This window comes from Crinia signifera, chromosome 4, assembly GCF_055691185.1.
Source record: "Crinia signifera chromosome 4, ASM5569118v1, whole genome shotgun sequence".
Taxonomy (NCBI): Eukaryota; Metazoa; Chordata; class Amphibia; order Anura; family Myobatrachidae; genus Crinia; species Crinia signifera.
In genome coordinates, this window is record NC_139220.1 from 315,991,004 (window position 1) to 316,131,713 (window position 140,710).

Below are 140,710 nucleotides of genomic sequence, written 5' to 3' on the forward strand. Positions count from 1 at the left end.
TGCTTGAGACCCGGTATTTACGTGCGGTGTGAAAGGGGTTTTAACTTGCTCTGAAATGTTTTAAATACCGGGTCTAAGCAAGGTTTTGTGGTGTGAAAATGTAACACCCTGCTCAGTGGTTGAGATGTAATGCACTCACCGGGGTCGCTGGTGTTAATCACCCCACCGCACAGGTTCTTCTTTTTCCTTGGAGAGTTAGTAGAAGGAATACCGGCTCACACGAGTGTTGTCCTTTTAAGGCCTCTGTGACGACCCCAGGCTCATAATGTGCATTACTTTTGCCTCATGTAATTTCCGCCTTGAGAAAGGCAGCGTTTAGAGCTTTGCACGGGTCCTGGGGCCACACACGATTCTGCGATCACACAGAAAGCACGCAATAGCAAGGTCCAACGGAACCTTTATTACATAGAGACTAAATAAACATGTAAACCGTAACCACACTATGTACATATATATACAGGTAGCATTAACATTAAACACAGTTATGAATAGACCAATATGACTAGAACCACACAAAGCAAGAACCCCTCCCCCAATACCAGGAATATCCACCTCAGGGAATACTTGCGTCTGCTGGATGTTGGTTGCTGGGAGGGCGATGATGGTGTCCTGCTGATCTTGGCCTGCGCCAATCACTACTCCTGGGAGTAGGGCACCCTGGAAAAGTCACCCAGCTCCTGCTGGCACACTTAAGCCAGGCACCTGTGATGCTCTGGTGGGGGCAGTATGCTTGGCTGTGTCCCCATCTACCAGCACCAGGCGGACAGGCTTGGTTCCTGGCAGCCGCCTCTCTCTGCAGTCTCTCAAACTCAACAACAACCCCCACCCCTGGTGCGTGCCCTCTTCAAAACTTCCATCCTCCCAGAATGCTCCGCTCCCCTGGTGACCTCACGGAGTGTCCTGATTGGAGGGATTTCAATCCTGCTCTTTAGAAGGTGTCTCAGAGCTATGTGGAGACCCCCTGTGGTTTTGGAGACCTGTAGTCTGCAATGACTGCCCTTAGAACAAAGGCCAGGTAATTATGCTGATAAGGAAAATGTCCACTTTGGGATTGTATAATGAGCCATGTTAACCCCTTGTAGTCATTTGTGATGTCACAGCCCCCTCAGCTGATTGCTGCTTCCTGTGCAGGGGGGTTGTGAGCGCAGGGGGAGAGGGGGGGTCAGTCCTGGCTTTCCCATGTATCACTCACACACTGGATGGCAGGAAATTGCACACATGCAATAAACAGTACATTACGGAGACAGACATCTATCAGGCTCAGGGGTATATGCCCTGATAGGCACAACACTTATAAGAACAAGGGACTACTTCCCGAAACAACTGGTATCTAATAAAGTCACATTTTATTACTATAGAACACACAGTCCTGTGGATAGCTCCATTAGTGTGAGAGGCACGGCTCCCAGGAGGTTGCAGTCTATGAATTCAGCTAAGAGGGTGTCTGTGTCTCTGGGCTGTATTTAGGAATTTTGGGGTGTCTACCCCCTCATGATCCAGGTGCGGGGGTGCCCAAATGATGGTTCATGACACACCTCCCCCTTCCTAAATCCGGTCAGAGGGGCTAGCTCCGCGATCGGAGCCAGTCAGGATGACCGGGCCCAGAGATCGCATGCGGGCATGATCCCGCTCATCCTGTCGGGACAACCCACAACCCTTTGGGCGTTCCTTCTTCCTCTTGGGTTTGGCGAATCGTCCCAGGGGCTGCGGGTCAGGTATAACCACTACCCCTGTGGCCTGGGCCGACATCACCCCTTTCCCGCCTGGGTCACCCCAAGGTGTGCATATGTTACCCTTGGGGAGGACCGGCTCCTGGTCCGGGTGAGTGGGGTCTGAGGTCAGCAGTTTACCATTTGTAACACACCTTCCCGCATCCCCGTGACCGGGTTTTCCCCTGTCATGTGGAAAGCTTTCCTCCTCGCCTTCCCTTTTGGTTGTTCCTCCTCCCTCCGCCTCTGGCGCAACTGGGAGGGGCTTGATCTGCACACTCAGACCAGCATCATGGAACCTGGCCGCTCTCAACAACAGTGCTGATGTTGGCTGTAGAGGAGTGGTAGGTACCGACAATGTTCCTCCCTCCAACGCCTTCACATCCACCCTACTTGGGTCGGAAACCTCCCCCAGCCCCGGAAACTGTTGGGCCTCCACTGGGCAACCTTCCATCCCTGTCTGTTCATCCACCTCGCAGGGCTTCCGCACACTCTGCCCCCACCTGCCCCTAGCAATAGGCAGTGGCCCAGGGAATTCTCCTCCACCCCATGGCTGCAGAAGAGCAGGGGGTATCCGCAATCCTTCTCCTGCTCTTCCCTCAAAAGCTTCCCCCTTTGGGTCGAACACCTCCCCCAGCCCTTGGAACAACAACTGCTGGGCCTCCCCTGGGCAAACTTCCATCTTCCCCAGGGTGCACTGCTTCCCCAGCCTGGCTATGAGAGGGACTGGTGGGGTGGCATTGTACGGCAGCACTGCTGGCATCTCCCTTACAGCCCCAGGTGCAAACTCACATTCTCTTGCTCGTGCCATGCTGGGTAGTGAGGTGTCTTCCTCTGAGGCGCAGGGGGGTGATGAGCTATGCCTCTGACCATCCCCTCCATGTTTGCTTGCTTGGCTGCCTGTTTGCTGCAGTGGCTCCCCGGGCACATAATTACAGTTAGTCACTCTTGCAGGGGACTCACAGTAGCGCTGCACCCCAGCCTCTACTCCCTGCTCTGGCACCCCGGTCACGTACCTGCCTTTTAACTTCAGATCCTCCTGGCTCTGATGGCTAAGTGGGAACAGTCCTGGATAATCCTCCTGGGGGGGTGGAGCGGCGGAGCACACACCAGACACATTTTCTTCCATCTCCCCCTGCTGAATATGCTGGGGATCCTGTGGCAAGATGCCCTCATTCGCTGGGCCGCTGGTGGTCCTGTAAGGGAGAATTACTGCCCCCTCGGCTGGGGCACAATCATTGCAGACCCCCTGGCCGCTAGTTTCAAAGTCTCCATCTCCCACATCTGCAAAAGGGAAGATGTACTGCCATTCTTCCTGGGGTGCCATTTTTGGGTGCACCCCCATCCTTTGGCTAGCTGCTTGGAGCAGTGGCTGACCACTGCTTTGTACCTCCTGTGGCGAGGACTCAGCAATCACAGCCCCAGCCTCCGAGGTCTGCTCTGCTCTGGGGCTATTCTCTGGGGCAGCCCCTGCACTGTATACTGGCACTGCTCCATCTATCACGGGCTCCGTGTGCACCAGTCCATCATCACCATGTGGGGCCACAGTGCCCAGCTCTGCCACACTACTTGGCACAATGCAGGGGGAATAAATATCCTCTTCCCGATATCCATCTGCCACAATCACAGTCCATGATGATAAGGCTCCTTTAGAGTCCCAGGTCCCTGGTGCAATATCGCAGGGACACTCCACAGCTCGTTCCTCATTTCCCAACTCGCTGAATGGGAACAGTTCTGTGATTTCTCCCGGTGTCAGAGGGGAATTTAGTTCAGTGTCTCTGTGCGGATGCACAAGCTGCAGCAGCCGACGTTCCTCTGCCTCTACCCTCTGACACTGGTCCAGCCACTCTGGAGAATTCAGCTGCCCCTGTGCTAGGGCGACTCTCTCTGCATTCTCATAGCAATGCAGGAGACACTGCAACTGCTCCTGGATACTTCTCAGTTCCCCTGGACACAGGACCCAGTTTCTATACGCGCTGAACGCATGTAGCGGGTCCTCTTGCTGCTCGTACACCCATCGAATAAGAGTGCAGTGTGAGCGGCCTTCAGGGGGTGTGCTGCATCGTAGCCTCCATTCCGCAATTAGGTCCTCCAGACTCATTCTTGCTAATGGAGCTCCAGATTCTGCAGGCCACAGATCCTCCGCCTCCCCCCCTGGGATCTCGGTAGTGGACCCCTCGGTCATCCACCCCGGTGGCACCATCAACTCCTCCTCCCTTTGAGTTCTCTTCGCGGGCTCCTTCCCAGGACCCACTTTACCCGGTGCTGGCACGCTGGCCTCAGCGACCCGGCTTCTGTGCATTAGCTGATGCGTGGCGTTACTTACTTCTGTGACAAAAGCCTTCCACGCCACCGTATGCAGCAGGTTCCCTGCAGCAGCCTCAAATACATACTGCTCAAATTCATCGGTCAGGTAAGCTGCTTTCTCCTCTGTAGTAGCTCCTGTCCATACATTAATCCACCGATATGCTGCTTCCCAATCCTCCCAGAGGGGCTGCATCAGCGTGGATGGACTGCTCAGGTCCCATTCCTCAGCCAGACGACTCCATGACGATTCCTCATCTATGAGCCTCACTGCTCTGGGCAACTGTGGGCACCTCTTGCCTCTCTTTAGACGTTTCTGTCCTTTTCCTGGCCCCATTCTCCAAACGTGCTGCACTAGTAGGGCTTGGCCAGCGTCACTTGCTGAACCCCCTCACTTCAGCTTCCGTTTCTGGGCCACGGCACACTCCACCGTTCTCACGCTTGCAGGGAAAGTCCCCTGGACAAGCAGGCACTTAAGCGGAATTCTTCCCTCGCGTAATGCCCTCGCACAGGAACCTTTTTCTTCCTCCCCGGTGTTCCAGCTAGGTTTATAAGAGCTCTGCTCTGTGTGGTTCTATACTACTGGGTTACGGACTATTGCGCCTTTAGAGCTTGGCCGCATACCGATACGGACCCCTGGCTCTGCCCGGACGTCGGGCCTGTGTGATCCCCACTGCTTGCCACCAATTGTGACGACCCCAGGCTCATAATGTGCATTACTTTTGCCTCATGTAATTTCCGCCTTGAGAAAGGCAGCGTTTAGAGCTTTGCACGGGTCCTGGGGCCACACACGATTCTGCGATCACACAGAAAGCACGCAATAGCAAGGTCCAACGGAACCTTTATTACATAGAGACTAAATAAACATGTAAACCGTAACCACACTATGTACATATATATACAGGTAGCATTAACATTAAACACAGTTATGAATAGACCAATATGACTAGAACCACACAAAGCAAGAACCCCTCCCCCAATACCAGGAATATCCACCTCAGGGAATACTTGCGTCTGCTGGATGTTGGTTGCTGGGAGGGCGATGATGGTGTCCTGCTGATCTTGGCCTGCGCCAATCACTACTCCTGGGAGTAGGGCACCCTGGAAAAGTCACCCAGCTCCTGCTGGCACACTTAAGCCAGGCACCTGTGATGCTCTGGTGGGGGCAGTATGCTTGGCTGTGTCCCCATCTACCAGCACCAGGCGGACAGGCTTGGTTCCTGGCAGCCGCCTCTCTCTGCAGTCTCTCAAACTCAACAACAACCCCCACCCCTGGTGCGTGCCCTCTTCAAAACTTCCATCCTCCCAGAATGCTCCGCTCCCCTGGTGACCTCACGGAGTGTCCTGATTGGAGGGATTTCAATCCTGCTCTTTAGAAGGTGTCTCAGAGCTATGTGGAGACCCCCTGTGGTTTTGGAGACCTGTAGTCTGCAATGACTGCCCTTAGAACAAAGGCCAGGTAATTATGCTGATAAGGAAAATGTCCACTTTGGGATTGTATAATGAGCCATGTTAACCCCTTGTAGTCATTTGTGATGTCACAGCCCCCTCAGCTGATTGCTGCTTCCTGTGCAGGGGGGTTGTGAGCGCAGGGGGAGAGGGGGGGTCAGTCCTGGCTTTCCCATGTATCACTCACACACTGGATGGCAGGAAATTGCACACATGCAATAAACAGTACATTACGGAGACAGACATCTATCAGGCTCAGGGGTATATGCCCTGATAGGCACAACACTTATAAGAACAAGGGACTACTTCCCGAAACAACTGGTATCTAATAAAGTCACATTTTATTACTATAGAACACACAGTCCTGTGGATAGCTCCATTAGTGTGAGAGGCACGGCTCCCAGGAGGTTGCAGTCTATGAATTCAGCTAAGAGGGTGTCTGTGTCTCTGGGCTGTATTTAGGAATTTTGGGGTGTCTACCCCCTCATGATCCAGGTGCGGGGGTGCCCAAATGATGGTTCATGACAGCCTCGCTTTGAGATAATTTATTTCGCGTAAGAGGTCAAGTAAAAAGGGAGTAACCCAGAGGGACAGGGAGTAACCCAGAGGGACACTGCCCATGGGCAGTCTCCTATAATTGCAATGGGTTATCACAATAAATGCAATACATTTCTATATTCACTTCAAAGGTTCAATATCTCCCTTAGCAGACATATATATCTTAACTGTTTTAGAGTAACTGTTTTAAAGTAGCATAATTCAGAACACACATCACATGCACATATTCACAATTCACAGTGCAACATACTGTAGGTAAATATCAACAGTCTCCTTTATAACTGTACCATTTAGTGCAACTTAAATGCTCAAATCCCAGTTGAATTGTCACGTGGTACTGACGTTTGGGATATACATGCATGTATATAAAACCCTTTGTGTAATAATGGAGTGTATTCCTCAAAAGTTTAGAGTAGTGATTTTGGACATAGGCCCTTATTCTGGTTGAAGCGGTAACGGCCGCATGCGGCCATTCCGCCGATGTTTTCGGTCTGCGCATGTGCAGAGGCCACTCTGCGCATGTGCAGCCGAAATCGCCGTACACGTATTTTGTCCGCCGCAAAGGGGGTGGATAGGGGCGTGAGGGGCTACGATGCCTCATTTGCATATGCATACGCCCCGCGTTTCATGGGCGTTCCCATGCAAACGCAGGGCGTACGCATGCTAATGAGGCTATGACGCGTGGGTACAGGGCGGGCATCTGACATCGCCGGATGTCAGCTGCCCGCCCCCATACAAGATTTCACACGGACAAGTGTCCGTGTGGTCTTGTGTTGCGGGACCTGGTGGAGCGTGCGGCCCTGCATTCGATGTTCGGCGACCATCGAATGCAGGGGCTGCTCCCACCATGGAGGAGGCGTATCCCCGTCCACAATCATGCGGATCGCCACATGGCCGCGTACGGACGGCCGTGGCGATCCGTATGGAAGGCGGGGATTCGTCTGGTGCGGTCGGAGCCGCATATGCGGCTCCGGCCGCACCGACCAGAATAAGGGCCATAGTGCAGTAATGTCATTAATATTCAGCACACTTGTTAAATAGGTGACTCATGAGTGTCCAGAATGTTCACAAGTATGATATGGCAAGAGCTCACCACTGCCACTGGGTCCTGTCACTGCTAGGCTGACAGTGACTGTAAATACTTTATTGGAAAACTTGACTGTATGCTGGATATACACTGATGAAACACATGGTTGCTTGTTGTAGCAATGTTTAGAATATGGAAGGCTTATGCACCCTGTCACTCAGGGCTATTTTTGTGCAGGCTCCAGCAGGAACTGAGGCCCTTATCCTAGTTCACTCTTTCAGACAAAATATTTCTTAGATGGACAAAACCATGTGCACTGCAGGTGAGGCAGGTGTTACTTGTGCAGAGATAATTAGATTTGGGTGGGGTTTTACACCTGCCTCACCTGCAGTGCACATGGTTTTGTCCATCTAAGAAATATTTTGTCTGAAAGAGTGAACTAGGATAAGGGCCTCAGTTCCTGCTGGAGCCTGCACAAAAATAGCCCTGCTGTCACTAATAATGCAGAATAGTTGTAGAGTCAGGTGCTGATGTTGCATATGCAGAATAGTTCAAATGTAAGATACTTCAGATGCAGGATACTTTAAATGCATAATACTTCAGTTGTAGGATACTTGCCAGGACCTCTGTTGGCCCTCTGCTGCTGCTGGTACTCCCACTGGGTTCTCTCTCTCTGCCCAGGGCCACTCCCGATGCCTCAGCTCAGGGACGCAGGCCCACTCTCTCTCTGACCCTTGCAGCTGCACACTTGCTGATGGGGCCGACAGGCTGTCCTCACTGACCAGCGCTCTCTGCATGCTGCCAGTCTGTGCCCACCATACACTTCAGGACTGGCTGCTTCATCTTCACCCAAGTCAGGCTGCTTTCCCCAGCCTTCAGGGTTCTGCCAGCTTCATCATTCACCAGTCAACAACTACACACTTCTCACTCTGCTGTCTCAGACTCCCAGGGAGAGATTCCATCCAGGATTTCCCACCTTTTTCTGCAAACTTGTCAGTTCTGTAACAATGTTTATTTTTGCAAACTGACCTGCCTTGCTGTGAGCTGAGCTTTTAACCCCTTTTGTGCTGCAAGCTATATCAGCTCAGCTCTGTGCAACTCAAGTAGTACTTTTTAATACAGTCATGCTGGCACCTGTAGTGCCACAGCTACTTTATGCCTGCAGGCCTTTACAGTATTTCCATTACATTATGCTGCTGGCACTTGTAGTGCCCCAGCTTGTGGGGTGCCACAAAAGCAGCATCAGGTGGATCATTATCCAGTTAACCCTGGGTTCTTTGGTGGGACGCCAGCCCAATAAACCCTTCTGTTTCCAACCACGGCAACATCTGTGTGGACGGATCCCTTTGCAAATCAAATTTATTTTATTATGTGCCTATGAATTATACTTTTTATTTAAATTTTTTATTTTTTTATACACATTGTATTTATTGTTTTGATGCATTATATATATATGGGGGGGGGGGGGGGGGGGGACTGGAAATCTCCAAAATTCCCAGTGGCAGCCCAAGAAGTCACTTAGGGTTGGTGGCATGAGAAGAGATGAGAGATTGGTACAGGTTGAGTATCCCGTATCCAAAATGCTCGGGACCAGGAGAATTTTGGATAACGGATTATTCCGTATTTCAGAATATTTTAAGATTTCAAAGATGTATTTTGAAGTTTCTTGCATTTATGCTGTATAAACACATAACACAAATATATTTTATTACCACATAAAATACACACAAATATATTTTATTTGTTCAAAAAACAAGGTTTCAAAACATGAAACAAAATTTGTGTACTATCTCAGATATTGAATTTGAATGCCAAGCAATCATTTTCTTGTACATATATAGTGCCAGTTACATATCATATCACCAGTAGTGCTGTTACAAATGTCCCCAGTGAGTTTTAGCAAAAAAAAAAAAAAAAATTTCACTTTCTGGAAAGTATGGTTTTCGGAATAATTCGGATAATGGATACTCGGATACGGGATACTCAACCTGTAGTATGTTTGTTTGGCAGTGTCCAAAGCATTGCAGTAGGTGTGGTAGCTAGTCTTATATTGTGAGGAAATCAGTCATACTACGAGATTTACGCCATTGGCGTTCTACTTTACGTGACTGATTTTGTAGTTGTCTTGTTGTTTTGTAGTGCCACGGTTGGCATCTAAGCCTATGTGGGGTGTAATGGGAAGCTGGAGCCACTTCATCAAGGGCTGTTTCAAGAGACTGTTAGAGGTGGGAAACAGCAGAGTCAGGAGAGGTAAATGTAGAAATTAGTGAGAGCTGTTGTTGCAGGGAGGTGGAAAGTTGTGGAAAATTAATAGCATTAGTATTTCTGCGGGTTAGAGTAGGCATGCATGATTTCTGTGTCAGTGAGCTTGGGGTAATGGAGGAGAGCGAGAGGGTAATGAGATTGTGATCAGAGAGAGGGAAGGGAGTGTTAGTAAACTCAGAGACTGAGCACAGCCTGGTGAAAAAAACAAGGTCAAGGCAGTGGCCTTCCTCATGAGTAGAGGCGTCAGACCACTGGGAGAGGCCGAGAGAGGAAGTTAGAGAGAGGAGTTTGGAAGCCTGCAGAGATTGTGGACTGTCTATAGCAATATTGAAGTCACCCAGGATGATGGAGATGTCAGAGGATAAGAAGTTGGGGAGCCAGGCAGAGAATTTTTCCAGAGATTGAGATTTGGGAAGCCCAGGTGGGCGATAGATAGCAGCAACACGCAGAGAGAAAGGGGAAAAAATCCGCTGGAGGTGTGAGTGAAGTGGAAACCACCACGTGACAGTGCTGCAGGTGAGGCCATGTCTGATTGTGTGAGCCAGGTTTCTGTAATGGCCATCAGGTTGAAGTTGTGAGAGATGAAGGGGTCATGGATGGATGTTAATTTATTGCAAACAGAGTGTGCATTCAATAGGGCACATTTCAGTTGCTTGGTGGGTGGAGGGAGGCATGTGATATTTATGAGGTTACCTGAGTTTCTATAAGGCTTGGAGCCAGTGAAATCTGAGTGGACAGCATGTCATATATACACACAAAGCCCAATACAGACACTGCTACACCATGCCATATATACACATAGCCCAGTACAGACACTACTATACCATGCCATATATACACACAGCCCAGTACAGACACTACTACACCATGCCATATATACACACAGCCCAGTACAGACACTACTACACTATGCCATATATACACACACAGCCTAGTACATACACTACTACACCATGCCATATATACACACACAGCCAGTACATACACTACTACACCATGCCATATATACACACACAGCCCTGTACAGACACTACTACACCATGCCATATATACACACACAGCCCAGTACAGACACTACTACACCATGCCATATATATACACACAGCCCAGTACATACACTACTACACCATGCCATATATACACACAGCCCAGTACATACACTACTACACCATGCCAAATATACACACAGCCCAGTACATACACTACTACACCATGCCATATATATACACACACAGCCCAGTACAGACACTACTACACCATGCCATATACACACACACAGCCCAGTACAGACACTACTACACCATGCCATATATACACACAGCCCAGTACAGAAACTACTACACCATGCCATATATACACACACACAGCCCAGTACAGACACTTCTACACCATGCCATATATACACACACACAGCCCAGTACAGACACTACTACACCATGCCATATATACACACAGCCCAGTACAGACACTACGACACCATGCCATATATACACACACAGCCCAGTACATACACTACTACACCATGCCATATATATACACAGCCCAGTACAGACACTACTACACCATGCCATATATACACACAGCCCAGTACAGACACTACTACACCATGCCATATATACACACAGCATAGTACATACACTACTACACCATGCCATATATACACACAGCCCAGTACAGACACTACTACACCATGCCATATATATACACACAGCCCAGTACATACACTACTACACCATGCCATATATACACACAGCCCAATACAAACACTACTACACCATGCCATATATACACACACACAGCCCAGTACATACACTACTACACCATGCCATGTGCAGAGAGAATTAGATTTCGGTGGGGTTTTTTAAAGTGAAATATATATTGCAGTGTAGAAATAAAGCAGCCAGTATTTACCCTGCACAGAAACAGAATAACTCACCCAAATCTAATTCTCTCTGCACATGTTACATCTGCCCCACCTGCAGTGCACATGGTTCTGTCCATTTAAGAAGGAATTTGCCTCTGAGAGTGAACAAGAATAAGGCCCAAAGTGTCAGAGGGTTAAGCTGGGGAAGAAAATGGATTAGAGGTTGTGGCAGAGGCAAGTTCTTGTGCACTAATGGTAGCCAGTGGGGGGAGGAGAGGGAGGGTACATAAGAGCAGGGCCACCGACAGGGGGGTGCTGTGGTTACAGCTGTCCTGGCCCCTGGCCTCTGGAAGATCCCGGGAAGCTCGTTTTGCCCACAGCAACCCTCCTCTGTATGCACCCTGCGCTGCACTCGTTCTTCACTCAGCAAGTCCCGGACCCGAAGTATAGGGACAGCGTCTTGAGGAAGTCTCTGGTTGCCAAGGAGATGAATCACATAACTTCCGCCCACTGTTGCCAGAGTATCCTCCCACCACACTTCCAGCCTTCTGTCCGGTGTCCTGGTCCCTGGCGTTCTGGTCTTTCACCTTGCTGAGGCTCCACGGTCCACTCAGGGGCGGGCTGGGCCGGGGGGCAGAGTGCCATATGCCCCCCGGGCCGCTTACCCACCCACTGGCTGCGGGCCGTGCTGCGGCTGGATCAGCTTCTCCAGCCCTCCTGCACTGGCCGCGGCTTACAGAACACGGCCGCGGCTACAGGAAAATGGCCGCCGGCCCCCTGCACTGAGGACATGTTCTCAGTGCAGGAGGCCGGCGGCCATTTTCCTGTAGCCGCGGCCGTGTTCTGGAAGCCGCGGCCAGCGCAGGAGGGCTGGAGAACCTGATCCAGCCGCAGCACGGCCCGCAGCTAGCGAGTGGGTAAGCGCTCCCCCCCCCCCCCCTCCCTCACCCCAGCATATGTGTTTCTGGCACTGTGTGGGGGCATATCTGGCACTGTGTGGGGGCATATCTGGCACTGTGTGGGGGCATATGTGTATCTGGCACTGTGGGGGGCATATCTGGCACTGTGGGGGCATATATGTATTTGGCACTGTGGGGGCATATGTGTATCTGGCACAGTGGGGCATATGTGTATTTGGCACTGTGGGGGCATATGTGTATCTGGCACTGTGGGGGCATATGTGTATTTGGCACTGTGGGGGCATATGTGTATCTGGCACTGTGGGGCATATGTGTATTTGGCACTGTGGGGGCATATGTGTATCTGGCACTGTGGGGGCATATGTGTATCTGGCACTGTGGGGACATATGTGTATCTGGCACTGTGGGGGCATATGTGTCTGGCACTGTGGGGGCATATGTGTATTTGGCACTGTGGGGGCATATGTGTCTCTGGCACTGTGGGGGCATATGTGTCTCTGGCACTGTGGGGGCATATCTGGCACTGTGGGGGCATATGTGTCTTTGGCACTGTGGGGGAATATGTGTCTCTGGCACTGAGGGGGCATATGTGTCTCTGGCACTGTGGGGGCATATGTGTCTCTGGCACTGTGGGGGCATATCTGGCACTGTGGGGGCATATGTGTCTTTGGCACTGTGGGGGAATATGTGTCTCTGGCACTGTGGGGGCATATGTGTCTCTGGCACTGTGGGGGCATATGTGTCTCTGGCACTCTGGGGGCATATCTGGCACTGTGGAGGAATATGCGTATTTGGCACTGTGGCAGAATATCTGGCACTGTGGCGGCATTTGTGTCTGGCACTGTGGGGGCATATGTGTATTTGGTACTGTGGCGGAATATCTTGCACTGTGGGGGCATATCTGGCACTGTGGACATCACATTGTGCGGTGTAATGGGCATCATGGTATGGGGCGTAATGGACATTACGGTGTGGGGAGCATTGGGTAATTGCCATCACAGTATGGGGTGTAATGGGCATCAAGGTGTGCAGCATAATGTGTAATTAGCATCACAGTGTGCGGTGTATTGAGTAATTAGCATCGCAGTGTTGGGCGTAATGTGTAACTGGCATCATGGTGTTCAGCATAATGTGTAATTGGCATTACGGCATGTGGCTTTATGTGTAATGGGTATTACAAGGTTCGCTAAAATGTGCAATCTGCAGGTACACAATACAATCATGGTACAGGCAACGCCCCTTATGATAGGCCACGCCCCTAATTTTTCGGCGCGCCTGCGGCGCGCAAAAGCGTTCCTTCCGACGGTAACTTGGCTGATTATGGGCCAGTGCTCTGGACTTGCCCCCTAGGCTAAAAGTTGCCAGCCAGCCCCTGGGTCCACTGCAACCCCTTTGAGCCTGCCTGTCAGCTATTCAAATGGACATTTTTGTCTGAGCAGAAACTCTCTACACAAGGCTGCCCAACACTGCATGCAGCACGTAGAAGCAAGGCCATCTTCCTTCCTCTTCGTTCCTCCCTCCAAACAGGAGAGGTGAGCATAACAGAGATTATCTCTAAGATATCAGTAGTGACATATACATGTGTACTGATACAGCTTTGCGAACATCATGCAGCACAAACCAACTGCAGCAGCATATTAACTGCTTCTGCCTGCTGCTCACTGACCTGATGAACTACTGCTACACAATAACCCATTAACCCTTGTTGCTCCAGACCAAAACCCTTGAATGTCATTATATTCCCACATACCTTCCAACCGTCCCGATTATCGTGGGAACGTCACAGTTTTCAGGGATGCTCCCGCTGCTCTCCCGCGGCCCACAGTGTCTCACAGCAGGGCGGGGGGACAGTTGGGAGTCCCTCCTGTCAGTTGCTGGCCAGCGGTAATAGATGCTGCGTGCATGCGCACAGCACAGCCAGAGGGGCTGGGGGCAAAATGTGGGTGTGGCTTCATGGGATGATGCAATTATAGGCCACGCCCCCTCCCGTGGCAAGCCACTCCCCTAATTTTGGGCAGGCGCCAGTGTCCCTCCTCGCCAGCATTACAAGTTGGGAGGTATGTTACCAGGCTGGCACTGTTCTTTATATTTCAACTGGACATTTATGCCCCTTTCAGACCGCACTTATTACCCAGTTTTTTGCCATTTTTTACCGTTTCAAAAACGGTAATATGTGCGGTCTGAAAGGCCCAGAGTGAATTTACCATTTTAAAATAACCTATATTTTAAACCAGTAAAAAAGCAGGGTCCTACCTGTTTCAGACCCCTTTTTTTGCAGTGTGAACGGGTCTGAAATGGTACCCAGGTAGCAATGAGCACTATTGGTTCCGCTTTGTGCATATTTAATGAGCGGGATCTGCTCATTACATATGCATGGAGGGAAGATAAGTGCATCAGGGATCTGTAGTGAGCAGGGCAGTGTGCGGGTATTGCCACCTGCCTGTAGCCATGCCAGGGATGCTGATTCCTGTCTGCTGTATTCCATCGCGCTCCTCTCAGCCTGACCATGGTGACGCCAGCAGCCTGTCTCATAGCTACTGTGTGTCCTGTTCTACAGCGGCTTTCACACAGCAAACCTGCTTGAGACCCGGTATTTACATGCGGTGTGAAAGGGGTTTTAACTTGCTCTGAAATGTTTTAAATACCGGGTCTAAGCAAGGTTTTGTGGTGGGAAAGCAGCATCAGGTGGATCATTATCCAGTTAACCCTGGGTTCTTTGGTGGGACGCCAGCCCAATTAACCCTTCTGTTTCCAACCACGGCAACATCTGTGTGGACGGATCTCTTTGCAAATCAATCTATTTTATTATGTGCCTATGAATTATACTTTTTATTTCAATTTTTTATTTTTTTTATACACATTGTATTTATTGTTTTGATGCATTATATATGGGGGGGGGACTGGAAATCTGTCCCGAGCCCCCAAATTCCTAGTGGTAGCCCAAAAAGTCACTTAGGGTTAGTGGCATGAGAAGAGATGAGAGATTGGTAGTATGTTTGTTTGGCAGTGTCCAAAGCATTGCAGTAGGTGTGGTAGCTAGTCTTATATGTGAGGAAATCAGTCATACTACGAGATTTACACCATGGGCATTCTACTTTACGTGACTGATATTGTAGTTGTCTTGTTGTTTTGGAGTGACACGGTTGGCATCTAAGCCTACGTGGGGTGTAATGGGAAGCTGGAACCACTTCATCAAGGGCTGTTTCAAGAGACTGTTACAGGTGGGAAACAGCAGAGTCAGGAGAGGTAAATGTAGAAATTAGTGAGAGCTGTTGTTGCAGGGAGGTGGAAAGTTGTGGAAAATTAATAGCATTAGTATTTCTGCGGGTTAGAGTAGGCATGCATGATTTCTGTGTCAGTGAGCTTGGGGTAATGGAGGAGAGCGAGTGGGTAATGAGATTGTGATCAGAGAGAGGGAAGGGAGTGTTAGTAAACTCAGAGCCTGAGCACAGCCTGGTGAAAAAAACAAGGTCAAGGCAGTGAGTAGAGGCGTCAGACCACTGGGAGAGCCCGAGAGAGGAAGTTAGAGAGAGGAGTTTGGAAGCATGCAGAGATTGTGGACTGTCTATAGCAATATTGAAGTCACCCAGGATGATGGAGATGTCAGAGGATAAGAAGTTGAGGAGCCAGGCAGAGAATTCTTCCAGAGATTGAGATTTGGGAAGCCCAGGTGGGCGATAGATAGCAGCAACACGCAGAGAGAAAGGGGAAAAAATCCGCTGGAGGTGTGAGTGAAGTGGAAACCACCACGTGACAGTGCTGCAGGTGAGGCCATGTCTGATTGTGTGAGCCAGGTTTCTGTAATGGCCATCAGGTTGAAGTTGTGAGAGATGAAGGGGTCATGGATGGATGTTAATTTATTGCAAACAGAGTGTGCATTCAGAGGGCACATTTCAGTTGCTTGGTGGGTGGTGGGAGGCATGTGATATTTATGAGGTTAGCTGAGTTTCTATAAGGCTTGGAGCCAGTGAAATCTGAGTGGACAGCATGCCATAAATACACACAAAGCCCAGTACAGACACTACTACACAATGCCATATATACACACAAAGCCCAGTACACACACTACTACACCATGCCATATATACACACAAAGCCCAGTACAGACACTACTACACCATGCCATATATACACACACAGCCCAGTACATACACTACTACACCATGCCATATATACACACAAAGCCCAGTACAGACACTACTACACCATGCCATAAATACACACAAAGCCCAGTACAGACACTACTACACCATGCCATATATACACACAAAGCCCAGTACACACACTACTACACCATGCCATATATACACACAAAGCCCAGTACAGACACTACTACACCATGCCATATATACACACACAGCCCAGTACATACACTACTACACCATGCCATATGTACACACAGCCCAGTACACACACTACTACACCATGTCATATATACACACAAAGCCCAGTACAGACACTTCTACACCATGCCATATATACACACAGCCCAGTACATACACTACTACAGCATGCCATATATATACACAGCCCAGTACAGACACTACTACACCATGCCATATATACACACAGCCCAGTACAGACACTAATACACCATGCCATATATACACATAGCCCAGTACAGACACTACTACACCATGCCATATATACACACAGCCCAGTACAGACACTACTACACCATGCCATATATACACACAGCCCAGTACAGACACTACTACACCATACCATATATACACACACAGCCTAGTACATACACTACTACACCATGCCATATATACACACACAGCCAGTACATACACTACTACACCATGCCATATATACACACAAAGCCCAGTACAGACACTACTACACCATGCCATATATACACACTAAGCCCAGTACAGACACTACTACACCATGCCATATATACACACACAGCCCAGTACATACACTACTACACCATGCCATATATACACACACAGCCCAGTACAGAAACTACTACACCATGCCATATATACACACACAGCCCAGTACATACACTACTACACCATGCCATATATACACACAGCCCAGTACAGACACTACTACACCATGCCATATGTACACACACACAGCCCAGTACAGACACTACTACACCATGCCATATATACACACAGCCCAGTACAGACACTACTACACCGTGCCATATATACACACACAGCCCAGTACAGACACTGCTACACCATGCCATATATACACATAGCCCAGTACAGACACTACTACACCATGCCATATATACACACAGCCCAGTACAGACACTATTACACCATGCCATATATACACACACAGCCCAGTACATACACTACTACAGCATGCCATATATATATATACACAGCCCAGTACAGACACTACTACACCATGCCATATATACACACAGCCCAGTACAGACACTAATACACCATGCCATATATACACATAGCCCAGTACAGACACTACTACACCATGCCATATATACACACAGCCCAGTACAGACACTACTACACCATGCCATATATACACACAGCCCAGTACAGACACTACTACACTATACCATATATACACACACAGCCTAGAACATACACTACTACACCATGCCATATATACACACACAGCCAGTACATACACTACTACACCATGCCATATATACACACAAAGCCCAGTACAGACACTACTACACCATGCCATATATACACACTAAGCCCAGTAAAGACACTACTACACCATGCCATATATACACACACAGCCCAGTACATACACTACTACACCATGCCATATATACACACACAGCCCAGTACAGAAACTGCTACACCATGCCATATATACACACACAGCCCAGTACATACACTACTACACCATGCAATATACACACACATCCCAGTACAGACACTACTACACCATGCCATATATACACACACAGCCCAGTACAGACACTACTAAACCATGCCATATACACACACAGCCCAGTACATACACTACTACACCATGCCATATATACACACAGCCCAGTACAGACACTACTACACCATGCCATATATACACACACAGCCCAGTACATACACTACTACACCATGTCATATATACATACACAGCCCAGTACTGACACTACTACACCAATGCCATATATACACACAGCCCAGTACAGACACTACTACACCATGCCATATATACACACAGCCCAGTACAGACACTACTACACCATGCCATATATACACACACAGCCCAGTACAGACACTACTACACCATGCCATATACACACACAGCCCAGTACAGACACTACTACCCCATGCCATATATATATATACACGGCCCAGTACAGACACTACTACACCATGCCATATACACACATAGCCCAGTACAGACACTACTACACCATGCCATATATACACACAGCCTAGTACATACACTACTACACCATGCCATATATACACACACAGCCAGTACATACACTACTACACCATGCCATATATACACACAAAGCCCAGTACAGACACTACTACACCATGCCATATATACACACTAAGCCCAGTACAGACACTACTACACCATGCCATATATACACACACAGCCCAGTACATACACTACTACACCATGCCATATATACACACACAGCCCAGTACAGAAACTACTACACCATGCCATATATACACACACAGCCCAGTACATACACTACTACACCATGCCATATATACACACAGCCCAGTACAGACACTACTACACCTTGCCATATGTACACACACACAGCCCAGTACAGACACTACTACACCATGCCATATATACACACAGCCCAGTACAGACACTACTACACCGTGCCATATATACACACACAGCCCAGTACATACACTACTACAGCATGCCATATATATATATACACAGCCCAGTACAGACACTACTACACCATGCCATATATACACACAGCCCAGTACAGACACTAATACACCATGCCATATATACACATAGCCCAGTACAGACACTACTACACCATGCCATATATACACACAGCCCAGTACAGACACTACTACACCATGCCATATATACACACAGCCCAGTACAGACACTACTACACTATACCATATATACACACACAGCCTAGAACATACACTACTACACCATGCCATATATACACACACAGCCAGTACATACACTACTACACCATGCCATATATACACACAAAGCCCAGTACAGACACTACTACACCATGCCATATATACACACACAGCCCAGTAAAGACACTACTACACCATGCCATATACACACACAGCCCAGTACAGACACTACTACACCATGCCATATATACACACACAGCCCAGTACAGACACTACTACACCATGCCATATACACACACAGCCCAGTACATACACTACTACACCATGCCATATATACACACAGCCCAGTACAGACACTACTACACCATGCCATATATACACACACAGCCCAGTACATACACTACTACACCATGTCATATATACATACACAGCCCAGTACTGACACTACTACACCAATGCCATATATACACACAGCCCAGTACAGACACTACTACACCATGCCATATATACACACAGCCCAGTACAGACACTACTACACCATGCCATATATACACACACAGCCCAGTACAGACACTACTACACCATGCCATATACACACACAGCCCAGTACAGACACTACTACCAAATGCCATATATATATACACGGCCCAGTACAGACACTACTACACCATGCCATATACACACACAGCCCAGTACAGACACTACTACAACATGCCATATATACACACACAGCCCAGTACATACACTACTACACCATGCCCTATATACACACACAGCCCAGTACAGACACTACTACACCATGCCATATATACACACACACAGCCCAGTACATACACTACTACATGATGCCATATATACACACAGCCCAGTACATACACTACTACACCATGCCATATATACACACACAGCCCAGTACAGACACTACTACACCATGCCATATACACACACAGCCCAGTACAGACACTACTACACCATGCCATATATACACACACACAGCCCAGTACATACACTACTACATGATGCCATATATACACATAGCCCAGTACATACACTACTACACCATGCCATATATACACACACAGCCCAGTACAGACACCACTACACCATGCCATATACACACACAGCCCAGTACAGACACTACTACATCATGCCATATATACACACAGCCCAGTACAGACACTACTACACCATGCCATATATACACACACAGCCCAGTACAGACACTACTACACCATGCCATATATACACACACAGCCTAGTACATACACTACTACACCATGCCATATATATACACACAGCCCAGTACATACACTACTACACCATGCCATATATATACACACATCTTAGTACATACACTACTACACCATGCCATATATATACACACAGCCAAGTACATACACTACTACACCATGCCATATATATATATACACAAAGCCCAGTACATACACTACTACACCATGCCATATATATATACACACACAGCCCAGTACATACACTACTACACCATGCCATATATATATATACACAGCCCAGTACATACACTACTACACCATGCCATATATATATACACACACAGCCCAGTACATACACTACTACACCATGCCATATATATATACACAGCCCAGTACATACACTACTACATGATGCCATATATACACACAGCCCAGTACATACACTACTACACCATGCCATATATACACACACAGCCCAGTACAGACACTACTACACCATGCCATATACACACACAGCCCAGTACAGACACTACTACACCATGCCATATATACACACACACAGCCCAGTACATACACTACTACATGATGCCATATATACACATAGCCCAGTACATACACTACTACACCATGCCATATATACACACACAGCCCAGTACAGACACCACTACACCATGCCATATACACACACAGCCCAGTACAGACACTACTACACCATGCCATATATACACACACAGTCCAGTACATACACTACTACACCATGCCATATACACACACAGCCCAGTACAGACACTACTTCACCATGCCATATATACACACACAGCCCAGTACAGACACTACTACACCATGCCATATACACACACAGCCCAGTACATACACTACTACACCATGCCATATATACATACACAGCCCAGTACTGACACTACTACACCAATGCCATATATACACACAGCCCAGTACAGACACTACTACACCATGCCATATATACACACAGCCCAGTACAGACACTACTACACCATGCCATATATACACACACAGCCCAGTACAGACACTACTACACCATGCTATATACCCACACAGCCCAGTACAGACACTACTACCCCATGCCATATATATATATATATATATATACACAGCCCAGTACAGACACTACTACACCATAACATATACACACACAGCCCAGTACAGACACTACTACACCATGCCATATATACACACACAGCCCAGTACATACACTACTACTACACCATGCCATATATACACACACCGCCCAGTACAGACACTACTACACCATGCCATATATACACACACACAGCCCAGTACATACACTACTACACCATGCCATATATACATACAGCACAGTACATACACTACTACACCATGCCATATATACACACAGCCCAGTACATACACTACTACACCATGCCATATATACACACACAGACCAGTACAGACACTACTACACCATGCCATATACACACACAGCCCAGTACAGACACTACTACACCATGCCATATATACACACACAGCCCAGTACAGACACTACTACATCATGCCATATATACACACAGCCCAGTACAGACACTACTACACCATGCCATATATACACACACAGCCCAGTACAGACACTACTACACCATGCCATATATACACACACAGCCCAGTACATACACTACTACACCATGCCATATATATACACACAGCCCAGTACATACACTACTACACCATGCCATATATATACACACATCTTAGTACATACACTACTACACCATGCCATATATATACACACAGCCAAGTACATACACTACTACACCATGCCATATATATATATACACAAAGCCCAGTACATACACTACTACACCATGCCATATATATATACACACACAGCCCAGTACATACACTACTACACCATGCCATATATATATACACAGCCCAGTACATACACTACTACACCATGACATATATATATACACACAGACCAGTACATACACTACTACACCATGCCATATATACACACAGCCCAGTACAGACACTACTACACCATGCTACTGTATATACACACACAGCCCAGTACAGACATTACTACACCATGCCATATATACATACAGCACAATACATACACTACTACACCATGCCATATATATATACACACACAGCCCAGTACAGACACTACTACCCCATGCCATATATATATACACAGCCCAGTACAGACACTACTACACCATAACATATACACACACAGCCCAGTACAGACACTACTACACCATGCCATATATACACACACAGCCCAGTACATACACTACTACTACACCATGCCATATATACACACACCGCCCAGTACAGACACTACTACACCATGCCATATATACACACACACAGCCCAGTACATACACTACTACACCATGCCATATATACATACAGCACAGTACATACACTACTACACCATGCCATATATACACACAGCCCAGTACATACACTACTACACCATGCCATATATACACACACAGACCAGTACAGACACTACTACACCATGCCATATACACACACAGCCCAGTACAGACACTACTACACCATGCCATATATACACACACAGCCCAGTACAGACACTACTACATCATGCCATATATACACACAGCCCAGTACAGACACTACTACACCATGCCATATATACACACACAGCCCAGTACAGACACTACTACACCATGCCATATATACACACACAGCCCAGTACATACACTACTACACCATGCCATATATATACACACAGCCCAGTACATACACTACTACACCATGCCATATATATACACACATCTTAGTACATACACTACTACACCATGCCATATATATACACACAGCCAAGTACATACACTACTACACCATGCCATATATATATATACACAAAGCCCAGTACATACACTACTACACCATGCCATATATATATATACACACACAGCCCAGTACATACACTACTACACCATGCCATATATATATACACAGCCCAGTACATACACTACTACACCATGACATATATATACACACAGCCCAGTACATACACTACTACACCATGCCATATATACACACAGCCCAGTACAGACACTACTACACCATGCTACTGTATATACACACACAGCCCAGTACAGACATTACTACACCATGCCATATATACATACAGCACAATACATACACTACTACACCATGCCATATATATATACACACACAGCCCAGTACATACACTACTACACCATGCCATATATATATGCACAGCCCAGTACATACACTACTACACCATGACATATATATACACACAGCCCAGTACATACACTACTACACCATGCCATATATATATACACACAGCCCAGTACATACACTACTACACCATGCCATATATACACACAGCCCAGTACATACACTACTACACCATGCCATATATACACACACTGCCCAGTACAGACACTACTACACCATGCCATATATATATATATATATATATATATATATATATATATATATATATATATATATATATATGTATACACACAGCCCAGTACAGACACTACTACACCATGCCATATATGTACACACAGCCCAGTACAGACACTACTACACCATGCCATATATACACACACAGCCCAGTACATACACTACTACACCATGCCATATATACATACAGCACAGTACATACACTACTACACCATGCCATATATACACACACAGCCCAGTACATACACTACTACACCATGCCATATATACACACACAGCCCAGTACAGACACTACTACACCATGCCATATATACACAGCCCAGTACAGACTTTACCATGCCATTTAATATATAAAAGCAAAAAGTTGTCCTTCTATCCTTCTACAAAAATCCAAAGTTGACAAGCGAACATCGTAACATTTTTCATACAGTACTAGTATATTAAAACATGACTGAGGCAACTAAAAAAATGTGAAATTGAAATTACTTCCTTTTTTAAAATTAATTAATAACCACATATTTTTCTGTATGCTCATTGTGGGGCCTTACGGCACATAGGCCGGGCCTCGGAGTGAGGGCCTTGTGTCGTCGTCATGATTTCAGGCCCTGATTCTAATTGGATCGTTCCCCTGCATTTCTGCATGGAGGACTGATGTTTGCTCCTGTGCAGAACTTCTGTGTTGGCGCCTTCTCCAACCAGCACATGGTGCTCACATGGTGAGAGGTGGGATGGAGAAAGACGAGGGTGGTGTCGGTGTTTCGACATGGGGAAAATCCAGCTTTTCATTGGTATACTCCATACAGATGCTGGGCGTTCCCATGTAAATGTAGGCGTATACAGTATGCCGGGCGCGGGTGGCTGACATCAAATAACATCGTAAGTCAGTCTCCGCTGACCATCACATGATTTCGCCTGCTGTGGGACATGCAAGGGGATGTGTTTTTATAATTCAACCCCTCGCATGGTTGCCAGGGGATACGGCAGTGGGAGTAGCATTTTGGAACGTGTATAACATTGTGCATGCTTTTTTATAGTGATGGATATATTGAATTCAGCCAATCAGCGTCCGGCAAGTCTTTTCAAAACCTGCCTCCCGCCCACCGTCCGGCAGCGCTAGGTGCCGGAGTTAACCCACCAGTCCCCGAGACCCCGCTAGGACCTGGCGTTAACCCACCAGTCCCCGGACCCTCGCTGCTCATCCCAGGGACCACGCTGCCGGGACACCAAACTAGCGCCCCCACCCTCCATCGCCCGGTGCGCGTGACCCCCTAGCCCCCCCCTAGTTACGGCCCTGATGTCTCTTTAATAATAATAGGAGGTAATGGGATCATTGGGTCTACAACATGATGGCCGACAAGCATTAGGTCGATATTCTGAAAGGTCGACATGGGTCTAGATCGACATGGGGTTAGGTCATTAGGTCGACATTGGTAGAGGTTGACTGGTCAAAAGGTCTACACGAGCATTAGGTCGACATGGGCAAGGTCGACAGTAAAAAGGTTGGCATAGTGGTATTCACTTTTTTTTTCCCAGCCAAATGTCGACATAGTCGTCATGGAAACGTAGCACCACGACCCTCGCATGACTCGCTGCACTCGGCACACTATTGTATTCTCCCTCCATGTCCTAGTGGATGGTAGGGCATGAAATACCGCCTGTCGGCACATGTCGGCTCCAAAAACAGTAAAAAAAAAACAACATGTCAACCTTTTAACTATTGACCTTGCCCATGTCGACCTAATACATGTGTCGACCTAATGACCTGTCATTCTAAAGCCGTCAACCTAGACTCATGTTAACCTAAAGCCATGTCGACCACACATGTCGACCATGTCGACCTAGACCCATGTCGACATTTGAGAATGTCGACCTAATGGTGTTGACCATCATTGTGTCGACCAATCTACCGTATCCCAATAGGAATAAACTTCCAAGAATCTGAATGACGTTACATTTCCTCTGTAACTACCCCTTAAAAGATCTTTACATTAAACTCTGTTCCCTTATAGGAGTTAATCTTCAATGCATATTCTGTTTTCAGCTGTATACGTAGTCAGTGACTTCCTATGGAATGTGCTCAGCATTTCCCTGTAGCCAGGATGCCTCTCACCATCTGTTTTGTGTTTATCTTATTTCTAGGAAAATCTTAACTTGGTATTTCCTTTAGTCCTTGTTAACTGCTTCAGGCTTAGAAAAACAGAAACGGATGTCATACACTGTTTAACTCACTGTAACGTAGTCTGTAAATATACTTTCTGCATACCTCCCAACAGTCCCGAAAACCGCGGGAATATCCCGGTTTTCGGGGACATTTCCGCGTCCCTCTCGCAGCCGGCAATGTCCCGCGGTGAAGGGGGGCTGTTGGGAGTCCCCCCTGTCGGCAGCTGAGCAGCGGTGAATAAATGCTGTGCGCATGTGCACAGCCTCTATTCCCGCAGCCAGGGGGCTGGGGGCATGGCTAGAGGCTCATAGAGCCTCTGGGTCATGCCCCCATAGTGTCAAAACAGGGGCATGGCCTCACGGAGGAGCCACAAGTATAGGCCACGCCCGCGAAATTAGGCCAGTGTACAGGGGCTGCAGTGGCCAGTGTACAAGGGGCTGTACAGGGGCTGTGTCCAGTGTGACAGGGCCTGTGTCCAGTGTGACAGGGCCTGTGTCCAGTGTGACAGGGCCTGTGTCCAGTGTGACAGGGGCTGTGTCCAGTGTACAGGGGCTGTGTACAGGGGTTGTGTCCAGTGTGACAGAGCCTAGGTCCAGTGTGACAGGGGCTGTGTCCAGTGTACAGGGGTTGTGCCCAGTGTACAGGGGTTGTGTCCAGTGTACAGGGGTTGAGTCCAGTGTACAGGGGTTGAGTCCAGTGTACAGTGGCTGTGTACAGGGGCTGTGTCCAGTGTCCAGGGGCTGTGTCCAGGGGCAGTGTCCAGTGTGATGGCTGTGTCCAGTGTACAGGAGCTATGTCCCGGGGCGGTGTCCAGAGGCTGTGTCCATTGTCCAGGGGCTGTGTCCAGTGTCCAGGGGCTGTGTCCAGGGGCAGTGTCCAGTGAATGTGATGGCTGTGTCCAGTGTACAGGAGCTGTGTCCCGGGGCGGTGTCCAGAGGCTGTGTCCATTGTCCAGGGGCTGTGTCCAGGGTGACAGGCTGTGTCCAGTGTGATGGCTGTGTCCAGTGTACAGGAGCTGTGTCCAGAGACTGTGTCCATTGTCCAGGGGCTGTGTCCAGGGTGACGGGCTGTGTCCAGTGTCCAGGGGCAGTGTCCAGTGTGACGGCTGTGTCCAGTGTACAGGAACTGTGTCCAGGGGCGGTGTTCAGAGGCTGTGTCCATTGTTCAGGGGCTGTGTCCAGGGTGATGAGCTGTATAAAGTGTCCAGGGGCAGTGTCCAGTGTGATGGCTGTGTCCAGTGTACAGGACCTGTGTCCAGGGGCGGTGTCCAGAGGCTGTGTCCATTGTCCAGGGGCTGTGTCCAGGGTGACGGGCTGTGTCCAGTGTACAGGGGCAGTGTCCAGTGTGATGGCTGTGTCCAGTGTACAGGAGCAGTGTCCAGGGGCGGTGTCCAGAGGCGGTGTGCATTGTCCAGGGTGACGGGCTGTGTCCAGGGGCAGTGTCCAGGGGCAGTGTCCAGTGTAAAGTAAGAGAAATAAATAAAAGTAATAAATAAAATAAAAACACATTTTTGGAGGATGATGGAGGAGGAAATAGTGGGAGATCAGCAATCTGATAGAAGTGCTGAAGCTGCTACCACCAGTCATGACAAGGCTGATGTTCAAAGGCCTGAAATCAAAGCAGAAATGTCATTTTACAAAGGTCCATAAAAAATCCAAACAGGTAAAGTTACCTTCAGAGAATCATAAAATTGGCAATATGCCATTCACCACACTCAGTGGGAAGGAAAGGCTAAGGCCTTGGCCTTTGTTTCTGACTGATGGTACAGCGTCTCAGAATGATGGTAGCCCTTCTGGTAGTACAATCAAACAAAGGAAACTTGAGAAGAAGACAAAGGCGAGTTCACAAATGTCACAAATCCCAGAGGAGAGTCTAAGTGTGTCCTCGGATGCCATATGTGAGCCGGACCTTTCAAATACTGTATATAAAGAGGAGGTTCATTCCACCATTTGCGTGCCCTCTGCAAGTGTGTGGAAGAGCATCCCCAGTCAAGATGCTGACCTGGTTATTAAGGATGCTTCTGAGGAATTGGATGAGGATGTGGGTTCTGTTGGTGTAGCTGTCACACAGAAGGATGTGGATGATGACGATGTTGAGGATGATGTTGTTTGTTTTAAGGCACCGACGGAGACAGTTGTTGTCCGGGGTATGAAAAAGCCAATTCTCATGCCAGTGCAAAAGACAAAAAAATCCACCTCGTATGTATGGAATTATTTCTACCCAAATCCGGACAACAACTGTCAAGCCGTGTGTAGCGTTTGCAAAGCTATTGTAAGTAGAGGTAAGGACTTGCAGCACCTTGGGACCTCCTCACTGTTACGTCACTTGCAGCGCATCCATCAGAAGTTTTTGTCAAAAGAAACTGTGAACAAACATGTAGCAGCCTGTCCAGCGTCACCGTCCTGCTCCCCTGTCTCTTTTAGCTCCAAGGGCCTGCAATCTCCTCAAACACCTGCATCATCCACATCCTCAGAGGTGATCGGATTGGGAAGTAGTCCTGCACCCAATGTCATGAGCCTGGCTGAATCCTCTCCTATCCTGGATTCCTCAGAAGCATCCTTAACAGCTACACCTGTTGCTTCTGCTGCTGCTGGTGGTGCTGCTGCTTCCAGGAAGGGGACCAGGAATGCTAGTCATGATCAGTTAGCCAAGCAACTGACTGTAAAACAATCCTTTACTAGGAGGATGGAGTATGCCAGCAGTTTCCCTGTTGCACAGCGTATTACCGACGCCTTAACAACTATGTTGGTATTAGACGCGCGTCCAGTATCCGCAATTAATTCTGTGGGTTTTACCCAGTTGCTAGAGATCCTGTGTCCCCGGTACCAAATTCCATCTAGGTTCCACTTCTCCAGGAAGGCAATACCCACACTGTACATGGACATTAAAAATAGCGTTGGTAGTGTCCTAAAAAATGCCTCTGTACCCACTGTCCACTTAACCACGGATATGTGGACAAGCGGAACAGGGCAAACTAAAGGCTACATGTCTGTGACTGCTCACTGGGTGGTTGTATTGCCTTCAGCAGCAGCACCAACAGCAGCAGCAACATCATCTCCCATTGTTATTCAGAGGCAGGCTTCTCTGTGTATCACCGGTTTCAGTAAAAGGCACACAGCGGAAAACCTCCTAGAAAAACTACGGGAAGTCATTGTGCAATGGCTTACCCCACTTGGACTCTCCTCGGGATTTGTGGTATCTGACAATGCCACCAATATTGTGAGTGCATTACATCTGGGCAAATTCCAACATGTCCCATGTTTTGCTCACACAATAAATTTGGTGGTGCAACATTTCTTGAAAAATGACAGGGGTGTTCAAGAGATGTTGGCAGTTGTCCGGAAAATTTGTGGACATTTTCGCCATTCTGCAAGTGCGTGCAGGAGATTGCAACACCAGAATGGTGGATGATTACTTTAGCAATATAGGTATGTCAGACTATCCATTCTATTATTGGCAAGAAAAAAAGGCAGTCTGGCGGCCTTTGCACAAACTGGCTTTGCTTTATTTAAGTTGCCCACCATCCAGTGTATATTCTGAGAGAGTCTTCAGTGCAGCTGGGAACCTTGTTAGCGATCGGCTTAGGAAGTTACTTCCACAAAACGTGGAGAAGATGTTCATAAAAATGAATTTCAAATTCCAACAACTGGACCTCCTTCACCAGCACTTACATCCTAATACACACAGTCCTCCTGTATTGGTTGATTCCAGCGACGACAAATTAATTCTGTGTGAAGAAGAGGATGAGGGTGAGGAATCGGATGGTGAGGATGACCTTGTAAAACCAGTTTGTGCACTGCCCATTGCCAGCTTGTTTTGTGGAGGCCCAAACAAACCAATAGTTTCAGCCACATGTGACAGTCCCTGCCGCTGAAACGATTGGTTTGTTAAACTGTGCATGTCCTGTATACAACATAAGGGTAGGTGGGAGGCCTAAGGACAATTTCATCTTGCTCCTCTTTGTATTTTTTGCTCTGAAGCATTTTCTTTTTTTTAGGATGACGTCTTGTAAAGCCAGTTTGTGCACTGCCCATTACCAGCTTGTTTTGTGGGGGCGAAAACAAACCAATAATTTCAGCCACATGTGACAGTCCCTGCCGCTGAAGTCCCTGTTGCTGAAATGATTGGTTTGTTAAACTGTGCATGTCCGGTATACAACATAAGGGTGGGTGGGAGGTCCCAAGGACAATTTCATCTTGCACCTCTGTATTTTTTGCTCTTTGGAGCATTTCTCTTTTTTTGGGAACACAAGAAAATATGGGAATTGTGGGGTGCGCAATTAACAGCAGCCGGTACTAAGGATTGTTAGTCCCTAATATTTTATGGAGAGAAAGAAAAAATGGTTTGTACCGGCGCTGGCTGAAACACACACTTGAGACAGTATAATGTTATACATTTTACGGTACTTATGTACTAACTGGGCTGCCGATTTTGAAATCGCGTCCATCGCATCCGATGCGATGGACCCGATTTTTCCATAGGATTCAATGTTAAAATGGACTGAGTCCATTTTAACATGGAATTCAATGGGAAAAGGGGTCCTTTTCATACCCCTACTATCCAAGTAGGCATTGAGTTGGATATAAACCTGTGGCGAGCGTAGCGAGCCACCGAGCCCGAAGCGTGGCGAGCCCCGCGAGGGGACACAGAATACCGTCCGCTCGCCACGCTTCGGGCTTGGTGGCTCGTTACGCTCGCCACAGGTTTATATCCAACTCCATGCCCACTTGGATAGTAGGGGTATGAAAAGGACCCCTTTTTCCCATTTTAACATTGAATCCTATGGAAAAATCGGGTCATCGCATCGCATCTGATTGTATGCCTTAAGTTAAGGCATACAATCAAAAAATCGGCAGCCCAGATAATACATAAGTACCAATTTTACTAGTTAAATCACAATAAGTTTCAAATGAATAAAAAGATATACAGTTTTAATAAAAACTTAGTTAAAAAGATGACTATTCGTGGGGCTCAATCTCTTCTTACACATTGGTGGTATGTATGAAATAAGAAAGTTATAACCAACTGAATAAGGTAGATTATATTACCATCCTTGTAGATAATATTTGTATTCCAAGGGTAATATTTGACCAATTGTTCCCAGTGCTCTGTGTTTCAATGAGCTCAGGATTCCCTTGTAGCTCACCTAGGTATCCAATTCAGGGATTATGCTGAATCCCACAGCCGTAGCTTGATTCCTGGATCCAAATAAATGGTGTGCCGGTTGCAGGGATGGTTATGTAGGTCTCTGGGATGGGTTACCCCTTCAGCTGGTCAATTGCTGATGCTCAACGTGTTTCCCCGGTAAAGTAAGTGTCCGGCTTCCTCAGGAGCAAGTACTGAATGTGTCCACAGTAGCTGGTTTTATACCACTACAGGTGTCTCATTAGTTGTCTCACCTGTGTGAGTAACGCCCTTTATTTGTTTTTTTTTTTTAAATATAAAAAAATTAAATACAAAATGCAAAAAATACCGTCTCAAACATTAAAAAGATACATAAGATATATATAATTGTACAATTATCTATATTGTATGTGGAGGCAGTCCTATATTAACCACAGGTTAAATGTAAACAATACATAGAAATATATGTCAATCACTCACAGCTCTCTCGTGATTGGTTGATATTGTCACATGGCTCGGGTGAAATTAAACTGATTTGATGTGAGTGTAAGAATGTAATTACCAGGTGCTCATTATATTAGATTGGTAGAAATGACCTGTTCTGGTCTCCAAGCTACAGGTGAGCCAGGCGCTCGCCACCGATTGCCGGTATCGGCACCAAGACGTCTCTTTTTTTGGGGGTAGTTTATTAAGCTGCCACCCTGTCTGCCCCTGCAGTGCCGCTCTGCTTCCAAGATGTGCGAGGTTGGAAGTGTAAGGCCCACATGTATGTGATGCCCACTGCTGTCGCTTAGCTCAGTCATCCAGCTACCTCGGTATAACCTTTTGGCCCAACTACAGTAAATGAAAACAATTTTGTGAGCTGAGCAAAATTGACTAGAAATTAGTCGAAACTAATGTTATTGAGGTCAATAATACTTTAGGGGCAAAAACAGGCCCAAATTCTGTTATTTTAGCCATTATTAGCATTTTTTCATAAAAATCCAGATCCAAAACCAAAACCCGCAAGGGTGGTTTTGCCAAAACCAATCCAGATCCAAAACAAGAAGGGAGATCCAGATCTAAAACCAAAACCCGAAAAAGTGGCCGCCGCACATCTCTAATTTATACTGTGTGTTTTAGTATTTAAATAGATTTTTGTAAACAAACATTCCTAAATCCCTGGGGCAAAAAAGTATTTGGACAGCCACCGATTGTGCAAGTTGACCCTCTTTAAAAGATGAGAGAGGTCTGTAATTCCCATCATAGCTACACTTCAATTGTGAGAGACAGAGGGCCTTATTCTAGTTCACTCTTTCTGTCAAAATCATTCTTAGATGGACAAAGCCATGTGCACTGCAAATGGGGCAGATGTAACTTGTGCAGAGAGAATTAGATTTGGGCGGGGTTTTACTTCAAACTGACATCTATATTGCAGTGTAAAAATAAAGCACTCAGTATTTACCCTGCACAGAAACAAAATAACACCCAAATCTAATTCTCTCTGCACATGTTACATCTGCACCACCTGCAGTGCACATGGTTTTGTCCATCTAAGAAGGATTTTGTCGGAAAGAGTGAACTAGAATAAGGCCCAGAATGTGGGGGAAAAAAAGCCCCAGTTTACAACAATTGTTAAAAACAATTTATTTGTATTTTCTTGTGGAAAACAGAAATTTGGACAATCAAAAAGTTAAACTCAATACTTTGTAATATAACCTCGGTTGGCAATTACAGAGGTCAAATGTTTTCTGTAATTGTTGACCAGGTTTGCACACACTGTAGCAGGTATTTGTAGATCGGTCATGTTTTGGTGTTGCCGGGAACACGGACTTTTAACTCCCTTCACAGATGTTCTATTGGTTTGAGGTCTGGAGACTAGCTAGGCCACTCCAGGACTTGGAAATGCTTCTTACAGAGCTACTCCTTAGTTGCCTGGGCGGTATGTTTGGGGTCATTGTCATGCTGGAGGACCCAGTCACGTTCCATCTTCAATGATCTTACTGAGGGAAAGAGGTTTTTGACCAAAATCTCACGATACATGGCCCCAATAATCCTCTCCTTAATATGGATCAGTCGTCCTGTCCCCAGAAAATCATCCCCAAAGTGTGATGTTTCCACCCCTATGCTTCACAGTGGGCCTGGTGTTTTTGGGATGCCACTCATCATTCTTCTCCCTCCAAACACAGCAAGTGGAGTTTATACCAGAAAGTTCATCTGACCACATGACATTCTCCCAATCCTCCTCTGGATCATCCACATGGTCACTGGCAAACTTTAGACGGACCTGGACATGTGTTGGCTTAAGCAGGAGGACCTTTCGGGCGCTGCAGGATTTGAATCCATGCCGACATAGTGTGTTACTAATGGTAACCTTTGTGATTGAGGTCCAAGCTCTCTTGAGGTCATTGACCAGTCCCCCCCCCCCCCCCCCCATGTAGTTCTGGGCTGATTCCTCACCAGGTGAGACCTTGCATGGAGCCCCAGGTCGAGGGAGATTGTCAGTGATCTTGTATTTGTTCCATTTTTTTTAAATAATTGCACCAACAGTTGATCTCTTCTCGCCAAGCTGCTTGCACGGTAGCTCATCCCAGCCTTGTGCAGCACTACAATATTGTCCCTGGTGTCCTTAGGGGTTGGGATCAATTTGTCTACAGAAAGTTGGTCTACAAGCATTCGGTCGTCACCATTAGGTCGACATGGGTCTAGGTCAACAGGTCATTAGTTTGACATGGGTTTAAGTCGACATGGGTTTAGGTCGACATGTTAAAAGGTCGACCCAAACAAAAGGTCAACATGGGCAAGATCGACATGGAAAAAGTTGACATGGAGGTTTTCACTGTTTTTTCACCAAAATGTCGACATGGACACTGAAACGTAGCACTGGGTCTCCTTGCATGGCTCGCTACGCTCAAAATGCTTCAGGCGCGGTGCCTTGCTATGCTCGGCACACTATTTTGGTCTCCCTCCACGCCCTAGTGGATGGTAGGGCATGAAATTCCACCTGTTGGCACATGTTGTGTCAAAATGGACAGTCAAATGTGGCACAGCATCCCCTCACATGACTCGCTGCACTCGCCATGCTTCGGGCACGGTGCTTCGCACACTATTTTATTCTCCCTCCACGCCCTAGTGGATGGTAGGGCTTGAAATACCGCTTGATGGCCCATGTTGGCTCCAAAAACAGTCAAAAAACCCAGGTCGACCTTTTGCATGTCGATCTAATCCATGTCGACCTAATGACCTGTTGACATAAAGCCATGTCGACCTAGACACATGTCAACCTAAAGCCATGTCGACCTAATGACCTTGAAAAATTGGGTAATACTGCACACTGCTCAAGTGCAGCAGCAAAAGCAAACCGGACACTGGCATGAGTTAAAAGGGGAATGGATTCAAGGGATGCCAATGTGATAGTGCCTCTTTACAATGCATTGGTGAGCATAGGCGAATCTAGAATTATGGTAATGGGTGGTCCAAGATCCAGACATAATGGCAGATGTACAGCAAAAAGGGGGCTTGGCCTCATGGGAAGGAGGTGTGGCATCACAAAAAGGGGTGTGGTATTACACTTTAGACCATACACAGTAATGCCCATTACACATTTAGCAAACTCCGTAATACCCATTACACATAAAGCCACATGCAGTAATGCCAATTACACATAAGGCCACACACCATAATCCCCATTACACATTGTGCCACACATCATGATGCCCATTACATACTATATAACAAACCGTAATGTGGCGGTACAGGATCACGTATAAAATGGAGAGTGATAAACAACCAACCAATCAGTGCCTACCTAACATTTTTCAAACACAGCCTGTGACATGTCAGGCAGGAGCTGATTGGCTGGCTGTTTGTCACTCTAAAGGTGCCCATACACGCTGCGATTATCGCATCCGGTTTGTACTTTTAAAGTACAAAACGCATCTCATGTGCGATAATAGCGCTGTGTACCTGCGGGGATGCGATGCAATGCGCGTCCCAGCAGGTACAATATCGTAAAGCAGAAAAAGTATCTGCATGCAGTGCTTTTTGTGCTTCATTGCATCGCATCGTATCAGTACAGGAGTACATGCGATGCGATGTCCATTAGTAGCTATCAACTTTAAAAAAAAAAATTAAATTCGGATCGCACCCGCACATGTAGGGGGTTCTCATCTCATCGCATCCCTCTACAAGTGTATGGGCACCATTAATTTTATCACTTTTGAAGCTTAGTGCATCTGGTCCAATGCCTGTATGTCCCTGCTCCTGGTCTCCCCCTGCTGCCCACCTGTGGTAACACACACACTCTTCATGAGGGGTATTCAATGCTCTGACAGCTAGCTATGATGTCAATAGCTTGCCATCAAAGTATTCTTCTCCCTCCATTTCATTCACCATTTTCACCTCGCTGGTTTCATTCAGTGAGGTGGAAACCATGAGTGTGCCCATTGAAACGGCGGGGCCAGCAGCGTAACTATCATTTCGGCGCCCCCCCCCCTCACCCCACCACCACTCCGGACGCCGATGCCCCCCCAACCCCCCATACTTACCTGTATTCGCTGCGCTGGTCCCGGCTCCCATCCTGGCTTCATTCTGATATGAAACACGGACCATCACAAAATGGCCGCCCCCATACAGCAGACAGTTTCAAAGAACTGGCTGCTATATGGGGGCGGACATTTTATGGTAGCCCGTCGCAATAGCAGAATGAAGCTAGGGGAGCCGGGACCGCCGCAGCGAATATAGGTAACGCTGCGGGGGATGGGGCATTACGATAGCACCGCAGCACCCCGGCGCCCGCACTTACCCAGCGCCTCCCCGCGACCGCGGGGGCTGCGGTGCTGTAGTTACGCCACTGGGCGGGGCTCACCATAAAATTCAGCGCACTCACTGCATTTGCGTGAAACCTAGCTGTTTAAGGGGACAACAAGGATTCTGGGCAAACATTGAATAAAGCGAGGGGGTTGAACAGTGAAGATGGATTTTCCTTGCTGAAAATAAGCCATCTTAACCACACAAACCCCCCTCGCCGCAGCATTGAATACACCTCTATGCCATAGCAACAGGGGATCACTACAGCAACATTACAGAACAGGAGGATCATGGGGTATCAGCACTGCCATCCCGGCCACACAGTCACATGGCCTAGTGATGTCAGTAGCAGCCCCAGCAGAAGGAATCCAGCTCTGTGTCATAGTGATGGGAGAATGCAGCATCCACATGTCCCTGCCCAGTATCCTCCGCTCTGTTACATGTCTCCACCCTGTCTCCCCTCCCAGTGGTTCTACCTCCCAGATCAGGCGACTTCTCACACTACAGGAAGCAGCACTGCAGGGAGGGAGTGAGGGGATAGAGAGTGCAGAGAGTGGTCAGGAAAAAGCCCTGTAACTGCCGCAGACACAGCCAGGACAGTTGATAGAATAGCTCCACTTATTGCTGCAATAAGGCCAGTGGCGTAGCTAGGGCGCAGTGGGCGGAGGGCCCGCTCTGGGCGCAGAAAGTTGACATGGCGTCTGATCCGCACACCGCATCCCTGCCCTTTATGCCACCCGGCCCGCCTACTGTCTTCTCAGTTAGTAGTCAGTCTACAGAAAAATGGCCACCGGCCTCCTGCACTGAGGACATGTCTAGTGCAGGAGGCCGGTACAGAGGGAGGGGTAGCAGGAAGTAGTCCGTGATGATCACAGGCTGCTGCCTGCTGTGAGTTCTATATACCTACTTCACTGCATACCTCCCAACTTTTGAAGTCGGGAGGTCGGGACGTTCGCGCGGCAAAGCCGCGAGCGCTCCCGAAAGGGGGCGTGGCCCCAAGAAAAGGGGGCGTGGCTTCACGGGGTGACGCAAAACCCCGTTTTCGCCGCTCGTCGGCGCTGAATAGACGCTGTGCGCATGCGCACAGCGTCTATTCTCGGCAAGCTGGGGGGGCTCCCAACTGTCCCCCCCACCGTGGGACAATGGCGGCCCTGGGCGGGACGCGGGAAAGTCCCCGAATATCGGGACGTTCCCGCGGAAAGCGGGACAGTTGGGAGGTATGTTCACTGCCTTATTGCCCGCCTCGTTCACATGTGCACACAAGGGGGTTTCCGAATACATAGAAACCCCCCTGCCCGCCGATACATCTGCTGAGGTAATGAACAATATATATTTTTTTGGGTACTTATTTCCTAGCACGGCGCCCGTCTCATTGATTGTATACCTTAAGTGTAAGGTACTTAAGACATACAATCAACGCGATGGACCCGATTTTCTGTCAATCACCTGCTAATTTGCCGGTGAAAGAGAAAATCGGGTTGATTGCGTCGGTCGCGGCCCATTATAATAGGCCGCGATGCGATCAACGCGATTTTACATAGGGGTCAATGGGAAATGGGCCAATATGGTATGGTTATAAAGCATGGGTCCTCAAACTGCGGCCCTCCAGATGTTGTGAAACTACAAATTTCAGCATGCCTTGCCACAGCTTTAACACTCCCTTATAGCAAAACTGTGGCAAGGCATGCTGGGATTTGTAGTTTCATAACATCTGGAGGGCCGCAGTTTGAGGACCCATGTTATAAAGTATGTTTAATGCTCCCCCATGTTAACGCCACCCCACTATTGACGTCAACCCGAAGCGTGGCGAGCGGCGGCGGTACGCGTCCTCCGACCTTTTCATACCACCACTATCCACGTCGGCGTGAAGTTGACTTTATAAAGTGTGGCGAGCCACCGAGCCCGAAGCGTGGCGAGCGGACGCGTATACCTATGAAGTTATGCGCGTCCCCTCGCGGGGCTCGCTCCGCACGCCACGCTTCGGGCTCGGTGGCTCGCTGAGCTCGCCACACTTTGTAAATTCAACTCCACGCCGACGTGGATAGTGGGGGTATGAAAAGGTCGGAGGACGCGTACCGCTGCGCTCGCCACGCTTCAGGTTAGCGTCAATAGTGGGGTGGCGTTAACAATGGGGGGGGCATTTAAAACATGAGGGGGGTTTTCTATTAAAATGGGGGGTTTTGGGGCTTTTTACATTGAAATCAATGTAAAATCGGGTCTCAGGGACCATTTTACATTGATTCCAATGTAAAAATCGGGTCGATCGCATCGCATGCGATTTGGTTGGCATGCGATGCGATCAACGCGATTTTTCTGACCCGATCAATACAATCAAAATCGCGGGCGCCGTGTTAGGAAATAAGTACCTTTTTTTTTCTATGAAGGCCTGCCTCCTACTGTTCTGCTGCTGGCTGACTCTCTGTGAGAGACTGGTCAGCCACTGTCTGCCAGTGGGGGGGCTGCAGCGTCAGTGCACAGTGTGCTGCTCCTCTAATGCAGTTCTCCCATCTCTGCTTCTTTCTGACAGTGCTGGGCTGGCTGGGTGTCGTGGGACAGTAATAACAGTAGAGCAGTGTGAGTGGGGTGGAATGGATTGTGTGGGGTGTCACTTATCCTATTTGTGTGTATCCCTTGTACCTATGACAAACCCAGGTGTGCATATCCTTGGCAGTACTTTCCCCACATTGTATCAATGCCATGCCCTTCTCATGGGAGCGTGCGTACCTGCGATACACAAAAATATTCCTAAAATAAAAGTTATCTCGCCATGCCCTGTATACATGGAAATTTTACCTTTTTGCTTATTTGAATGTGAATTTTCCTTTATTGTATTGTTTTTCAATGTGTATATGTATAAAAAAAAGGATTTAACCCCTTCCTGACAGAGCCAGTTTTTGCGTTCCTGACAGAGCCCTTTTTTTCAAATCTGACATGTCTCACTTAAGTGGGGATAACTTTTTTTTGCTTTTACTTATCCCAGTGATTTTGAGATTGTTTTTTCGTGACACATTGTACTTCAAGTTAGTGGTAAATTTTCGTCGATACAGTCTGTGTTTTTTTGTGAAAAATACCAAAATATCGTGAAAAAATGGAAAATTTAGCGATTTGCAAAATGTTAAATTTTCTGCTTGTGAGACAAATAATCTTACCACTCAAAATAGTGAATAACTAACATAGACCATATGTCTACTTTATGTTGACATCATTATTTCAACTTCCTTTTAATTTTTTGGGACACTAGGAGGCTTACAATATGAATAGCAAATTCTCAAATTTTCAAGAAAATTTCAAACACTGATTTTTTTAGGGACCAGTTCAGTTCTGATGTGACTTTGAGGGACTTGTATGTGAGACACCCCCATAAATGATGCCATTTCAAAAACTGCACCCCTCACAGTATTCAAAACAGCATTTTGGAAGTTTGTTAACCCTTTAGGTGTTTCACAGGAATTAAAACAAAGTGTAGGTGAAATTTCAAAATTTCTTTTTTTTTTGCAGATTTGCAATTTTAATACATTTTTATAAGGAACACAGTACATTTTACTAGAGAAATGTGACTAAAAATTGATTCCCCCAATTCTTTTGTTTTCATAAATATCCTATATGTGGCCCTAGTGTGCACGGTGACCAAACCACAGGCTTCATAATAGAAGGAGCACCTACTTGATTTTGGAGCCTCCTTTTTATGAGATTATTTTTTAGGCACCATGTAGGTTTCAAGGCACCATAAGATGCTAAAAGTTAGGAACCCCCCCACAAGTGACCCCATTTTGCAAACTACACCCCTCAGGGAATTCATCTAGGGGTATAGTGTACATTTCAAACCCCCAGGGGTTTCACCAATTGTGGTACAACTGGGCAGTGAAAATGAAAAATTATTTTTTTTACACAAAAATGCAGTTCTGGCTCCAAATTTGTCATTTTCAGAAGGTATGAAGGAGACAAAGCACCCCAAAATCTGTGCCCCAATTTCTCCCGAGTACGGCAATGCCTCACATGTGACCAAAAAATACCAGTTGGGTGCATGGCAGGACTCAGAAGGGAAGGAGTGATTTTTGGATTTTGCAGCTCAGATTCTGGTGGAATTTTGGTGGGTGCTATGTCGCATTAGCAAGACCCCCCAAGCACCAATACAGTGGAACCCCCCCACAAGTCACCCCATTTTGCAAACTACACCCCTCAGGGAATTCATCTAGGGGTATAGTGTACATTTCAAACCCCCAGGGGTTTCACCAATTTTGATACAAGTGGGCAGTGAAAATGAAAAATTACATTTTTTTACACAAAAATGCAGTTCTGGCTCAACATTTTTCATTTTCAGAAGGTATGAAGGAGAAAAAGCACCCCAAAATCTGTGCCCCAATTTCTCCCGAGTACGGCAATGCCTCACATGTGACCAAAAAATACCAGTTGGGTGCATGGCAGGACTCAGAAGGGAAGGAGTGATTTTTGGATTTTGCAGCACAGATTCTGGTGGAATGAATGGTGGGTGCTATGTTGCACCAATACAGTGGAACCCCCCCACAAGTCACCCCATTTTGCAAAGTACACCCCTCAGGGAATTCATCTAGGGGTATAGTGTACATTTCAAACCCCCAGGGGTTTCACCAATTTTGATACAAGTGGGCAGTGAAAATGAAAAATTACATTTTTTTACACAAAAATGCAGTTCTGGCTCAAAATTTTTCATTTTCAGAAGGTATGAAGGAGAAAAAGCACCCCAAAATATGTGCCCCAATTTCTCCCGAGTACGGAAATGCCTCACATGTGACCAAAAAATACCAGTTGGGTGCATGGCAGGACTCAGAACGGAAGGAGTGATTTTTGGATTTTGCGGCTCAGATTCTGGTGGAATTTTGGTGGGTGCTATGTCGCATTAGCAAGACCCCCCAAGCACCAATACAGTGGAACCCCCCCACAAGTCACCCCATTTTGAAAACTACACCCCTCAGGGAATTCATCTAGGGGTATAGTGTACATTTCAAACCCCCAGGGGTTTCACCAATTTTGATACAAGTGGGCAGTGAAAATGAAAAATTACATTTTTTACACAAAAATGCAGTTCTGGCTCGAAATTTTTCATTTTCAGAAGGTATGAAGGAGAAAAAGCACCCCAAAATCTGTGCCCCAATTTCTCCCGAGTACGGCAATGCCTCACATGTGACCAAAAAATACCAGTTGGGTGCATGGCAGGACTCAGAACGGAAGGAGTGATTTTTGGATTTTGCAGCTCAGATTCTGGTGGAATTTTGGTGGGTGCTATGTCGCATTAGCAAGACCCCCCAAGCACCAATACAGTGGAACCCCCCCACAAGTCACCCCATTTTGAAAACTACACCCCTCAGGGAATTCATCTAGGGGTATAGTGTACATTTCAAACCCCCAGGGGTTTCACCAATTTTGATACAAGTGGGCAGTGAAAATGAAAAATTACATTTTTTTACACAAAAATGCAGTTCTGGCTCGAAATTTTTCATTTTCAGAAGGTATGAAGGAGAAAAAGCACCCCAAAATCTGTGCCCCAATTTCTCCCGAGTACGGCAATGCCTCACATGTGACCAAAAAATACCAGTTGGGTGCATGGCAGGACTCAGAACGGAAGGAGTGATTTTTGGATTTTGCAGCTCAGATTCTGGTGGAATTTTGGTGGGTGCTATGTCGCATTAGCAAGACCCCCCAAGCACCAATACAGTGGAACCCCCCCACAAGTGACCCCATTTTGCAAACTACACCCTTCAGGGAATTCATCTAGGGGTATAGTGTACATTTAAAACCCCCAGGGGTTTCACCAATTTTGATACAAGTGGGCAGTGAAAAAGAAAAATTACATTTTTTACACAAAAATGCAGTTCTGGCTCAAAATTTTTCATTTTCAGAAGGTATGAAGGAGAAAAAGCACCCCAAAATCTGTGCCCCAATTTCTCCCGAGTACGGCAATGCCTCACATGTGACCAAAAAATACCAGTTGGGTGCATGGCAGGACTCAGAAGGGAAGGAGTGATTTTTGGATTTTGCAGCACAGATTCTGGTGGAATGAATGGTGGGTGCTATGTTGCACCAATACAGTGGAACCCCCCCACAAGTCACCCCATTTTGCAAACTACACCCCTCAGGGAATTCATCTAGGGGTATAGTGTACATTTCAAACCCCCAGGGGTTTCACCAATTTTGATACAAGTGGGCAGTGAAAATGAAAAATTACATTTTTTTAAACAAAAATGCAGTTCTGGCTCAAAATTTTTCATTTTCAAAAGGAATGAAGGAGACAAAGCACCCCAAAATCTGTGCCCCAATTTCTCCCGAGTACGGCAATGCCTCATGTGTGACCAAAAAGTGGCAGGACTCAGAAGGGAAGGAGTGATATTTGGATTTTGCAGCACAAATTCTGGTGGAATGATGGTGGGTGCTATGTCGCATTAGCAAGACCCCCAAAGCACCAATACAGTGGAACCCCCCCACAAGTGACCCCATTTTGCAAACTACACCCCTCAGGGAATTCATCTAGGGGTATAGTGTACATTTCAAACCCCCAGGGGTTTCACCAATTTTGATACAAGTGGGCAGTGAACATGAAAAATTACATTTTTTTGCACAAAAATGCAGTTCTGGCTCAAAATTTTTCATTTTCACAAGGAATGAAGGAGTCAAAGCACCCCAAAATCTGTGCCCCAATTTCTCCCGAGTACGGCAATGCCTCACATGTGACCAAAAAATACCAGTTGGGTGCATGGCAGGACTCAGAAGGGAAGGAGTGATTTTTGGATTTTGCGGCTCAGATTCTGGTGGAATGAATGGTGGGTGCTATGTGGCATTAGCAAGACCCCCGAAGCACGGTGAAATTATGAACCTAATATTCCATAGATGTGTGGTATATTTTAAAACACTCCTTTATACATAGGCCGGGTTTGTCGGGGCAAGTGTCACACTGGAAAATAGTTTGCTTTCTTATTCCCTTTTTATAGCAAACTTTGCACCTTTTTTGTGTCCTGCCCTTTTTTCCAGTGGAGGGGATTTCATCAGGAAAATGCTGCCCTGGTACAATACGGGGACCAGTACTAGAAGTACTGGGGCCCTCTGCCTGCTGGTTCCCAAATATTAGGCCCTTTATGACTTCCTCTTGAAAGTGCATAAATGTCCCCCTCTGGCCGGTAGAACGGAATAGCACGTAAGCGTTATACAGTGCCATCTGGATGATATACACGGCCACCTTCTTGTACCAGATTTTTGTTTTCCGCAGGGCACTGTACGGCTTCAGTACCTGATCTGAAAGATCCACTCCGCCTATGTACCTATTGTAATCCAGGATACAATTAGGTTTTGAGGTGTGGGTACTGGTACCTCGTACAGGGACGGAGGTGGTACTGTCTCCGTGAATTGTTGTCAGTATAAGGACATCCCTCTTGTCCTTATATTTGACCAACAACTTATTTTCGTTGCATATTCCCCTGCTTTCACCCCTTCTCATTACTTGGGCAATGTGCGTTTTTGGGAGGCCTCTTTGGTTCTTGCGCACAGTACCGCAAGCTGCTGTACCTCTTGAACCAAGGGCCTTAAACAGGGGGATGCTGGTGTAAAAGTTATCCACATAGAGGTGATAACCTTTATCCAGGAAGGGGTGCACTAAATCCCAGACAATTTTCCCACTAACACCTACGAGGGAGGGGGGGCATTCTGGCGGTTGAATTCTTGAATCCTTCCCTTCATAAACCCTAAACCTGTGGGTGTACCCTGAGGTGCTTTCACACAGTTTATACATTTTTATGCCATACCTTGCCCTCTTACTGGGAAGGTACTGGCGGAATTTAACCCTTCCTTTAAAATGTATAAGGGACTCGTCGATACAAATAAATTTTTCAGGGATGTACACCTCTTCAAATTTGGCACTGAAATGATCAATGACCGGCCTGACTTTGAATAGCCGGTCAAAGGTGGGATCATCTCTGGGTGGGCACTGTGCATTATCGGTGTAATGTATAAATTTAAGAATTGTCTCAAATCGAGTCCGGGGCATGGCCATACGGTAAAATGGAGTACTGTACAGAACATCTGTACTCCAATATTGCCTAATTTCTGGCTTTTTTACTATGCCCATATGAAACACCAGACCCCAAAACGTCATCATCTCTACTGCATCTACAGGGGTCCACCTAGCAAATGATGACGTGGGGTTTTGAGCAATAAACTGCTGGGCATATAAATTAGTTTGGTCCACCATTAAATTTATAAAATCATCAGAGAAAAATAATTTGAAAAAGTCAATTTCTCTGAGACCTGTGGAATCAAATTGGATTCCTGGCATGGCCAAAAACTCAGGAACCTGGGGCTCAAAATTGTCTGGTGGTGGGGTCCATACTAGATCAATTATTGGGGGGGGAATCTCAGCTGATCTACGGGGGCGTCTTTGAGGGGGTCCCTCATCACCAGAGGAGGAAGAGGAGCTTAAGACGAATCCTTCAAATTCCCCGCTTGCATCACTGCCTGTGTCAGAGTCAGAGGCAAGCATGGCATATGCCTCCTCCACTGAATACATTCTCCTGGATGACTGGGAGGACATTTGGGAGGACATTTGGGAGGACATTTGGGATGCCATTTTTATTTTTGTGTTACTGGTAGTGAAATGTTTCAACACGTGTATAGTGTAGGGGGGGGTACAAACTTTATTTCAATCCGGGGGGTATGTAGTGTGTAGTGTGTATGTGGTGCAGAAAAAAAAAATACTTTATACCAATAAAAAAAAAAAAAAATGAAGGGGTTAAAAATAAAAAATTGAAGGGGTTAAAAAAAAAAAAAAAGGTCCTGCGCCAAAAATTGAGCACAGATGTTGGTCAGTAACGTCTGTCACTGAACAGCGCTCAAAGGCAACAGGAATCTGATAAAAAAAAAAAAAAAAAATTGATCAACCCTGTGCCGAAAAAGCTGATCAGTGATGTACGTCACTGATCGGCGCACAGTGGCCACAGGACACCCACAAAATCAGTGTGTGTAAAAAAAAAATTAAAAAAAGACCCCACAGCACTCACAAAAAAAAAAAAAGGTGATCAGTGATGCGACACTGATTACCAGTGAGGGACAGCAGGTGCACAACCTTTGGTGCAACTGACAGTGCAACTGGCAGCAACTGACAGGTATATATATATTAAAAAAAAACCTCTGCGCCCCCAAAAAGTTGCTGATCAGCACAGATATACTGATCAGCACAAAAGGGGGGGTAGCAGACACAAAATATACACTCTCTATCACTCTCTGTCACTATCTCTCTCTATCTCTCTATCTCTCACTATCTCTCACTATCTATCACTCTAGGACACTGCAGCAGCAGCACTGACAGTTATATGTATAAAAAAAAACTGCACCCCCAAAAAGGGGGGGTAGCAGACACAAAATATACACTCTCTATCACTCTCTGTCACTATCTCTCTCTATCTCTCTATCTCTCACTATCTATCACTATCTATCACTCTATGACACTGCAGCAGCAGCACTGACAGTTATATATATAAAATAAAACCCCTGCACCCCCAAAAAGGGGGGGTAGCAGACACAAATCTCTCTATCTCTCTACCTCTCACTATCTATCACTATCTATCACTATCTATCACTGTATGACACTGCAGCAGCAGCACTGACAGTTATTTATATATAGAAAACCCCTGCACCCCCAAAAAGGGGGGGTAGCAGACACAAAATATAGCTCTCTCTGTCACTATCTCTCTATCTCTCTCTATCTCTCTCTATCTCTCTCTCTATCTCTCTATCTCTCTATCACACTGCAGCAGCAGCAGGAAGTCTCAGGAAGTCAGATCCAGGAAGCGTCCAGCACGCTACAAGCAGTGATAAGGTGATCAGGTAAGGTATTTGCAAGGATCAGGTAAGTATTAGCAAGGATCAGGTCGGTATTCACGGCAGGCAGGCACGGTGACCGTTCTGCACGCTATTCCAGACCGGAATGGCGTCTGCAGCGCAGTCACCGTCAGTTTAAATGTCGCGCCTTGGCTGTGATTGGTCCGTGGGTCCCACGGACCAATCACAGCCTTGGGGGCAGGTGGGGTGAGGGTGGGGTGAGGTGTCATCGTCACCGATGACCCCCTCATGCCCCCTGACGCCCGGCGGTGATTGACACCTGTGTTACCGAGCGTCCGATTCGCTGGTAACACAGGAAAACGCTGTGAATGGCTGTTCACACTGAACAGCCAATCACAGCGATCGCCGACGGGGGGGCGACATCGCAGCCCCCCCTGGGCATGCAGGGACATGTCTGCTGTCAGGGACAGCAGACATCGTCCCTCTGTCACTGCGTCTCGAGACGCAGTGACAGTTTAAACTCATGACGTACATTTATGCCATGTGTCGGGAAGTACCTCCCGGCCATGACGTAAATGTACGTCAAATGTCGGGAAGGGGTTAAAAAAGGCATACACATGGGGTGATTTAAACCCCATTTCTAAGTGATCTGAATAGATCGCTTAGAAATAAAGCACAGATTGCTATGTGTGTACACCCTATAGCGATGGTGATGCATGCACTGTCTATCCTGCTTATCCTACATTAGATGCACAGATTGCTCAGCACACATCACAGGTGCATCGCTTGTGTGCCGCCATGTGTGCTGAGCGATCTGTGCTTTAGCACCTCACTCAGCATGGAGGCAGCGTCGCCCCATGTGTACACCCTATAGTGATGGTGATGCATGCACCGTCTATCCTGCTTATCCTACATTAGATACACAGATTGCTCAGCACACATCACAGGTGCATCGCTTGTGTGCCGTTATGTGTGCTGAGTGATCTGTGCTTTAACACCTCACTCAGCATGGAGGCAGCGTCGCCCCGTGTGTACACCGTATAGCGATGGTGATGCATGCACTGTCTATCCTGCTTATCCTACATTAGATGCACAGATTGCTCAGCACACATCACGGGTGCATCGCTTGTGTGCCGCCATGTGTGCTGAGCGATCTGTGCTTTAGCACCTCACTCAGCATCTAGGCAGCGTCGCCCCGTGTGTACACCCTATAGTGATGGTGATGCATGCACTGTCTATCCTGCTTATCCTACATTAGATGCACAGAGTACTCAGCACACATCACGGGTGCATCGCTTGTGTGCCGCCATGTGTGCTGAGCGATCTGTGCTTTAGCACCTCACTCAGCATGGAGGCAGCGTCGCCCCATGTGTACACCCTATAGTGATGGTGATGCATGCACTCTCTATCCTGCTTATCCTACATTAGATGCACAGATTGCTCAGCACACATCACGGGTGCATCGCTTGTGTGCCGTTATGTGTGCTTAGCGATCTGTACTTTAGCACCTCACTCAGCATCTAGGCAGCGTCGCCCCGTGTGTACACCCTATAGTGATGGTGATGCATGCACTGTCTATCCTGCTTATCCTACATTAGATGCACAGATTGCTCAGCACACATCACGGGTGCATCGCTTGTGTGCCGCCATGTGTGCTGACGATCTGTGCTTTAGCACCTCACTCAGCATGGAGGCAGCGTCACCCCGTGTGTACACCCTATAGCGATGGTGATGCATGCACTGTTTATCCTGCTTATCCTACATTAGATGCACAGATTGCTCAGCACACATCACAGGTGCATCGCTTGTGTGCCACCATGTGTGCTGAGCGATATGTGTGCTTTAGCACCTCACTCAGCATGGAGGCAGCGTCACCCCGTGTGTACACCCTATAGCGATGGTGATGCATGCACTGTCTATCCTGCTTATCCTACATTAGATGCACAGATTGCTCAGCACACATCACGGGTGCATCGCTTGTGTGCCGCCATGTGTGCTGACGATCTGTGCTTTAGCCAGGGGTGCCGAGAGAGGGGGGGAGCAGGTACAATTTACCCGGGCCCGGGCCTGTCAGGGGGGCCCTGGTCTGGACACACAGGTTTTTTTTTTATTTGGTGGCAAGTACCCCTAACATGACCCATTCCATTAGGTACAAAATGCTCTGTTCCTGGACTTCCCTGCCAGTGGTAATTACAGAGGTTGGACTCCAGCACAGTCCAAAATTCAAAGAGGGGCAGTCACATCAACTGCCAGTGAGTCCAGGACAGTGATGCTTGGGGTGGCAGTATATGTGACCCCCCCCTTTTTGAATATTGGACTGTGCTGCAGGCTCACATCTGTAATTGCCACTGGCAGGGAAGTCCAGGAACAGAGCATTTTGTACCTAATGAAATGGGCCATGTTGGAGGGTATGTGTAAATCCTTTGCAAAGAGCATGTAACCCCTGGCAGAGCATGTTAACCCCTGGCAGAGCATGTAAATCAGGGCAGACAAATTAATCCCTGGCACAGAATGTTAACCCCTGGCAGAGCATGTTAACCCCTGGTAGAGCATGTTAACTTCTTAATATGCAATGAGCATTACGGTGTTTGGCTTAATGTGTAATGAGCATTATGGCATGTGGTATAATATGTAATGGATGTGTGACATGTGTAATAGACATTACAGTGTAAATTTTTGTACGTGTATCCACCTTGGAAGCAGTGGCGTAACACAAGGTCCGCAGAGTGTGTGGGGATCTCCGTCTGTGGGGGCCCCAGGAAGTTGTTGTATCGGGGCCCAGAATTTCTCTTGGCGGCCCTGGCTTTAGCACCTCACTCAGCATGGAGGCAGCGTCGCCCCGTGTGTACACCGTATAGTGATGGTGATGCATGCACTGTCTATCCTGCTTATCCTACATTAGATGCACAGATTGCTCAGCACACATCACGGGTGCATCGCTTGTGTGCCGCCATGTGTGCTGAGCGATCTGTGCTTTAGCACCTCACTCAGCATGGAGGCAGCGTCACCCCGTGTGTACACCCTATAGTGATGGTGATGCATGCACTGTCTATCCTGCTTATCCTACATTAGATACACAGATTGCTCAGCACACATCACGGGTGCATCGCTTGTGTGTCGCCATGTGTGCTGAGCGATCTGTGCTTTAGCTCCTCACTCAGCATGGAGGCAGCATCGCCCCGTGTGTACACCCTATAGCGATGGTGATGCATGCACTGTCTATCCTGCTTATCCTACATTAGATACACAGATTGCTCAGCACACATCACGGGTGCATCGCTTGTGTGTCGCCATGTGTGCTGAGCGATCTGTGCTTTAGCACCTCACTCAGCATGGAGGCAGCGTCACCCTGTGTGTACACCGTATAGTGATGGTGATGCATTCACTGTCTATCCTGCTTATCCTACATTAGATGCACAGATTGCTCAGCACACATCACGGGTGCATCGCATGTGTGCCGCCATGTGTGCTGAGCGATCTGTGCTTTAGCACCTCACTCAGCATGGAGGCAGCGTCGCCCTGTGTGTACACCCTATAGTGATGGTGATGCATGCACTGTCTATCCTGCTTATCCTACATTAGATGCACAGAGTACTCAGCACACATCACGGGTGCATCGCTTGTGTGCCGCCATGTGTGCTGAGCGATCTGTGCTTTAGCACCTCACTCAGCATGGAGGCAGCGTCGCCCCATGTGTACACCCTATAGTGATGGTGATGCATGCACTGTCTATCCTGCTTATCCTACATTAGATGCACAGATTGCTCAGCACACCTCACGGGTGCATCGCTTGTGTGCCCCCATGTGTGCTGAGCGATCTGTGCTTTAGCACCTCACTCAGCATGGAGGCAGCGTCGCCCTGTGTGTACACCCTATAGTGATGGTGATGCATGCACTGTCTATCCTGCTTATCCTACATTAGATGCACAGATTGCTCAGCACACATCACAGGTGCATCGCTTGTGTGCCGTTATGTGTGCTGAGCGATCTGTGCTTTAGCACCTCACTCAGCATCTAGGCAGCGTCGCCCCGTGTGTACACCCTATAGTGATGGTGATGCATGCACTGCCTATCCTGCTTATCCTACATTAGATGCACAGATTGCTCAGCACACATCACGGGTGCATCGCTTGTGTGCCGTTATGTGTGCTGAGCGATCTGTGCTTTAGCACCTCACTCAGCATCTAGGCAGCGTCGCCCCGTGTGTACACCCTATAGTGATGGTGATGCATGCACTGTCTATCCTGCTTATCCTACATTAGATGCACAGATTGCTCAGCACACATCACAGGTGCATCGCTTGTGTGCCACCATGTGTGCTGAGCGATCTGTGCTTTAGCACCTCACTCAGCATGGAGGCAGCGTCACCCCGTGTGTACACCCTATAGCGATGGTGATGCATGCACTGTCTATCCTGCTTATCCTACATTAGATGCACAGATTGCTCAGCACACATCACGGGTGCATCGCTTGTGTGCCGCCATGTGTGCTGACGATCTGTGCTTTAGCACCTCACTCAGCATGGAGGCAGCGTCGCCCCGTGTGTACACCGTATAGTGATGGTGATGCATGCACTGTCTATCCTGCTTATCCTACATTAGATGCACAGATTGCTCAGCACACATCACGGGTGCATCGCTTGTGTGCCACCATGTGTGCTGAGCGATCTGTGCTTTAGCACCTCACTCAGCATGGAGGCAGCGTCACCCCGTGTGTACACCCTATAGTGATGGTGATGCATGCACTGTCTATCCTGCTTATCCTACATTAGATACACAGATTGCTCAGCACACATCACGGGTGCATCGCTTGTGTGTCGCCATGTGTGCTGAGCGATCTGTGCTTTAGCACCTCACTCAGCATGGAGGCAGCGTCACCCTGTGTGTACACCGTATAGTGATGGTGATGCATGCACTGTCTATCCTGCTTATCCTACATTAGATGCACAGATTGCTCAGCACACATCACGGGTGCATCGCATGTGTGCCGCCATGTGTGCTGAGCGATCTGTGCTTTAGCACCTCACTCAGCATGGAGGCAGCGTCGCCCTGTGTGTACACCCTATAGTGATGGTGATGCATGCACTGTCTATCCTGCTTATCCTACATTAGATGCACAGAGTACTCAGCACACATCACGGGTGCATCGCTTGTGTGCCGCCATGTGTGCTGAGCGATCTGTGCTTTAGCACCTCACTCAGCATGGAGGCAGCGTCGCCCCGTGTGTACACCCTATAGCGATGGTGATGCATGTACTGTCTATCCTGCTAATCCTACATTAGATGCACAGATTGCTCAGCACACATCACGGGTGCATCGCTTGTGTGCCGTTATGTGTGCTGAGCGATCTGTGCTTTAGCACCTTACTCAGCATGGAGGCAGCGTCGCCCCGTGTGTACACCCTATAGTGATGGTGATGCATGCACTGTCTATCCTGCTTATCCTACATTAGATGCACAGATTGCTCACCACGCATCACGGGTGCATCGCTTGTGTGCCGCCATGTGTGCTGAGCGATCTGTGCTTTAGCACCTCACTCAGCATGGAGGCAGCGTCGCCCCGTGTGTACACCCTATAGTGATGGTGATGCATGCACTGTCTATCCTGCTTATCTTACATTAGATACACAGATTGCTCAGCACACATCACAGGTGCATCGCTTGTGTGCCGTTATGTGTGCTGAGCGATCTGTGCTTTAGCACCTCACTCAGCATGGAGGCAGCGTCGCCCCGTGTGTACACCCTATAGTGATGGTGATGCATGCACTGTCTATCCTGCTTATTCTACATTAGATGCACAGATTGCTCAGCACACATGACAGGTGCATCGCTTGTGTGCCGCCATGTGTGCTGAGCGATCTGTGCTTTAGCACCTCACTCAGCATGGAGGCAGCGTCGCCCCTTGTGTACACTGTATAGCGATGGTGATGCATGCACTGTCTATCCTGCTTATCCTACATTAGATGCACAGATTGCTCACCACGCATCACGGGTGCATCGCTTGTGTGCCGTTATGTGTGCTGAGCGACCTGTGCTTTAGCACCTCACTCAGCATGGAGGCAGCGTCGCCCCGTGTGTACACCCTATAGTGATGGTGATGCATGCACTGTCTATCCTGCTTATCCTACATTAGATGCACAGATTGCTCAGCACACATGACAGGTGCATCGCTTGTGTGCCGCCATGTGTGCTGAGCGACCTGTGCTGTAGCACCTCACTCAGCATGGAGGCAGCGTCGCCCCGTGTGTACACCCTATAGTGATGGTGATGCATGCACTGTCTATCCTGCTTATCCTACATTAGATGCACAGATTGCTCAGCACACATCACGGGTGCATCGCTTGTGTGCCGCCATGTGTGCTGAGCGATCTATGCTTTAGCACCTCACTCAGCATCTAGGCAGCGTCGCCCCGTGTGTACACCCTATAGCGATGGTGATGCATGCACTGTCTATCCTGCTTATCCTACATTAGATATACAGATTGCTCAGCACACATCACGGTTGCATCGCTTGTGTGCCGCCATGTGTGCTGAGCGATCTGTGCTTTAGCACCTCACTCAGCATGGAGGCAGCGTCACCCTGTGTGTACACCGTATAGTGATGGTGATGCATGCACTGTCTATCCTGCTTATCCTACATTAGATGCACAGATTGCTCAGCACACATCACGGGTGCATCGCTTGTGTGTCGCCATGTGTGCTGAGCGATCTGTGCTTTAGCACCTCACTCAGCATGGAGGCAGCGTCACCCTGTGTGTACACCGTATAGTGATGGTGATGCATGCACTGTCTATCCTGCTTATCCTACATTAGATACACAGATTGCTCAGCACACATCACGGGTGCATCGCTTGTGTGCCGCCATGTGTGCTGAGCGATCTGTGCTTTAGCACCTCACTCAGCATGGAGGCAGCGTCATCCTGTGTGTACACCGTATAGCGATGGTGATGCATGCACTGTCTATCCTGGTTATCCTACATTAGATGCACAGATTGCTCAGCACACATCGCGGGTGCATCGCTTGTGTGCCGCCATGTGTGCTGAGCGATCTGTGCTTTAGCACCTCACTCAGCATGGAGGCAGCGTCGCCCTGAGTGTACACCCTATAGCGATGGTGATGCATGCACTGTCTATCCTGCCTATCCTACATTAGATGCACAGATTGCTCAGCACACATCACAGGTGCATCGCTTGTGTGCCGTTATGTGTGCTGAGCGATCTGTGCTTTAGCACCTCACTCAGCATGGAGGCAGCGTCGCCCCGTGTGTACACCCTATAGTGATGGTGATGCATGCACTGTCTATCCTGCTTATCCTACATTAGATGAACAGATTGCTCAGCACACATGACAGGTGCATCGCTTGTGTGCCGCCATGTGTGCTGAGCGATCTGTGCTTTAGCACCTCACTCAGCATGGAGGCAGCGTCACCCCTTGTGTACACTGTATAGCGATGGTGATGCATGCACTGTCTATCCTGCTTATCCTACATTAGATGCACAGATTGCTCAGCACACATCACGGGTGCATCGCTTGTGTGCTACCATGTGTGCTGAGCGATCCGTGCTTTAGCACCTCACTCAGCATGGAGGCAGCGTCGCCCCGTGTGTACACCGTATAGTGATGGTGATGCATGCACTGTCTATCCTGCTTATCCTACATTAGATACACAGATTGCTCAGCACACATAACGGGTGCATCGCTTGTGTGCCGCCATGTGTGCTGAGCGATCTGTGCTTTAGCACCTCACTCAGCATGGAGGCAGCGTCATCCTGTGTGTACACCGTATAGCGATGGTGATGCATGCACTGTCTATCCTGCTTATCCTACATTAGATGCACAGATTGCTTACCACGCATCACGGGTGCATAGCTTGTGTGCCGCCATGTGTGCTGAGCGATCTGTGCTTTAGCACCTCACTCAGCATGGAGGCAGCGTAGCTCTGAGTGTACACCCTATAGCGATGGTGATGCATGCACTCTCTATCCTGCTTATCCTACATTAGATGCACAGATTGCTCACCACGCATCACGGGTGCATCGCTTGTGTGCCGCCATGTGTGCTGAGCGATCTATGCTTTAGCACCTTACTCAGCATGGAGGCAGCGTCGCCCCGTGTGTACATTCTATAGTGATGGTGATGCATGCACTGTCTATCCTGCTTATCCTACATTAGATGCACAGATTGCTCAGCACACATCACAGGTGCATCGCTTGTGTGCCGTTATGTGTGCTGAGCGATCTGTGCTTTAGCACCTCACTCAGCATGGAGGCAGCATTGCCCCGTATGTACACCCTATAGCGATGGTGATGCATGCACTGTCTATCCTGCTTATCCTACATTAGATACACAGATTGCTCAGCACACATCACGGGTGCATCGCTTGTGTGCCATCATGTGTGCTGAGCGATCTGTGCTTTTGCACCTCACTCAGCATGGAGTCAGCGTCGCCCTGTGTGTACACCATATAGCGATGGTGATGCATGCACTGTCTATCCTGCTTATCCTACATTAGATACACAGATTGCTCAGCACACATCACGGGTGCATCGCTTGTGTGTCGCCATGTGTGCTGAGTGATCTGTGCTTTAGCACCTCACTCAGCATGGAGGCAGCGTCACCCTGTGTGTACACCGTATAGTGATGGTGATGCATGCACTGTCTATCCTGCTTATCCTACATTAGATGCACAGATTGCTCAGCACACATCACGGGTGCATCGCATGTGTGCCGCCATGTGTGCTGAGCGATCTGTGCTTTAGCACCTCACTCAGCATGGAGGCAGCGTCACCCTGTGTGTACACCGTATAGTGATGGTGATGCATGCACTGTCTATCCTGCTTATCCTACATTAGATGCACAGATTGCTCAGCACACATCACGGGTGCATCGCTTGTGTGCCGCCATGTGTGCTGAGCGATCTGTGCTTTAGCACCTCACACAGGCCCTTATTCTGGTTGGTGCGGCCAGAGCCGCACACGGTGCTCTGGCCGCACAAACCAATCCCCGCCCACGAGACGGATCGCCACGGCCGTCCGTACACGGACGGCTGGCGATCCGCATAAAAATGGTGGAGGCGTACGCCTCCACCATGGTGGGAGCTGCCCCCTGCATTCGATGGTCGTCGACCATCGAAGGCAGGTCCGCACGCCCCAGCAGCTCCCGCAAGCTGAGACCACACGGACAATCGTCCGTGTGCTAGCTTGTATGGGGGCTGAGAGCTGACATCCGGCGACGTCAGCTTTCCGCCCCCATGAGTTGCGTCATGCCCTGATTAGCATGCATACGCCCCGCGTTTGCATGGGAACGCCCATGAAACGCGGGGCGTATACATAGGGAAATGAGGGTCTGAAGCCTCTCACGCCCCTATACGCCCCCTTTGCGGCGGACGAAATACGTCTGCGGCGAAGGGGGCTGCACATGCGCAGATTGACCTCTGCGCATGTGCAGAATAAAAACATCGGCGGTACGGCCGCACGCGGGCCGTACCGCCCGAACCAGAATAAGGGCCTCAGCATGGAGGCAGCGTCACCCCGTGTGTACACCCTATAGTGATGGTGATGCATGCACTGTCTATCCTGCCTATCCTACATTAGATGCACAGATTGCTCAGCACACATCACGGGTGCATCGCTTGTGTGCCGTTATGTGTGCTGAGCGATCTGTGCTTTAGCACCTCACTCAGCATGGAGGCAGCGTCACCCTGTGTGTACACCGTATAGTGATGGTGATGCATGCACTGTCTATCCTGCTTATCCTACATTAGATGCACAGATTGCTCAGCACACAATCACGGGTGCATCGCTTGTGTGCCGCCATGTGTGCTGAGCGATCTGTGCTTTAGCACCTCACTCAGCATGGAGGCAGCGTCACCCCGTGTGTACACCCTATAGTGATGGTGATGCATGCACTGTCTATCCTGCTTATCCTACATTAGATACACAGATTGCTCAGCACACATCACGGGTGCATCGCTTGTGTGTCGCCATGTGTGCTGAGCGATCTGTGCTTTAGCACCTCACTCAGCATGGAGGCAGCGTCACCCTGTGTGTACACCGTATAGTGATGGTGATGCATGCACTGTCTATCCTGCTTATCCTACATTAGATGCACAGATTGCTCAGCACACATCACGGGTGCATCGCTTGTGTGCCGCCATGTGTGCTGAGCGATCTGTGCTTTAGCACCTCACTCAGCATGGAGGCAGCGTCGCCCTGAGTGTACACCCTATAGCGATGGTGATGCATGCACTCTCTATCCTGCTTATCCTACATTAGATGCACAGATTGCTCACCACGCATCACGGGTGCATCGCTTGTGTGCCGCCATGTGTGCTGAGCGATCTGTGCTTTAGCACCTCACTCAGCATGGAGGCAGCGTCGCCCTGTGTGTACACCCTATAGTGACGGTGATGCATGCACTGTCTATCCTGCCTATCCTACATTAGATGCACAGATTGCTCAGCACACATCACAGGTGCATCGCTTGTGTGCCGTTATGTGTGCTGAGCGATCTGTGCTTTAGCACCTCACTCAGCATGGAGGCAGCGTCGCCCCGTGTGTACACCCTATAGTGATGGTGATGCATGCACTGTCTATCCTGCTTATCCTACATTAGATGCACAGATTGCTCAGCACACATGACAGGTGCATCGCTTGTGTGCCGCCATGTGTGCTGAGCGATCTGTGCTTTAGCTCCTCACTCAGCATGGAGGCAGCGTCACCCCTTGTGTACACTGTATAGCGATGGTGATGCATGCACTGTCTATCCTGCTTATCCTACATTAGATGCACAGATTGCTCAGCACACAAGACAGGTGCATCGCTTGTGTGCCGCCATGTGTGCTGAGCGATCTGTGCTTTAGCACCTCACTCAGCATGGAGGCAGCGTCGCCCCGTGTGTACACCGTATAGTGATGGTGATGCATGCACTGTCTATCCTGCTTATCCTACATTAGATACACAGATTGCTCAGCACACATCACGGGTGCATCGCTTGTGTGCCGCCATGTGTGCTGAGCGATCTGTGCTTTAGCACCTCACTCAGCATGGAGGCAGCGTCACCCCGTGTGTACACCCTATAGTGATGGTGATGCATGCACTGTCTATCCTGGTTATCCTACATTAGATGCACAGATTGCTCACCACACATCGCGGGTGCATCGCTTGTGTGCCGCCATTTGTGCTGAGCGATCTGTGCTTTAGCACCTCACTCAGCATGGAGGCAGCGTCGCCCTGAGTGTACACCCTATAGCGATGGTGATGCATGCACTCTCTATCCTGCTTATCCTACATTAGATGCACAGATTGCTCACCACGCATCACGGGTGCATCGCTTGTGTGCCGCCATGTGTGCTGAGCGATCTATGCTTTAGCACCTCACTCAGCATGGAGGCAGCGTCGCCCCGTGTGTACACCCTATAGTGATGGTGATGCATGCACTGTCTATCCTGCCTATCCTACATTAGATGCACAGATTGCTCAGCACACATCACAGGTGCATCGCTTGTGTGCCGTTATGTGTGCTGAGCGATCTGTGCTTTAGCACCTCACTCAGCATGGAGGCAGCGTCGCCCCGTGTGTACACCCTATAGTGATGGTGATGCATGCACTGTCTATCATGCTTATCCTACATTAGATGCACAGATTGCTCAGCACACATGACAGGTGCATCGCTTGTGTGCCGCCATGTGTGCTGAGCGATCTGTGCTTTAGCACCTCACTCAGCATGGAGGCAGCGTCACCGCTTGTGTACACTGTATAGCGATGGTGATGCATGCACTGTCTATCCTGCTTATCCTACATTAGATGCACAGATTGCTCAGCACACATCACGGGTGCATCGCTTGTGTGCTACCATGTGTGCTGAGCGATCCGTGCTTTAGCACCTCACTCAGCATGGAGGCAGCGTCGCCCCGTGTGTACACCGTATAGTGATGGTGATGCATGCACTGTCTATCCTGCTTATCCTACATTAGATACACAGATTGCTCAGCACACATCACGGGTGCATCGCTTGTGTGCCGCCATGTGTGCTGAGCGATCTGTGCTTTAGCACCTCACTCAGCATGGAGGCAGCGTCATCCTGTGTGTACACCGTATAGCGATGGTGATGCATGCACTGTCTATCCTGGTTATCCTACATTAGATGCACAGATTGCTCAGCACACATCGCGGGTGCATCGCTTGTGTGCCGCCATGTGTGCTGAGCGATCTGTGCTTTAGCACCTCACTCAGCATGGAGGCAGCGTCGCCCTGAGTGTACACCCTATAGCGATGGTGATGCATGCACTGTCTATCCTGCCTATCCTACATTAGATGCACAGATTGCTCAGCACACATCACAGGTGCATCGCTTGTGTGCCGTTATGTGTGCTGAGCGATCTGTGCTTTAGCACCTCACTCAGCATGGAGGCAGCGTCGCCCCGTGTGTACACCCTATAGTGATGGTGATGCATGCACTGTCTATCCTGCTTATCCTACATTAGATGCACAGATTGCTCAGCACACATGACAGGTGCATCGCTTGTGTGCCGCCATGTGTGCTGAGCGATCTGTGCTTTAGCACCTCACTCAGCATGGAGGCAGCATCGCCCCGTGTGTACACCATATAGCGATGGTGATGCATGCACTGTCTATCCTGCTTATCCTACATTAGATGCACAGATTGCTCAGCACACATCACGGGTGCATCGCTTGTGTGCTACCATGTGTGCTGAGCGATCCGTGCTTTAGCACCTCACTCAGCATGGAGGCAGCGTCGCCCCGTGTGTACACCGTATAGTGATGGTGATGCATGCACTGTCTATCCTGCTTATCCTACATTAGATACACAGATTGCTCAGCACACATAACGGGTGCATCGCTTGTGTGCCGCCATGTGTGCTGAGCGATCTGTGCTTTAGCACCTCACTCAGCATGGAGGCAGCGTCATCCTGTGTGTACACCGTATAGCGATGGTGATGCATGCACTGTCTATCCTGCTTATCCTACATTAGATGCACAGATTGCTTACCACGCATCACGGGTGCATCGCTTGTGTGCCGCCATGTGTGCTGAGCGATCTGTGCTTTAGCACCTCACTCAGCATGGAGGCAGCGTAGCTCTGAGTGTACACCCTATAGCGATGGTGATGCATGCACTCTCTATCCTGCTTATCCTACATTAGATGCACAGATTGCTCACCACGCATCACGGGTGCATCGCTTGTGTGCCGCCATGTGTGCTGAGCGATCTATGCTTTAGCACCTCACTCAGCATGGAGGCAGCGTCGCCCCGTGTGTACATTCTATAGTGATGGTGATGCATGCACTGTCTATCCTGCTTATCCTACATTAGATGCACAGATTGCTCAGCACACATCACAGGTGCATCGCTTGTGTGCCGTTATGTGTGCTGAGCGATCTGTGCTTTAGCACCTCACTCAGCATGGAGGCAGCATTGCCCCGTATGTACACCCTATATCGATGGTGATGCATGCACTGTCTATCCTGCTTATCCTACATTAGATACACAGATTGCTCAGCACACATCACGGGTGCATCGCTTGTGTGCCATCATGTGTGCTGAGCGATCTGTGCTTTTGCACCTCACTCAGCATGGAGTCAGCGTCGCCCTGTGTGTACACCATATAGCGATGGTGATGCATGCACTGTCTATCCTGCCTATCCTACATTAGATGCACAGATTGCTCAGCACACATGACAGGTGCATCGCTTGTGTGCCGCCATGTGTGCTGAGCGATCTGTGCTTTAGCACCTCACTCAGCATGGAGGCAGCGTCACCCCTTGTGTACACTGTATAGCGATGGTGATGCATGCACTGTCTATCCTGCTTATCCTACATTAGATGCACAGATTGCTCAGCACACATCACGGGTGCATCGCTTGTGTGCTACCATGTGTGCTGAGCGATCCGTGCTTTAGCACCTCACTCAGCATGGAGGCAGCGTCGCCCCGTGTGTACACCGTATAGTGATGGTGATGCATGCACTGTCTATCCTGCTTATCCTACATTAGATACACAGATTGCTCAGCACACATCACGGGTGCATCGCTTGTGTGCCGCCATGTGTGCTGAGCGATCTGTGCTTTAGCACCTCACTCAGCATGGAGGCAGCGTCATCCTGTGTGTACACCGTATAGCTATGGTGATGCATGCACTGTCTATCCTGGTTATCCTACATTAGATGCACAGGTTGCTCAGCACACATCGCGGGTGCATCGCTTGTGTGCCGCCATGTGTGCTGAGCGATCTGTGCTTTAGCACCTCACTCAGCATGGAGGCAGCGTCGCCCTGAGTGTACACCCTATAGCGATGGTGATGCATGCACTCTCTATCCTGCTTATCCTACATTAGATGCACAGATTGCTCACCACGCATCACGGGTGCATCGCTTGTGTGCCGCCATGTGTGCTGAGCGATCTATGCTTTAGCACCTCACTCAGCATGGAGGCAGCGTCGCCCCGTGTGTACATTCTATAGTGATGGTGATGCATGCACTGTCTATCCTGCTTATCCTACATTAGATACACAGATTGCTCAGCACACATCACGGGTGCATCACTTGTGTGCCACCATGTGTGCTGAGCGATCTGTGCTTTAGCACCTGACTCAGCATGGAGGCAGCGTCGCCCCGTGTGTACACCTTATAGTGATGGTGATGCATGCACTGTCTATCCTGCTTATCCTACATTAGATGCACAGATTGCTCAGCACACATCACGGGTGCATCGCTTGTGTGCCGCCATGTGTGCTGAGCGATCTGTGCTTTAGCACCTCACTCAGCATGGAGGCAGCGTCGCCCTGAGTGTACACCCTATAGCGATGGTGATGCATCCACTGTCTATCCTGCTTATCCTACATTAGATGCACAGATTGCTCAGCACACATCACAGGTGCATCGCTTGTGTGCCGTTATGTGTGCTGAGCGATCTGTGCTTTAGCACCTCACTCAGCATGGAGGCAGCATTGCCCCGTATGTACACCCTATATCGATGGTGATGCATGCACTGTCTATCCTGCTTATTCTACATTAGATACACAGATTGCTCAGCACACATCACGGGTGCATCGCTTGTGTGCCATCATGTGTGCTGAGCGATCTGTGCTTTTGCACCTCACTCAGCATGGAGGCAGCATCGCCCCGTGTGTACACCATATAGCGATGGTGATGCATGCACTGTCTATCCTGCCTATCCTACATTAGATGCACAGATTGCTCAGCACACATCACGGGTGCATCGCTTGTGTGCCGCCATGTGTGCTGAGCGATCTGTGCTTTAGCACCTCACTCAGCATGGAGGCAGCATCGCCCCGTGTGTACACCATATAGCGATGGTGATGCATGCACTGTCTATCCTGCTTATCCTACATTAGATGCACAGATTGCTCAGCACACATCACGGGTGCATCGCTTGTGTGCCGCCATGTGTGCTGAGCGATCTGTGCTTTAGCACCTCACTCAGCATGGAGGCAGCGTCGCCCCATGTGTACACCCTATAGTGATGGTGATGCATGCACTGTCTATCCTGCCTATCCTACATTAGATGCACAGATTGCTCAGCACACATCACGGGTGCATCGCTTGTGTGCCGCCATGTGTGCTGAGCGATCTGTGCTTTAGCACTTCACTCAGCATGGAGGCAGCGTCGCCCTGAGTGTACACCCTATAGCGATGGTGATGCATGCACTGTCTATCCTGCTTATCCTACATTAGATGCACAGATTGCTCAGCACACATCACGGGTGCATCGCTTGTGTGCCGCCATGTGTGCTGAGCGATCTGTGCTTTAGCACCTCACTCAGCATGGAGGCAGCGTCGCCCTGTGTGTACACCGTATAGTGATGGTGATGCATGCACTGTCTGTCCTGCTTATCCTACAGTAGATACACAGATTGCTCAGCACACATCACGGGTGCATCGCTTGTGTGCCGCCATGTGTGCTGAGCGATCTGTGCTTTAGCACCTCACTCAGCATGGAGGCAGCGTCGCCCCGTTTGTACACCGTATAGCGATGGTGATGCATGCACTGTCTATCCTGCTTATCCTACATTAGATGCACAGATTGCTCAGCACACATCACGGGTGCATCACTTGTGTGTCGCCATGTGTGCTGAGCGATCTGTGCTTTAGCACCTCACTCAGCATGGAGGCAGCGTCGCCCCGTGTGTACACCATATAGCGATGGTGATGCCTGCACTGTCTATCCTGCTTATCCTACATTAGATGCACAGATTGCTCAGCACACATCACGGGTGCATCGCTTGTGTGCCGCCATGTGTGCTGAGCGATCTGTGCTTTAGCACCTCACTCAGCATGGAGGCAGCGTCGCCCCGTGTGTACACCGTATAGTGATGGTGATGCATGCACTGTCTATCCTGCTTATCCTCCATTAGATGCACAGATTGCTCAGCACACATCACGGGTGCATCACTTGTGTGTCGCCATGTGTGCTGAGCGATCTGTGCTTTAGCACCTCACTCAGCATGGAGGCAGCGTCGCCCCGTGTGTACACCATATAGCGATGGTGATGCCTGCACTGTCTATCCTGCTTATCCTACATTAGATGCACAGATTGCTCAGCACACATCGCAGGTGCATCACTTGTGTGTCGCCATGTGTGCTGAGCGATCTGTGCTTTAGCACCTCACTCAGCATGGAGGCAGCGTCGCCCCGTGTGTACATCGTATAGCGATGGTGATACATGCACTGTCTATCCTGCTTATCCCACATTAGCTGCACAGATTGCTCAGCACACATCACGGGTGCATCACTTGTGTGCCGCCATGTGTGCTGAGCGATCTGTGCTTTAGCACCTCACTCAGCATGGAGGCAGCGTCGCCCCGTGTGTACACCCTATAGTGATGGTGATGCATGCACTGTCTATCCTGCTTATCCTACATTAGATGCACAGATTGCTCAGCACACAACACGGGTGCATCGCTTGTGTGCCGCCATGTGTGCTGAGTGATCTATGCTTTAGCACCTCACTCAGCATGGAGGCAGCGTCGCCCTGTGTGTACACCCTATAGCGATGGTGATGCATGCACTGTCTATCCTGCTTATCCTACATTAGATGTACAGATTGCTCAGCACACATCACGGGTGCATCGCTTGTGTGCCCCCATGTGTGCTGAGCGATCTGTGCTTTAGCACCTCACTCAGCATGGAGGCAGCGTCGCCCCGTGTGTACACCGTATAGCGATGGTGATGCATGCACTGTCTATCCTGCTTATCCTACATTAGATGCACAGATTGCTCAGCACACATCACGGGTGCATCGCTTGTGTGCCGCCATGTGTGCTGAGCGATCTGTGCTTTAGCACCTCACTCAGCATGGAGGCAGCGTCGCCATGTGTGAACACTGTATAGTGATGGTGATGCATGCACTGTCTATCCTGCTTATCCTACATTAGATGTAGCGTCGCCCCGTGTGCCCTGGTCTTTTGTTGGTCATCCAGCTACAACATTTTGGTACAACATTTTGGTATAACATTTTGGCCTAAAAAGCAATTGTATGAGTTGTGAGGTGTTCAGAATAGACGGGAAATTAGTGGAAATGAATGTTATCGTTGTAATAATACTGTAGGAACAACAAAAAAAAATTCTGACATTTTTGCTGTGTATTTTATATTTTTTTTTATTAAATAACTAACTACAGATCAAAAACCAAAACACAAAACCTGGGAGGGTGGTTTTGGCAAAACCAATCCAGAGCCAAAGCACTAAACCCATAACATGTCTGGGTGCACACTCCTAACTGGCATCTGCTGTAGTAAGGTAGCGAGATCTGTGCTGTGCATCTGACAGCAAATAGTCCCAGCCATTTGGCAGCATACAGAAATATAAAACAATGGTCCACGACTGATATGTGTTCTATATAGAAATGTTCCTTACACAATATAACCCTGACATCACACTTGTACTACAGTATGTTAACCTTTTACATTTTAACTGTCTTACAGGACGATTGTACAACATCTTCTTATATTTTGGGTCCAAATCCTGCTCAAGGGGACGTTGTTCTCTGATCCAGCCAACTAAAGTCATCATTTCTTCTTACACCTGAAGGATTAAAGTGACTTTATTTTGTGGATAGAAGAAACATTCAACAATTAATTTTTCTTATCTCGTACATGATGAGCCTCACAGGAGAGAAACCACATGTGTGCTCTGAGTGTGACAAAGGCTTTGCATATAAATCACATCTTCTCAAACATCAGAGGAGTCACACAGGTGAGAAACCATATAAATGTTCTGAATGCAGCAAATGTTTTTCTCAGAAGTCACTTCTTGTTCGACATCAGAGGAGTCACACAGGAGAGAAGCCATATAAATGTTCTGAATGCAGCAAATGTTTTCCCCAGAAGTCACATCTTGTAATACATCAGAGGAGTCACACAGGAGAGAAGCCATATAAATGTTCTGAATGCAGCAAATGTTTTTCCCTTAAGTCAAATCTTGTCCTACATCAGATGAGTCACACAGGAGAGAAGCCATATAAATGTTCTGAATGCAGCAAATGTTTTCCCCAGAAGTCACATCTTGTCCTACATCAGAGGAGTCACACAGGAGAGAAACCATATAAATGTTCTGAATGCAGCAAATGTTTTTCCCTGAAGTCACAGCTTGTCCAACATCAGAGGAGTCACACAGGAGAGAAGCCATATAAATGTTCTGAATGCAGCAAATGTTATTCCCTGAAGTCACAGCTTGTCCTACATCAGATGAGTCACACAGGAGAGAAGCCATATAAATGTTCTGAGTGCAGCAAATGTTTTTCCCAGAAGCCAAAACTTGTCCGACATCAGAGGATTCACACAGGAGAGAAGCCATATAAATGTTCTGAATGCAGCAAATGTTTTTCAGAGAAGTCACATCTTGTCCAACATCAGAGGAGTCACACAGGAGAGAAGCCATATAAATGTTCTGAATGCAGCAAATGTTTTTCCCATAATTCACATTTTGCCCTACATCAGAGGAGTCACACAGGAGAGAAGCCATTTACATGTTCTGAGTGCAGCAAATGTTTTTCCCTGAAGTCAGAGCTTGTCCTACATCAGAGGAGTCACACGGGAGAGAAGCCATATAAATGTTCTGAATGCAGCAAATGTTTTTCCCATCAGTCACATCTTGTCCGACATCAAAGGAGTCACACGGGAGATAAGCCATATAAATGTTCTGAATGCAGCAAATGTTTTTCAGAGAAGTCACATCTTGTCCGACATCAGTGGAGTCACACAGGAGAGATGCCATATAAATGTTCTGAATGCAGCAAATGTTTTTCCCAGAAGTCAGAGCTTGTCCGACATCAGAGGAGTCACACAGGAGAGAAACCATATAAATGTTCTGAATGCAGCAAATGTTTTCCCCAGAAGTCATATCTTGTCCTACATCAGAGGAGTCACACAGGAGAGAAGCCATTTACATGTTCTGAGTGCAGCAAATGTTTTTCCCTGAAGTCACATCTTGTCCGACATCAGAGGAGTCACACAGGAGAGAAACCATATAAATGTTCTGAATGCAGCAAATGTTTTTCCCAGAAGCCACATCTTGTCCGACATCAGAGGAGTCACACAGGAGAGAAGCCATATAAATGTTCTGAATGCAGCAAATGTTTTTCCCTGAAGTCAAATCTTGTCCGACATCAGAAGAATTGCACAGGAGAAAAACCATATAAATGTACTTAATGCAGCAAATATTTTCCCATAGGCTACAGCTTGTTATACATCAAATGAGAGAAATGACAAGGCTGAGTCACATAATTATGGCCACCTCCTACATACTGTATGACAGCACCGTGAAGTATACTACATAGCATGCACTGGCTTGGTGGGTATATAAGGTGTGTGAAAGGCCACTTGCAGACATCACTCATTGTATGACGTGCAAAATGTTATGTTTACCAACATTCAGGCCAAGGGTGTCAGTATTTGTGATCAGAGCAGATTGTGACCTGTTCACGTGCTGCTGTGGTGACTGATTATCATTACTGGACAAATGGGACCGCTGTGCTTAACTCATGTGGAAACTGATAATCCCCACGTGCCATTGATGTATGAGGTGAATCTTGGCTACGAAGGTGCTTCAGGGCCAACAGACGCGCTACAGTGGAGCAGCTCACCCGCAAAATGAGCCATGGGGCTACCAGATGTAAAATGACACTTTAGCGAACACTTCTGCATTTCGGGCTCTGAAGAAAATGGATGGTCAAGCAAAGGGGCATTGGTGATTTTTTTTTATTATTTGCACAGCAGGATTGGAATTAGACCTCTGATTGGCTATGGGTTGCCTTCTCTGATGAGTCACATTTTCTGCTGGATGTTGGCATGTCAGGTGAGAAACATCTGAGAACAATCACCCTGCAACCATTGCTGGAAGGACACAAGCTTGTGGTGGCTGCAGTGTTATGGTCTGGGGAATGTTATCATGGCATTCTCTGGGCCCAGTCATCCATATGGACAGCACTCAACCAATTTGGTTATGAATCCATCTGGTCATAATAATGTGACTGTAGAAACATGCCTTATATGCAGGTAGAGTGTTACTACAGAGGCCATACTTATTAATCACGTGAGGAGTCTGAGAGCCCGAATGCAGCGTGTCTCATAAGTGAGTTAGGTTATACCACCACAATATGCATTCGGGTATGGATCATTAGGTCTACAGCAAGTAGGTCGACAAGCATTGTGTCGACATGATTAGGTCAACATGGGGAAAGGTCAACATGGGTTTAGGTCAACATGGGTTTAGGTCGACAGGCCATTAGGTTGACACAAGCATTAGGTCGACATGTGCAAGGTCAACAGTCAAAAAGTCGACATAAGGTTTTCCACTTTTCTTACCTGAATGTCAACATGGACACAGGAAGTGCACCGCACCCCTCGCATGGCGAGCACAGCAAGCCATGCTTCGGGATCAGTCTCTTGCTGCGCTCGGCACACTATTTTATTCTCCCACCACGCAATAGTGGATGGTAGGGCATGAAATACCGCCTGTCGGTACATGTCAGCGCAAAAAAATGTGAAAAACCCTTGTTTCGATCTTTTGACTGTCAACCTTGCCCATGTCGACCTAATGCTTGTGTCAACCTAATGACTTGTCAACCCTGACCCATGTCGACCTTGACCCATGTTGACCTAATGGTGTCGACCCGATGCTTGTTGACCATCATGTTGTAGACAATGACCGTATCCAATGCATTCTAGGGAGAATAGTTTTGTTTTCTGAATGTGACAAGTGGTTTATATAAATCAGTCCTGATAGATACAGGAGCGGTCTGACAAGTGGACTTGGGGCACTTTCTCCCTGGGTCGGTCTGTTAGGAACTAGAGCTACAGTACAGTTACAATCATTGGTGATGGGGTAGACAGTATTAAACGTGGCCCTGGAAAGTTTCTGGTATTTGCCTCATGTGGGTGGCACCAAATCAACAAAAGGCAGAGCCGGCATAACAGTAGGCAGGATTACTACATCACTGTATCGGTGACAGACCAGGCTAAAGCATCGGTTAGCAGGCAATGTACATTGGGGGTGGGGGGGGGGGTGAAGCATGGCCCTCCTGGGATATAGTAGCAAAATACTGCCATCGGTATTGCAAGCCCCCTTAACACTGATTTTGGCTAAGATTCCTTAGGATTTTGACTCTATATACGCAAATAGAAGAGTGTGGCTTTGTGGGGAAGTTGGGGTGCACATATTAGTACAAATTAACATTACAACACACACTCATCCAGGTAGAGCCCCTTAGACACACTGCACCATGATCATACCCACTGTTATGCCACACACGCTAATGCCTATTGCATATTTTTTCCACACACCATCATGCTGATTACATATTATGCCACATAACTGCTGCTCACCTTCATGCCCTTTGCAAGGAGTGACATGCTCATTGCCATGGGTTTCATGTCCAATGCCACTGGGGATTACATGCTGGTTGCCTTGGGGAAAGTTACATGCTCATTGCCCAGGGGCATTACATGCTCATTGCCGGGAGTTACATGTTTGTTGCCAGGGGGAGGTACATGTTTGTTGCCAGGGGGAGTAACATGATTTTTCCCACAGGGGGAGGTACATGTTTGTTGCCAGGGGGAGTGACATGATTTTTCCCACAGGAAAAGTTACGTGCTTGTTGCCCAGGGGGAGTTACATGCTCATTGCCAGGGGGAGTTAAATGCTCATTGCCATTGCGAAATACATTCATATTGCCTCGTTGCCCGAGGGAGTTATATGTTCATTGTCAGGGAGAGTTACATGCTCATTGCCATTGGGAAATACATGCATATTGCCATGGGGTTGGTTATTGTCCAGGTGGTGTTACATGCTCATTGTCTGGGGGTGTGCACTGCATGACAGCGCTCCAGGACTTTTCACCTAGTGGAGGCACTGGGCTGGAGATCCAGCAGCCTCACGTGCGTCCAGCCTCCTGGGAAACTTCACATTAAAGTTATTGGCCAATCCACCACTGTATACAGCTGGGTACTCTTTACCTATCACGGCGCCCATCGCGGGTACATTTATGTATGGCCGCGACCGACGCGATGCCCGCGATTTCCCATTGAAACCCATGTTAAACATGGAAATCGAGTCGGTCGCGTCGCGGCCGGCCATAAATGTGCACACGATGCCCACGATTTGCCATAGGAATCTATGTTAAAAGGCCCGATGGACATGATTTTCATGTTAAATGGCTGAATGGACCCGATTTTACCATAGCAAACAATGTTAAATGGGCCTTAGAGCCCAAATAGTTACCCTGAACTCTGAAATGGCCCCCCCAATTGTTTACGCCACCCCACGATCAACGTCAACCCGAAGCGTGGCGAGCGCAGCGAGCCCGCGAGGGGCGGCGGTACGCGTCCTCCAACCTTTTCATGCCCTACTATCCACGTCGGCGTGGAGTTGAGAATAGAATAGTGTGGCGAGCGTAGCGAGCCACCGAGCCCGAAGCGTGGCGAGGGGACGCGGATACCTTCACAGCTATACGCGTCCCCTCGCGGGCTTCACAGGTGTCCGTGGCGACGTGGACACCTGTGAAGCCCGCGAGGGGACGCGTTTACCTGTGAAGGTATCCGCGTCCGCTCGCCACGCTTCGGGCTCGGTGGCTCGCTGCGCTCGCCACACTATTCTATTCTCAACTCCACGCCGACGTGGATAGTAGGGCATGAAAAGGTCGGCGGACGCGTACCGCCGACCCTTGCGGGCTCGCTGCGCTCGCCACGCTTCGGGTTGACGTTGATCGTGGGGTGGCGTAAACAATTGGGGGGGCCATTTCAGAGTTCAGGGTAAGTATTTGTGCTCTAAGGCCCATTTAACATTGTTTGCTATGGTAAAATCGGGTCCATTCATCCATTTAACATGAAAATCGTGTCAATCTGGCCTTTTAACATTAATTCCTATGGCAAATCGTGGGCATCGCGTCGCGGCCATCGTGTGCACATTTATGGCCGGCCGCGACCGACACGATGTCCATGTTTAACATGGTTTTCAATGGGAAATCGTGGACATCGCGTTGCGTGCGGGCATCTTTAGCCCGCATACGACGCGACCGACATGATTTTTTACCTCACGATGCCCACGATCAAGATCGTGGGCGCCGTGCTAGGTAAAGAGTACCTACAGCTGTTCTGCTGGGGCTAGTACAGAAAAGAGGGTACTTGTGTATTATCATGGCGCCCGATTTTATGTAAATCGCATGCGATTTCGCTGCCGATTTGCATGCTATGCGTTATCCCATGCGATTTGCATGCTATTCCATCCTTGCACACCCCCACTATCCAAGTCAGCCCGAAGAGTGGTGAGCGCAGCAAGGGGACGCGGTACGCGTCCTTCCGACCTGTTTATACCCCCACTATCCACGTTGGCATGGAGTTGATTTTATAAAGTGTGGCGAGCCACCGAGCCCGAAGCGTGGCGAGCGCCGCGAGGGGACGGGGAATACATGTAAAATAATCTGCTGCGTTCACCACACTATCTAAAATCAACTCCACGCCGACGTGGATAGTGGGGGTATGAAAAGGTCGGAGGACGCGTTCCGCTGCGCTCACCACGCTTCGGGGTGGCGTTGACACTGGGGGTGACAATAAACTATGACATAGGTGCTTACACATAACATGATATTGTGAGCACCCATCAAGGTGCTTGTACAATGAAATATCGAATCGCATGTCACTATATTGCGGCATGCAATGCGATTTCACTATGTTAGCATAAGTAGAAAATCTGGGCGCCGTGCTAGGAAACAAGTACCATTTTTCCTATTATTATTTTCACTGGCCTGGAGTAAAAAAAAACAATAGTGGTCCCCTCACCATGTTTTGATACTATTATAAAGGGGTGATTTCTCAACTTAGTTGTTACTATAATAGTACTGTCCTTTATTAGATACACCGATAATGTGGGCTAAATTACTGTCTGGCTAGACATTGCTCACTTGGCCATCCTCTCCCAGCTGCAGGTGCTTATCCAATAGGGATGCAGCTATTTCCGGAGACTTCCACTGGTGAGTGACTGTGCTGTTTGGACAAGAAGGTAATCGATGCAGGATGGTGCAGTTAAAATTTAGTTGACGCTTTTCTTCACCTCTGAAAAGTCTTGGCGGCTTCCTCAGAACCAGTGAAATACTATACTGCAGTCCCAAAGCTCTTTAAAAAGGAATATACTCATTTACTTCCAGGTTTATACTGTTGCTCTGACTTCCTGTATGAGGTTAGAGCGGGACTTGAACCAGGGCCGGTGCTAGGGTGTCCGGCGCCCTCCTGCAAACCATAAATTTTGCGCCCTGTCACATTGCCATTGCAGGTTCGCCCGCACATGCTGCAAATGGATGTTTAGCATAAACATTCATTCATTTGCCTCGAGTAACCGCCCACATCTTTCGATGGTCAGCAACCATCGAAAGATGTGGAAGGTACACACATATAAAAGTGACTTTTAAGTCACTTAAATATGCGTGCATGCTGGCAGGAAATGGGCGGGCAGCTGACATCCGGTGATATCAGCTGCCAGCCCCCGCTCCCGTGCCACTGCCTCAATACGATGAGAACGCAGGACAGCAGGACCGCAGGCGCGCAACATCGGTCCTCCGTGCAAATGCACAGAGGACCGAATGGACTAGAATAACCCCTATAATGATAACCCAGCCCATTATTTAAGTCATACTTGGCTACCTGACCCTCTCCATGAGGGAGAAAATGCTCTGTTCCTGGACTTCCCTGGTAATGTAGGATTGCCAGCACCTGTGGGGAGCTAGGTAACTGATAAGAAAGGTGTCACCACAGGTGCAGGCAATCCTACATTACCAGGGAAGCCCAGGAACAGAGCATTTTTTAGGTAGACAAGTATGATTTTAGTACATCATTTATCTGTCTAACTGAATATTAAAAAAATATACAATTAATAAAAATATGCAAAATATTTACAAACATGCAAAATTAGTTACAAACACAGAAAAAAACAAGCCCCCCTTCCACCAACAACACATGTATTTTTCAACACACACATATAATAAAGAAAATACCAGCAAACTCCCCCCTCCCCCCACACAAATTACGTATGCAAGTCACACATATATTTTTACACTCACATGCAGACACATAATACACACCACACCCCCCGCCCCCCCCCATGTATGAAACACATTTAACAAAGAAAACAACAGCTCCCACCCACATTATACCTACACATGACTATATCCACCAAAAAACTCACCAAGGAGGGGAGCTTCTGTACAGGGTGTGGAGAAGGGAGGGAGCAGGATTCATTTCATGCTGCCCGGGAGGAGAGAAGAGTATCAGGTCGGGACACAGGAGGGGAGGGGCCAGCCGTATGGGAGCTCAGCTCATTGGTGGCTGGTTCCAGGAGATGGGCTGGCCCCAGTAATGAAGTTTTGTGCAGCTGTGAAGGCTCCGTCCTGGCTGCGCTGTGTGAGTGTCCCTGAACTGAACAGACACTGCACCAGCCAGCCCTGAATGGCTGCTGTCAAAGAGATATCAGGTCAGAGTGCAGTGAGGAGCACACGGAGACTGGTGCAGGGGGGAAACAGCTGAGCCAGGCACTGCCGTGACCGCTCTTTGCTGGGGACAGGAGGCGGACTTTGTAGGACTCGGAGACAGTGTGTTTGTGTGCGCACAGCCGCACACAGCGGGGCGCAGCATCCATGTCTCCATACTGCCGCCCGGCGCTGTCAGACAAGCGCTGCGGGCGGCATGCAGGCAGTGAAGGCGAGGGGTCGGGCTGAGGCAGCTTTAGCAGCAGAGCAGGGAGAGTGCGCCTTTTCAGCATGGCGCCTCCCTGCTTTGCAGGAGCTGCTGAGCGGCCAGCGCCGGCCCTGACTTGAACCAATCACCAGTCCCGTGGCTATTTTCCAGCAATGATGCATGTTTAGGTTGTTCCACGCCTCACTTTCTTATTACTTATGTCTCCTCCTTAGTCCACTAACAACTATGGGTACACAATTCTCTGTATTAGAAATAAGATTTAAAATCAGAAATATGGAGAATATTTATATAAAATATATATATAATACATTCCATATAAATGTATAGATTAAGTGCAAACTTTAAAAAAGCTAAATCTATCACTCCCCCCATGTGTTGTCCTGATGTGTTCTATCCCTATAAAATAAACCCCTTCTAGCATTCCCTTACCACCCATGCCTACATGCTTTGACAAATGATGTAACTTATGAGCACCCAGTATGTTTCTTCTATGTTCCATAATTCTAATATATAGGGTGCGTGCAGTGTGTCCCACACACTGGCGTCCACATTTACATGTTATCAAATATATAACGTATGTTGTCTGGCAATTTATGAATTCCTTAATCTGGAAAATTTCACCTGTTACAGTGGATTCAAAATTGACCTATTGGGGGGCCATTTTACAAACCAGACAATTGCTTTATGGTAACCATTATGTTTTGTTGGTACCCAATTTATATTAGTTGTTACATTTACCATTCTATTAGTGACGTGAACATGGCCCTTATTCTGATTGAGTCGGACGGCCGATGTTTGGTGTTTGCGCATCGGCAGAGGCATATCTGCGAACACCTCGCACGTCCGAACACGGTGTGAGGTCCGTGCAGAAAATGATCGGTCGGAACCATCCAAGCAGGGGGTGGAGAGGGGCTTGAAGGGCTCTTTGGGCTCATTATCATATGCGTACACCCCGCGTTTCATGGGCGTTCCCCTGAAAATGCTGAGCGTGTCCGAGTGGTCTGGAGCACTCGGTGCTGCTTGACCGATCAGTCTATCATTCGATGGCCAGCGACCATCAGAGGATGGGGGAGGTACCCACAGATGGAGGTGTTCACATGAAACATCCACTCGCAGTCCGTTCGTTCAGCGTCTTACCGCATTCGAACGGTTTGAGCGATCCATACGGTAGGCGGCGCTAAGAACACTCGGTTCCTGTCAGAAATACGCATCCGTCCGGTTCAACTAGAATAAGGCCCTATGTGTTCATTTTTATTTTATATTTTCTGCTTTTCTGAAAATCTCTTTAATATCAATTTTTGTATCTTGATTACGGATTTTATCCTGCAATAAAATGTCAGAATTTCTTTTAATAGTATTTATCTGTTTGGTGCAGTTATTGTACTGGGTTGTAAAACTACAGGTTCTATCCATTGTTAATTTTTTATTGATTTTATAGCTGTTAATGGGTTTATCGAATAGGCTGCTTCTGAGGATCTTTTTAACCTCTTCCAAGGCTCCATGCAGAAGTGGGGGTGGATATCCTTGCTCTTTAAAAAGACTCTATCAGTATATCGGATTGTTTTATGAAGGTTTGTTCTAATGAACAATTTTCATCCTTATAAATTGTCCTTTGGTTATATCCTCTATCCAAGGCTTGGCATGTGAACTATAGTTATATACTTATAGTTGAGGTACCTATTATTATCAACAACAGGTTTTACATATGTTTCTGTGACAATTAATTTGTTTACAACTTTGAGAGCGATATTAAGGAAACTTATCTTGTGACTACTGTGCTCAGACATGAAGATGAGACCAAAATGATTATTATTTAGGTTATCTATGAAGTCGGTTAATGAATCTAGATCCCCATCCCAAATAACAAAAATGTCATCAATAAATCTGCTGTAGAGGACCAGGTTCACCCAACAATGCTCCAGCCACACATGTTCGTCCTCAAAGGCGCACATGTATTCGTTTGCAAAGCTAGGGATGAACCTTGGTAAATAAAATTGTGCATTAAATAAAAAATAATTGTGGTGTAAAATAAATCCAATGGCGTTTAGTACAAAGGTCTGGAGGGAAGTTGACATTGCATCATCCTCTTTTAGGTATTTCTCGATTGCCTCTATACCCTGTTTATGGGGATATTAGACTAGAGGGCTTCTACATCACATGTGAGCAGTTTGAACCCCTCTTTCCACTGCACCCTCTCCATTATATTTAGGAAGTACTTTGTGTCTTTAATATATGATTTCAAAGTCATTACGTGTTTTTAAAGGGGAAAATCAACAAATGATGACAAATTGTTGGTGAGGGATCCTACTCCCGAAATAATTGGACGTTTTGTGGGGTACTCATTGATTTGTGTATCTTTGGTAAATAATAAAATGTGGGTTTGACGGGGTGTGCAGTAAATTAAAAAAAAAATTGTTATCGATCCCTCAGTCTGGGCTGCATCTAGCAGATTTCTCAGTTTTTGTTGGTAAAGGATGGTGGGATTGTCATTCAGCAGCAACGTTTGGTGTTACTTACAGTAGCTGTCCAAGACTCTCCTCTATATAATTGGAGATATTCAGAATGACAATCCCACCACCCTATTATTGAGATAATCAGATCTTTTCATTTTCTTGGTACCCCGGTCTCAAATAATCTAACGTAGTCAACACGTTACATTTTTTTAAGAAAGGTGCAGCAATGCCTCTTTTTAAGAAGGTTGAAGGAGGTGAGTGTGAGAAGAGATACTCATGATTTTCGGTACTTGTTTCCTAGCAGGGCACCCACTAAGCAAATTGCTTAGTGGGCGATTCTGCAGAAGAAAATCGCATAGCATGCGATTTTCCTATGTAATTTATGCACTGCTATTTTTTCTCCCCGGGCGGTGGTATCGCATCACATGCGATCACATGGTGCCGCAAAATCGCATGCAATTGTATAGGGTGCCATGCCATTCACTTTAGTATAAAGTTGTATGAGATGCAATGAGATTGAAGCCCCACCCACTATCCACGCCACCCTGCAGTGTGGCGAGCGCAGCGGAAAGCATCCTCCCGACCTTTTTATACCCCACTATAAACGTCGTTGTGGAGTTGACTTTATACAGTGTGGCGAGTGCAGCGAGCCACCGAGCACCAAAGCATGGTGAGCGCAATGAGCCCTGCGAGGGAACGCTGATTATGTTACATGTATTCTGCATCCCCTCGCAATGCTTCGGGCTCAGTGGCTCGCTGCGCTCACCACACTATATAATATCAACTATACGCCAACGTGGATAGTGGGGGTATGAAAAGGTCAGGACGCGTTCCGCTGCGCTCGCCACGCTTTGGGGTGGCGTGGATACTGGGGGGGGGTGCCTAAATCTCATTGCATCTCATACAACTCTATAGTAAAGTGAATGGCATGGCACCCTATACAATCGCATGCAATTTTGCGGCACCATGCAATGCGATGCACTGTCCGGCCATAAAAAATAGCAGTGCATAAATTACAATGCAATGCGATTTCACTACGTTAACGTATGTAGGAAACCTGGGCGCCGTGCTAAGAAACAAGTACCTGATTTCCTATTGTTCCCTTATTGAGTGTGTTCTGACATTTGGAATGATTGCATGGGTTGGGAATTGTACTGTGGGGGATAGAGGTGCACTAGAAAGTCTTGTCAGGTCTGCAAGCAAAATCGTAGTGGCATGGCTGACACATGTACATGAACTCTACAAGAACAGGGTCTTACAAAGAGCATGCAGAACACCGGCTGTGGATCGCACCAATATCAACTAAAATTCTGGGCCCGATCCTGGAAGCAGCCCATGGAATGCACCAGTCACTTCCGGTCAGGTTCTCTGACGCTACAGGGTGGATCCCGCGAGTGCGTCACAGGTCAGCGCCGGGCTCCCCCACATCACTAACCAGTGTCACTCAATAAGCGGTCCGCCCTCTTTCACCGCTGGTCCGCCCTATGTTTGTCGCATCTCCATGGTAACAAGTGCATCATTCTCACACAATTATGCAGCCACAGAAATATATTACAAAGAAAACTTTACAAATGGCATAAAGTGTCGTTTAGGCAGATCGGCGGTCACCCTATCATTTTATACAGAACGCAAGAATACAAATTGCAATATGTCAGATCATTAAGCGATCGGTGAAACCAAGATAATTTTTTTTAAATAAAACTTATTATAACTATACAAGACTAAGTGAGAACATAGAACAGCATCAGTAGCCATATTGTGGCTTAATATATCAAGTATAAATTTCATATGACAGTGGCCAATTATAGAAATATATTTGAGTTCTTAGTTAAGACCTTTAGGTGTCATTGATTGAAACTTGTAAATCAATTCACTCTCTTTTTGAAGAAGACATATATGCCGGTCTCTGCCCCTTTAAGAGGCTTAATGCAGTCCACAGGCATTAATTTAAAGTCTCTTATCATATGGCCAGCCTCAAAAACTGCTTGGCGACTGGTGGTGTGCTTTGGGCTCAAATACTGAATGCCTTTTTCTTTTATCGAGGACAGATGCATGGCAAGGCGTTCTTTCAGCATCCGGATCGTTTTGCCTACATAAATCCGCTGACACGGACACTGTACTATGTAGACTACATATTTGCTGTTGCATGTCATGCGATGTTTCAATGTAAATTTCTGTCGCGTAATTGGATTAAAAAAGTTTGCACCCATCAACATGTGGCAGTTGATGCACCCACTACATTGATTTGCGCCATTACTTAAAGATAGCCATGAGGAGTGTTTTACAGTCAGGCTTGATCGATAACCTGGTACCATTGTGTTGACATTGGATGTCCACATTCCTTAAAGTGGATAGCCACCGGTGACTGCCCAGCCCACATTCCTCAGAGATACGACCGATTTTCTTAATCACATCTCACATGCTGATGATATTTGGGACCATACCCTGATGTGCGTGATGGATTTGTGCAGTTTGTACACGTCCATCCCGCATAATCATGGATTAATGGCCATGCAAGAATTTCTTACAGAATTGGATAATTTTGTATTGGACATCAGTCTGTACCTCAAACTGTTAGAGCTAGTATTGACTAAAAATTATTTTCTTTTTGATGGAGGCAAGGGCGTAACTACCATAGGTGCAAGGGGTGCAGCTGCTATGGGGCCCAGAGCGGAAGGGGGCCCTTCTTTACTGTCTAAGTAATATGATTTACATACATTTGTCACAATCAATTGATAAATAGGGGGACCTTACAAACTTTTGCTATGGGGCCTACAGATATCTAGTTACGCCACTGGATGAAGGGATGTATCTGCAGACGTCCGGGTGTGCTATGGGCGTGGTCATAGCTCCAGCATATGCTAATGCAGTGGTCATGGAACTTGTCCTCATTACCCCACACTGCATGTTTTGCTGGTAACCCAGCAGGTGCACAGGTGTACTAATTACTAAGACACATTTTATAAGGTCCGCAGGTGGAGTTAATTATTTCACTTGTGATTCTGTGAGGAGACCTGCAAAACATTCACTGCTTTATGTTTAAATTCGAAACTATTTTTTGGACGTACATATGGCCAGCACATCCGGACGTTCTGCGGATATATTGATGATTTGTTTCTGTTTTGGAATGGAGGAGTTTTACTATTTGAAAAAAATTAATGAAACCGACACACCCATCAAGTTTAGTTTTCAATCCAGTAATGCATGTATTAATTTTCTGGATGAGTCTGTTTCGTTAAATGGTGGAGTATTGAGCACAGAGTTGTTCCAAAAACCTACGGATCAGAACACTCTATTACATGCCAGCAGCCACCACCCTCCTGTGTTGAAGAGAGGGTTACCATACTCGCAAATGGTGAGAGCGGTGCGAATATATAGTGACCCCTCTAAAATGAATTGCGAACTGGATGTAATCATCGACAAATTCAGACAGAGGCTATACATATAAAAATTTACTTTTGGCCAAAAATAGAGCGCTGAAATTAAAGAGACCAGCTCTCTTAGCTCCTACAGTGAAAAAACAAGAATGTGTTTTCCCTTTCATCACTAAATTTGATGCTTCTAGTTCAGTGGTGCTGGTTGCTAATAAGGCCCTTTGGCCTATTGTGGCTACTGACACCTCTTTGCCAGTTTTTAAAAGATACGCCCACTTATTTGTTATACTAGAGGACGTAATTTGCGTGACATATTAGATCACACAGACATCACCGGTTTTGATAGTGATAAACAAGTACACACTAAGTTCAAGAAACCTGGATGTTATAATTGCCCACGATGCACTACTTGCAATTTTTTAATTGCTAATAACAAATTTAAACATCCTCATTCCTCTAAGGCAGTGGTAGCCAACCCTAGCCCTCGAGAGCTACCAACAGTTCACATTTTCCAGACAACCTAGCTGCTGCACAGCTGCACTCATTAATCACTGACACATTTTAAAAGATACACAGATGGAGCTAATTAGCTCACTTGTGATTCTGTGAGGAGACCTGCAAAACATGCACTGTTGGTAGCTCTCGAGGACTAGGGTTGGCTACCCCAGCTCTAAGGTATATCACATCAAACATGTGCCTCACAGTTTGTGGTGTACAGAATTGTATGCCCTTGTGGTCTATTTTATAAAGGCATGACAACAAGAAAATTTAAGGAATGGATGGCCATGCACCGGTCAGCTATTAAAGCTGCTCTAGCTGGCAAGAAGGCCGATCAGCCGGTGGCTATCCACTTTAAGGAATGTGGACATCCATTGTCAACACAATGGTACCAGGTTATCGATCAAGTCCCCCCATTGGGCGGTATTCAATGAGGCTGATTCGCAAACTATAAATTCAACACTGAATTTGAATTAAAACCATTCCTTAATTAGGTATTTATTCCACTACACTTCTTTTCAGTGCCTCTAGTCACTATCTTTCGATATAGAAATGGTGCTGGGATGTGCAATAAATGTTTCGTTTTTTAATACTGTTTTTAATAATATATTTTTTTAGGTTTATACTGTGAGCAGCATCCGATCTCCCTGTGAAGGATTGGCAATGAATAAAATCTTTCCCATCGTGAATTTATAGTTTGCTATGAGCTGGAACGCAAGCGCTGTCTGGATGGAGCGCACAGCCGTCTGACAGCGGCTCCAGATGACCACTTCCGCCATTTGAAACGCATGCGGTGATGTATTTCCGGGCTTTTGGAACGCACCGCCATCTTGGATTTCACTCGGAGACCGGACGCTGTGTGCCGATTAGCGGCAAATGCTGTACACATGTTTTGGATTTCACTGGGGTATATATATGCCCTGGTTTGGACATGCAAATTACGCTTCTGATGAAGGATTCGTTCCGAAAACGCGTTTAAGCGTGATTGCATGCTTGTGTGGATTTGTGGACCCGTGGACAGAGTACTGCTGAGCGGTGAGACCTTACTGAGCCCCCCTTGTATTCCGGATCAAGGGACCCAGTCTGAGGGACTATTACGCTGTTACCATCTGTATGCTGCTTGTCCTGGGTGACACATTTCAATGCTGTTATTCAAGTTATTTTATTAAACACTGAATATTGGGAGAGGTGAGAGAGGTGAGAAATCCTGATCTGCAATAACATATAACCCTCAGCTGAACACCTCCCATAATAAACTAATATAAGAGTGAGTGTATCTGACTCAATTAAAACCTTCTGCTTGATTTTACTGAATTGCACTATGTTGCTTTCTATTATGTCTTCCATATATTTGTAATAGGAAGAATCTGGAGATTGATATACTCCCAACAATACACCTGTGAACCCTGCCAAGTTCTAAATTGGTTTTGTATATCGGTATCAGGTTGTAAATACCCCTATTGTTTGGTTATCTGTGAGCGCTGTTACTTCCAATTCACCCAGTTGCATGGGTTCCTCTTCAGGATCAGAAGGATTCTCCTCCTGGTGTTTGGAAGGCCACACACCTGCCGTTCCCTAAAGCGATGGTCTACCTTAATGGTCAATTTCATTAACTCGTCCAAGGACGTGGGTGCCGGATATTGCACAAGGGAGTCCTTGATACGTTCCGATAGTCCGATACGGAACTGGCTGCGGAGCGCGGGATAATTCCAGCCGGAATCAACTGCAACCTCCTGAACTCAGTGCAATATACCTCGGCAGGACCCCGACCCTGCTTAAGGGAACGGAGATTAGCCTCAGCCGAGGCAGTACGATCTGGGTCATCGTATAGGAGACTCATGGCTGAAAAGAAATTGTTAACTGAGGATAAGGCCTCAGCATCCATGGGGAGGCAAAAGGCCCATGTCTGGGGATCCCCTTGAAGGAGGGAAATAATTATACCGACTTTTTGTGTGTCGGAGCCGGACGACAAGGGTCTTAACTTAAAATATAATTTACAAGCCTCTCGAAAATTAAAGAACTGAGAGCGATCTCCTGAGAAACGGTCTGGGAGATTAATCCTGGGCTCTACAGCACGGGACGCAGATAGGGAATGGGCCACCTTTTCGTCTTGTGCATTAACCCGGAGGGTGAGGTCCTGCAACCTCTGTGTAAGGTTATGCATCTGACCGGCTAGAACCTGAGCAGTTGATGACTGAGAGGGATCCATCTTCCTCGATGAGAGTGTCAGTGTGGCCGGATATAATGTTAGGATCTGAGGGTATCCCCGCCAACCCTAACTCCGTTGCCTCCAGCTGGAATCAATGGTAGTGTGCAAGGCTAGGCTTCACCTGGGCCCGTCTCGGCTGAAGGGCGAATTAGGTCCGCCCCACTCCGCTACAGGCAGGTCTTAGGGATGGACAACACTACCACCGAGGCCAGGAGAGGACAAGGGGAAAACTAGCTAACACCAGAAATGGCGGGGAACCTCAGAGCCCCTGCGGAAGGTCGACACAGGAAGATGGCGACACAGTGGTAATTCCCCTGTTAACCAGACTAGGGAGGTATAGGTGGACGCAACAATGCGTAGTGATCTAATACAATGACAAAATATAATAGGCTAGGTGAAATGCCTAATAGCAACAATGCTAAACGCTGGTACCAATAATGACAATAATAATATCCAATGATGTTAAAGAATAAAAGGATATATATATGGGAGGACCCCAAGGGGCGTCCCACTGGGACTCACGGTGAGACGGATGTCTCAGCCTGGGACACTCGAGGACCACGGCACCACTGCTAGCTTCTGCGATATGGAACACTGAAGATGGTGATATGTTCTCAGGATAACAGCAGCTGGTGTCACAGGAAACAAAGGGTACAGCGGAAGAACGACCCACAGGAAGCCAGACACGAAATAGCTAGACCGACTGGAAACCAGGAAGACTCACTATATCCGGCCTCGGTCAGAGGTAAGGAAAAGGTATATATATCTGCCTGGGCCAATCAACTAGAGCGGGGACCGCCCTCTGATTAATCACCCCCCACGTGTGTTTGTATTTCCCGCCTGCCGGCGGCCGCCTGGCGTCTCCGTCGCCTAGGCAACCGCAGCGGCAGCGGGGAGACAGGAGCCGGTCTGCGTCGCAGTTGCCTGGCGACCGCAGCCGGAAGTTCGGGCCCGGAAGTACGCTGACGTCCCGGCCGCTTAGCAACAACCGGGACGCACACTCCGGGACCCGACGGAGCATCAGGGGAGCTGACGCCGCCGGTCCCAACACAGACAGCTTTGAAGATGAGTGCAAAAGCCCTCACACCGCCCTGATCTCCCTGATGTTCGAATGACTTAGACTCTCTTCCTGGGACCAGGTACCTTGCACTATACTGTGTCCACATACTGCTCCCCAGCTTAGTCAGCTGGCATCGGTAGTAACTACCACCTATTCTGCTGCCACAAATTTTCTTCCTTGATTCAACCTTTGCTCGTGAGACCACCAAATTAGGTCCTGTTGAGCCCCCTTTGACAACCGGATGAGCTGATTCTTGTTTCTTCCATTGCCGACCCATTATGTGAGAAAGCAATTTTAAAGGGTCCTCATATGAAATCTGCCCCAGGGTATGGTGTCCAATGCTGCCGAGATCAGACCTAGGACTCTCAAACAGATTCCTGAAGACGTAACCTTTTTCCCCAGCAGGTTGCGTACTTCGTCTCTCAACTTTTCCTTTCTTTCGTCTGTTAATTTTATCTTCATTGAGCAGGTGTCTATCCATACCCCTAGATACTTTGCTGTGCAAGAGGGCTCTAACTGACTTTTTTTTTATATTTATCAGCCAGCCGTGTTCTTCCAGATACTGCATCACCTTCAATGTGCATTTCCTTGCCTGTAATTCTGACTGTGCCATAATAAGAATGTCATCTAAATAAGGCCACACTGAGATGCCCTGTTGCCTTTGGTTGGCAATAAGTACCACCAACACTTTTGTAAAAGTTCTTGGCGAGCTGGGCAGGATAAATGGGAGGGCGACAAACTGATAGGCGACTCCTGCGAGTCGAAATCTGAGAAATTTGTGATGACCTTGAAATATGGGCACATGCAGATATGCGTCTTGCAAATCTATTGCCGTCAACTATGCTCCCCTTTTGATATCGAGTAGAATCTTAGAGACTCCATCTTGAATTTCCTTACTGTCAAGTAAGAGTTTAGTCTCCTCAGAACTATTATAGTTCTGAAGCCTCCAGATGCCTTTCTGACTACAAATATTCTTGAATGGCAGCCTTGTGATTCTTCCTCCTTTGACACTACCATCACTACCTTTTTGACGAGCATGTCCTCCAGGCTGGAGACAGGGCCGGTGCTAGGTTTCTTGGCACCCTAGGCAAAATTTCGGACTCCCACCCTCCCTCCACAGCCACCACCATCCCTCAACAGCTACACCCCCCCCCTTCCATCATACAGTCACATAAATATAATGTCCACACTTCCCCCCACAGAGTGGAAGAATTAGTCTAAATATACCCCTAAATTGCACCCACACTGTGCAATTAGCAGCATCATTCTGTGGGTCATTGCAGCCTCTATCTGGACCCAGCTAATTGACAGGCATGGGGGCGGGGCGATCGGCAGGTGTGCCTGTAATGTCATCTGTACAGGGAAACCCTTATGGAGCTGTCAGTGCTGAGTAGCTCCACTACAGGGCAGGCAAGACACAGCGTGCAGCGCAGGGAGTGTGATGAGAGTTTGGCATTGTGGGGTGGGCGCTGTGTGGTTGCGCTCCTGGATAAGCGCTGGCTGGCACTTGTTCTCACTGGGGGGACACAATTAATATGCAAAAAATAAGCGGGCTAGAGGTCAGGCGGCTGCTATTTGTGGTGACTGCACCATAAATTGGGACCCACTGAAGGAAGAGCACCCTCTAGTGACCAGTGCCCTAGGCAGCTGCATTGAGCTGCCTAGTGGTAGCTCCGGTCCTGGCTGGAGAATAGGGCTGATCTTTCTGTTGGATCCTGAGTCTGTTTTCCAATATCTTGGGAGTTTGACAAATTCTATCTTGTATCCTGACATAATTATCTCTAACACCCATCTGTCGTTGACAGATCGAGACCAGATCTGCCAATACTCCAGCAGTCTGTCCCCTACTGTCTTCCTGGTGTCATAAATTGGATTATCTTCCCTCTCTACCTCTTTGGCCACAAAAATAACTTCGGCTGACTGCCCAGGATCTCCTGAAATTCTTCCTGGTCTGTAGGTCCTTGCTTCTTTGAAATCACTTGACTGATACATGAAAGATCCGCCATACGTGCCCTTCTTTGCTTTGTCCTGCGGAAGCAACAATGATTTCCCACCTGAAATCTTTGTAATGATGTCCTCCGGTTTACTCCCGAACAGGTACTGACCTTGAAATGGTAAGGAAATTTTTTTTTTTGAGTATCTGCAGCCCAAGGTTTTAGCCACAGTGCTTCTCTGGCTACTGCTGTGGTTGCGCCTGTCCTGGCCGCCAACTTCACTGCATCCAATGAAGCGTCACAGAGAGATTCTACAACAATCTGAATATTCTGTATTACTTTTATAAGTTCTGACCTCTTAATGCCATGCAAGGTGTCAGACTCTAAGTCCTGACATCAGGATCGCAACACCCTGGCTGTGACTGTCATGGCTGATGATGCCTTAATGGCTGCTCCTGCAGTCATATGTTGCTTTCTTAGGCTGACCTATCTTTTTCTCCATTGGGTCTTTGAAAATATTCACGTCTTCCAATGGTAGAGTGGTTTTCCTGGAGAGTCTCGCCACTGCCGGATCTACTTTAGGAGCCTCCTCCCAGCTACACACCTGCTCAGCTTCAAAGGGATACATCTCAGAGACCCTTAGTGAGACAGCCACTTTTTTGTCTGGGTGACGCCACTCTTCCTATACCAACTCCTTTAAAGTCTTAGAGAGGGGGAACACTTTGCCTATTTTCTTTTTATCACGGAAGAAAAGGTTTTGCAACTTTTCCTCCTCCTTGGTCTCCTCTATATTAAGAGATTTATGTATAAGAGCTAGCAAATTCTCCAAAAGCACCGGATTGAAATCCAACTCCGCTTTATCTTGGCTGAGTTCCCCTTTTTCCAAATCATCCTCTCTTAAACACTGTCCTTCTGCAGAATCTTCTGACCCTTCAGATAGGACCGCTCTACTTCTTTTAGCGGACATTTTCTCCATGTCCTCCTTCGTAACAAAAGGGTCTGCTAATGCCGCTTTTAGCATGCTTACAAGCTCTGTCATCTGAGGCATATTTTTCTGTTGATTAAGCTTACATTCTTCACAAGTAGAGCCTGTACATTTATCTGAGAGTGTCTTGTCACAATGTGTACATTTGGCTGCATGATGTTTCTTATGCTTGGCTTTTACATCCGAATTCCCCTTAATGGTATCAGATCTAAAACAGCATACATAAAATCACTTAGTACACTTTATACTCTATTTTCTCCCTTTTTTTATATAAAAATCCACAATATGCCGGCTCTCTCCTAATGTAGCGAATGTAGGGTGCCTTCCCAATAACTGCATACAACAAGTCCAAAGGGTGGGAGGCACTCAAATAACTCAATCAGCCAATATGGTAAAAAGTGATGTGTATTGCGCACCAAGCGCTTTCGGGAGTCACCCCATCCTCAGGGCACAGAACACACAAGAGAGAAGCACCGATCACAAACACTTACCCAATTAAATACCTCCAGGCTCCCCCTCCGCAGCCGGGACGCGCTGCCTGTCTACCGGAAGTCCACGGACCCGCACTTCCGGGAACGCGGCTCACCTCAGCCGGAAATGCTGCAGATGCGTTCCAGCCAGATCTTCCTGCGTTCCACCTGTCCTGCTGGCCTGGAAATCTCGGCAGATCAGCAGCCCCTGCTGGCCGGTGGATAGACTTGCCTGTGGGCACAAATACAAATGAAAAAACGATGTATAAATAAACATTAACATATACACAGAGAAAAAATGAGCAAAGGAACAGATAAGGCATCACCATGTAGGCTAGCTGCCCACACTGGTTGATCCCCCAGTCCCCCTTAAAGCTCGCAAAGACAAATTACATATACAACGTAAAAACATACAACATACAACAGAATAATGCAAAGTGCTTATAACTACATCAGTTCAGAATTTTGTCTGAACACTGGATACATTATTACTTATACAAATTCATGAGGCCAGGGCATGATACTACAGGACTGATCGTGTAACCTCTAATCACAAATGCAGCAGGTGAATCCTCCTACATTCACAGGGTCATAGTAATACGGGATGGACAACATATGTCATTCTAGTACCTACTGCATCAAACCAGGCTATTCCAATTAATTTTTTTCATTAAGTCCCCCAGGGCTAGTAGTGCCCAAACGGACGATCCACTGTGATTCCTTCAACAGGAGGGCTTTGGCTCGATCGCCACCCCTCAATGACAGTGGTACATGATCAATCATGAAGTACCTAAGCGACTCCAGAGAGTGGCCCACCTCCCTGAAGTGCTGGGCGACTGGTTGGTCGATGTCACGACCCTTCAATGCCAATCCAATTGATGACCTATGGCCTGCCATCCTTTGTTTGAACTTGCATGTAGTCTGGCCCACATAATAAAGGCCACACGGGCACTTGATCATGTAGACTACATGCGTTGTATCACAGGTTAGGACAAACCTGATATTGTACTGTTTGTCACAATGGGGATGCGTGAATGTCTTGCATGCAATTACAAATTTTCACGTAATGCAATTGTGGCAGCTATAGCACCCTGCCGGCTTAACATACACATTAGGATGGAGGCTTTTCCCCAAACCTGTAATATCAGATTTAACTAGGCGATCTTTTAAGTTCCTCCCACGGGTGAAGGCCAGGATGGGACGTTTATCCCGAAAAGTCGGGAGGTCCTTGTCGGTACTCACGATTGGCCAAAGGGCCTTGGTTGCCCTCTGTAGGATAGGGTGTACCGTGGAAAAATCACTGACAAGAGGAATCACCTTGGAATTATCTCTACTAGACGACTTCAGCAAGTCTGATCTATTCATCCGCAGCACGTTCTGTTTGGCCTTCAACAGCTCATGGTGTTGGTACCCCCTTATACGGAATTTATCCACCACATGATCGAGGCTCTCTGGTAACTTTTCCCTGTCACTGGTGATTCTAGCCGTTCGAATCATCTGCGACAGGGGTAGGCCTTTTTTCAGAGCCGGTGGATGGTAGCTCGTTGATCGCAACAATGTGTTGTGATCAGTGGGTTTGCTGAACACCTGCGTACTAATCCTCCCATTTTTCAGTTGGATTTGGACATCCAGGAAATGTAAACATTCCAGATGGTGGGTGTACGTAAATTTTATAAATGGGCTGCTGTTGTTGACCTGAGATGGGTAAAACGCTCCTCTCCGCCCGTCCACAACAGGAACACATCATCTATGTCCCGGGGGTGTACATCAACATGTGCCCCCTAGTGGACGGGTCAGAGAGGAATAAATCAAATTCAACGGCAAACATATAAATATTAGCATAGGAGGGTGCCACGGAAGACCCCATGGCACACCCCCTATGCTGAGCGTAGAAATCCCCGTCAAACAGAAAATAGTTACACCTCAAAGTCAACTCCAGTAGACTGAGGAATAACTCATGATCAAATGTATCATTGTCCAAATTCATGGACAGAAAGTCCTTCATGGCTCGAAGTCCCCCATCATGGGGAATTGAAGTGTATAGGCTACGCACGTCCATGCTGCAGAGCAAAGTTCCTGGTGGGATATTCTCAAGTTCTTGGAGTTTGATTAAGAACGAAGTCGTGTCCTTCAAAAAGGTTGATTGCAGAGGGAGTAGAGGCTGCAAGATGCTGTCCAGCAACTGTGATGTGGGTTGTAGTAAGGAGTCCCTGGCGGAGACAATCGGTCTCCCTGGCGGTCTAACATGATCTTTATGCAGCTTCGACAGTGTATACAGGACTGGGACTTTGGGACACAATTTCTGCACGGTAGTCTTCAATGTGTTGTATTACAATTGCCCCGCCTTTGTCAGCGGGGCGAATTATAATAGACTCATCCGACTCCAGAGATTTGAGGGCCATCAATTCACTTTTGGACGGATAGCATGGGGGGTAGCTAAGTACCGGGTGACAGAATCGTCCATCAATCTTGAGAAGGTCTTTAATGATCCATTGGTGGACACAGGATCAAAGTTAGATTTTGAATTCTGACGGAGGAATGGGGTGAAAATGGTATCAGATGACTGTATAGGGTTGTGTTGGTAATATTCCTTGAGCCGCAGTTTCCTGGAAAATTTATGTAGATTCAATTTCCAATTGAAATCATTGTGCCGGTTGGTGAGCACAAAGCTCAGCCCCAGATTCAACACCCTCCTTTCGTCTAATGATAGTGTCCTATCGGACAGGTTGAAAATCAGACCTTCAGTTTAGTCGCTGCCACCGACGCTGCTTTTCTGATTTCCTTGCCCTCTCTTATTTTGATCCCCTCGACGGGTGGCCGCGCGCCTTTGGCAGCCTTGCGACCTCCTAAAGGGACGGTACTAGGCCCACTTCTAGGTACTAGGTACTAGGCTTCATCTGTCTCCGAAATGACGAAATCACTGTCACTACTAGTGAGATCGATGCCAGACTGTGTGGCCAGACTGTGTGCTTTTTTTGTGCCAGGGTCTGCGATTTCTATTTGTAGGACGATCATTCTGTGAAGAGTTTCCTCCATACAACCATCTGTAAACACGATTGTCCTCGTAGTCCTGCTCCACGGCCATTTTTTTATTGTTTTTGAATTTGAATAGGTCACGCCGATATGATTCGCACTTGTTTTCCAACTGTTGTATCTACTTCAAATTTTTCTCATTGCTTAATTCATCACTGTAAGCCAGTGTTTTTCAACCAGTGTGCCGTGGCACACTAGTGTGCCTTGAGATGTTCTCAAGCGTGCCCCCACATCTAGAAATGCCCAAACCCATTTACAGCCACCACCAGTTCAAATGTTATTTACTGGTCTCTTCTTTTCATGTAAAGGGCCAATGTATTTTATTTTTGTTACCTGTGGGGACCAGTGTGATTGTTTTTAATGTGGGGGCCAATAGGTTTTTTTCTCCCTGTGGTGGCCAATGTGTTTTGCCCTGTAGGGATTTTAGAGTGTGCCTTGACAATTTTAAAGTCTTATTTAGTGTGCCGCAAGGTAAAAAGGTTGAAAATCTCTGCTGTAAGCAGATTGAAAGGTTGAAATCTTGGACTTGGTTACCGTCAGTTCCCGATTGGCCTCCTCGACCACCAAAATCATCAGGTCAAACGCACATTTGTTTAAAATGGCGACCCATTTTCGAACATATTTTTTATATATATATATATAGATATATATATATATATATAGATATATATATATGCTTTGTTTTTAAAACATAAGATCCACCTTAGCTATTTATTGCTTGTTTTTCTTATTTCCACTTTTTTAACCCTTTTATATAGCCCCAGCCTTGATACATGCTTTTGTGTACGTGTTATCCATTTTTTATGTCAAACCCCCTCATTGAATAAATTCTTATATTAATTATATTTTATCATTAGTCCTAATTTTTAACAATAGTCGCCGATCTCTGAGAATAACCTTTTCCATATATATATCTATATCTATATATATATATATGTTCCTGGCTTACCCTGAAATCCTTTGCTGCCTCTTATCCTCCTCCATTATGCTTTTTTCTGCTTGCAGCCTAAAGCTAGAAGCAACAATACCATTAAAATCACATAATGGAACTCCTACAGCAGAAGCTGTATCCGGAGTCTTACCAGGTCTGCTGATATCAATCTCTTGCCACCAACATTCCAGGGTTAGAGAAGCTCCTGCCACCTCTTTCTCCTTTTCTATTTTCTGGATGCAGTCCCACCTGACACCAGATGCCAGCTCCCAGCCCGGTGTCTTCCTTACTGCCGGGTCGCATCTGATACGCGAGTGCGCACCACCTGCCGCATCACTGGACCGGCGCCTCCACTGACGTCAGACGCCGCTGGGAATCCCTTCAGCATGCAGCACCCGGAGAGCACCCTGACCGCATCCACGTCTCCAACTGTCAGACGCCGCCGGACATCCCACAGCACCAGGCCACGTCCATCCTTCCAAGAGCAGCAATATTTTCTTCAACATGCCCGGAGAGTACCCAGATTGCGCAGACCAAGGTACCCCTTACTGCCCTCAACAGCGGGTACCTTTTTATTTTATTCTATTGCCTCAACCTCAACTGCGCTAGGCAGCGGAGGGGGCCGCAGCTCAGGGTAAGCCTGTCCACTACTCTGGAAAGGTAAAAAGACAGAAGCCGGAGGAGGAGTAGCTTATATAGGGGCCACTGTGCTTTTACTGTTTCCTTTCCAGATAGCTACCCTACAGGACTTAACCCATTAGTTGGCTGCCATGGGGAGGTAGAGGAAATTAATGCTAGATGGGCTACTGTCATATGTCAGTCTAATAGTCCCCGTCAAGCTATTAAGGAAATTGATGAAAAATAAAACATTTTCCTTTCCACTGGTCCACACGAAGAAAATGTCCTCAATGAACCTTACATACATGCTATATCACCTGAATATACCCTGTTCATGAGAATATTCTGAGATTCATATTGATGCATAAAGGTTTGCATAGGCCGGGTCCATATTAGACCCCATGGCTGTGCCTTGGAGCTGCAAATAAAAGGAATTTTCAAATAGAAAGTAATTTTTATGTAGAATAAAATTGACCAATAACAAACAGAACTCGACTGGGGGGCCAGTATAGTGTGGATTGCCCATAATTGATTTTCTAAAGGCCTTTTTTGAAAATTTTACAGACACGGGTACCCATCCTGTACACACTACCGAAGATACACAAAAGGTTGGAGAATCCCCCTGGGTGCCTAATCATATCCCCCGGGGGGGGGGGGGGGGTCGCTTTTCAGTAACATTGCAGAATATCTTTATGATTTTCTTCAACCGTGTGTGCAGGATGGGGATACCTATTTATGTGATACTACTGCTGTTGCAATTGGGGGAGCTTGGTTGTGCACCATGGACATCACCAGTTATATACCAATATCCCCCATGTGAAAGGTTTAACAGCTGTGAAGAATTTGTTATCGGACAATCCTCTTTATTGTGGTCTTGACTTGGACTTTTTTCTCTTCACTTACGTCTAGTATTAATGCAATTATTTTAATTTTAATAATTGTTATTATCTCCAGGTAAGCGGGTGTGCCATGGGTTTGCCGATGGCCCCCGCTTATGCTAACACATTTATGGTATATAGAGTGTGATTTTTTTTCTTTAACAGAGAGGGGAGGGACAAAGTTCTCTTTTACAAGAGATATTTTTATGACGTCCTACTCTTTTGGAGGGGACAACATGATGAGTTTGAGATGGAAAAAAAGTTCTAAAAAAGTGCTTGAAGTGGAACTAGCAGTTCCGGATACTGGGATTCCCACCAAAGTGCTAGCCAGGTCTGGAAAACCGAGTCCTCATTTTCTGGATATGCAAACAATCAGGCTCCAATGGGTTTCAACCCTTGCTAGTGTCTTTATCTAGGAGAGAGGTGCTTGATGTATCAGGCAAAAGAGTCCCTCTATTTATGGGTCTACCATCTAAGGAGGGTGGATACCTATTGGACCAATTAACGAATCAGGATTGCCAGAGCAGGCTGGGACTAGTGAGGTCATATAACCCCATTTCCGGGATGTTATACTGCCCTACTTCAGTTTCCATGATCAGTATAAACATAGATATAAAATTCACATTACAAACAGAAAGTATTCCAGACTGGTGCTTCCTGTATGGTGGGCGCCGTCAAGCAAACCGCCACAGGTGAGACTTTTACAGCTGCCGTGGCTCATCACTGCTGTCTGTAGTTATGCTGCAGATCTAGTTCCTAACAGGGAGTACATCCCAGGAGAAAGTGCCCCCAAGTCCACTTGTAAGACCGCTCCTGTCTCTATCAGGACTGATTTATATAAATCATTTGTCACATTCAGAATGCATATTGTGGTAGTAAGAGCTAACTCACTTACGAGACACGCTGCATTCAGGCTCTGAGACTCCTCATGTGATTAATAAGTATAGTCTTTGTAGTAACACTCTACCTGCATATAAGGCATTTTCTACAGAGGAAAAGGGTAGTGTGATCCCTGATGGGGAATTAACCTCACCTGGGCACACAGAACCCGGCGCTCCGTAAATGTCAGATAAAAATTTATTTCAAGGTAAAAAATAATATTAAATCTTCTTAATCAACTGCTGCATACATCCAGTGAGTTAGCCAAGACTCACACAAAAAGAAGAAACTGGATAATGTACAATTGGATGTTATTGCGCTGTTGGAAAGAATAATTGCTGATTTGTGTCTACTGAAGAGAAATTAGTTCGGACACACTGCTACAAATGTAACAATTTTATAATGAATTAAAAATACATAGAAATTTACAATACATACAATTAATAAAAGAAAAAAAGAATAAACATAATGGTTATAAAAAATGACAGCCAATAATCAGATTCAAATATCAAGATGATTGCTCCCTATAAATAAGGGTATAGAAAGGTGTATGTCTCCTGTTGTTACTTTTATGTCGGTCTCAATTGCTTTGATTAGCAGCAAATATATATGTGTAAAACAGTAGTAAATTTGTAACAGTCTGGACATGAAGTTTATATAAAGTGCAAGCAGTCCATCCTTTTTAGCATGTAAGTAACATGCAGAATTTCAGTGATATAAAGGTGGAACTAAATAGCGCAATTTGTATCATGGATCGTGTGTCCACAGTTCGGTGTCGATTGTAGGGTATTGTGCTCACCTACTAAAAGTTGGAGTCCGGTCCTGGGCGGGCGGGATAAGGTGTTGAATACACCGGCTGCAGGCTGGCTTGGAAAGCCGGTGGATACCTTAATAGGTGCGCTCGTTTCTATGAGCCGCCGCACTTGTGTCCCGGGAACCGGGCAGTAGATCACTTATACGATGCTGGTATCTGGTGCTGCGGGGTACATCCAGGTAGACGCTCTGTTTAGTGGCGTGGTGTGACAGAGCTTGGTCCGACCGGCAAGAGGTTCAACAGGAGACAGGAATTGCGTCAACGCGTTTCGTAACCCTTTGTGTACGGGGAACTTTGTCTTGAAAAAGTTCCCCGTACACAAAGGGTTACGAAACGCGTTGACGCAATTCCTGTCTCCTGTTGAACCTCTTGCCGGTCGGACCAAGCTCTGTCACACCACGCCACTAAACAGAGCGTCTACCTGGATGTACCCCGCAGCACCAGATACCAGCATCGTATAAGTGATCTACTGCCCGGTTCCCGGGACACAAGTGCGGCGGCTCATAGAAACGAGCGCACCTATTAAGGTATCTACCGGCTTTCCAAGCCAGCCTGCAGCCGGTGTATTCAACACCTTATCCCGCCCAGGACCGGACTCCAACTTTTAGTAGGTGAGCACAATACCCTACAATCGACACCGAACTGTGGACACACGATCCATGATACAAATTGCGCTATTTAGTTCCACCTTTATATCACTGAAATTCTGCGTGTTACTTACATGCTAAAAAGGATGGACTGCTTGCACTTTATATAAACTTCATGTCCGGACTGTTACAAATTTACTACTGTTTTACACAGATATATTTGCTGCTAATCAAAGCAATTGAGACCGACATAAATGTAACAACAGGAGACATACACCTTTCTATACCCTTATTTATAGGAAGCAATCATCTTGATATTTGAATCTGATTATTGGCTGTCATTTTTTATAACCATTATGTTTATTCTTTTTTTCTTTTATTAATTGTATGTATTGTAAATTTCTATGTATTTTTAATTCATTATAAAATTGTTACATTTGTAGCAGTGTGTCCGAACTCATTTCTCTTCAGTAGACACAAATCAGCAATTATTCTTTCCAACAGCGCAATACCATCCAATTGTACATTATCCATGTTTCTACAGAGTCACATTATTAGGATTACCAGTTAATAGCCAGAGTAACCGCCATGTGCAGTACAGACAGCAGCTAGATAGGCTGGGAGTGACCCAATAAAGTGCTGGTAGCTTGGCACAGCTATCTGGAGCCATGCTGACTGCAGTACATCCCACAGCTGCTGGAGGAACTATAGGGCAGACATTTGATGAGTTTGAAAAAACTCAGGAGCCCGAGGTGTGCTCCCCACCACCAGTGCTGTGCCTAAACACGTGCAAAGGAGGCCGTGCGATCGAAATGGGTCCGTCTCCGAAGAGACAGGGCCCCGTTTTTCCCCTAACCCCTCTCAACCATAAGGCTGAAGAGGGGAAAATAGGGAACGGTGGGTCCTCTTCGCCGAAGCTTAGAGAGACCCTCATTCCTCAACCCCCGAAAGGGTTAGGACGGTGGGTCCTCCGCAGCCCGTGCTTTGGAGAGACCCGCAGTGGACTTCCCTCTGCCTTGCGGCTCGGGGTCGTCCTCGGGGGGACCGAAGCTCTCCCCAAAAGGCGAGAGTTTCGGCACATTGGGGAAATGGAAGGCCCAGAAGGGTCGACCACACTACCCAAAAAAAACGTGACAAACTACAAAAAAATACAAGGAACGTGAAAAGTGACAAACGTGAGAGGGGGAAGAGAAATAAATAATATAGGACCCTAGCCAGAAGGCCAGGGTGGGGGTGTGAAAAATTGTCCTACCCCATCCAAAAGGACGAGGTAAGGACGTGAAGCGCATACCTAGAGGGAAAGTGCGCAGTGCTAGTGCCATACTAGTGCATGGTGATTTTGGGATCACCCGTGCATGTTCGGCACCCCCGAGTTTCCCCGGGGGCACAGTGCAGCCTCGGACTCCAAGCAGCCAGCCAGTCAGCGTCCGACCAAGTGTTTCTCCGCTCAGCCAGTGGGCCCTTTCCGACCCCCGGCATGGGAATGGATACTCCACCGGGCTTTTTCGGTGAGTCTCCCCCGCAGAGGCCCAAATAGACCACCTGAGGAAGAAGAAACCACCTACTCAGTCCCGACGTTTCACCTCTCCCAGGGATTGAGTACTGGGCTGGGCTTTTCGCTGTCTCTCTGGCCGAGGGCGACATGTTACCCCCGGACCAGAGAGCAATCTACTCGGTCCCAGCTTTTCCCTTCTTCCTGGGAGTGGATACTAGACCGGGCTTTTCGAGTGACTCTCCCACAGAGGCAAAGACCCCTGCACAAGAGCCCCATCTCAAAGCACCGATGCTTCTCCCCTCCCTACCAGGTAAAGAATGGTATTCCCTCCCTAGCAGGGCATCGATACTCAGCTTTCCCTAGCCCTTGCCCAGAACATGAGGTGGACTAATCACCTCATGCCCAGTAGCCGGATACTACGGTACAGCTTTTCTCTATTCTCTGCCAGGGGGCGTTCCAGACCCAACTGATAAGAACAGATACTACACTTGATCTTAGCCAAAAGGCAGACATTTGATGAGTTTGAAAAAACTCAGGAGCCCGAGGTGTGCTCCCCACCACCAGTGCTGTGCCTAAACACGTGCAAAGGAGGCCGTGCGATCGAAATGGGTCCGTCTCCGAAGAGACAGGGCCCCGTTTTTCCCCTAACCCTCTCAACCATAAGGCTGAAGAGGGGAAAATAGGGAACGGTGGGTCCTCTTCGCCGAAGCTTAGAGAGACCCTCATTCCTCAACCCCCGAAAGGGTTAGGACGGTGGGTCCTCCGCAGCCCGTGCTTTGGAGAGACCCGCTGTGGACTTCCCTCTGCCTTGCGGCTCGGGGTCGTCCTCGGGGGGACCGAAGCTCTCCCCAAAAGGCGAGAGCTTCGGCACATTGGGGAAATGGAAGGCCCAGAAGGGTCGACCACACTACCCAAAAAAACGTGACAAACTACAAAAAAATACAAGGAACGTGAAAAGTGACAAACGTGAGAGGGGGAAGAGAAATAAATAATATAGGACCCTAGCCAGAAGGCCAGGGTGGGGGTGTGAAAAATTGTCCTACCCCATCCAAAAGGACGAGGTAAGGACGTGAAGCGCATACCTAGAGGGAAAGTGCGCAGTGCTAGTGCCATACTAGTGCATGGTGATTTTGGGATCACCCGTGCATGTTCGGCACCCCCGAGTTTCCCCGGGGGCACAGTGCAGCCTCGGACTCCAAGCAGCCAGCCAGTCAGCGTCCGACCAAGTGTTTCTCCGCTCAGCCAGTGGGCCCTTTCCGACCCCCGGCATGGGAATGGATACTCCACCGGGCTTTTTCGGTGAGTCTCCCCCGCAGAGGCCCAAATAGACCACCTGAGGAAGAAGAAACCACCTACTCAGTCCCGACGTTTCACCTCTCCCAGGGATTGAGTACTGGGCTGGGCTTTTCGCTGTCTCACTGGCCGAGGTCCTATGTACCCCCCGGACAGTGAGCAATCTACTCGGTCCCAGCTTTTCCCTTCTTCCTGGGAGTGGATACTAGACCGGGCTTTTCGAGTGACTCTCCCCCAGAGGCAAAGACCCCTGAACAAGAGCCCCATCTCAAAGCCCGATGCTTCTCCCCTCCCTACCAGGTAAAGAATGGTATTCCCTCCCTAGCAGGGCATCGAGAAAGCCATTCCTAGCACTCGCCCAGAACATGAGGTGATTACTAATCCTCAGCTCAGTAACAAGATGCTACGGTACTGCATTTCTCTATTCTCTGCCAGGGGGCGGTCCAGACTCAACTGATAAGAACAGATACTACACTTGATCTTAGCCAAAAGGCCGAGAAGCGATGTTTTTTTTTCCTAGACAGAATTACCCCTCCCTTTTGGCACCTGAATGACACACCTCTGATTGAGCAGCTTACCAACCAAAATGTTGTGCAGTTGAGAGGCATAGATGGGTCAGCATTAGGAGGGATTGCTGACACCTGAGTGCCATTGGAGAAGCCAGGGGTATCTCCAGGTAAGCTGGCTCTCAGACGTTATAAGCCATTATCATGTGGCCTTACACTGGGCTATTAAGCCCAGACATATATGTTATTGCTTATGGGATGGGTTTGGGAATGTGGTTCCCCCTGTGTTGGTAGGGCTGGTCTGCTCCAGGTCAGCACACCCTAACACTTTATTAACTCTTATTTTTCCTATCACATTGTATATATTTTGTATTTTAATCCCACCTTCACTTCCCTACATAGCACTTATGTGCTTCTTATTAACCCTTACTAATTTTCATTTGTGTGCTGCCCTGGAGTACTCAGCCTGTGTCGGCATATTGGGGGCCCACACCCCAGACCCATACCCAGTATTAGGGACCCCCAGTGGCAGAGAGGCCTTGACGCACGGCCTGGGGGCTTAGCCCTATATCTGCAGATATATGCAACCAACATCTCTGTATTATCTGATCAATATGTAGTTATTTTCTCATTCAGTGTGCAATTGGGATACAAAATGTTTTTTTTTCCTGTCCTACATTTGGCAGGATTTGGAAGAACTTGTTTTAAGGCCATAAACTCCCTTACTCACCGGTGAAGCTGCATAGCTACTCTAAAAAAATTATATATATTAACCCCTTCAATGCTTCATGTCCATGCTTCAATTAGGGGGCTGGGGAAGTACTTAGAAGTCTTGGTTGTGCTGGTCAGACATTTCTAGCTGTGTGAAATCACATTATCTTGCATGAAGATCCCAGCAGACCCAACATGCATGGAAGTACGTTATCTGCTAGGATGGATTCATAACCAAATCAGTTGAGCGCTGTCCACATGGATGACTGGGCCCAAAGAATGCCATGAAAACATTCCCCAGACCATTACACTGCCACCACCAGCTTGTGTTCCTCCAGCAATGGTTGCAGGGTGATTGTTCTCAGATGTTTCTCACCTGAAATGCCAAAGTCCATCCATTAAATGGAGCAGAAAACACAAGTCATCAATGAAACCCTTCGCCAATCAGCAGAGGTCTAATTGTGCTGAGAACATTGAAGCCTTTTTTGCTAAAATGGCTTCTTTTGCCTAGGCTCAGAGATAATCCGTTATGCAGCAAGGTTTGCTAAGCTGTCTGGTAGCCCTCAGGTTCAGTTTGATGGTGAGCTGCTCCACTATGGCATGTCAGTTGGCCCTCATGAACCTTCGTATCCAACGTTCACCTCTCACATTAACGGCATTTGGTGATTGTCAGTTCTTACATCAATTATTCACCATGGTCCCATCTTTCCAGCCATGATACACATTCACCACAGCGGCATGTTAACAGATCACAATCTGCGCTGTTTCAGAAATACTGCCACCCTTGCCCGAAAGCCGATAATTATCCCTCTTTGCACATCAGATAAATTGCCCGTTTTATCCATGACAGCAAGGAGTTATGTTTGCAGGTGGCCTATCGTATACCTTATATACCCACCAAGCCAGTGCATGACACATGATGTACTTCATGGGCTAATGGCTGCCGTCAAATGTAGAACAAGCTGTAGCCTTTGGGGGAAAATATTGCTGCAATCAGTACATTTATATAGTCTTTCTTATATATGACTCCACTGATCTATACCAAGCTGTGACTTCTGTGAAAAACAATTGCTGGGTTCAAAACCTATATTAGGTTTCTCTCCTGTGTGACTCCTCTGATGTCGGACAAGATCGTACTTCTGGGAAAAACATTTGCTGCATTCAGAACATTTATATGGCTTCTCTCCTGTGTGACTCCTTAGATGTCTGACAAGATCTGAGTTATGGGAAAAACATTTGCCGCATTCAGGACATTTATAAGGTTTCTCTCCTGTGTGACTCCTCTGATGTACAACAAGATCTGACCTATGGGAAAAACATTTGCTGCATTCAGAACATTTATATGGTTTCTCTCCTGTGTGGCTCCTCTGATGTATAATAAGATGTGACTTTTTGGAATAACATTTGCTGCATTCAGAACATTTATATGGTTTCTCTCCTGTGTGACACCTCTGATGTTGGAGAAGATTTGATGTATGGGAAAAACATTTGCTGCATTCAGAACATTTATATGGTTTCTCCCCTGTGTGAATATTCTGATGTTGGACAAGATTTGACTTATAGGAAAAACATTTGCTGCATTCAGAACATTTATATGGTTTCTCCCCTGTGTGAATATTCTGATGTTGGACAAGATTTGACTTACAGGAAAAACATTTGCTGCATTCAGAACATGTAAATGGTTTATATCCTGTGTGACTCCTCTGATGAATGAGAAGCTGTGATATATATGGAAAGCCTTTGTCACACTCAGAGCACACATGTGGTCTCTTATCTACAAGACTCATCATGTACGAGATTAGAAAAAATAATTGTTGAATGTTTCTTCTATCCAGAAAATAAAGTCGCTTTGGTTAATCCTCCAGGTGTAAAAAGAAATGATGACTTTACATGGCTGGATCAGAGAACAACGTCCCTTTGAGCAGGATTTGGACAAATAATATTAGGAGATGTTGTCCAATCGTCCTGTAAGAAATGTAAAAAGTATAAAGTTAACATAGTTATTGTGTAAGGAACATTATATATTTCTATATACAACAAATATCGGTCGCTGACCATTGTTTTTATACTTGTGTATGCTGCCAAACTGCTGAGATTATTTGCAGTCAGACGCACGTCACGGAGACCCCGACCCTCCTAGAGCAGATACAAATATGTATATAGTACACATGGCCTATTATTGTTTCTATAAATATTGTATAATCATCATCCTCTGAGCTCGGTATGTGCAGATCATACATTACTGACCCTCTGTACTGACCATAGAGTAACACGTGCTACCGATCCTGCACTCCCGGCTCCCTCATCCTCTGATCTCGAGATGTGCAGACCATACATTACTGTCCTTCTGTACTGACCACAGAGTAACCGATCCTGCACTCCTGGTTCCCCCATCCTCTGAGCTCGGTATGTGCAGATCATACATTACTGTACTGACCATAGTGTAACACATGCTACCGATCTGGCACTCCTGGCTCCCGCATCCTCTGAGCTCGGTATGTGCAGATCATACATTACTGACCCTCTGTACTGACCATAGAGTAACACGTGCTACAGATCCTGCACTCCTGGCTCCCCCATCTACATGCAGACATCCATAGGGGCACATGGCTGGTCTGACTGCAGTTTGTATGTTTCATCTGTGAGGAGTCAGCTCTCGGTGAGCATTACAAATCTGCAGAAAGGGTTCATTGGATAGACAGCAACTAGGTTTACAAGCATTAGGTCGACGCCACAAGGTCGACATGCATGAATGTCGACCTGACAAGGTCGACACGCACAAAGGTCGATGTAACTAAAGGTCAACATGGGCTAGGTCGACAGTCAAAAGGGTCTACTTTTTTTCAAATCCAAATGTCGACATAGTCCACATGGGCACAAAATAATTGCACCATGCTTCGGGCTCAGTGCCTCATGCACTATTTTGTTCTCCCACCACACCTTAGTGGATGGTAGGGCATGAAATATCACCTGTCAGCACATGTCGGCTGAATAAATAAGGAATTTGGTACTTTCCGTTAATTCCATTTCACTGAATCAGCAGGGGACACTGCACTCATCACATATGGGGATAGAGAAGGTGTACTGGAGGAGTCGGCACTTTAAGAAAACTTTGTTGCGGTAGGCCCCTCCCTCCTCTATCCCCACCTAGACCCCAGTCTTAGAAAAACTGTGTCCGAGAGGAGAAGAGACTGGGCCCACCGGGTAAGGAAGAGAATAAGAATAACACAATATTAGGTTAGTAACAACACAACAAAATGTAACCTTGAAACATATTTGGACTCGTAACAGGAGTCATACCACTAAACAGGATGTCAGGAGGACCAAAGCTGGGAGGGCGTGCAGTGTCCCCTGCTGATTTGGTGAAAGGGAATTAATGGTAAGCACCAAATTCATACATGACATTGCAGTCATCACATTATGGGGACTATATCTAAGCATTAATCCCAGTCGGGAGAGTGCTGGGACTCCGGTAAAACCACCATATCAAAAGACGTTGTTGCACTAGCCTGTAAAACATGCAAACTTGTTTGTCCCTGACCAGGTAGCTGCTCTGCATACCTGAGACAAAGAAACACCTCTGGCCCGAGATGTACTTACCGACCTGGTAGAGTGCACTGATACTCCAGTAGGCAATTGTTTATTAGCATAACGGTATGCCTCCCGAATTGTGAGACATATACAACGAGCCAATGTCTGTTTTGATGCTGGCCAACCTCGTTTGAATGCATCGTAGAGTACAAAAAGATAATCTGATTTCCTTAGTAACATCTATGTGTAAAGCTCAAACTACATCCAGAGAAGAGTCTTCTCCCGTCAATATTGGAACCAATATCAGTTGGTTTAGGTGAAAAGCAGATACTTCCTTAGGGAGGAAGTCTCGGCTAGTATGAATCTCCGCCCGGTCCCTGTGAAACACTAGAAAAAGGCGATTTACAGGATAGCGCCCAGAGTTCTGACACTCTGCGGGCCAATGCTAACGCCAACAGCATTACTGTTTTCCAAGATAAGAACTTGAGGTCAGCAGACTCCAGTGGTTCAAAGACATCAGGTTTTAAAAATGATAAAACAAGTGACAAGTTCCAAGGTTCCGTTGGGGCTACAAAGGGAGGTTGTAGATTTAGGACTCCTTTTAAGAATGTCTGGACTTCTGAAATTAAAGCCAACCGACGATGAAAAAACACAGACAGAACGAATATCTGTACCTTAAGGGAGGATAACCTCAATCCAGCCGATAGTCCCATCTGAAGGAACTCCAAAAGCCTTGCCAAAGAAAAAATTGCCTTGGGCAACCCCCTTAGATTCACACCAACGAACATATGCCTTCCATATCCAATGGTTATGTGAAGCCATGACATCTTGCCTAGCTTTGATCATTGTTGGAATAACGGATAGAGGAATACATATTCTCTTTAGAAGTTTAGTCTCAACAGCCAAGCCGTTAAATGCAGACAAGGTAATTTTGTGTAGATGAATGGACCCTGTTGTAATAGGTCATCAAGACGAACGTGCCACAGTGAGTAAAACCGGCGGCCGGGAGCTGGACGCTGGAACGCACAGCTTCCGGGTTAGCCGGAGCTGTGGGATGTCCTCAGTAAATTAGGTGATCTACATGGCTTAAAGCAATAATATGGGGCTGCTTTTAGATGGAAGGCTATTTAGAGTATAAGGGTTCTATATAAAAGCCATGAAGTGTTAAGAAATGCTAGGTATATAGCCAGACCGATGTGAACTGCAAGTACCGGGGAGAGCATGATTGACAAGGGGGTTAATGGGAAAATTATTTGGATACTAAATTGGGTGATGATTCTTATTAGTGGGTGAGTGAATTAATGCTATGGACGGGTCAAAACGATTGAGGGTATTGACATGTTTAATGAATGGATCAATAGGTGAATTATATAGTTGGCGGTTTATGGGCTGTGATAATTAAAAAATATAATAATAAATGATATAGGCCGGGAACAGAGTCGAATCTAAATGGATATTTATTATACTATTTACAATAAATGATTAGTGATGGTGTGTTCCACGGTGTTATTTATTAATCTTATCAATATCTTATTGTGATGTATTTGATACGGGCATCCAGATCCTAGTCTAGTCCTGAACTACCTGCAATATCTCTACTGCTTTTAATGTTTTTAGTATTTTTTATATTTTTGTGTTTTTGATATTTTTATTTTAAATTTAATTTTTTTTATCTATATATTTACATTGCGTGTAATACTTAAGGTTTTAATATAGCAATGATTCTTTGGTGGTTTTTGAAATATTATGCTAAGGTGATTAATTCTTATGTCTGGCAGATGAAGTTTTTTCTGCTTATATTTAAATATTCTGCTTAAGGGTGGTTTCTCTAGCGCACTATCATCCACCAAAGGGTGTAAGGTGGTATGAGGATAGAGGGTTATATATGCAGGATCCATGTTTGGCGTCTGAATGGTGCTGACCGTCTGGAGCAGTCTAATACTAACGAGAGATATATTATGCAGTAATATACAGATGTGATCAGACATGGGGTTATACAGATTGTTTTATGACTCGCTAACAAAAAATGAGACTTTAGAGCAAGCACATTTTCGTGATAGTTAGAAAAAATGCATACGTGTTCACTTAGAGCCACCAAAGGATGCAACCCAATTGGTGCATGTGGGTTTCCAAGGTAGCACATATTGTCCTTTCACTGTTAAGGAAGGTAGACATAGGGGAAGAGGGAGGGGAGAAAAGTCATGGGAAACATTACACAGTACGTGGGTCTAGGTGGGACGACAAACCAATAACAATATGTGCATAGAAAAAGTATAAAAAAAAGTGAAAAATAGAAAAAAGGTAGAAAAAGTACAATGTAGTAGCGTGGAATATAGTTATTCAATTTCGTGTCCATTACACAAGACTATGTCATGGGTAGGTACACAGAAAAGTTTGAATCATCTCAAAAAGATGGAAAGGGGGTTATTCTCGTTGAGTCCTTTAGGTGCTAGGGTATCCAATTGATGTATCCATCGGCTCTCTAGTTTCCTTAGTGTAAGGACCCGATCTCCTCCGCGGGGGGGCACCCAGTCAATAATACGGCAGCGTAAGCTAGAGTTTTGATGTCCTGTAGAGAGGAAGTGGCGTGGTATGGGTAACTCAGCTTTCTTAGTCTCTAATGCCGCTCTGATGGAGTTGCAGTGATTCGCCATCCTCTCTCAGAATTTCCTCATTGTCATCCCAATGTAGGCAAGGCCACATGGGCAGTTCAATAGATAGATGACATGGTTCATCTGGCAATGTAGGCGGTATCTTATTTTAATTGGTCTGCCTGAGTGTGGGTGTGGGAAAGTTGGACCGGGTATGAGGCTATTGCAGGTTGTACAGCCGGCGCAGCGGAAGCAACCTGGGCGTTTAGAGTGGAGCCAGGTGGTGCTGCTGTCTGTCTGTGGGCTCACGGTGGGTCGCATAAGTAGTTCCTTCAAATTCGGTCCCTTCTTGTATGCCACCATAGGTGGGCCATAGTGTTGCATCTTTTGTGTGTGGTCGGACGCTATAATAGGCCAATGTTTCCTAAGGCTCTTCTGGACTTTGGGGGAAACGTGATCGTACATGTTTACGAAAACCATCCTCGTGGGCTTTGGTATTTGTGTGACGGTTTGAGGAGTAGTCACTTTGTCAGGCATCGGTTGAGTGTGGTCTTTGAGTATCCCTGTTGTGTGAATCGGTTAGTCATTTCTTCCAATTAGGGTTCCATGCTAACACTATCTGTGTTATTGCGCATGACACCCATATATTGGGAAATGGATAGATGTTCTTCAGGGCCGGTGGGTGTTGACTCATCATGAAAAAGAGGGTGTTTCTGTCTGTAGTTTTGCGGTAGAGACTTGTTTGTAGTTTACCATCTAGTACTTTGACCTTGATGTCAAGAAAGTTAATGGAGTCTCCATTGATGAGATGCATAAATTTGATGGGATGATTCTTAGAGTTGAGTGAGTTGACCATTTCTGTTAATTCGACAGGTGTGCCTGACCAAAGTAAGAAGATATCATCAATGAACCTCCTGTAGAATTTGATTTGGTTATGATACTGGGGTAGTATATGCGTGTTCTTGTAGTCGAGCATATACAATCCTTCGTAAGAAGGTGCCAAATTGGACCCCATTGTGGTGCCGGATACCTGGATGTAGTACCTTTTTTGGTACAAAAAGTGGTTGCAGTGAAGGATGATCTCGGCTAGCTCGACCAGAAAGTCGGTCGGTGGTTTGAGTATAGGTCGTTCGTCCAATTTGGTCCGTTGAACTTGGAGGCCATCTGTGTGGGGTATCACCATGTATAGCGAAATTCGAGACCGTAATGGTGCCGACCTAGCAAGAAGGCGCCAAACAACAGCACCCCCTTAAACACGTGAGTCACATCTATGTGAAATAAGGAATGGTGCCATTTGAAACTCAAAATGCGGAGCACGGTATACAGCCTCTCCTGAGTCTTCTGTCTCTCCGTCTGACACCGGGCTGTGCACAGCGGCTGTCAGACTTGCCTCCCGTTTTCTGTGACTGTCGTGCATCTCGGTCACCGCCACAAAAAGCACCTAGCACCGCTTACCTGCACCCGCACTTCCCTGGAGCTGTGGCACTGGTCGTGGAACCGTAATGCTAACTACACACAGTTGCGGAGGGTCCCTGGTGCGGAGGCACCGGTGGCTGGGTACAAGAGGGCCACTGCGTGCAGTGCCGACCAGACCCCTCCAGGGTCCCACGTAGCAGGAAGACCCCGCTGAAAGGTCTGCCTGTCCTCAAATGTCATAAAAAATAGAAATAAAAATAAAACCTAATCCAGGGGACCGACTCCTCTGGGCACTTTTTCTAAGACCGGGGTCTGGGTGGTGATAGAGGAGGGAGGAGCCTACGACAACAAAGTTTTCTTAAAGTGCCGACTCCTTAAGTACACCTACTCTATCCCCATATGTGATGAGTGCAGTGTCCCCTGCTGCATGTACAGTGAAAGTACAAAAAACCCCATGACGACCTTTTGACTGCCGACCTTCCCCATGTCGACCTAATGGCATGTCGAACTAGCCCATGTCGACCTTCAGTCACGTCGACTTAGTGACCGTATCCCGAGTCCATAAGGAACATCTGGTAAGTGCATGATAGGGAGTGTCATCTGCAGACACCACAGGTAGGTGTGTATGTGTATATGTGTGTGTGTGGTGGTGTGGGGGGGGTAGTGTTCTAAGAAGCAGCAGCTGGGCAGCAGGAGGGGGGAAGAAAGGGAGCACTGAGCACAGACTTTGTGAACATAAGGGAGAACAGGGAAACACAATTGGCCTGATTCAGACCTGTTTGCATAGGACCAAATGTCGCTCTTTGTCCCGATGGAGGCGCATGTGTATTGTCGTCAATTTTGGCAAAGTTTTCATTCTCCGAGGCACGGTCGGATGTTGGCACCCATCTTGATTAACCATCAAAGGATTTCTCCTCTGTGCATCTGCATGCGAATGTATACACAACCGTTCACATCCCTGCACAGGGATTCGTGCGCCCTTGGGGGGGGGCTCGCTAGGCCATAAAAACCTGCAGCCTAGTGAGCAGGCGTGTGTAGAGCAAGGAGAAGTTGTATACTCCATCAACTTATTCACCTGTATCTGCGCTTTTAAAAGACCAAAAATGTAATTATTGGTAACTGCACCCGGTAACAGACAGCTGGAACATACGGCGTTCCATAATGAGCACATGTATCGGCTCCCCACTGACACAGCACTTCCAGTGTGTGGTCTGTCAACAGGTGGCGGACGTGACTCCATTCACAATTGAGCCTGGGACGCCATCTCCGCAAAGGAAATGAATCAGGAAGCATAAATTGCTAATTTGCGCTCTCTCATTTATATATTTTTAAAAAATCATTTACTCTGTATTTGTCCTGTATTGTCTTCAACTGTAAGTCACTGTTTTCCTGTTTTGATTATGTGTACTCTGTAACTGGGCGCTGCGGAACCCTTGTGGCGCCATATAAATAAAGGAGAATAATAATAACATCAGCAAGTACCTCTCTGTGATCATTCTCTCCCACCCTCTTCAATCCCTGTCACCCTTCCCCATCCCCATTACCCGCTGCCTCCTTGTCACTGTCTGCCATCCCATATTACTCACTGCCTTCCATTGCCACCCTCTGCTCCTTCCCAGTCACTCCTGCCTAAACCCCCCATCCCAGCCTAACCCCATCTATCCCCGTAGCACCTAACCTTCCCATTCCAGTCTCACCACAACACTCCTTTGTAATTTGTAAATTTCTATGTATTTTTAATTCATTATAAAATTGTTACATTTGTAGCAGTGTGTCCGAACTCATTTCTCTTCAGTAGACACAAATCAGCAATTATTCTTTCCAACAGCGCAATACCATCCAATTGTACATTATCCATGTTTCTACAGAGTCACATTATTAGGATTACCAGTTAATAGCCAGAGTAACCGCCATGTGCAGTACAGACAGCAGCTAGATAGGCTGGGAGTGACCCAATAAAGTGCTGGTAGCTTGGCACAGCTATCTGGAGCCATGCTGACTGCAGTACATCCCACAGCTGCTGGAGGAACTATAGGGCAGACATTTGATACCCAGGCTGAGGTATGAGTGTGTGGAAAACGAATGATAACAGCAGGCCATCTCATCACAAACAGTAAGCAATTTATTCAGTCATGGTTATCACATATCGTTCCTTATTCTCCTCTCTCCAGCACAATCTTCATATAGGTTACATCAGATTACAGAAGCTCAGCTTTGCCTCTCATTTGCTTTAAAGGCAACAGCAGCATAAACAATGATGGGACAGCAATACATTACATCCCAGTGCATTCTGGGAATCAGTAGTGCAGAGGCTGTTTCCTACCACTCCCCTAGAGCATTATTTCCCAAGACTCACACCTACTGTCCTGCTTCTAGGGTAGCTAAGAAGGTGGGGGATCCCCATTTCTTTCTTCCACTGCTGCCTGATGCTGTTGCTGCCATGTTTCTTCCACTGATCTCTCCTGCTGTTATCACACTCTGATCTCCTTTCCGTAAGGCCAGGGGCTATGGAATATCATTTTGCCTTTTCTCCACAGCCTCAGCCTGGTCTCTCATTCCTGGACACTGCATCCAGTGTCTTGCATTCTCTTCCTCAAATCACATTCAACTGCAGCCTGTCATTTTGTTCTAAGACCCCCCACACACACACTTCCTGTCCTACATTTGGCAGGATTTGGAAGAACTTGTTTTAAGGCCATAAACTCCCTTACTCACCGGTGAAGCTGCATAGCTACTCTAAAAAAATTATATATATTAACCCCTTCAATGCTTCATGTCCATGCTTCAATTAGGGGGCTGGGGAAGTACTTAGAAGTCTTGGTTGTGCTGGTCAGACATTTCTAGCTGTGTGAAATCACATTATCTTGCATGAAGATCCCAGCAGACCCAACATGCATGGAAGTACGTTATCTGCTAGGATGGATTTATAACCAAATCAGTTGAGCGCTGTCCACATGGATGACTGGGCCCAAAGAATGCCATGAAAACATTCCCCAGACCATTACACTGCCACCACCAGCTTGTGTTCCTCCAGCAATGGTTGCAGGGTGATTGTTCTCAGATGTTTCTCACCTGAAATGCCAAAGTCCATCCATTAAATGGAGCAGAAAACACAAGTCATCAATGAAACCCTTCGCCAATCAGCAGAGGTCTAATTGTGCTGAGAACATTGAAGCCTTTTTTGCTAAAATGGCTTCTTTTGCCTAGGCTCAGAGATAATCCGTTATGCAGCAAGGTTTGCTAAGCTGTCTGGTAGCCCTCAGGTTCAGTTTGATGGTGAGCTGCTCCACTGTGGCATGTCAGTTGGCCCTCATGAACCTTTGTATCCAACGTTCACCTCTCACATTAACGGCATTTGGTGATTGTCAGTTCTTACATCAATTATTCACCATGGTCCCATCTTTCCAGCCATGATACACATTCACCACAGCGGCATGTTAACAGATCACAATCTGCGCTGTTTCAGAAATACTGCCACCCTTGCCCGAAAGCCGATAATTATCCCTCTTTGCACATCAGATAAATTGCCCATTTATCCATGACAGCAAGGAGTTATGTTTGCAGGTGGCCTATCGTATACCTTATATACAAACCAAGCCAGTGCATGACACATGATGTACTTCATGGGCTAATGGCTGCCGTCAAATGTAGAACAAGCTGTAGCCTTTGGGGGAAAAAATTGCTGCAATCAGTACATTTATATAGTCTTTCTTATATATGACTCCACTGATCTATACCAAGCTGTGACTTCTGTGAAAAACAATTGCTGGGTTCAAAACCTATATTAGGTTTCTCTCCTGTGTGACTCCTCTGATGTCGGACAAGATCGTACTTCTGGGAAAAACATTTGCTGCATTCAGAACATTTATATGGCTTCTCTCCTGTGTGACTCCTTAGATGTCGGACAAGATCTGAGTTATGGGAAAAACATTTGCCGCATTCAGGACATTTATAAGGTTTCTCTCCTGTGTGACTCCTCTGATGTACAACAAGATCTGACCTATGGGAAAAACATTTGCTGCATTCAGAACATTTATATGGTTTCTCTCCTGTGTGGCTCCTCTGATGTATAATAAGATGTGACTTATCAGAAAAACATCTGTTGCATTCAGAACAGTTATATGGTTGCTCTCCTGTGTGACTCCTCTGATGTCTAACAAGATGTGACTTTTTGGAATAACATTTGCTGCATTCAGAACATTTATATGGTTTCTCTCCTGTGTGACACCTCTGATGTTGGAGAAGATTTGATGTATGGGAAAAACATTTGCTGCATTCAGAACATTTATATGGTTTCTCCCCTGTGTGAATATTCTGATGTTGGACAAGATTTGACTTATGGGAAAAACATTTGCTGCATTCAGAACATGTAAATGGTTTATATCCTGTGTGACTCCTCTGATGTATGAGAAGCTGTGATATATATGGAAAGCCTTTGTCGCACTCAGAGCACACATGTGGTCTCTTATCTACAAGACTCATCATGTACGAGATTAGAAAAAATAATTGTTGAATGTTTCTTCTATCCAGAAAATAAAGTCGCTTTGGTTAATCCTCCAGGTGTAAAAAGAAATGATGACTTTACATGGCTGGATCAGAGAACAACGTCCCTTTGTGCTGGATTTGGACAAATAATATTAGGAGATGTTGTCCAATCGTCCTGTAAGAAATGTAAAAAGTATAAAGTTAACATAGTTATTGTGTAAGGAACATTATATATTTCTATATACAACAAATATCGGTCGCTGACCATTGTTTTTATACTTGTGTATGCTGCCAAACTGCTGAGATTATTTGCAGTCAGACGCACGTCACGGAGACCCCGACCCTCCTAGAGCAGATACAAATATGTATATAGTACACATGGCCTATTAATGTTTCTATAAATATTGTATAACCATCATCCTCTGAGCTCGGTATGTGCAGATCATACATTACTGACCCTCTGTACTGACCATAGAGTAACACGTGCTACCGATCCTGCACTCCCGGCTCCCTCATCCTCTGATCTCGAGATGTGCAGACCATACATTACTGTCCTTCTGTACTGACCACAGAGTAACCGATCCTGCACTCCTGGTTCCCCCATCCTCTGAGCTCGGTATGTGCAGATCATACATTACTGACCCTCTGTACTGACCATAGAGTAACACGTGCTACCGATCCTGCACTCCCGGCTCCCTCATCCTCTGATCTCGAGATGTGCAGACCATACATTACTGTCCTTCTGTACTGACCACAGAGTAACCGATCCTGCACTCCTGGTTCCCCCATCCTCTGAGCTCGGTATGTGCAGATCATACATTACTGACCCTCTGTTCTGACCATGGAGTAACACGTGCTACCGATCCTGCACTCCCGGCTCCCTCGTCCTCTGATCTCGGGATGTGCAGATCATACATTACTGTCCTTCTGTACTGACCATAGAGTAACACGTGCTACCGATCCTGCACTCCTGGCTACCTCATCCTCTGAGCTCGGTACGTGCAGATCATACATTACTGTCCCTCTTACTGACCACAGAGTAACCGATCCTGCACTTCTGGTTCCCCCATCCTCTGAGCTCGGTATGTGCAGATCATACATTACGGACCCTCTGTACTGACCATAGAGTAACACGTGCTACCGATCCTGCACTCCCGGCTCCCTCATCCTCTGATCTCGAGATGTGCAGACCATACATTACTGTCCTTCTGTACTGACCACAGAGTAACCGATCCTGCACTCCTGGTTCCCCCATCCTCTGAGCTCGGTATGTGCAGATCATACATTACTGACCCTCTGTACTGACCATAGAGTAACACGTGCTACCGATCCTGCACTCCCGGCTCCCTCATCCTCTGATCTCGAGATGTGCAGACCATACATTACTGTCCTTCTGTACTGACCACAGAGTAACCGATCCTGCACTCCTGGTTCCCCCATCCTCTGAGCTCGGTATGTGCAGATCATACATTACTGACCCTCTGTACTGACCATAGAGTAACACGTGCTACCGATCCTGCACTCCCGGCTCCCTCGTCCTCTGATCTCGGGATGTGCAGATCATACATTACTGTCCTTCTGTACTGACCATAGAGTAACACGTGCTACCGATCCTGCACTCCTGGCTACCTCATCCTCTGAGCTCGGTACGTGCAGATCATACATTACTGTCCCTCTTACTGACCACAGAGTAACCGATCCTGCACTTCTGGTTCCCCCATCCTCTGAGCTCGGTATGTGCAGATCATACATTACGGACCCTCTGTACTGACCATAGAGTAACACGTGCTACCGATCCTGCACTCCCGGCTCCCTCATCCTCTGATCTCGAGATGTGCAGACCATACATTACTGTCCTTCTGTACTGACCACAGAGTAACCGATCCTGCACTCCTGGTTCCCCCATCCTCTGAGCTCGGTATGTGCAGATCATACATTACTGACCCTCTGTACTGACCATAGAGTAACACGTGCTACCGATCCTGCACTCCCGGCTCCCTCATCCTCTGATCTCGAGATGTGCAGACCATACATTACTGTCCTTCTGTACTGACCACAGAGTAACCGATCCTGCACTCCTGGTTCCCCCATCCTCTGAGCTCGGTATGTGCAGATCATACATTACTGTGCTGACCATAGTGTAACACATGCTACCGATCCTGCACTCCCGGCTCCCTCATCCTCTGATCTCGAGATGTGCAGACCATACATTACTGTCCTTCTGTACTGACCACAGAGTAACCGATCCTGCACTCCTGGTTCCCCCATCCTCTGAGCTCGGTATGTGCAGATCATACATTACTGTACTGACCATAGTGTAACACATGCTACCGATCTGGCACTCCTGGCTCCCGCATCCTCTGAGCTCGGTATGTGCAGATCATACATTACTGACCCTCTGTACTGACCATAGAGTAACACGTGCTACAGATCCTGTACTCCTGGCTCCCCCATCTACATGCAGACATCCATAGGGGCACATGGCTGGTCTGACTGCAGTTTGTATGTTTCATCTGTGAGGAGTCAGCTCTCGGTGAGCATTACAAATCTGCAGAAAGGGTTCATTGGATAGACAGCAACTAGGTTTACAAGCATTAGGTCGACGCCACAAGGTCGACATGCATGAATGTCGACCTGACAAGGTCGACACGCACAAAGGTCGATGTAACTAAAGGTCAACATGGGCTAGGTCGACAGTCAAAAGGGTCTACTTTTTTTCAAATCCAAATGTCGACATAGTCCACATGGGCACAAAATAATTGCACCATGCTTCGGGCTCAGTGCCTCATGCACTATTTTGTTCTCCCACCACACCTTAGTGGATGGTAGGGCATGAAATATCACCTGTCAGCACATGTCGGCTGAATAAATAAGGAATTTGGTACTTTCCGTTAATTCCCTTTCACTGAATCAGCAGGGGACACAGCACTCATCACATATGGGTATAGAGTAGGTGTACTGGAGGAGTCGGCACTTTAAGAAAACTTTGTTGCGGTAGGCTCCTCCCTCCTCTATCCCCACCTAGACCCCAGTCTTAGAAAAACTGTGTCCGAGAGGAGAAGAGACCGGGCCCACCGGGTAAGGAAGAGAATAAGAATAACACAATATTAGGTTAGTAACAACCCAACAAAATGTAACCTTGAAACATATTTGGACTCGTAACAGGAGTCATACCACTAAACAGGATGTCAGGAGGACCAAAGCTGGGAGGGCGTGCAGTGTCCCCTGCTGATTCGGTGAAAGGGAATTAATGGTAAGCACCAAATTCATACATGACATTGCAGTCATCACATTATGGGGACTATACATAAGCATTAATCCCAGTCGGGAGAGTGCTGGGACTCCTGTAAAACCACCATATCAAAAGATGTTGTTGCACTAGCCTGTAAAAACATGCAAACTTGTTTGTCCCTGACCAGGTAGCTGCTCTGCATACCTGAGACAAAGAAACACCTCTGGCCATGGCCCGAGATGTACTTACCGACCTGGTAGAGTGCACTGATACTCCAGTAGGCAGATGTTTATTAGCATAACGGTATGCCTCCCGAATTGTGAGACATATACAACGAGCCAATGTCTGTTTTGATGCTGGCCAACCTCGTTTGAATGCATCGTAGAGTACAAAAAGATAATCTGATTTCCTTAGTAACATCTATCTGTAAAGCTCAAACTACATCCAGAGAAGAGTCTTCTCCCGTCAATATTGGAACCAATATCAGTTGTTTTAGGTGAAAAACAGATACTTCCTTAGGGAGGAAGTCTCGGCTAGTATGAAGCTCCGCCCGGTCCCTGTGAAACACTAGAAAAAGGCGATTTACAGGATAGCGCCCAGAGTTCTGACACTCTACGGGCCAATGCTAACGCCAACAGCATTACCGTTTTCCAAGATAAGAACTTGAGGTCAGCAGACTCCAGTGGTTCAAAGACATCAGGTTTTAAAAATGATAAAACAAGTGACAAGTTCCAAGGTTCCGTTGAGGCTACAAAGGGAGGTTGTAGACTTAGGACTCCTTTTAAGAACGTCTGGACTTCTGAAATTAAAGCCAAACGACGATGAAAAAACACAGACAGAACGAATATCTGTACCTTAAGGGAGGATAACCTCTTTTACTTGTTATTATTTTGGGGATCAGTTTATGTTCGATAAGTATATAGTCTAATCTCGAGGATGAGTGGTGTACCCCTGAGCAAAACGTGTATGCTCTTTCAGTTCTGTGGGCTATTCTCCATGGGTCACTTACCCCTAGGTCTTCCATCATTTTTATCATTGGGTTATGTTTGTGATTACTCATTTTTGGGTGGATAGTTCTATCTATGTGCGGGTTTATTACCTCATTAAAATCCCCCCCCTATAATCAAATTTGCTGTTTCTCTACTTAATAGAATTTGTGAAATGTGCGCAAAAAATAAGTTTTGTGCTTCGTTAGGTGCGTAAATATTTACGAGGGTGTATTTTATATTATTGATTCTTACATCTATTATAATATATCTCCCCTGTGTATCTAATTTGGTGTCCTCTATTGTGTTGTGTATTAAATGTTTCGCAAAAATTATTGCCACTCCTCTTGTCTTATTGTGATATGATGCTGCCAAACATTCTCCTATCCTATTATTCTTTAAAGTGTTTTCTTCACCCTTCTTCCAATGTGTTTCTTGGATAAATAAAATATCTACCCCTAATCTTTTAATATGTTGAGTGACTTTTTTGCGTTTTACTGGAGTATTTAACACATTCACATTCCAGGTCGCTATGTTCAATTTTTCCAGTTTACTCATCCTGTATTAGTCCCCCCCCTTGGTTCTCTCTCTCTGTTACCCTTCTTGCGGTTCTCTTTGTTTTTTGTTCTCTCTACTTGTTTATGTTTGTGTTTGTAAATCTGATTACCTCTTTGTGTTTGCCTTGACCTTGTATCCTGTACTTCCCTTCTGTTTTTTCTATACTGTTCTTGCTTCAAATCTTTATTTTTCTTCCCATCTTTTCTTCCCCCTGATTTTCTATTTTTACCCTCCCAGGTCCCTCTCCTGGGATTTAGAGATACTTTGTTCCGTTTCTTTCTCCTCTCAGGGGTCCCCCCCCCACCCTCCAAACCCCAATATTCATACATCTTTATTTTTAGTTCCATTTTAAAAAGCCATCTTGAATACATGCCTATCAGACATCTATACCATTTTCCTTACGTGATTTTAAAAAATGCTTTCGCTTCGAGTGGGTCCAAGAAGGTATGAGTTTGCCCTTCCTCTGTGACTTTAAGTTTTGCTGGGTATTGTAGAGTAAATCTTTTTTGGTTATCAATTAGGAATCTACAGATAGGGTTAAACTCTTTCCGTTTTTGTGACACTATTGTGGAATAATCTTGAAACATCAAGATTGAATCCCCTCCTATTGTTACTTGCCTTGTTTTGCGATAGGCCATTAGAATTTGTTCTTTTGCTTTAAAGTCCAGAAACCTCGCCAAAACTGGTCGAGGCCTCTGGCCTTCCTTTTCTACTCTTCTTGGACCCAGTCGGTGAGCTCTTTCAATGCATGGGTTCAGTGCCTCACTTGGTAGGTTTAGGGCTAAGCACCACGCTGACTTCACCCTCAGTCAGCGCCGCCCTCTCCCGTTCTCCTTGCGCCGAACGGAGCCCAAGCACTGTAATAAGTAAGTAGAAATGGCTACTGTATGCTTGGGGTTTGATTTCCGACTCCGGGGTATTATCCCCTTTGAGCCCTGGTCTCCAAACGCGGCCAACGTCCCTCCCAAGTGCCGCGTCGGAGGTTTTCCAGGAGCTCACCTAAAACGCAGCTGCACCGTGCACGCTGCCCACCGGAAGTCTAGATACCATCTTGATCTCGGACCATGCGGTGGCCTCCATCACCATGAGCATACCCCAAAATAGTGACAAAACTAGAATTTGGAGGTTCCCTAGCTATCTCTATCAGTCAGACCAATTTCGGTGTTTTCTTGAAAACAAATGGGAAGATTATAGAGAGAATAACAAGGAACATATGGGAAACCCAATTTTAATGTGGGAAGCCTCAAAGGCAGTAATAAGGGGGGAGATAATAGCCTTTACATCTAAACAAAGAAAAATAGCACAAGAAAAATTTAACATATTAAAAAAATCCACCACAATGGCATATCAGAATTACATTAACAACCCAACAGAGGAGCTACTAGAAAAACACCAACAAGAAAAACAGCTACTTGAAAGCTACCTATTGGCACAAGCAAAACAAAATTTAGATTATACCAAAAACCATTTTTTTAGATGGGGGAACAAGACGGGGGCCCTATTAGCAAACATGTCCAAACCAACTAAAAGCAAAAATCATATAACGGCAGTGAGGGGAGAAAGTATAGGGACAATCTGGACCAAACCCCAGGAAATAATAAAGAAATTCGAAAATTATTATCAGGACATATACGAAGCACATCCCTCAGATCAAGATAAAATAGAGGAAACACTAAAAGAAGCCAATCTCCCAAAGCTTTCACAGAGCCAAAAAGAATTGTTGGAGGCAGAAATCAAAGAAGAAGAGATTATAGACACTATTGCCAACATGGCGTTAGGGAAAGCACCCGGACCCGATGGGTTATCAATAGAGTATTATAAAATACTCCAAAAGGAGGTGACCCCAATTCTACTGACGATATATCGCCAAATACATAAAAACCACATCTTATATCCAGCATTTAATTATGCACACACTATAATGATACCCAAAGCAGGGAAAGACCCCCTAGAACCCTCATCCTACCGCCCAATAACTCTCCTTAACGTAGACTTTAAAATAATGGCAAAAATTTTCGCAACAAGACTACAGAACATAATAGCCCCAATTCTAACAGAACACCAACTAGGCTTTGTGAGTGGGAGACATGCGGTCAAAGGAATTAGAACCGCCATAACAGCAATAATAGCGGGGGCCAATCATGGGACAAATATGCTCTTAAGCTTAGATGCACAAAAAGCATTTGACACTGTCTCATGGCAGTACCTGGAAAAAATACTGCAACAAAGGGGCTTTGGGACAAACTTTAGAGAGGTAGTAAAGCTATTTTACACCACCCCAGTAACATCACTTATGATAAACGGCCAAAAAAGTAAAAAAAGGGATTTTTGTAAGAACTTACCGTTCGAATCCCTTTCTCTGATATGGTCCTGGTGACACAGCTCAACACTGGGATGTAGGAGGGTCCGAAGGAGCCAGGCACCTATCCTAAAGCTTTAGAGGGTAGGCTCCTCCCCTACTGCATCCCTGGACTCTTCAGTTCAACTTTCAAAGCCACTGGAATACATTAACTCAGTACAAACGCCTGCACATATTATATGCACATTTTATAACAGAAACTGTTAACTTTTAACCATTTTAACATGAACATCATGAAATTCTGGCATACTTACTGAGCGTAAGGGAGGGATCGCTGTGTCACCAGGACCATATCAGAGAAAGGGATTCGAACGGTAAGTTCTTACAAAAATCCCTTTTTCTCTTTCAATGGTCCTGGTGACACAGCTCAACACTGGGACGTTCCAGAGCCGGTCCTTTGGGAGGGTACGCTCAGGTCTGCAGCTCTCAGCACTGCTCGCCCGAATGATGCGTCCTCCGACGCGAACTCATGGAATCTATAGAATTTGGCAAATGTGTGAACAGATGACCAAGTGGCAGCTCTGCAAACCTGCTCCGCTGTGGCCCCATGTCGGACCGCCCAAGAGGTAGCAACTGACCTGGTGGTATGCGCATTAATTCTGGCCGGTACAGGCCTACCCACTTTGGTGTATGCAAAAGCTATCACAGATCGCAACCACCTAGCAATGGTCTGCTTAGATGCAGGCCAACCAATTTTATGTACGTCATACAATACCAATAAAGTGTCAGTCTTTCTAACACTCTTCACTCTGTCCACATATATGCGTAAGGCACGCACAACATCCAAAGTCTTCAACTTGTCCCTTTTCTTGGAACCCTCTGGGAGTTGAAACACAGGTAGAACTATCTCCTGATTTAAATGGAAGGCAGAGACTACCTTCGGTAAAAATTGCGGCACTGTTCTCAGAACAGCCCTGTCATCGTGAAAGATTAAGAAGGGAGATTTGCATGACAAGGCTCCCAACTCAGACACCCTCTTAGCAGATGCTACTGCTAACAAAAACACTAACTTCCACGTGAGAAACTTAAAGTCAGCCGACCTCAAAGGCTCAAAAGGTGCCTTCTGAAGGCAATCCAAAACCAGTGACAGGTCCCAAGGTGCTACTGGTTGCTTGTAAGGGGGTTTCAGTTTGGATACCCCTTGTAAAAAAGTTTGAATCTCCGGTAAAATGGCAATTCTTTTTTGAAAATAGATGGACAAGGCCGAAATCTGCACCTTCAACGACTGAAGGCTTAGGCCCGAAGAAAATCCATCTTGTAAAAAATCCAACATTTTTGATAATTTGAAGTGAGATGTGTGAGCTTTTTGCCTCTCACACCATCTAATATAAGTCTTCCAGACTCTATAATAATTTGCAGAAGAAACAGCCTATCTGGCTTTTATCATAGTCTGCACTACTGCGTCAGAAAATCCTTTCTTTTTCAAAATGGCGGTTTCAATAACCAAGCCGTCAAAATCAATCGATCGGAATCCAGATGATTGAATGGGCCTTGTCTTAACAGGTCTGGTCTCAGAGGTAGACGCCATGAATCCACTGATAACCTCTGAAGCCTCGAATACCAAGACCTCCTTGGCCAATCTGGGGCCACAAGGATCACCGGGACCTTCTGGTCCTGTACCCTCTTTAACAGTCTTGCTAACATCGGAATAGGAGGGAATGCATAAAGAAGATCTCCCTGCCAATGGGTAGTCATGGCATCCACTGCCTCTGCTAGCGGATCTCTCGTTCTGGCATAGAACCTGGGCACCTGATGGTTGAACCTGGATGCCATTAGGTCCAAATCCGGAGTTCCCCACATTGCAGTGATCTGGTGAAACACCTGAGGGTGTAGGCTCCATTCTCCTTCCTTGAGCTCCTCCCTGCTCAGGAAGTCTGCTTCTATATTCTCCACTCCTGGAATGAATATAGCCGATACTGCAGGAACATTCTGTTCCGCCCATAGAAAGATTCTGGACACCTCCCACATGGCCAATCTGCTGCGTGTACCTCCCTGGTGATTCAGATACGCCACAGCTGTGGCATTGTCGGTCTGAATCCTCAAGGGGGAGTTCCTTAACCTGTCTCCCGCCAAGGAAATCACTTTCCAGACAGCTCTCAGCTCCAAGATGTTGATTGGCAACGCTGATTCCTCTGCCGTCCACAGGCCCTGCAGCCTGAGATCCAGGGCTACTGCCCCCCAGCCCCTGAGACTGGCATCGGTAGTTACTATCAACCAGTCCCAGGTCTGTAATGACCGACCCCACTGAAGGGAATCTACCTCTGTCCACCATTTCAAGGAGTCCCGAGTGTCTGCGGACAGCACTATCAACTCCGTCTTCATGGTCAAAGTGTTTCCTGACCAGGCTGACAAAATGTTCCATTGGAATACTCGAGAGTGGAACCTGGCAAATTGAAGCGTTTCGAATGACGCCACCATTTTCCCCAGGAGTTTGAGGCACCTCCATACTGACAAGCTCGGAGCACTGAGGATCTCCTGAACTAGATTGACCAGGTCCCTGGCCTTTATCTCCGGGAGGAATACCCGATGGAGATGGGTATCCAGTATGACTCCCAAGAACTGGATCCTCTGTGATGGTACCAACTGAGATTTTTGTAAGTTTAAAATCCAGCCGTGAGCCTGCAAAAAACTGATGGCCTCTTTTAAATGACTTTGAAGCAGTGTTGCTGATTCTGCTTTGAACAGGAGATCGTCCAAATAGGGTATTACTGTGATTCCCCTGAGCCTCAGCACTGCCGCCATCACAGACATTATTTTTGTAAATACCCTTGGCGCGGTTGCTAGGCCAAAGGGTAACGCCCGGAACTGTAAATGCAGGTCTCCTATGGCAAATCTCAACAGCATCTGATGTTCCGGGTGAATGGGAACGTGCAGATATGCGTCCTGGACATCCATGGACGCCAGAAATTCTCCCTGGTCCAGACTCAGGAGTACAGTTCTCAAAGACTCCATTTTGAAATGGTCTACCCAAAGGTGAACATTTAAGGACTTCAAATTTAGTATTGGTCTGAAAGACCCGTCTGGTTTGGGCACCAGGAACAGCGTGGAGTAAAATCCTTTCTTCCACTCTGCCCTGGGAACCGGGACTACCACCCCTTTTTCCAAAAGGGAATGAGCCGCTCTCATAAGAGCTGTGCGCAGGAGCGCCTGCTTTGGTATGGGTGTGGGGATGAACCTCTTTGGAGGCCGCCCTCTGAAAGGGATTTTGTAACCCTGGGTAATAATCTCTAAGACCCAGGTATCCTGGTCTAGAGAAGCCCAAGCGTCTCTGAAGTGTGTAAGACGCCCCCCCACCTTTATCCCTGCCGGGCTGATCCCCTGGCAGTCATGCGGAGGGTTTTTCCTCTCCTTTAGAGGCAGGCTTCTTATTGAAAGAGCCAAACTTGGACCTTTGGGATTTGCCCCTGGAGTTCTGGAACTTTCCCCTGAACGATTGTCCCCGAAAGGACGCACCACCTCTAGGGGAGGGCCGAAAGGACGGCCTAAAAGCAGCAAATCTGGATGACTGCTTTGTTGAGGAGGCCGGCAGAAACGTACTCTTGCCGCCTGTGGCTTGTTTTATAATCTCCTCAAGCTCAGAACCAAAAAGTAACTTTCCCTTGAAAGCTAACATTTCTAAGGCCTTTTTGGACTCATTGTCCGCTTCCCAGGCCTTAAGCCAGAGTACCCTCCTGGCATTTATGGAGACTGTGGATACTCTGGTAGCCATTTTAAGAGCTTCCTCCTCTGCTTCCACCGCATATTCTGCAGCGGCCTTAATCTTTTCTGCTACCAGCAAAGCACCGTGGTCAGCCTGCAGCATGGTGCATAGCTCACCAGCCCACTCTATAATGGCCTTAGAGACCCAGGCTGAAGTAATAAGGGGACGCAGGGTAAACCCCACCCCTTCAAAAATAGCCTTGAGGTTTCCCTCTAGCTTTTTATCCACAGCATCTTTAAAAGCTGCACCACCCTGTACAGGTAATACCGTAGCTTTTGATAAGCGTGCCACAGAAGCATCCACAACAGGCACCTTTTCCCAGAGTTCAGAATGAGACTCCGGCATGGGGTACAGACTAAGGAATCTTTTAGGCATCTGTAGCCTCTTATCTGGGGTTTTCCAAGCCCCTTCCAATAGTTCCTGTAACCCCTCATCTGAGGGAAAAGTAACAGCCTCCTTTCGCTGTCGCTTAAAAACACCCTTAACAGGGGTCTTATCCTCAACAGACAGTTTTAACGCCTGTTTTACAGCCACAATAAGATCCTCTATACCAGCAGCAGAGGTCTCTTCAAAATCATCACCCTGGTCCCAGGGTGTGTCAGTATACTCTCCTTCCTCTTCCTCTAACACATTAGGCATAGCATAAGACCTTTTAGGGGTCCCTGTAACCTCATCCATCTTGTCCAGTATTTCACTGAATCTGTTGATCCCCTTAGCAGTATCCTGCATCACCTGAATAAGTGCAGGATCTGCCTGGGTAAGAGGTAAGGAGCCAGACGACTGCTGAGATGATGGCATAGGTCTCTGTGATTCTACCAGCACATCACTCTGCCTGTCCAGAAGCTGCACCAAAGCGTTTACCGACCTGCCTAGGGCACTGGCCCACGCAGGTTCACTCTGCTCTCCCCTATGGTGTTCACTGCCCATGGGTCTCACATCAGCGCAAGTAATACATAAGCCCCCCTTGGCCATCTGCTCAGGGACAAACTTTTGTGTGCAAACATTGCACGCGCTCAGTGCACTAAGGACTCCCTCCCCCAAAACCACAGCCTGATGCTCAGACATGATGCAAGTGAAGCGTATATATATATATCTCAATATACACAGTGCAAACAATTGTACAAGCGTTTATACAAAGTCAATGCACCCAATCACTTAGCTGTCTGTAGGTTTCAACTGCGGGGAAGCGATGCCCAGGAAATCCAAGTCACTCTGCCAGGATCAATAAGCCAGCTCAGCTCCGCTGCAAGCGTTCTGAAAGGCGCCAAAGTCAGAGTGAAGGAAGAGACCAAAGTCCCTGCTGCTGCGGGGTCCGTGACCTTTTGGCGCCAACCACCCCCAGCTAGCCGCTCCTTAGGTAGGATTTCCTTGTTCCAGTATCTCCCCCTCAAATGGGGACCACTTGGAACATGCCTGTCACAGCGCTGCTGTCCTCTCAGTCAGGAGCTCAGCGTGTAAGCTCCGCATAAAATGGCCGCCGCCATCACGGAGCGCCTGTCCCCCATGATCCCCACCTAAATGTGGAGCCGGTTTCAGGCTACTCCGGAGCCCAGGCAGCCTCTTAATAGAGGCTGTAAGCGCAGCACAGGGAGACCAGACAGAGTCTACCCTGTGCACAGAGAGCTGACAGGACGCGCTTCTGTCAGCTCCTGCTGCGCTAGCAGTGTGAGGATTCACTATGAAAATCCTCACACTGTGCCTACCTAGCTAGGGTAATAGTTAATAAAATAATAAAAATCCCCTAACTACTCTAATTCTTCGGCTGCTCCTGCAGCCCTTTAGAATAGCACCCACTCCAGTGGGCACCTAACACGAACTGAAGAGTCCAGGGATGCAGTAGGGGAGGAGCCTACCCTCTAAAGCTTTAGGATAGGTGCCTGGCTCCTTCGGACCCTCCTACATCCCAGTGTTGAGCTGTGTCACCAGGACCATTGAAAGAGAAATATAGAAATGTCTAGAGGAACAAGACAGGGCTGCCCCCTATCACCCCTCCTTTTTAATTTAATTTTAGACCCAATGTTACGGATAATACAGAACTGGACCTTACTCAAAGGCATCCGCGTGGGAACACAAACCATTAAAATAACAGCCTTTGCAGACGATCTCCTGCTCTATGTGGCAAACCCGGAGGAATCCCTGAAACCTCTTATGGAAAAACTAAAAGAGATTAGTCTCCAATCTGGGTTTGGGATGAACTTTGAGAAATCAATTGCAATGACCCTAGATACCAAATGCACTAAGCCCCAGTGGGCACATGACATAAACTTAAAATGGGCAAAAGAAGGGTTTAGATACTTGGGGGTTTATCTCCCTAAAGACATAACAAGCTTACACGACCTAAACATAAATAATGCTCTAAATCAACTAAAAAAAGATATAAGGGGTTGGAAACATCTGAAATTGTCATATACAGGAAGGTTGAACCTATTAAGAATGATATCATTACCCAGACTGCTGTATCCTCTCCAAAATCTGCCCCTTCTGCTAACACAGAAAAACACAGTTGAAGTAAATAAATTGTTCCGGGATTTTATCTGGATAGACAAAAAGGCAAGAATCAGCCTAATTAAGATGCAACAGAAACGAAATAATGGAGGCTTTAACTTCCCCAATGTGACGTGGTACAACCAAGCAGCTATGTTGAGGCACTTGAGGGATTGGATACAGCAGTCTGAAATCTATACAAATACATCTTTAGAACAAGAGCTTATAGGGAATATTAACTTGGTCAATTTCCTACACTTAGAAAAAGCAAAAATAGATCCAGAGATATTGAGCAACCCATTATTAATGTCACTGAGAAAACTATGGTTTATCCTAAGGAAAAGAATGCAAATAAATCCAAATAAATCGCAATTTATAACATTCCTACAAAACCCAGATTTCCAGGAAGGAAGGGCAGGCAACCCATTTAAAAATCTGAAGAGCCAGGGGATAAGCCGAATAGAACATCTTTTGGATGTAGAGGGGGGCAAAGCCCTGACATATACCCAGGCGGTAGATAAATATGGTCCGCTTACAACGCATAATATCACATTTATACAGGCCCAACACTATACAAAACAGGTATTACAAAATTTGACAATAAGAGACCTGAACAATCCTTTGGATATATTATTAAAAAAACAAGTTCCATACAAGAAAGTCATAACAGCTCATTATAAATTCTTATATCAGCCTTTAGATTATGAGAAAATAAAAACAGGTATAACAAAATGGAAAGAAGTACTCCCAAACATACCATTAGAAAAACTAATAAAATCTCTTGAGGATTCAGTAAAAACCATACCAGCTATAATGTACACAGAAATGTTTTATAATATATCCCATCAGACATACTTAACACCAAAAAGGAGGTTCGAAATGGGTATAGCTCCAGATAGTAAATGTTTAAAGTGTGATAGAGTGGGGGCAGATCTGTTTCACTGCCTGTGGGAATGCGGCCAGATTAATAAATTTTGGGGGGGAAGTGTGGCAGTTCTCCCTAAAATTATTGACATATACGTTTCCATTGACCCCGGAGTGGTCTATCTTTGGGATAATGGGAAGGGAGATAAAGACAGCTAGGAAGGAAAAAAAACTATTACTGGCAATTTCAGCCGCGGCCAGGAAAAGCATTCTCCACAGGTGGATAGACACATCTGCTCCCACAATGAAACTCTTCGAAGAAAAATTAATGTATATATTCCGTATGGAATGGGTGGAGGCGACACTCCAAAAGGAAAAAAGGGTGAAAGAGCTCTTGTCATGGGGACCTATCATAGAAAAACAACCAACGATAATAAAAACACATCTAAGACAATGCTTTCAAACAACAAGTTGGTACGAGGCAAGAGTAGCATCGTATGAAGACCCGATAAACATTATAGATAGTTAAGTACTTGACAGTAGCTCCGAAAATGTTTTATATGATTTGTTGTATGATTATTTTGAAAAATTTTGTATTATTTGCTGTATGTTTATTGATCTAGTTTTTATGAGTTTGGATTAAACTTATGATTTTCTCTCTTAACGGAGCACTTAATGAACCAAAGGAACAAATAAGGGGAACATAAAGCAAATTAAAGTAATTGGTATAGTAAATAAAAATGGGAAAACGGGGGCCAGCAAATTGAATGCACCCGGAAAGATATAATAAGATAAAAATTGATCGGAGAGCTCCGCTCAGAGAGGAACGCATGGGGATAACGATGTAATTCTTTAGCTATAAGTGTATATGTGTAAAAATAACGGATGTAAAGATAGGAAAAGTTCTCTCGTAAAAATGTAAATCTGAAGAGAAACCAAGCTGACCAATGTATCAATGTACAATCTGCTTCAAAAATGTTAATAAAGAGAAAGTAAAAAAAAAAGGGAGGATAACCTCAATCCAGCCGATAGTCCCATCTGAAGGAACTCCAAAAGCCTTGCCAAGGAAAAAATTGCCTTGGGCAACCCCCTTAGAATCACACCAACGAACATATGCCTTCCATATCCAATGGTTATGTGAAGCCATGACATCTTGCCTAGCTTTGATCATTGTTGGAATAACTGATAGAGGAATACATATTCTCTTTAGAAGTTTAGTCTCAACAGCCAAGCCGTTAAACGCAGACAAGGTAATTTTGGGTAGATGAATGGACCCTGTTGTAATAGGTCATCAAGAGGAAAGTGCCACAGTGAGTAAAACCGGAAGGTCGGCGGCCAGGAGCTGGACGCTGGAACGCACAGCTTCCGGGTTAGCCGGAGCTGTGGGATGTCCTCAGTAAATTAGGTGATCTACATGGCTTAAAGCAATAATATGGGGCTGCTTTTAGATGGAAGGCTATTTAGAGTATAAGGGTTCTATATAAAAGCCATGAAGTGTTAAGAAATGCTAGGTATATAGCCAGACCGATGTGAACTGCAAGTACCGGGGAGAGCATGATTGACAAGGGGGTTAATGGGAAAAATTATTTGGATACTAAATTGGGTGATGATTCTTATTAGAGGGTGAGTGAATTAATGCTATGGACGGGTCAAAACGATTGAGGGTATTGACATGTTTAATAAATGGATCAATAGGTGAATTATATAGTTGGTGGTTTATGGGCTGTGATAATTAAAAAATATAATAATAAATGATATAGGCCGGGAACAGAGTCTAATCTAAATGGATATTTATTATACGATTTACAATAAATGATTAGTGGTGGTGTGTTCCACGGTGTTATTTATTAATCTTATCAATATCTTATTGTGATGTATTTGATACGGGCATCCAGATCCTAGTCTAGTCCTGAACTACCTGCAATATCTCTACTGCTTTTAATGTTTTTAGTATTTTTTATATTTTTGTGTTTTTTATATTTTTATTTTAAATTTTAAATTTTTTATCTATATATTTACATTGCGTGTAATACTTAAGGTTTTAATATAGCAATGATTCTATGGTGGTTTTTGAAATATTATGCTAAGGTGATTAATTCTTATGTCTGGCAGATGAAGTTTTTTCTGCTTATATTTTAATATTCTGCTTAAGGGTGGTTTCTCTAGCGCACTATCATCCACCAAAGAGTGTAAGGTGGTATGAGGATAGAGGGTTATATATGCAGGATCCATGTTTGGCATCTGAATGGTGCTGACCGTCTGGAGCAGTCTAATACTAACGAGAGATATATTATGCAGTAATATACAGATGTGATCAGACATGGGGTTATACAGATTGTTTTATGACACGCTAACAAAAAATGAGACTTTAGAGCAAGCACATTTTCGTGATAGTTAGAAAAAATGCATACGTGTTCACTAAGAGCCACCAAAGGATGCAACCCAATTGGTGCATGTGGGTTTCCAAGGTAGCACATATTGTCCTTTCACTGTTAAGGAAGGTAGACATAGGGGAAGAGGGAGGGGAGAAAAGTCATGGGAAACATTACACAGTACGTGGGTCTAGGTGGGACGACAAACCAATAACAATATGTGCATAGAAAAAGTATAAAAAAAGTGAAAAATAGAAAAAAGGTAGAAAAAGTACACTGTAGTAGCGTGGAATATAGTTATTCAATTTTGTGTCCATTACACAAGACTATGTCATGGGTAGGTACACAGAAAAGTTTGAATTATCTCAAAAAGATGGAAAGGGGGTTATTCTCGTTGAGTCCTTTAGGTGCTAGGGTATCCAATTGATGTATCCATCGGCTCTCTAGTTTCCTTAGTGTAAGGACCCAATCTCCTCCGCGGGGGGGGGGGGCACCCAGTCAATAATACGGCAGCGTAAGCTGGAGTTTTGATGTCCTGTAGAGAGGAAGTGGCGTGGTATGGGTAACTCAGCTTTCTTAGTCTCTAATGCCGCTCTGATGGAGTTGCAGTGATTCGCCATCCTTTCTCAGAATTTCCTCGTTGTCATCCCAATGTAGGCAAGGCCACATGGGCAGTTTAATAGATAGATGACATGGTCCATCTGGCAATGTAGGCGGTATCTTATTTTAATTGGTCTGCCTGAGTGTGGGTGTGGGAAGGTTGGACCCGGTATGAGGCTATTGCAGGTTGTACAGCCGGCGCAGCGGAAGCAACCTGGGCGTTTAGAGTGGAGCCAGGTAGTGCTGCTGTCTGTCTGTGGGCTTCCGGTGGGTCGCATGAGTAGTTCCTTCAAATTCGGTCCCTTCTTGTATGCCACCATAGGTGGGCCGTAGTGTTGCATCTTTTGTGTGTGGTCGGACGCTATAATAGGCCAATGTTTCCTAAGGCTCTTCTGGACTTTGGGGGAAACGTGATCGTACATGTTTACGAAAACCATCCTCGTGGGCTTTGGTATTTGTGTCACGGTTTGAGGAGTAGTCACTTTGTCAGGCATCGGTTGAGTGTGGTCTTTGAGTATCCCTGTTGTGTGAATCGGTTAGTCATTTTTCCAATTGGGGTTCCATGCTAACACTATCTGTGTTATTGCGCATGACACCCATATATTGGGAAATAGATAGATGATGTTCTTCAGGGCCAGTGGGTGTTGACTCGTCATGAAAAAGAGGGTGTTTCTGTCTGTAGTTTTGCGGTAGAGACTTGTTTGTAGTTTACCATCTAGTACTTTGACCTTGATGTCAAGAAAGTTAATGGAGTCTCCATTGATGAGATGCATAAATTTGATGGGATGATTCTTAGAGTTGAGTGAGTTGACCATTTCTGTTAATTCGTCAGGTGTGCCTGACCAAAGTAAGAAGATATCATCAATGAACCTCTTGTAGAATTTGATTTGGTAATGATACTGGGGTAGTATATGCGTGTTCTTGTAGTCGAGCATATACAATCCTGCGTAAGAAGGTGCCAAATTGGACCCCATTGTGGTGCCGGATACCTGGATGTAGTACCTTTTTTGGTACAAAAAGTGGTTGCAGTGAAGGATGATCTCGGCTAGCTCGACCATGAAAGTCGGTCGGTGGTTTGAGTATAGGTCGTTTGTCCAATTTGGTCCGTTGAACTTGGAGGCCATCTGTGTGGGGTATCACCATGTATAGCGAAATTCGAGACCTTAATGGTGCCGACCTAGCAAGAAGAAGGCGCCAAACAACAGCACCCCCTTAAACACGTGATTCACATCTATGTGAAATAAGGAATGGTGCCATTTGAAACTCAAAATGCGGAGCACGGTATACAGCCTCTCCTGAGTCTTCTGTCTCTCCGTCTGACACCGGGCTGTGCACAGCGGCTGTCAGACTTGCCTCCCGTTTTCTGTGACTGTCGTGCATCTCGGTCACCGCCACAAAAAGCATCTAGCGCCGCTTACCTGCACCCGCACTTCCCTGGAGCTATGGCACTGGTCGTGGAACTGTAATGCTAACTACACACAGTTGCGGAGGGTCCCTGGTGTGGAGGCACCGGTGGCTGGGTACTAGAGGGCCACTGCGTGTAGTGCCGACCAGACCCCTCCAGGGTCCCACGTAGCAAGAAGACCCCGCTGAAAGGTCTGCCTGTCCTCAAATGTCATAAAAAATAGAAATAAAAATAAAACCTAATCCAGGGGACCGACTCCTCTGGGCACTTTTTCTAAGACCGGGGTCTGGGTGGTGATAGAGTTTTCTTAAAGTGCCGACTCCTTAAGTACACCTACTCTATCCCCATATGTGATGAGTGCAGTGTCCCCTGTTGCATGTACAGTGAAAGTACAAAAAACCCCATGACGACCTTTTGACTGCCGACCTTCCCCATGTCGACCTAATGGCATGTCGAACTAGCCCATGTCGACCTTCAGTCACGTCGACTTAGTGACCGTATCCCGAGTCACTAAGGAACATCAGGTAAGTGCATGATAGGGAGTGTCATCTGCAGACACCACAGGTAGATGTGTATGTGTATATGTGTGTGTGTGTGGTGGTGGTGTGGGGGGGGGGTAGTGTTCTAAGAAGCAGCAGCTGGGCAGCAGGAGGGGGCACTGAGCACAGACTTTGTGAACATAAGGGAGAACAGGGAAACACAATGGGCCTGATTCAGACCTGTTTGCATAGGACCAAATGTGGCTCTTTGTCCCGATGGAGGGTGTCTGCGCATGTGTACTGTCGTCAATTTTGGCAAAGTTTTCATTCTCCAAGGCACGGGCGGATGTTGGCACCCACCTTGATTAACCATCAAAGGATTTCTCCTCTGTGCATCTGCATGCGAATGTATACACAACCGTTCACATCCCTACCATGAAAACCTGCAGCCTAGTGAGCAGGCCTGAATCAGGCCCTGTGTGTAGAGCAAGGAGAAGTTGTATACTCCATCAACTTATTCACCTGTATGTGCGCTTTTAAAAGACCAGACCAGAAATGTAATTACCGGTAACTGCACACGGTAACAGACAGCTGGAACATACGGCGTTCCATAATGAGCACATGTATCGGCTCCCCACTGACACAGCACTTCCAGTGTGTGGTCTGTCAACAGGTGGCGGACGTGACTCCATTCACAATTGAGCCTGGGACGCCATCTCCGCAAAGGAAATGAATCAGGAAGCATAAATTGCTAATTTGCGCTCTCTCATTTATATATTTTTAAAAAATCATTTACTCTGTATTTGTCCTGTATTGTCTTCAACTGTAAGTCACTGTTTTCCTGTATTGATTATGTGTACTCTGTAACTGGGCGCTGCGGAACCCTTGTGGCGCCATATAAATAAAGGAGAATAATAACATCAGCAAGTACCTCTCTGTGATCATTCTCTGCCACCCTCTTCAATCCCCGTCACCCTTCCCATCCCCATTACCCGCAATCCCCGTCACCCTTCCCATCCCCATTACCCGCTGCCTCCTTGTCACTGACTGCCATCCCATATTACCCACTGCCTTCCATTGCCACCCTCTGCTCCTTCCCAGTCACTCCTGCCTAAACCCCATCTATCCCCCTAGCACCTAACCTTCCCATCCCAGCCTAACCACAACTCTCCCCTGTGTCTAATGGGACCAAGCCTAACCCCATTTCTCTACCTAGTGCCTAACCCTCCCATCCTAACCTCATCTCTCCCCTAATGCAGGGATGGGGAACTTCCAGCCCTGCAGCTGTTATTGAACTACATATCCCAGCATGCCCTGCAACAGTTGTAGCATGGCACTTAGCAAAACTGTGGCAGGGCATGCTGGGATGTGTAGTTCAACAAGAGCTGAAGGGCCGAAGGCTCCCCATCCCTGCCCTAATGCCTTACTCTCCCAGCCTAACCCCATCTCTCCCCTTAGTGCCTTACCCTCCCATCCCAGCCTATCCCTGACTCTTCCTCTAGAGTAGGGGTGGGCAACAAGTGGCCCTCCAACTGTTATTTTCGCATATTTAATGAGATGCAAATTCGCGGCAAAATAGCGCAATAAAGTGCGATATAGTGCGATTTTTAGTCATGAAAATTGGCACATTTTCTGAAATGTGTGATTTTAATGTAAAAAAAAGTGGGAAAAAAAAACTGCGTGGGGTCCCCCTCCTGTGCATAACCAGCCCCGGGCTCAAAGAGCCGGTCCTGGTTTCATAAAATCACAGGAACAAACAAGTTGGGGTTCCCTGGATTTAATCAAACCAGCACCAGGCTCAAGGGCCGATCCTGGTACCCAAAATTCGGGGGTCTGGGGGCGGGTTTGTTTTCATCCGGAGCTCCGCCCCCAGACCGGGACTTAGCCCCGCCATCCAATCATGGTCCGGGAAAAGCCTGAAGTCCCGGTCTGGGGGCGGAGCTCCGGATGTAAACAAACCCACCCCCAGACACTGGAGAGCATTGCGGAGGGTCCGGAGAAGCCCCGAAGATCAGCATTATGAGTATATTTTGCTTTCTCAGGTTCCCCACTTTGGATTCTACAGGACAAGGGGACCGATCTTCTATCAACATAGGTATGTATGGATGTATGGGCTCCGTATGTAATAAAGTTTTACTGTCAGTGTGTGTGTGTTTTTATTTAACTATTTGTACTGCTGGGGCACTACTAGTCCCAGCGGGCCCTTTATTGCCCCGCATACTGGGACTTGTGGTTCTCCAAGTCCCTGCATGTGGTGCAGGCTTGCTGGGACTCATAGTTCCACAGCAGTATACAATAGTTCTTTTCTTTTACACCTATAATTAGCTCGATGCCCACCGCCCAGGGGCATCGAGGACAGCATCGGGCTTCAGCATGGGCAGGTAAGTTCTGAAGGGGGGGGACCCCTTCTTTGGGGGGGTCCCAACTTCCCCAGGACCCCTGCCCATGGTGACCGGTCAGGGGGACAATGCTTTGGCCGGGAGGACTTGTATAAAAAGTTTCCCCCCGGCTGTGGCATTACCCTGCTAGCTGGTTGGGCCCGGTGCTGGTTCTTGAAATACGGGGGACCCCTACTCATTTTGTCCCCTGTATTTTGGGAACCAGGATCGGCCCTTGAGCCTGGTGCTGGTTTGATAAAATCCAGGGAACCCCAACTTGTTTGTACCTGTGATTTTATGAAACCAGGACCGGCTCTTTGAGCCCGGGGCTGGTTATGCTCAGGAGGGGGGGGGGGGGGATCACTTTTTTGTTTTAACTCTTTTTTTTGCACCAGAACCATGCACAGATCTCAATGATCTGTGCATGTTTATGACAAATTCGCGAGTCAGAACCTGGTCTATTTGTTTTGCGATTTTTAGTACCCTTTACTAAATAATCGCATCCCATTAAATAGACGATTTGTATACTTTTTAATGGGAAAACATCTGGATGCGATTTTTAGTTTTACTAAAAATCGCACCTTTAAAATGTGCAAATTTGCTGGGAAAAAATTCGATTTTTTCTGAAAATCACACCCTATAAAATATGTGATTTTCGGAAAATGGCCGAAAACGGCCGTTTTTGCGGGAAAAAAAAATCGCAAACAAAAAGTCAGATGGGGTCATTAGGTTGACAGTCAAAAGGTCGACATGGATTTTCACATTTTTATATTCTCCCTCCATACCCGGATGGTAGAGCATGAAATACCACCTGTCCGCCCCCCAAAAAAAACATGAAAACCAATGTTGACCTTTTGACTGTCAACCTTCCCCATGTCCACCGAATGACCCTGTCGACCTTAAGCCACATCGACCTTTTTCATTAGTCTACCTTCAGTGGTTGACTCAATGCATGTCGACCTAGAGGCTGTATACCACTATCAGTCAGTACCTGCCCCTTCTGTTATATATAATCTATCTCTCTCTCTATAGCTGGCAAAGGGGACTGGCACTCTGTACAAATGACCCAGCCGCCGGGGCTGCCTTCCTACACTGTATACACCACAGACCTGGCACCCAGAGACCCGAATACAGGAAGAGGCCGCACTGCACGGACCTGTGTAACCAGCAAGTGTAGTCATCAGGGCAATAACAATGTTACACCATGAGGGGTCAGCGTCACGTTACCAGGGCAGCAGCCATTTCCCTCAGGACCTAAGGCAGTTCCCATACAGGGCAATGTGCTTGGTGAGTGCAGGGTGCAGAGGTCACACAGGAAATACAGTAATACACAGATTATATACCTCAGCCTGTGATGTGTGAATTCGGAATGGAGTCCGGCCAGCTCCGTCTGCAGACACCAGGGGGACTTCCTGGTCACGTGACACCGCCTCTCTGACGTCATCCTGTAGTTCTGGAGTCATCTCTGTACTACAACTACGGGTGCCCAGAGGTTCCAAACCTGTAATAACATGACAAAGCGCAGCAAGCCATAAAGCAGTGTAGCAGCATTGAGATAGGACAAAAGCTAAAGTATTCTAACTAGTGCAATGTGACAAATATTACATTTACAGACACAAGGAAGTTTCAATAAAGAAAAAAATATATATATAGATAGATAGATAGATAGATAGATAGATAGATAGACACTTTTAAATTATGAATGTATGGAAGTCTGGAGTGTATTATGAGCCGCAATGTAAATGTGAACTTTTATAGTTACAAGTAGCCTGTTTATAATATAACTCTGGATCAGAGCTTAAAAATATTGTTATAAAGAGAACATTATAAAAAGAGGTACTTCTGTAGTTTCACGGTGACAGCTTATGCCGTCAGCGTAGCGTTCCTGTCAGAATCAGCCTAGTGTTCCCGTGGCCAGCGTAGTTAGTTTAGTCAGTCAGAAGTAGCGTAGTGTTCCCACGGCCGCTTAAGTGTCCCTGGCTATGTTATCAGCGTAGGCTGCCGGCGTGAAACACAAGTAACTACCGTACTGTTGCCGGGAACTGCTTCTCTGTCCCCGGCGTCCCTGGCAAGCCTACTGAGTGCCTCTCTCACACCGCCGGCGCCAGCATGATCCAAAGCGTGGCGAGCGCAGCAGATTACCTTACATGTAATCCGCGTCCGCTCACCACGCTTTGGGCTCGGTGGCTCGCTGCGCACGCCACACTATATAAAATCAACTCCACGCTGACGTGGATAGTGAGGGTATGAAAATGTCAGATGGACATGTAACGCATGCACTCGCCACGCTTCGGAGTGTCGTGGATAGTGGGGTTTGAAAAGGCGCTACAGAACCACTAACTCTGTAGGCAGGGTTGCTGTACCCTGCCGTAATAGCCACTCAGACACAGGAGCGTGTCATTGCTGGAGCGTCTGAGATGCCCCTGCGTGTCAAACAGATGGAGCACCTCTCCGCTGGCACCAGCATAATCCCCTCTCCGACAAAGAGAGGGGATCATGGTGGCACCGGCAGTGTGAGAGAGGCGCTGAGGCTTGCCAGTGACGCCGGGGACAGAGATGCAGTTCCCGGCAACAGTACGGTAGTTACTTGTGTAGTTTCACGGTGGCAGCCTACACTGATAACATAGCTTAGGCTTCCGCCGTGAAACTACACAATTAAGGCAGCCAATGGGCTACGCTGATAACGTAGCTTCAAACGTAGCATAAGCTGCCGCCGTGAAACTACACAAGTACCTAAAAAAGATATTCCAAGTAATTTATTGCTTAAGCGAATGGTTCCCAAACTGTATGCTGTGGTACCCTGGGATCAGTGGGGTAATAATAGCCCCACAGATCCCATGGTGGCGGGGAGGCGCTGTGTAGTTGTGGGCACAGGGTGTCTGCGGGGCTATTGTAATGCATACCCCCAAATTTTCCATGGCAAGAATAGGGACCCGCACGAGCGCCTGGAAAGGGGTGTGGCTTGCGTAAATTAGGGTGTGGCATATGCTAATGAGGGTCACACAGGTCATGAGGGTCACACCCCTGTTTTTGGCCACTGCGCCTCTGAATAGACCCTGCGCACAGCATCTATTCTGTCAGAATAGACGCCCTCCCCACCGCAGCGGGACACTACCGGTCGTGACGTTCCCGCGTTTAGCGGTACAGTTGGGAGGTATGCATACAGCAGACAGTTTTTGAGTATGTCTCATTTTGTGATGGTCCGTTTTCATTAGAAGCTGGAGCCGGGACCGCAGACAAGGTGTGGGAACCTACAGAAGCGGCTTTTGAAAGGGTAAGGCGGGGGGGGGGGGGTAACTGTGGGGGAGGGGCAGGTGGGAGCTGTTGAAATTTTGGTGTGGGGGCTCAAAACTTGTAGTTGTGCCACTACCTGGGATACTGGCAGGGGTGCCTTGGGTTTTGGTCCAGGACAAGTTCTTATTATTTATGGTTAACGTTAGACAGTGTTGCCTACTTTTGAAAAGTGGTTTCAGGGAGATTTTAGATGCTGAGGGGGCGTATCATGTTCCACTCATCTGAGTGTCTAGTGACAACTATGGGCGTGTCTATTTTAACCTTGAGTGTACCCTGTTCCCCCTGACTGTGCCCTGTGTGACCCTGACTGTGGTCTCTGCCCCCCTGACTGTGCCCTGTGCCACCTTGACTTTTTAACCTAGGTAATAGGGTGCATTATTCCTCTTTCCTAGTTCCCTGACCACTGCTCTAGGCCTCCATGCTGCTGCAGCTTCATAAAAATTGATCCTCTTCCCATGCTTCATTATTGCTCATCTCCCCCCTCCTCACTGCTTCCCCCCAAAAATGTATGAAACAGCAGGCAGAGAAAAAAATTGATAAAGCAGAAGAGGGGCCAGAGAGCACCTGAGTGAGGAACCCTTTTAAATCAGCAGAGGGATAGAAGTCATTTTAATAAGCAGTGAAGGAAGCACAAGCTCAGCAGCCAGCGTCCTTGACCACCCACCAATAAATCTCACCCACAGCTGCTCCCCGTGCTGCCATGCTTGCCGCTGCATAGTGCCGCTATTTCTTACAAGTTGTGTTGGTCCTGACGAAGGGAGTAATCCCGAAATGGCGTAGACCGTTAGCACAAGTAAAATTCACGTTTGTTCAACGAAAATCCGGAGTGACGCCTGCTTTCTTTCCTATACTATATTTGTGGAGTTACTTCATCTGGGAGGGCACCCGGGCAGAGCCTCATAGAGAGCGGGGAGTGCCAGACAAATTCCCCCCCCCCCACACACACTATCCACGCCACACCTGCAGCTCTCACAATCTGGTACCCGCTCTTCACCACCCGATAGGTCTCTCGCTGCAGGCCCGGATGTCTGAGTTTCGCTTCGTGGCTTCAGCAGGAAGTGCCTGCTGGCCGGAGCAGCAGGCAGCAATTACTAGTGTGATGAGGGGGCACTGTGGGGCCAGCTTGGCCAGAGGTCTAAGGGCCAGGCTCACCAGCAAGCTGTCTTGTGGGGGGAGGGGTCTTTCCACAGTGGAAGGCTTGGGGCAACAGCCCATCAAGCCCATGGGTTAAGACGGCACTGCAGGGGCCGTATATACGGCCGCTAAATACAAATTTATATTGGCAGCCTGCACGGATCTGTGAGATCCGTGCAGGCTGCAGTATAAAAAAAAATAGAATATAATTAAAAAAAACAGCATGGGGTCCCCCCCCATGGGCATAACTAACCCCAGGCTCAAAGAGCCGGTCCTGGTTTTAAAAAACAAACCGTGTAGGGCAGGACAGGCCAACCTGTGGCTCTCCAGATGTTGTGAAACTACAAATCCCAGCATGCCTTGCCACAGTTTTAACACTCACTTATAGCAAAACTGTGGCAAGGATGATGGGATTTGTAGTTTGACAACATCTGGAGAGCCACAGGTTGGCCAGGCCTGGTGTAGGGGTTCCCTCTATTTTTTAAAAACCAGCACTAGGCTCAAGGGCCAGTCCTGGTTCCCAAAATATGGGGGACAAATGGCTAGGGGTCCCCATATTTCAAGAGCCAGCCCCAGGCCCAACCAGCCAGCAGGGGACATTTATTATATAGGTACTTATGTAATATCTGGACTCCCGTTTTTCTTATGAGACCGCGTCCCCTCGCGGGGCTCGCTGCGCTCACCACGCTTCGGGCACGGTGGCTCGCTGCGCTCGCCACACTTTATAAAATCAACTCCATGCGTAGTTGGATAGTAGGGGTATGAAAAAATGGGGTGCATTTAACATGGGAGTCCAGATAATACATAAGTACCATTATATAAGTCCCCCTGGCCAAAACATTACCCCCTGACCGGTCAGCATGGGCAGCGACCCTGGGGAAATGAGGACCCCTCAATAAAGGGCCCCCCCTCTCCAGGATTAACCCTGGCCGTGCTGAAGCCTGGGGCTGTCACCAGTACCCCAGGGCTGTGGGAACCGGGATGATGTATGTGTAAAAAAATTGAATAAACCATTGGGTTCTGCTGTGGAACTATGAGACCCAGCAAGCCTCCCCCACATACTGGGACTTGGAGAACCATAAATGGGGCATAAATGGCCATGCTGGGACTTTTAGTTCCACAGCAGAACCAATATCCAAATAAACACACAGACACTCAAGAAATGAATAACTTTATTAGGTACTCTTTACCTAGAACGGCGCCCACGATTGAAATCGCGGGCATCGCGGGTAAAATCGCGGTAATCGCGGCATCGCGGGTAAATCGCGGGTAAATCGCGGGTACATCAAAATCGGGTACCCGCGATTACCGCGATTTTCCCATAGAGAACAATGTTAAAAAGCCTGATTGACCGCGATTTTAGCGTTAAATGCCTCAATGCCCGCGATTTTCCCATAGGAATCAATGTTAAATGGGCTACAGAGCCCAAATAGCCCCAATTAACCCTTAAATGTCCCCCCAATTTTTGTACGCCACCCCACGATCCACGCCAACCCGAAGCGTGGCGAGCGCAGCGAGCCCGCGAGGGGCGGCGGTACGCGTCCTACGACCTTTTCATGCCCTACTATCCACGTCGGCGTGGAGTTGAGAACAGAATAGTGTGGCGAGCGCAGCGAGCCACCGAGCCCGAAGCGTGGCGAGCGCAGCGAGCCCCGCGAGGGGACGCGGATACCTTCACAGGTAAGCGCGTCCCCTCGCGGGCTTCACAGGTGTCCGCGTGGCCACGGACACCTGTGAAGCCCGCGAGGGGACGCGCTTACCTGTGAAGGTATCCGCGTCCCCTCGCGGGGCTCGCTGCGCTCGCCACGCTTCGGGCTCGGTGGCTCGCTGCGCTCGCCACACTATTCTATTCTCACACCACGCCGACGTGGATAGTAGGGCATGAAAAGGTCGGAGGACGCGTACCGCCGCCCCTCGCGGGCTCGCTGCGCTCGCCACGCTTCGGGTTGGCGTTGATCGTGGGGTGGCGTTAAAAATTTGGGGGGACATTTAAGGGTTAATGGGCTCTGTAGCCCATTTAACATTGATTCCTATGGCCAAATCGGGTGGATTGAGGCATTTAACACTAAAATCGGGTCCATCGCGGCTTTTAACATTGCTTCCTATGGGAAATCGGGAGCATCGCGTCGCGGGCATCGCGGGTACGTTTATGGCCGGCCGCGACGCGACCGACGCGATTTTTCAGGTTTAACATGGTTTTCAATGGGAAAATCGCGGGCATCGCGTCGGTCGCGTCGCGGGCAGGCATAAATGTACCCGCGATGCCCGCGACGGGCGCCGTTCTAGGTAAAGAGTACCCTTTATTACACTCACACACACCCCATACATACTTATACTTACATTTCCTTGGCGTGGATCAGGTCCACTTCTGACTGAAGTCATCCACTGTACTTGTAAAAAAGCCGATCACCCATACCATCGCGAACAGCAAAAGTGCTGAACATTCAGTGCTTCTCGCTCCGAATGGACAATGAAAGGCTCAGGTTAGTATCCATTCCCAAGGAGCGGAGAAACGCTGGGACTGAGTAGATGGCTCCCATTCCAGAGGTTCGTAGCCTCTGATGGGGAGACAGCGAAAAGCCCAGTACCTTAACCTTGGGATGCGAGAAACACTGAGACTGAGCAGATTGCTCTTCCGAGGGGGCCTCAACCCCTAAGGGAGTCACTCGAAAAGCCCAGTGGTTGTATCCATTCCTATGCCAGGGGCTGGAAAGTGCCTGAACATGCACTGGTGATCCCCATGTCACTATGCACAAGTATGGCACTTGCACTGCGCACTCTCCCTTTAGGTTAGCGTTCACGTCCTTACCCTGGGCCTTTTGGCTGAGATAGGACAATTTTTCACACCCCTCTTTATTATTTATTTTTTCCCCTTTCACATTTGTCACTTTTCATGTTTTCCGTTTTCTGTAGTGCGTCACTTTTTTGGGGGGCTGTGTGTATGACCCTTATGGGCCATCCACTCACCAATGTACCAAAGCTCTCATCCTTTTGGGGAGAGCTGCAGTCCCTCGAGGGCGACCCTGAGCCGCAAGTTGGAGAGAAGCCTACTATGGGTCTCTCCAAACTTTGGTGCGGAGGACTAACCATCCTAACCATTCCGGGGGTTGAGGAAAGAGGGTCGCTCTAAGCTTTGGCGAAGAGGACCCACCGAACCATTTTTTCCCCTCTTGGGTCTTATGGCTGAGAGGGGTTAAAGGAGTAACAGGGCCCTTCTCCTTTGGGAGAGGGTCCATAAGTACGTACGACCCCCTATGCATGATTTAGGTCATTGCATTGGGTGTTGGGAGCACACCTCGGGCTCCCTGAGTTTCTTCAAACTCATCAGCAGTAACCTGGTAAGAGAACAATGTTTGCACTAGTTCTTTTTATAGCTGCTTTTGAGGTTGGCCTTGATCAAATAACAAAATCAATTTTTTTGCATAATAAAATAATACCTGAATAAAGGAGGCTCCTGAATATTGAATCTATAACATACAATAATTGTTATAGGTCATATTACAATTTTTACCTAATAGTAAAATAGCGACCTGAGAATATTTATTTTGCTCTTTCCGAGACAGTTCGCTGTGATATTACAGAGGAAATACAAACAGCCTAAGGCAGTGATTCCCAAACTGTGTGCCTAGGCACCCTGGGGTGCCTCAGGACACTTGCAGTGGTGCCTTGGGTTGGTGGACTAGGATCAATTCATATTATTAATGGAAAACGTAACAGGCAAAACCAGTGCTTGTGGCTGCCAATCATAATATATGTGGACAAACAGAAGAAAATCCTGCCCCTCACCACATAACTGTGACATATAATTACAATGCACTGAATTTATTTATTTTTTCTGAAATTCTCAATAAGAAGCATTTGACCTAGGGGTGCCTTGAAAAAATGTTGATGCTCTAGGGTGCCGTGATTCAAAAAAGTTTGGGAACCGCTGGTCTATGGACTTTTTGTAGTGTAAATGATTGCCGCTTTAAAAAAACTGGAGATTTCTTACCAAATCTCTCACTTTCTGAATCTCTCATCCTATTAAATCTCACCCTATATGTCATTGAATACAAAATATATTACTATGTATGTATAATGAATAAACATGAAAACAGTTCCCACTTTTAAATATATGAATCAAAAACTTTTTGAAAAATCTTTGTTAAAGTCTATTTGTCTGTTCCCTACATCTGTTTTTCTGCTGAACTTTGTTGTGTAATGTCGGATTAGGATATTTATAAGAATGTAACAGTTATTGCATCTTCTTATGTTATAAATTTGTACATCTCATACCCCCAATGAAGCATCTTTGAGGTGAAATGCGTCAGTTTAATCATATATACAAATACAAACGACTGTTAAGAATGGATCATTCCAATAATGAAGAGACTGTAAAAAGTGCATTTTAATGGTTTTTAATAAATGTTTTAACATTCCCTAGTTGTTGTTAATTCCAGAAGTTTAATAATTATAACAATATTATAAGAGGGGCGCATATAACACTATTGTTTGTGGTATTGTTGTACGGGATCTTACTAGTAGGAAACCCAGTGTTAAGAGGAGCGAACCACCATATATATATATATATATATATATATATATATATATATATAATTGTGCAAAAACGCTGGCACTCAACTCCAGAAGGAAACTTTTTGCCTGGTGCCTTCAGTATAAGTACAGGCAATGCTGTCCCATGTAGACAATTGGAGAAGACTGCGTCACTCGGGACTGGTTTAATAACAAACAACTCATAGCCAGACAATGGTTAAGTTGACGTTTCAGTCCCTCAGGCTTTTATCAAAACAGCTTAGATGTAAGCTGTTTTGATAAAAGCCTGAGGGCTGAAACGTCAACTTAACCATTGTCTGGCTATGAGTTGTTTGTTATTAAACCAGTCCCGAGTGACGCAGTCTTCTCCTATTATATATATATATATATATATATATATATATATATAGACATTGTAGGGGCTCTGCACACACTAAATTAACTGATAATAAATAGTGGAGATTTGGTTCATGAATTGATCAATGCATTTAAGCCTGCAGCCCCCGTCAAGGGACCCCACTGTTCTGCAGGTCCTAACACTATCGCTGAAAATGGCTACAATACACATAGCTATCACATCAATGTTTGATTCCAGGCATGCTATCTGGTCTGAAGCTCACAGCACACTTTGCTTTAATAGGTGAGCAGCTACCAACACACCTGTCACTAATCATCTAGGGAAATGGTTAACATAAGCTATGGAATCTTAGTTAAAAACAGGGTGCATGAGAGAATGTGACCACAATAAGACTAATTAAAAAATTAATCTTATACACAATAGTTTTTAATTAGTTTTTTTTAATTAGTCTTATTGTGGTCACATTCTCTCATGCACCCTTTTTTAACTAAGATTCCATAGTTCCATGTTAACCATTTCCCTAGATGATTAGTGACAGGTGTGTTGGTAGCTGCTCACCTATAAAAGTGTGCTGTGAGCTTCAGACCAGATAGCATGCCTGGAATCAAACATTGATGTGATAGCTATGTGTATTGTAGCCATTATCAGCGATAGTGTTAGGACCTGCAGAAAAGTGGGGTCCCTTGAAGGGGGCTGCAGGCTTAAATGCATTGATCAATTCATAAGATATATAATCATTGTGGCCGGCTCTCTCATCTGGTAAACAAAATTGCTGGGGTGACGGTCCAAAAACATAGGGCTATTGTCATTCCATATGAATATCTATTTAAACACAGCAGAGTTGCAAAGTGCAGGTTCTTTTAATCAGGTAGTATGGCAATATACACGGTTGGTCGACGTTTCGGTCCACCTGTGGGACCTTTATCAAGATGTCTAACAGGAGTCCAAACATCGATATTTATGCTCATATTGACCCGGAATCAGAATTCAATCAATTAAGCTATCATGGATATTGTATACAAGGTATATGCAAGGTATATGTCTTAAAAGTAGCTGTTCTATCCGGCATTTATGCATTATCAAATCTGGCATACAAATTCACATACTTGCAGCGCTACATATATCAAATCCAAGCGTCGAGATTACAGGGCGGCGTATGACCCGCATTTTGGAACGCAGGCGGGCGGAAGCCAGATGTGCACTCTAGGGAATCCAAACACAGATTGCACATCTGGTCCTACAAGATCCATATGGGCTCTTATTCTTGTGTTGACACCAAATGT

The 140,710-nt window shown here is 46.9% G+C and overlaps 2 protein-coding genes and 2 pseudogenes across 3 annotated transcripts; 1 reads left to right on the forward strand and 3 right to left on the reverse strand.

Annotated features, from left to right (window-relative positions):
- The first annotated feature begins 13,452 nt into the window (after positions 1-13,452).
- On the forward strand, positions 13,453-66,477 carry LOC146075879 (uncharacterized). 2 transcript variants are annotated; one of them, XM_083185550.1, is made up of 2 exons: positions 13,453-13,628; positions 63,682-66,477. In XM_083185550.1, the coding sequence occupies exon 2, from the start codon at positions 63,853-63,855 to the stop codon at positions 65,404-65,406; it is 1,554 nt and encodes a 517-aa protein (XP_083041676.1). In that variant the 5' UTR covers positions 13,453-13,628; positions 63,682-63,852; the 3' UTR covers positions 65,407-66,477. The 2 variants fall into 2 exon arrangements, with proteins under 2 accessions (XP_083041676.1, XP_083041675.1); XM_083185549.1 differs by lacking the exon at positions 13,453-13,628 and adding an exon at positions 15,622-15,861.
- Positions 66,478-94,535: 28,058 nt separating this feature from the next.
- Positions 94,536-94,676, reverse strand: LOC146076337 (U2 spliceosomal RNA; annotated as a pseudogene).
- A 1,140-nt stretch (positions 94,677-95,816) lies between these two features.
- Positions 95,817-95,956, reverse strand: LOC146076276 (U2 spliceosomal RNA; annotated as a pseudogene).
- Positions 95,957-96,645: 689 nt separating this feature from the next.
- LOC146073355 (uncharacterized) lies at positions 96,646-131,589 on the reverse strand. The gene is made up of 5 exons (XM_083180532.1): positions 131,452-131,589; positions 107,920-108,866; positions 107,212-107,278; positions 103,544-103,704; positions 96,646-98,520 (listed from the first exon to the last, which is right to left on the reverse strand). The coding sequence occupies exons 2-5, from the start codon at positions 108,689-108,691 to the stop codon at positions 97,685-97,687; spliced, it is 1,836 nt and encodes a 611-aa protein (XP_083036658.1). The 5' UTR covers positions 108,692-108,866; positions 131,452-131,589; the 3' UTR covers positions 96,646-97,684.
- Positions 131,590-140,710: the final 9,121 nt, after the last annotated feature.

Bases quoted from the DNA above. Each gene is read 5' to 3' on its own strand.
- LOC146075879 (XM_083185550.1), top strand. From the start codon at position 63,853: ATGATGAGCCTCACAGGAGAGAAACCACATGTGTGCTCTGAGTGTGAC.
- LOC146073355 (XM_083180532.1), bottom strand. From the start codon at position 108,691: ATGATGAGTCTTGTAGATAAGAGACCACATGTGTGCTCTGAGTGCGAC. The intron at 103,705-107,211 runs GTAATGGTCTGG...CAAATTCTACAG, and splicing joins CACAAGCTGGTGGTGGCAGT to GAGGTTCATTGATGATATCT. The intron at 98,521-103,543 runs GTAAACTACAAA...TGGAGGATTAAC, and splicing joins CAAGGTCAAAGTACTAGATG to CAAAGCGACTTTATTTTCTG.